Source organism: Primulina tabacum, chromosome 2 (genome assembly GCF_025594145.1).
Source record: "Primulina tabacum isolate GXHZ01 chromosome 2, ASM2559414v2, whole genome shotgun sequence".
Classification (NCBI taxonomy): Eukaryota; Viridiplantae; Streptophyta; class Magnoliopsida; order Lamiales; family Gesneriaceae; genus Primulina; species Primulina tabacum.
In genome coordinates this window covers 50,441,180-50,585,358 of record NC_134551.1, presented here as the reverse complement: position 1 = coordinate 50,585,358, position 144,179 = coordinate 50,441,180, and the positions used below count along the sequence as shown (strand labels likewise).

Below are 144,179 nucleotides of genomic sequence, written 5' to 3'. Positions count from 1 at the left end.
CGATTTTTTATAGAGCTTGCAAAGGTGCTCAGGGGCTCGACAAATACGAGACCAATGTCTTGGAGTGCCGCATCTGAAACAAGAACTTTCAAATCTTTTCGAGTGATTTTCATTAACACTCATATTCTCATGATGCATTTTCTGTGGATGGTTCGTGACGCCCTTTTGAGATGAGTTATAAAAATAACTATCTCTATTGTTTTCAAAATCCACAGCCTCGACCACGACCACGACCACGTCCACGACCACGACCTCGACCTCGACCTCGTCTCTGGATTTGATTTTGGTTTCCAGGTTTAAATTCATTTTTACTCACAGCATTTACTTCTGGAAATGCTGTTGATCCAGTGGGTCGGGACTGATGATTTCTCATTAATAGCTCATTGTTCTTTTCCGCCACAAGAAGACATGCGATGAGTTCAGAATATCTCGCAAATCCACGCACTCTATATTGTTGCTGTAAAGTTATATCTGATGCGTGAAACGTGGAAAATGTTTTTTCAAGCATTTCCGATTCTGTAACCTCATGTCCACAAAATTTTAGCTGCGAGATTATTCGATACATCGCTGAATTATAATCACTGACTTTCTTAAAATCTTGGAATCTTAACATATTCCATTCATCACGGGCGGTCGAAAGTATAACTTCCCTTATATGTTCAAATCTTTCTTTCGATCCTTTCCACAGAGCCATGAGATCTTTTTCGATGAGATATTCACATTTTAAACCTTCATCGAGATGTCGACGCAAAAATATTGTAGCTTTTGCTTTTTCTTGTGATGAAGATATACCATTTTCTTTAATGGTCTCGCTTAGACCCAATGACTCAAGATGCATTTCTACATCGAGAGTCCATGGCATATAATTTTTTCCCGTGATGTCGAGCGCAACAAATTCGAGCTTTGTCAAATTTGACATGGTGGTACTAAAAAATTACGATGCATTTTATTAGTTAATGAATATTGCAATACAAAGTAATGGATAAACAACAAGTACAAGCATTTGTAAAAATAAAGAAAACACACGAGGAGGATATTCTCCGATAAATAAAAGACTCGTGAGTATGATAACCAAAATAATTAAAAATAACTTTGAGAAAGCCATCTTCTTTTTTCTTCGAAAATTTGATGAAGAATAATATTTAGAGAATAGGAGAAAGTTGGAGTGATTGAAAGAGTTTGTGAGATCATATTTATAGGGCAAAAACTAGCCGTTTTGTTACCGTTTATGACCGTTGGTGTACAAAAAAATAAATGTATGTATTTGTATAATTTTATGGTAATAATATGGTGTATATAATATTAGTCATGTTTAAATAATTATGTATATCATATCACATTATTATAATGAAGTGTCATAGGTTATTTTGTTTAAAAACCTTATAGGCTTTTATACTTGTCGTATCCCTTACCGGGAGTGTGGGATGTCGTCTTAACATCCTCCCAGGATTTATAACAAGTTTTCGAAAAATTTATTTTTATTATTTCTAATAATAACATTATATTATATATTAAATATATACACAATAAATAAATAACAGTAAAATAAATATTATTACTTTTGTTACCTTTTTCTTCTGTTTGGAGCTTGGAAAAGTATGGAGGACTTTTAGAGCTTCGTGCTGATAACGTGTTGTGAAAAAGTAAAAATTTATGGTAAAAAGTAAAAATTTCAAACTCTCAAAATTTACCTAAACTACACACTTTATAATATTTTTCTCTCTACTCAATTGTATCATACCTTTACAAATGGAGACCTATTTATAGGATTTTTTTGGAAAACAATCCAAAAATAATTTCATCATTACATACATCATCACACACTAATTTTCAATATTCAACACCTAATTTTACCTAATTTTCAACAATTTTGATATTTGTCTACCAACAATATCTACAATTGAGTTGACATTTTTAATTTGGTGCTAAAATAATTAATAATCCTAAACTCCGGTTGTTCCCCCGGTTAACTTTAGCCAAGAAAAAGGTGAGTAAAGACACTTTGGTCACTGTTCGAAATAGTAATCGGGTTGAAGAGTGAGTCGAAATCAAAAGAGGTCTTAACACGAATCTTTGAGCCAAGTGCCCACAGGACAAAGTATCAAAAGAAGTTTTCGATCAAACATTTCAAAATTGTGCATCTACTAAGTGATTGTCATCTCAACGATAGACACGTAGCTGTCTACGAAATTATTTTTAAAATATGTTGTTGATTCTCACTATGTAAGCTAGTCAATTTTAGTTTTTATTTCTGTAAAATAATTTAATTGAAATTTACGTAACTATGATTGTAATTCAACTCTCATTATTATTAAACTCTGATTCATGTATTCTTCGGCATTTGGGTAAAATTAAAACCATCTCGAATAATATTTTCGAACTAGCTCAAATCCAATAGTACAAAAGTCGATCTTTAATGTCAATGCTTTAGTCCAACACTACTCTCGGTTAGATATGATAACCACGGTCCACCATTGTTTTAGAGAAAAAATTCATGTGTGATCTCACGTAAATTTGGAGGGGTTCAGATCCTCTATGGGGGTGTATAGAAAAACAGCACACGGTGCTGCGCTATTAAACGACGTCGTTTACTATCTTTTTTCCTCCTTTTGTATTCATTAAATCTGTACCGGATTTTGACCAGCAACTTGGGCTTCTTCGTGGAAAGTTTATTACTATAAAATTTTAAAAAAACACACAGAAATCAAATTAGACCAAAATCACTCGATAGAGTAATTAAATGATAAATTAATTACTAGCTTCACTTGGAAATTTAAATCTCAACAAAAAATTAATTAGAGTGTGATTTTTTAAAATAATTATATAAATTAAATTCTTGTTAAATTTATTTTATATGAATTGATATATACAGTTTAATTCTATTAAGTTAAATCGATGATTTTAAAATTATTGATGGTTAGAAGTCTTACTGATCACCAAATGTAAGTTTTTGAGGTACTAAGAGTTTCAGATAAAAATTGGTACGTCCTGCTGAAGTGGGTAATTGCAAGTCATTGTAATTGTCAAAGTTTTTTTGTATAATCTTTCTATAAGGAAGAATGAGTAACATATGAGTTATTCAAGTCTCCGAACATCCAAAAACAAACTCACGCAATTTAATTTTCAGTCACCTTACTTTTACAGTCAGTTTTGTAGCATTATTGTTTCATAACTAAGCCATTTTTGTGTTCAAACAAAATCAATGAGCCTATTTCCGCGTAATGTCCAACTTTTGGTTTATTGATATCCAAGTGACGAGAATTTTATTTCATTGTTGTTGAGCCCAACCAAATTATATTTAATAAATTGTTGAAATTGTTTATTCACCCCCTCAAAATCAATCTCCGATCCTAACAACTGAATTATTGATCATATGAACTTTAATGGTGTCTAGAAATTTTTTGGTGCATAAAAATCTTAAGCCATTAAAAAATCATTCCTATAAGGTGAAAAAAGTTTGTTTAATTTGTATTCTTATCGAATGTAGGCGGCGTTTGACCATTCCTAATATTCTCTTGAGGTAATAAATTTCAATTGATATATATCATTTACATATTCTTGAATCTCTTTCTTTTTGAAGGTATAATAGTGTTAATTGAAATGAGGGCTCAGAATGTATGAACTATTTATTTATTTTTTCAATATTGGAATATACTTCGAATTTCACGAGTTTGGCTGATATCATCTTTAGACTGTTTTTGAAAAACTGAAATGCATGGAAACTGACTGATGCATTGTTATTATTCTTCTTCTTGAATTATGTATCTACTTATTATTAAATTAAAAATATTAGATCACATCTATTTCAAAAATGAATACAAACTTTTTCCATATACATTTAGAATTTATTTTAGGTTATATTTTTAGGAAATGTGAAATTATTGTGCATTTTGATTAGAGGATGTACCTCACATTTTGGTGAAGAAGACAATGTAATCATATTTTTAATGTCAATAAACTATATTTTGGATATGCTGAATTTAAAATCTAAACATATTTTAGTATTTCGGACACAAATTAAATGTAGTGCTGACTTTTATTTTTATCTTTCATGATGTAAATGTTCTAAATTTTAATTTAATGTATTAGCATGCTAATATTCTTATATTGTTGAAAATTTTATTCATTGAAAAAATAAATATGGCAATACTCATTGAATTCAGAGAAATGATACGAAGAAATTGTTAACAACGGGTAAAAATATTATTATTAATATAATATTATTTAATTTTAAAATAATTAATTTAACTTAATATATATTATTTCATATAAAATAAATTTAACAAGAATTTAATTTATATAATTATTTTAAAAAATTACCCTCTAATTAAATTTTTGTTGAGATTTAATTTTTTAAGTCAAGCTAATAATTAATTTATCATTTAATTATTCTATCGGGTGATTTTGGTCTAATTTGATTTCTCAGTGAGTTTTTTGTAATTTTAATAGCAATAAACTTTGCATGAATTAATTGATTGTTTAAAAATTAATATTTAATTATTATTTATATTGGCCTTGTTGTTAGTAGTTAATTCAGCAAACCAAAATTTGAGGATGTGTTTTTGCAGAGGAAGCCCAAGTTGCTGGTCAAAATCCGACACAAAATTAATGAATACAGAAGGAGAAAAAAAGACAGGAAACGACGTCGTTGGATGGCACAGTAGCGTGTGCAGTTTTTCTCTGCACCGCAGGGGATCTGAACCCAATTTGGAGCGTAATAGCCCATCTATTTGATCTATGGAACAATGGGCTCATGTAGACAACATGGAACGAGCTGTTATATCTTATACTCTGGATTGAAACATGGCAGCTCTCGACTCTTCTAACGTCGGCAGGACTTGAGAATTGCATCGACATGGAGATTTGGATTAAGGTCGGAGGGACTTCTTGGGATATTTATGTTAGAATAGTGTTCAGAAAGTCAACTTGTGGTTTGAGTTTTATTGATTTTTATATTAAAAAAAATTATTTTAACAATATTTGATTTATTTATCCAATTATGATATTTATTTTATTTGTATACTCATGTGCATAGATAAAGTACTTGAATAGACAAAAGATACCACGAGCTCTGACTCTGAAAATAAGATTATGAAACTCATTAAGAAGTGTGCTGTATATTCTAAAGATGTTCTAATCGATTCAACCGTCTAAAATAAAGATAAAGATTGATCGAGTTTGAGACTAGTATATGTTATGTAAACGTCATGTTTCATTGGTAAGAGTATGAAGACGTTCATTCATACAGATGAATGATCATTTGATGATGCACAGAACAATCTTCAATCGGACTTTCCAAGTGGTTAACGCTTATCGAGTTGAATAGTCTGTATTTATGGTTGTACACTATTAGTCTTTTAACCCGGGATAACATGGAGGCTATGTGTACTAGCATTGCCCTTTGATCTGTTTATCGAGTCCATTGAGAGTCATCAGGTGGCGATGTTGGGTGTAGTTTTGGAGAGTCAATGCATTATAGTCGGGGTGTTGTTGCTCATCGATATCCTATATGCTATGATGAGTTGATAGTGTACTGGATATCTGGTCAAAGTAAAACATGTGTATTTTGAAAAGATGTTTCCTCAATTGCACATAATATGTCACTATTGTTATTAAAAGATATATCATATCGTTATCGAATTCATTTGCAACTCTCTATATACCAATGATTACATATTCGATCGGGATATATGAGTTAAGGGACCATACAATATACTAACCATAACTTAATGTTCTTGCAGACAGTATCAATGACACCTAAGAGATCATGAGATTATGCTAGTAGACGCTCTTACCATGATCCGATACGTGTAATCATACTTGAGTTCCGACGTTCTTGATCAAAGGGTTGATGAAAAGAATAAGACTAATTAGGGTAATCCCAAATAAGAATAAATGTTATTTTGAATCACATAAAGTTATGAACTCAAGACTAGCTGTATCACTGAACCATTGAGGATCACACAAGTATTGTATTATGTGTTCTCGTTGAGATAATCGAATTCAAGAATCTGAATTCGGAAAATGTAGTTTGACAGATATCAAGCAAATTGTTTATAAAAGAATTTATAAGTATATTTCATTATTGGAAGTTATGAAAGTTAGTTTAAATACAAATCAAGTGAGTAGAATGATGTATGTTTTATTGAAAGAGTTCACAAAACTGACATCTGTCAAAAATGGATCAGTGAAAAATTTTGATCTTTGAAATTTTTAATTTTCATTATACGAACAAGAGTTATATCATCGATACATTGACGTTGTTTGATCGTCGATCGGTGTTATAATAAGTTCACAAATATTTATTTGTAAATGTAGAATATACGAATTAAATAATAAATTAGTACAAGATTCTGATCGTGACATGGTTAGACAATTAAAAAAGAATGAAGATCCGTTTGTAGGGATTAACAACAAGGATTACCTCCGCTTAAAATCGAGAATAGTTTGAGCCGACGTTTTATATGTAAAGATAAACTACTTTAAAACACTATATGAATTGTTTAAATCTGAACGTCAAAACAAAAATTTATAAACTTCCACTATTTATGAGTGCGAGAAAACAATACTCTAACAATGTCGAAGCCCATAGAGCCTGGAGCTACCCAGCTAACGAACATGTGTTTGGATTGGGGTGACCGCTACTGTATAAGTCTGAACCCCCAACTGCACCTTCTGGGTGGACGGACTTCAGCCCTTGAGAGTGGTTTTATCTAATTGTATTAGTCATCAATGCCCTTGTTGGCTTCTGAAAGACCGGGGTTCGTTACTCTCGGCAGCAGGGTTGTTTTGGGCTCAGGAAACGCTTCATACACGGCCATTTTCACGGTGTTCCTGCGAAAGATTTGGAATCTAAGGGAAGTGACGAGCAGTTGAAAAAAGACTATATCCTGTATCGGAGAATGGTTTGAGCACCAAGCTTAAGAATAGCTGAATAGGTGCCGGATTCTTATGAATAGAAACTGACTTGAAATAGAACGAAATTTTTATAGTCTTTGCACCTGCATTATTTTGTTTTTCTTATACATGTAGAACAGCTCAAGTAAGAAATGTTGTATTACAATTTCAACAATTGTCACTGTTCAAACATTGGACGACACTTGACAAGTTGAAAACTTGATGATTTGATGGCACAAAAAAAAAAATAAAAAATTAGATGCTGAAATTGACACACGAGTTTACAAATGAGCCGGAATGATTAAAAAACCTCAACTCTTGTATTTTTATACAACAAACATGCTGCATTAGCAAAGTGCTAATTCGCAGTCTAGCAGACGGACAAGTATTTCCTCACAACTTGGTCGTAAATGCGGTTCTGCCCAACAATCTGAGAGATAGAAAGACGTTCGTTATCAGATATTATGTTCGAGTGTCCTGACCGAAAAGAGAACAAGTGAAGTTTTTGTAGGTCTTCAAGATAAATAGGTACCTGCAATTAGCCTGCCCAGGGGCCCTTCAGGTATCTCCAATCTTGATCCCTCATGTGCAACTGCATAAACAACCTGAAGAGGGAATGAGCTATGTTGAGATCCCAGGCAAACATCGACAAATAGATGAGACTGGTAAGGGCAAGAAAAAATGAAAGGAAATTCCAGCGTACCCGCTCGGGTGGAATTCGATCCCAAGGTCTATTAAGAGTGCATAGTTCCCACATTATCATTCCGAGGCTAAAAATGTCGCATTTCTCTGTGAAGGGTTCATTCCGAATAAGTTCAGGAGCCATCCACTCCGGTGTCCCAGACGATGAGGAGTCTTTCATGGGAGCATCAGTCATGACCTTTGAGAGCCCAAAGTCGCAGATCTTAACCGTCCAGTGCTTGTTCACTAGGCAGTTGGCACTTTTAAGATCACGGTGGATTATCTTCATGCGATGTATGCACATCATCCCTCTGAATGGCAACAGTAGGCAAGAAGAAAATGAGACTGCAGTCGAAATTTATTTAATACTTCAATAAGAAAAATGAAAAAGGGATAGGATTACTAGATGGGTCCTTGCTTCCCTCCCCCCAATTCAATTCCTCAGTTCATCCTTGACTACATCTTCCTCTTCCACTCCCCAAAATTCAGATTGTAGTAATAAAGAAATTCTGTACACCTTCACATCTACCTGACAATGCGATAACTCGATTGCCATGCCTGAGAACTTAATGTTTGTCTAATGAGCCAAATACCATCTAGAGAATATTTCCAAAACAAAAAAATAACACGTCAAAGAATCACCAGCTTTGGTAGCTTTACTAACCCATCATGTCAGTAAGACAGCCGAGTTAGCAGCAATCTGTCAGACTAATTTCACTGCAGTACTTAAAGTTCATGGAACGCTTTAATTCTAAAGGCTAATTCTGCATGGTAAGAAAGGCAGGACAAGAACTAAGCTAAAAGAAACAGTATTAGACCTCAGTCAGAGTAAGATCAAAGTAAAGCATTAGCCATAAAAGATGTTTGATACCCACACAGGTAAGAATCTATTAGACTAGTTAACTGTAATTGAGTTTGAACTTTAATTCTAACAATAGATAAGCTCCCAGATCCTTAGCACAGAGCATACAGCTTCAGTTAAACAACCATATGAATGACTTAATTAAGAACAACAATCTTTCAACCAATCAAATTAGGCATGCATCAAAGAGTTTAAGTAACCTGCATATGTCGCGCAGCATCTTGATTCTCCTCCGCCAGCTCAATTTCTTCTTCTGACCGCTTAGGTGAATCAAATAGTATAGTGATCCCATCTCCATGTATTCAGTGACCATAGACAACCGTGGAGGTTTTGTGCATGCACCAATAAATAATATGACTGCACCAAAAACATCCTGTTATACTATAAACCTAAATCTCAAGATATAGTAAACTCAACTTTTCATATATACGCCATATGTTTGAATAGACAACAACTATATGTTTTCATCAAGCTGTTGATTCCACATTCACCACACTGTGGTCACCAAAGCTGAACACTTTTTGGAGAGACTAATATGATTTGGGAGAACCTTATACTAGGGATCACTGTTGACAAAGATTCATTTTTTTCATATAAAGGCTTACAGTTCAATTTTTACGTTAATTTCAAAATACCTTGAGTAAGTCTTATATGCCTACTTGAACAGTCTACTCATGAGAAGTCCTAAATATTAGCATCATCACCTCTTTGACACAATATAACACATGCAACATGCTTTTCTTTCTTGATTTATAGCCATAATCACATTCTGTGCATCCTATTCGATGTATTTCCTCTAAAATCAAGTTGAGATTCAAGTAAAAGTGGCACAGAGAACTGCTAAAAAAAAGTGGGCGAAGAGAAGTACCATTTGGATGCCGAAGGCGACTGCAGCCAAAAAAACAGACAAAAATAGTTGAGTTGCAATGCTGTATCAGAAAAAGAGGGGGAAAAAACAATACCAGCGAAGGAACACATACCATACCTGAGGATGGATATTTCATTGCAAAAATCTTCCATGTTTTCTGCAGTGAGATCTTGCTCCAAAAACACTTTAATAGCAACTTCAGTTCCATTCCAAACGCCACGAAAAACTTCGCCAAAGAACCCTGGAATTGTATCCACATAAGGAAAAACAAGAGCATGCGTATATACTCAGACAAGTAGTATGTTCTTACTAAAGTCTAAATGGCAAAAATTGAAAACTTTTAGTAGGAAACAAAGCATGGCATATCAGGGAGATTTAACCTAGTCATGAATGAGCCAATTCTCACACTCATATCTTCTTTCTCCACGTTGAAAAGGAAACTTATAATTTTCAGGGAAAAACACAAAATTGCAGTGATCAATTAGATAATATTTGTGTTTCAGAAAAAAAATAACTCAACCATACTGTCTAGTTTCAGATTAGAAAATTAGAGGCCTGTCACATTGGGGGTCAAACTCTTTGTTCTGTTGCTAATTTTCAGCTTTATGAATGAATAGCAGTACTGTTATCCAGAATGACAGTGCTCACCGATTCCAACTCGAGTGCCTACAGTTAACTCTGAGAAATCAATATTCCACTCTTCAAATGGTAGCAGAGGCTTATTCTGGAAGACAGGTAAATCCAGAACTCTGTTCCAGGTTGAAACCATTTCTTCATTTACCCTATCAGTTGCACTCCTTTCTGAAGTATGACTAGTAAACTCATGCGGAGATGAAGGTAATGACATTGCCTTATGAGAACTGAGCTGTCTCAGAGGAGCATATAAGGAAGACCCTCTCTCAGACACTTTGCCACGATCATCAAGGCAGATGTCTGTAACCTGGAGATTGTATAAAACCATTGAAACACAAACCAAGGTTTCGAACATGAAACGTTGATTACAGATGCAATGAAAAATGAGAAAGATTAGCTTGCATTTAGATTGCCCAAAAATAGATTACCAGACCCTACCACAGGGACAAGAAACAAATATGTAAAACAAATAAGAGTATAATACTCAACAACTAAATGCAAGTTCCAATTTTTAATCTTGTCTGTTGAGTCGTACAATCAAAATGAATGCCTATACTTCACGGAATTATAAAACAAGCGGGTGATTGATATAGGAAAATATAAGTTCTTATTGGATAATCCCATTAAAAAAAGTAAAATCGGCCTTTCCGTTGCACTAGATCTTTTTCATCAGAAAAAGAAAACAGTGTAGGAGTTGATCTATATGTGAGGAATCCATCTCCAGCCAATCCCATGTATTTTTCAAAATAATAAATCTACATAAAAAAAAAGAAATGAAAATAAATTGAAAGGCTGCTGAAAAGAGAAAATCAGGTATGTTTGTTTATGTTTCTGGGAAATATTTTTAACTTCGTGGAAACAAGCAAATCCACCTAAATTGTTTTATTATTCTTTTTCCAAAATACATTTTCAACCAACTTTTATGTACTCCTAGATAATCATTGCTTTATATTCATCTTTTAATGACTCCCATAAACAATTCTATTATCATATCATATTCTAAGACACGATTAAGTTTTCTAAATTTTAAAATAATCACTTAATAATCATGAAACTATATAATCCAACACACTGACAAAAATGCCTCCTCCTGAAAGCATACCCAAACCATCGCATTTCCCAATTCATTTCCTAAAAATACATTTCAGAGAATGTTTTTCAAAAATATATTTTTCAGATCAGCAATAACATAATTAAGTGTACCATAGTGAGAGCTGAAAATCTCATCTTCAAAAACACGACAATGAAGAAAAATATGGAAGCAACGTATATGAATTAGTGATGAAAATTTATGACAATCACTTATTTATAGAGACATTAAGACCCTGGTTCATTTTGGGAAAAATAAAACTAACACCAAAAACGGACTATAACATGATCACAAACTTGGTCCCAAGTTTAGCAGAAAATTACTAATTTCAAAGAAGCCAAGTAATCCAAACTAGGATCTAGTACTATTTGTGTTCTAAAACTGAGTAGTCACGCAATCAGCTACAGAAGCTATGCATAAAGAAAAATGTCCTAAAGACATATTTACCCATAAACTTTATCACAAACCATGTAGCAAGATGCAGATAGAAACAACTATTCAGGTTGAGAGAGTATACATCTTTTGATTGACTTTCGTTATGTTGGTCATTGGAATCCAATGAACATGAGGTACTTTCACCTCCTTCCCTCAAAAGACGATTTTGCTTCAGTGATTCATTCATTGCTCGCACAGCCCTAAAGTCATTAGCAAGATAATTAGGTAACAAGAGAGAACGGAACAGAATAAGCTGATTGAATAGATTAAACAGGCTTTAACTATCTCTATACTTCTTTGCATCAATAAAGGGTGACTTGCAGGAGAACATAACAAAATTAAAACTAGCGCTCCTCTTTTTAAAAATTTGAACCATACTTCTAATAATGGCCAAATTGCTCAAGTAATTTATCAGACAAGCTTTTCACATAATAGAGACATTTAATATTAAAAAGGTAGCTTAAATTTATGAAAGAATATTAACCTTACGATGTCATCGCCAATTTCTGGGGTCATGCTTATGCTTCTTCTTCTTATCCTACGCGTCTCTAACATTGAAGCGCCTTCTGACCTACAGGAACATTACACATAAAGATCAAAAACTTCAAATGAAAAACAATTTCTGTGAGAACCCAAATTTTTGGACATGCAATTAATTAAATATAGACATGTATAAGACTTTATTTTCGATTTATAATAAATTCGAAAATATTAAATAATACATGATATTGAAAATTCTAAGCCAATAAATACATGAAATTCAAAATTCAGTACAAATCATGTATTAATTTCGAAATAAGGCTGGATATCAATCAAATTGGAAGGAAATATTACATACAAGGCAGCTTTTCTCAGCAAGGAAGCATATCAATATTTGTGGAAGGAGCATCTCCAAATTTTGGAAGGAAAATCAATCGGTTTATGGTAGGATTCTTACCCAGCACCTATAAATACCCCCTTAAGCCTTTGAAATTTTCACCCCTCATTCTAGCAAGCAATTTTCGAAATTGCTCTCACAAGTGCTCCCAAGAATTTTCGAAAGTCAACAAAATTCTTTCAAAGTTCAGAAATTCGTTTCTCTCGTTCGAGTGCTCGGAATCCGATCTCCACCGTTCAGAATATGCTTCCATATGTTTTGAATAACATATCCAAATTTCAACAAAATCCAACGGTTAGTTTTTCGTTTATAGCCTTTGAAAGAAAACTGCTCAGATCTACGGTTTTTCTGTATGAACAGGCCTAAACGATTTCCAAACCCGATCTTCACCGTTCATAATATATTTAACGTACTTGTGAACGTACTGTAAAATTTTGAGTCCGATCCAACGGTGAAATAAGGCGCAGTGAATTTTTCAAAGAAGGCTGATTTTCCCGTAGATGTGCTGCTGCGTCCTCGAGGGGTTGGTTGCATGATTCTTCTATAGTTTCAGAGTTCTTCACGTTTTCTTCCAGTCTAAGGTAAGTGGGCTTGTTTTAAAGATTAAACTTTCGTTTATGCATATTTATTTCGTTTTTTGAAAAATACGGTCGAGTACGTTCTTCTTCTACTCCGTTCTTGTGTTGGTTGTCATACGGTTTTGGGCACTGTGAGGATTCGACTGTATATGGGTGGGAATCCGAACCATGACGTACCCTTACGCGGTGGGGGACATAACCGCTATACGGCCTCGCCCCCTTAGAGGAGTAAAAATTAGGGACTGATATCAGTAAACCATAGAAAGTGGATGAATCTCAGTGCTGGTAAATGTTATGCATGTGATATGAATGATGTTATGTAAGTGCAAGTCATGTGATTTTCGAAATTATGCATGTTGTTATATTGTGCTCGAACGGCCCCCACTTGCTGAGTGACGACCATATCACTCACCCCTTACTTTACTCTCCCCAGATAAATCAGAAAAGAAAATCGAGGAGGATGAGCAAGACCAGTTTTGGGGCTGATAATAAGATGATTCAAGAAGTTTATTTTAGTTTTGGCTTAGTAAGTTGTAAAAGCTTCCGCATATTATTTTTATCATTTTAAGAATCTACGTTGTAAAGACAATCTTTTGATTGATTATGAGTAATAAACTGGTTTTTGGTTTATACTGTACTACGAGGCTTGTTGTTTTCAATTGTGTGGTTGTAAAACAACGCCGGTGTCAACTAACCCCGGTCTCGGGCCGTGACATTTAAGTGGTATCAGAGCCGCCAGGTTCATAATCCAGTTGGGAAGAAAAATTTGTCAGGTTATGGCAAAAGGCTGATGCAGTCCCTTTCGGAACTCCCAACAAGTATTATTCACAACTTTGATGTGAGGTGGTCCGAAAACAAGAAAATCTTTCGTTTAGACCTCCGAAATCGCTTTTTTTGCTATTTTAGGAAAGTTTCGTAGAATTCCTAACTTTTCATAGGAAACTCAGAATTTAATTCCGTCGGCTGTTCTAGAATCCTCTCGACGTATTCTTTCTATCCATGGGTCAATGTCCAAACTTTCTACTTTTGGAAACTTTCTCGAAAATCTCGTTCAACGTGTTTCTTGAACTACTTGTCGATTTTTTTTGAAATTTTATTATGAGGACAATTAATATTTGTATTTATTTTGGGAATATATCTATCAGAGATAAGTTGACTTAAGCTTCTGATTTAAGAAAAAAAATTGACTCGAGGATGATAAGTTATTTATGAAAACTAATATGAGAAAAGTTGATATAAGGATCATATCATAAGTTTTGGGTACTGTACTATAGAAGTTGATTTTGTGTCGATAGTTAATTGTGTGATCAATATGTTTGGGTTATTAAGAATATTAAGCGCTAACTTTAAATATGTAGAACATTGGAATATCTTGTGAAAAAATATCATCAGGTTAAGGAATTTATATTATTTTGGGATAACAAGTAGGCTACGACCTTACGTAAAAAAAAAAGTAAGTTATGAGATATTGATGGGTATCAAGGAAAGTATAGTACAATAAGTTTTGACTTTTATGGTACTAAGAATGATTCAAAGAGAAGGACATTCAATGAACTCCTTTGTTTTAGAGCGTGATAGGCTCGTGATCTTGATGAAAATAAGATTTAGTAAAAGAATAATTATTTGAGGTAACGACTAGGTTATAATTTTCGGGATTTAAGTCAATAAGCTATAGATCAATACTGAGTTAAGTTTCAATATTCTATATGAGTTTTAAGTTTTGAGATAATAATTGGGGTAATTTCAAATAAGATAAAATTAGTATCAATTCCCATATATTCAGTGCCGACTTAATTCAACTCACTTCGGTAGATTTCGACGCCATCCTAAGGATGAACTGATTAGCTAAGAGTCGTGCGATAGTAGATGGCCAGAGTAAAAATGTCAAACTCTGAACCCCAAACCAAGAAGAAATCAGATATCATGGCGATGCCAAGGTACAGAAATGCATTTTTCTGTTACCCAGAATTGGAAAGCCATAATATCGGGAGAAGAAGTTTACCTAGCAATGGTGAACAAAGTGCAAGAAGGAGATAAGCTGAAATTGGAAGATATTCAAGTAATACGAAAATTTTCAGACGTTTTTCCAGAAAGGCTTCTTGGAATGTTCTCGGACTAAGAAGTAGAGTTCGAGATAAATTTGGTACCAGTGATGCATTAATCTCCAATAAACTGTACCGAATGGCTCCAGATGAACTCAAGGAGCTAAAATAATAACTCCAATAGTTTTTAGACAAAAAAAAATGGATTAGGCCAAATGCATCTCTTTGGGGAGCCCCGGTCCTATTTGTAAAGAAGAATTATTAAAGTATGAGATTGTGTATAGATTATAAAGAACTCTATAAGATCACAATCAAGATAAATATATTCTTCCAATAATAGACGGTCTTTTCGATCAACTTAAATGAGCTACAGTCTTCTCCAAACTCGACCTGAGGTCAAGCTATAATCAGCTAAATGTCAGAGCAGAAGACACCCCAATGTCAGCATTCAAAATAAGGTCATCAGTGGAACTAAGAAAGTAGAGGCAATTCTAGATTATCCGAATCATAAGAATGCAACCAAAATTAGAAGCTTCTTTGGATTACTAGGCTATTAGCTGAAATTTGTCGAGGGCTTCTCTTCAGTAGTCGTATCACCAATGAGACTCGCACAAAAGAACTATGAATTCAACTGAAGATAAAGATGTGAAAGAGCTTTCAAACATTAAAGGAGAAGCTAGCATCTACACCAATGTTGGTATTATCTACTGAGGACAAGGATTTTACCATTTATAGCGAAGTATCAAAGGAAGATCTCAGAGGCGTACTCATGAAAGACAGGCTAGTCAACTAAAGCCGCATGAGCAAAACTACCCTACTCACGATCTCTAGTTGGCAGCAGTGATTTTGTTTTGAAAATTTGGAGACACTATCTCTACGGTGCCAAGTGTGAAATATTCACTCATTGGCCACAAAGTCTCGAATATTTGTTCATTCAAAAAGAATTAAAAATGGGACAAGGACGGTGGATAAAGTTACTCAAAGAATGTGACTTGACAATAAGCTACCACGCCAGCAAGGCAAATAAGGTAGCCAATACTTTGAGTCAAACATGGGTAAGATAACCCTAGCATCACTCTCTGTGCAATCATGTCTTCTAGAAGCAGTCAAGCTAAATCAGAGTCGAGACATGACACTAGAGAAGTTCAAAGAACAAGCCAAGGAAATAAAGTCGTCAGATTTTCAAGTGGGCCCAGACATAATCTTGGGGATGAGAGGACGATTGTGTGAGCCAGACATCGACAATCTTCGATAAGAAGTGATGTTAGAGGCGCATAAGTCAACATTCCAGATCTATACCATCAGTACAAAGATGTATAGAGATTTGAAAAAAAAAGTTTCTGGCAAAACAGAATAAAAATAGATGTCGCCGAGTTTATATTTAAGTGACAAGTATGCCAACAAGTGAAAGTCGATCATCAGCGACATGGAGAATTACTGCAACAGTTAGAATTCCAGAATGGAAATGAGAACATATTTCCATGGATTTCGTAGTAGAATTTCCAAAGTCAATACAGAGTCAAGACGTGATATGGATAATCGTAGATAGACTCACAAAATCTACGTACTTTCCACTTGTTCGAAGGAATTATAATATTGACAAGTTGACTACTCTATACTTGGATAACATTATGCGGCTACATGGAGTGCCAACAATCATAATGTCGGATAGATATCCAAGATTTGTGTCACGTTTGTGGTAGAGCTTTCAAGAAGCCATGAGAACAAAAGTCACTCTTAATACGGCTTATCGCCCTTTAAAATGATGGTCAAACAGAGAGAATGATTCAAATCCTAGAGGGTTTGATAAGGGCATGTGTCATAGACTTCAGTAGTAATTGAAGTGAACATATACCCCTGATAGAATTCGCCTACAATAACAATTATCACGTCAATATTGGGATGACTCCATTTGAAGCCTTTACGGACGGAAGTGTCGATCACCACTGTACTGGGACAAAATAAAGGAGACATCCATGACATGCCAGAACTATTCCAAGCGACAATGGAAAAATTGGCCATTATTCAAAGACATACTCAAGGCTGCATAGGACCAGCAAAAGAGTTAGTCTGATCTTAAAAGAAGACAAGTGGAATTCATAGTGAGTGAAAAGGCTTATATAAAGGTCTCATCAATGCAAGGAATCCTTAGATTTAGTAAAGCTGTAAAAGTGAATCCTCGATACGTAGGACCATTCAAAATTCTGGATAGATTGGCACGTTGGCTTACAGAATAGCATTGCCATCAGATATGTCTAGAATCCATAATGTATTTCAGAAGTCCAAACTAAGGAAAGACACCTCGAGCCCAGGCCATGTTATGGAAATTGAACCGCTCATGATCAAAGGTAACATGGGGAAAGAGCTGAAATATGAAGATGTCTCTATTTATATTGTGGATAAAAAGACCAAGTACCGAGATGATGTATCATTCCCTATGTCAAGGTGCAATGGTCAAACACACAGAATGAGAAAACTACTTCGGAGTTTGAAAAGAAAATGTGCAAGCAATATCCCTACCATTTAGAAAGTCAAGCCGACTCAAGTTTCGAGGACGAAACTTCTAATAAGGAGGGAGGGATGTGAGAACCCAAATTTTTGGACATGCAATTAATTAAATATAGACATGTATAAGACTTTATTTTCGATTTATAATAAATTCGAAAATATTAAATAATACATGATATTGAAAATTCCAAGCCAATAAATAAATGAAATTCAAAATTCAGTACAAATCATGTATTAATTTCGAAATAAGGCTGGATATCAATCAAATTGGAAGGAAATATTACATACAAGGCAGCTTTTCTCAGCAAGGAAGCATATCAATATTTGTGGAAGGAGCATCTCCAAATTTTGGAAGGAAAATCAATCGGTTTATGGTAGGATTCTTACCCAGCACCTATAAATACCCCCTTAAGCCTTTGAAATTTTCACCCCTCATTCTAGCAAGCAATTTTCGAAATTGCTCTCACAAGTGCTCCCAAGAATTTTCGAAATTTTCTCCCAAAAATTCTGCACGAGTCATCAAAATTCTTTCAAAGTTCAGAAATTCGTTTCTCTCGTTCGGGTGCTCGGAATCCGATCTCCACCGTTCAGAATATGCTTCCATATGTTTTGAATAACATATCCAAATTTCAACAAAATCCAACGGTTAGTTTTTCGTTTATAGCCTTTGAAAGAAAACTGCTCAGATTTTAGGCGGGAATTCAGCATACCTACGGTTTTTTTGTATGAACAGGCCTAAACAACTTCCAAACCCGATCTTCACCGTTCATAATATATTTAACGTACTGTAAAATTTTGAGTCCGATCCAACGGTGAAATAAGGTGCAATGAATTTTTCAAAGACGGCTGATTTTCCCGTAGATGTGCTGCTGCGTCCTCGAGGGGTTGGTTGCATGATTCTTCTATAGTTTCAGAGTTCTTCACGTTTTCTTCCAGTCTAAGGTAAGTGGGCTTGTTTTAAAGATTAAACTTTCGTTTATGCATATTTATTTCGTTTTTTGAAAATACGGTCGAGTACGTTCTTCTTCTACTCCGTTCTTGTGTTGGTTGTCATACGGTTTTGGGCACTGTGATGATTCGACTGTATATGGGTGGGAATCCCAACCATGACGTACCCTTACGCGGTGGGGGACATAACCGCTATACGGCCTCGCCCCCTTAGAGGAGTAAAAATTAGGGACTGATATCAGTAAACCATAGAAAGTGGATGAATCTCAGTGCTGGTAAATGTTATGCATGTGATATGATGATGTTATGTAAGTGCAAGTCATGTGATTTTCGAAATTATGCATGTTGTTATATTGTGCTCGAACGGCCCCCACTTGCTGAGTGACGATCATATCACTCACCCCTTACTTTACTCTCCCCAGATAAATCAGAAAAGAAAATCGAGTAGGATGAGCAAGACCAGTTTTGGGGCTGATAATAAGATGATTCAAGAAGTTTATTTTAGTTTTGGCTTAGTAAGTTGTAAAAGCTTCCGCATATTATTTTTATCATTTTAAGAATCTACGTTGTAAAGACAATCTGTTGATTGATTATGAGTAATAAACTGGTTTTTGGTTTATACTGTACTACGAGGCTTGTTGTTTTCAATTGTGTGGTTGTAAAACAACGCCGGTGTCAACTAACCCCGGTCTCGGGGCGTGACAATTTCTCCCTTCGACCCAATTATATAGGTTTCATTTCTATTTTCGGTTGTCCCAAATATATATTTCAGTTTCAATATCTAGTAACATTTTTTCTTATTTTTTACTAGTACACCCCTATCAATTAAGTATTGGAAACGTGCAATTATTTTTTGAATGAATTAAATAAAGATAAAATAGGAAGCTTGTTTGTAGCATTTGTTTTTCTAATTATTTTCTTAATCTGCGTAGAAAAGCAAACAAGCCTATATATTTGGGTTGAAGAGAGTGAAAGATAAACTCGTATTCGGGAATTCAAAAATTGAACAATCTTGGATTAAAAACTTAAGTAAAGTGTTGAATAAGGAATTCCGCACAGCGAATTTTCCTAAATTTGGTTTAGTCATTCAAAACAAGTCGAAAAGGTAGAACCAGTCAACCTAAAATAACATTCAATCAGAAATCTTCCGCGCATAACAACCTACTTAATGTAAAGATTCCGCGCCTTTCCAAAATGAAAATTTAGATGTTGCTACCAACAAATTTATATGAGTAGTATACAACAATCAACAAATAGTACAAGTTACCAAAAATTCTTTAAAACACTTTCATAATTTTTTTTATCCAAAGAATCCACTTAGATTCCATTTAACTTATAAACGCTTTATCAAATGTTACCACACTACATAAAACAAAGTTAAAATTATATAGTTCTTTCCTATATTGTCCTAACTTAATTGTTAAAAAAACTATGAAAATATTTTACTTTCTGACACATACATCTATTCCATAATTGTAATACATTAATTAATTAAATATGATTTTTTTTCTTTAACATGTTTTTTAGTGTACATATCTGCACAAGCGAAATTTTATTTTTCTTACACTTAAAAAATCAACTGATATAAATTCAAATTAACTAAAAAATATTTAGTTAAAAATTTTATACATGAAATTGATAAATTAAAGTTTACCACGAAAACAATAAAAATGATAATTCCTTTTTTGTCAAACATTTATACAAATATAGGAAACTGTTAAATTTTCAACATTTTCTTTTTGATATTCGGGGAGGGGATTTACAGCTTGAAGTCGAGATTGTCCAAAATTAAGACACTGTTAAGTGCCACCAGTCATCATTAATTATTTAAAAATATATTTGAATTAGTTAGCTTGTGCTAGAATTTAATTGTTTCAAATCACGTAATGAAGGACGTTTAGGACAAAATTCATTATTTTGATATTTGGGCTTTCAGTAAGAAAAATGGAAGAAATAGTTTTAAAATAGAATTCACGGGTGTTCTTTTGATATGAAAACTTTGTTGATGATTTTTTAAAAAAATTTATTCATTTAAATAGTTTAAACCACTGTTTGCTTAATACCGTTTCCATATTAATGGACATAAAATATGAAAATAAATGCATGTCAGCTAAAAATGAAAATAATAATAATAATAATAAGTACCTCGACGCAGTGATGTCATCTGAGTAGTCTCTAAACGATTTGTTATCTCCACCAAGCATCGATCGGCCCCGTGATGGAAGTGAAGGATGCTCTGGGCTGGAAACTTGAAACATTATAGAAGCGTACACCAATTGTGATATTCAACTTTAGTTCGTGGAGAATTGTTTGAAAAAAATTATAAGAATAGAAAAAATAAACTTTTACCATATTGATAGAGTATACAAAGGCATGCAAGCGCACTTTGTCAGGTAAATTCCGAACAATACGAATATCATATATTTGTAATTGTTTTGTAGCCAAAAATTTATGAAAAAATATTATTCTTAAATATAGTAAAACTGTGGACTTGTTGCACCAGGAATATAAGACAATGATACTACCCATTTTGGTCTACAATCACATTAACTCATGGTTGCCCATGGAACATTACTCACAAAACTCCTCACCTCTAACAGTGGAGTATATGGCTCCCCAAATCTTGAACCTAAGACCTCGGATAAGTAGTTGGATTAAAGAGATTTGGTATCAATTGAGTTCTACTACGAGGGATGTGATTGCAGGCCCAAAAGAGCTAGTGTCACGAGTTTTACAATAAAAGGCACTCAATTGATATTAAATCTCTTTACCCACAAAACTCCCCATTCATGACAATGGAGTACATGTCTTCCAAAGTCTCAAACTCAATACCTCATCCAGGCCATAAGTATTTGGATTAAATAGATTCAGTACCAATTGAGCTACTATCATGAGGGATGTGATTACAGCCCAAAAAAGATAGTGTCATGGGCCTTACAAGGAAACAAAAATATGATCAAATTTTATCATTAACAAAAAACATGTGTCAAGGGACACATGATCATTGACTCTTGCAAGCTGAAAATATTAATGGAAAAAAACAGACAAGAGTATCTAGGTAACATCTTTCAGAGCTATAAAAGTTTAGAAGAAGAAAGTTCAGAATTAGATTATGTAGTGGGCGATGTGACAAAATTCATGAGTTTCCAAAAACACAAACCTTGAACTAGCAGTCCTTTGTTCTGTAGCGACCTTTCTTCGGCTCCTTCGCCAGAATGTAGCAGCAATGTTTGGTTCACTGTGTGACACACTGAGACAATAACATTAATCCAATAAAAACAACTCTCCTGCATCTCAAGAGACAAGAGACATTTTGCATATGAGAAACAGGAACACTTCAAATGCAAAAACAGGAGGAGAAATTGAGCAAGTATAATACCTCAGCTTTCTATCAATTGAGTTTGACCGCAACATGATATTTCTTAATGAGGGTCCTGCTGCATTTGAAGACGACTCTAGTCTACGCTGATAGAGCAGACCGTCATCCTTCTCAGCACTGCATAGGCCAACAAAATTTCAGTATTATTCAAAGAAGATGCCAATCAAATATTGATATATTGTCTTCTCCAAAGATGACTAAAGAAGCCATAATAGATTTTGTAGTATGCAAGTTTAAAAATAAGATTTCCTCCTAACCTTTCAGTGTCAACTTTCTCTGGAACCCCATAGAGAGGGCTGTTTGGTTCCATAGGGGAATCACAAGAATCATTTTCTGCTGAATCACTCTCCCCGGCAGCAGATATATGAGTCATAAAGATAGCCTTGGTTGATCGTGGAATCAGTTGGCCAGGAAACCGCATTAGATCAACAAGCAATTCCACAGAATTCAACACAACTAAGACAGACATATGCCTGTATGAGTCCACACAATCAGAAACTCCTTCGGTGGGTAACCCCTAGCAAGACAAACCCAAGAAAAGTGTATGAGCTAGAGAGAGAAAATTAAAGCTTTCAAAGTTCTTCTTGATGATAAGAAAAACTGGAAAATTGAGAAAAAGAAGTAAAGCATTTCTGGTCAAAATCTAACCACCACAAGCCGGCTTTCAAGTCCTACAGCATCCGCGAGAAATTTAAATAATATTGCTCGAGGTCTGCATGAACCATGCTTTATGTGCCCAAGCATCTGCACCCCGCGATTCTCAGACAAATATGAAGTATCGTCAACAGCAGCTTTCTTGGGACTTAGTTCGGAATTTGGCCTTTTGTAAAAATCAGACACCTAGTAAGGAAATTATATGGGAGCACCACATCATCGTTTTCTATAGTTGTTGAACTCAACATCATTTTTGCTCATCAAAAAAAAATGAAGGACCAAATGTCAATAACATGGCGATGAAAACTGAAATCAACTGAACGTGGACTCGGTAACAATCCACTTTTATAGAGTCAACTGAACGTGGACTCGGTAACAATCCACTATGTACTCCAATCCACTCTTATAGTGTCTTCAATCCCTAAGCCCAATATGTATTGTGTGTGTGACAAGAGCAAGTTACATAACATCATATGATATACTTGAAAGGTAATTTATTCTACAAGCAAAAAAAGACATTGTTTTTTAGCAGCTAACGAAAGGACAAAGATGAATTTCTGGGAAGAGTTGGTCGAACAGATTCACTATATAAAAGGATAGGACAAATAGGGCAGAACCTCAGAGTGGTCATGGTAAACTAAAAAGCCATATCCAAGGACCAAGCATGAGCCTCAATGAAAGGGATATGACTTCAAAGAATTCAGTTTTCAAACAACACAATTTCTTCAACTTTGAAATATATTGTATCTTTACTCAGCACTTCAAACACAAGGGCAAGGACATATAAAAAAAATTCAACAAATTTCTGATGGAGGTGCATGAAATATTTTTAAAGAAGAAGACTATGTACTCACCAAGCCAGCAATCTTTTTTATCATAGCAGCAGGATTTCTGTTTAAACCCTTAACCAGAGACAGGATATACTGCTTTAGCATTGAAAGTTTCTTGTCTTTCTCAACATCCACAAGAATCACCTCAGCTCTCAGTCCCTCATGCTCCAACCCACGAAGCTCCTCCAAGGTAGGTATATCTTCATAAAGTTCCTTGAGCTTTTTCTCCTGTTGATGAAAACATTAATAAAAACAGCCACTGATGTTGGACAGGAAGATGCAAGCAATTCACCAGAAAACATAATGCAAAAGTTGCAGGTGGAAAGCATGTAGACCTCTTCATACTGGTCAAATTATTTCTGGTTATGATAACGAAAGGGAACTTTTCCCAGGTTAAGAGGCAACAAAATTGTGATACTTCAGCTAAACAACAGTAGAAGATATGTGCACACTAGTGCAAGATGTAAATGTCAACATACTTTAAAAAATCCCATCCCCAGCATTGCTCACCAAAAAATTTACTTCTAAACCTACAAGTTATTATGCATTTAAAATGTGTGCTTTTACATGAAAAAAGTGGAAATGGATACATAAACACTGGAAAAATCAAATAAGAAATAGAAAGAAAATGTATAACTATGACACACAATCCGTGCAAAAATCACCTTAAATAAAAAAGAGAACCATGATCACATATGTTATACAAGAATCACCAAATTATGGGGCTTCAACTAACTTTACTTAGTAATAATATATATAATGTTAAAACATAAAACTAATCCGCAAGCTTAAGCTTTTGAGGCAAGTTGTTTCAACATGGTATATGGTGCCAAAAACACCCACAATTTTCTTGAGTTAGTGTTGGATGCCTTTGTCGCCTAATGTCCAACCAACTTGCATGCATATAGCAATAGCATAGGCTTAGGATACTAATTCCAAGCGCATACACGTATGGAGCATATTAAAGAACAAAAATATTGACCATCCCGCCTCCCTCAAAGTCAAGCTTTTGGGACTAACATGTTTCTGCATATATACAGGGAAAAAGTTCAAGTCGAGAGTGCATTCCTGTCTCCTTGATCAGCGTGTTGGAGTCCCACTGATGGCTCATCCATGTGAGGAAAAATAAATTAAAAATCAAAACCCACCCCTACAAGAGATATTTTGTGAATTCATGCTTTTGTAAAATTTGTTTTATATTAAACCAAATTTATCTTGAACAAATTGACTCATTAACATATTCATACCTAGCATGCCTCACGGTACTTCGTACGAAAATATACCCACATGAGAAACTCTGTTTTCAAATCAAAAAAGGAAAACCCATCTAAATATCCAAAAAAATATGAAGTTTCAAAGTTCTTCCATCAAAATGTGATATAATTTGGATATCTCTAGTATATTCAAGGACTAATAAGACCTCTACCCCTTTACAACAGTGTAAGTAGCAACATTTAGCTCAAACAGGTGTTAACTAGCAAGTGAGGAGCATTTATTCATGAATGGAAACTCCTTAAACTAGAAAAAAATATGCATGGAAACCTATGCGATAAGTGTTGGTGCTCACAGGGACAACAGAGTAGAAACCATTTGGGAGGGGTACGGAAAGCATTCCTGTGCTCCACAGGATTTGTGATGCCGTTTTATATGACAATCTATCATAGTTTTCTTTTTCAACTAATTCTTTATCCCTCGTAGTTTCTTTAACGGAGTCCAAAGATACAGATCCAAAATTGTCAACAAAATCCGTAGGCCACCATTCAGTACTGAAAACCCTCTGCCCTGAAGATTCTGCGTCATCTCGTGAATCCTCCATGATAGTATATTCTCAAAGCACAAGACCATTTCAATCTCGCTTTCAACCCATCAAAGAACTAATAGGTGCACCATTGAATAAAGAAACAGTCATTGATGTACAAAATTTCTTCAAGCTACCCTCTGCTGCACTCATACGACCTGAAATTTGAAAGGAGATTTAAATTTGAATGAAAAAGTATGTCGACCACTAAGTCAGTATTAAATCATTTTAGGATCAAAGTCACCAATAAAATTATAGGGAGTAACTATTGCATGACAAGAGAAATACAAATTTCTGGCGTACCCCATGGCGAACCCAGTTACCTGATGCAAAAACGTGGAACTGAATGAAATCTTTAAAACCAAATTTGAAGATTATGGCGCCAAAAAACATCAGCCATCCCCACGCCAGACAAAAAATGTAAAGCCATTAATGAAAGCCTGATTTCATTGAAACCAAGTTTCAAATGAAAATTGAACATGACAAGTTTTGATGTATTTACATCTTGCCTTATGGCGAAAAGATATTAATTGCCACATCTTAGGAAATTGCTCTTTTGAAGAATGCAAGTATTGTGAAATCTTAAGGAAGCAATAGAAGCATTCGATAGTTGTGGTGTGAATGTGAATCTAAAAAAAGGACTCCAAAGTGTCTTCAAATTCAAGAAGCACATGAGGATCGTTATCGTCAGTGCTCTTCCAAAATAAGTATTGGTCTTTGTATTGTGAGTTGGGAATGAGCTTATAAATAATCGCTGGGTAAATTAATTCTTTTTCATTCGTCAACCTTAATTAGTAATCCACGAAGTACTCAACAACAAACATATATCTTGGTATTTACCCATGCCGACAATGTTATTCTTTGGTGCCACTCACAGTGCAAGAGAATGCAACTACTGATATAAGAAACACAATCATAGGCAAAACATATTCAATAGAAAGCATACAACGTAATTACACTAACAACACCACTCGAAATTGCTGTCAATATAGGACTTAAAATCTTTCAGCAAACTTTTTTAGTCAAGCATCACACATAAGCATATGTTTTCAGATGTGCCCTTCAGTTAAATAGGTGATCCATAGAGAAAAAGTAGATCCCAATTCCCAACGTACTAGTGCTGCCAGCTCAATAGTTCCAGCAAATCGCTGTTACAATTGACAAAAAAGGGTCAACGAATACCACCACATGCAACCAATTACAGTCAAACACATTCAGGACTAAATTTGTTTCCGTTCAACTGGAGAAAGTACACATTGAAGTACACAAGTCTACTCCAAGTCATACATCGACCCCCCGAAAAATCAAACTTATCGAGTGACCATAAAACTAAGTAAATGTAGCTGTCGAAGAAACACAAATGAATTCCAACCATGCATCATTTAAATAAATAAATAAAATCACTCGCCAAAATCTCACAAATCGCACATCAGATCTTCAATCACACCAACAACTAGTTCAATATCAACATTCAAATCACTCATCCGCTTTTTCCCCCTATCACGCAATGCTTCAATCACTGCACTTCAGCACAAATCCCGTAATAACAATTCTACAAACAAATCCGCAAAAAAATGGAAGGAAACAAAAAAAAAACAAATTCAAACTAAACACACAGAATTTAAAAACAAAATCTACCTCCTCACATAGCAAAAAGCAAACTGGTGAAGGAATCGTGATCGATAAGCTTACCAGAAGCAGATCTCAGCTCCAGCAGCTGAATCAACTCACATTTGAATCCACAAACAACAAACTCAATCCTCTGGATTAAAAATAAAACAGATTCAGAACTAATGCGAATTTGAAATGCAAATTTTGTAGATACAAACTTGGTATCATGTGATAGAGAATGTAGATGTAAACGAGGTGATTTATACAACGAGAGGAGGAGGCGGGGGATTTATTCTTGTTCGATTATATATATATATATATATGTATGTATGTATGTATGTATGTATGTATAATTAATATTAGTTAGTGGTATTAAAATCTTCTGGAATTAGATTTTCTCTTTTTTTTAAAAAAAATTACAGAAGAAGAAAAGGTGTTGGGTTGATACCTGATATTCTCTTTTTCGGAAAATATATAAGTAAAAGTGCAATATGCGATGCACAATGTACAAAGAAATTTCAACGTATATTCCCTTATATATCCTGTAGATTAAACTTTTTAATAGAGTACGTATTTTGCTTAACCACCCAAAATATTGACCTATCTAACTAAATCGGTGTAATAATCTTATAATTGGTAATTATTTATTTTATATATTACAGAGAGAAATTTATCATTCACTACTATTAGTTTTTATGTGTCCTGAGTAAACTCAAAAATTGGTATGATGACTAAGAAAAATTGAACATCTGACCTCTTAATTCGAGCTCCTTGTATCCTACCATCCAAGCAATCCTGGGACATGAGGGCATTTATTATTGGATTGAATTAGCTCCAAATTTAATATTTAGATTTTGTTTAATTTAATTTTTATTTTTGAAAAAAAGGTTGATCTACAATATACATGAAAGATGAATGCTTCCATTTTGTCTCCTTTTTTTTAAATCAAATTATAAAATAATACAAAAATTCAAAATCAAAATTTGTAAACAAGGCAAAATATAACTAATTTGTTTTGACCACATTAATTAATTATTGATTAGTATTAAAAACAAGGACAACAACTTGCGTGAGACGTTCTCACGGGTCGTGTTTTGTGAGACGGATCTCTTATTTGAGTCATCTATGAAAAATTATTACTTTTTATTGTGAATATCGGTAGGATTAATCTGTATCACAAACAAAAATTCGTGAGACCGATACCTACTCTAACGCAAGAATTTGATCAGTTGACTTATAAAAAAAAACCGGAAAAAAAGAAAATGAAACCACTGGATTTTCGTATGATACTGCATGTTTAAATAGTTTTAAAATGGAAACAGCACAACGTATTAGTCAAATCGCATACTGTAATAATTAATAAACGGGAATTGTTCATTTTTATTTATTTATTATTATTAGTGACTCACGTGGTTAGAGCGAAATACGGGTGAGATCTCCGACAGCCAGCTGGCGAAGTGGTGGCTTCCCAACATCCACAGCTTCATACGCGTGAAACCTTTTGAAAGCCCATCAATAATGCACGCTTTTAATTGGGCCCCCGTAACATACATATAATATAAATTATTTATCCCTAGTCATGATTATTATACTAGTAAAACATACGCACGTTGTATATTTTGTTATTATTATTTTTAATTTGATCAAATAATACTAAACAATTAACATGTAATTATTTTCGATTTAGAAGAATTGTTCAATTAAAAGGAAAGTTTTGTTTAGATTTTTTTCTATGTAAAATATGTAGTGATTTGATGAGTTTTTTTAGTAGAAGTAAGAAGAGTAATTATAAAATTAAATATTTTGATGTCCTCTAATGTAGTTACTCTAAGGATCTCATACTCGATAATATAGTATAGATATTTCGTTTCATTTTCCCATTTCACCTTCCATTTAGTTTGAAAAACAAGTCCCTCTCCTTTGTTCCATACATCGAAAAGTAATTGATATGATCCAGATAAATAAGACGAGTTGGGTCGGGCAATACATCGAATCTGATAAGAAGCTAATGAGAGAAACGTCAGCCTAAAGATATATCCCAAATTGATATTATCTATCTGGAGTAAGGTTCCAATGATGTCCTAAAAACATGAAGACAAACATGTAAATGGGCGTTGGAGAGTGTCCGACGTGACCACTCCGATGCTTAAGTCAGCAGGTGGAAAATGAAGAAAACCAATGTAGCTTTTCAGACAAATAATGTCACTGGTGTATATATATGTGTCAGTTTAATGCAAAGTAAATTTGTTATTTATAGGAAGAAAGATATAACGATGATCTTATATAATAATATATAATTTATTTCCTTTACCATCTCATTCAAAACCACCACAAGTCGAATAGGAAAAAGAAGCGCAACCGAGTTTTAAATCAATATTATAACATACTAATAAAATTTCTCCTTCACATGTACATTTTTTCCTCATTTATTGAATTTCACATCATCTCAAATTAGTTAACAAGTAATCACAAAACATCATGAAAAGCACTAAATCTTATCCACTACCCGATCTCCACAATTTTAATTCTCAATTGAAGTTCAATAATGCCACAATTATTAACTCCAACCAAAACAAATATCATGTTTAGGATCTGTTTGGACAAATACTTGTAATTTTTTTTATAAAAGTGTTTTTAAATTTTTTTTAAAATATTTTAAAAATTGTTTTAAGAATAAACATATGTTTGGAAAATTATTTTATAAAAATATTTTTAAATTAAAAAAATAATAATTTTGATTTTCATCATTACTTTCAATTCTGAATATATTAAAAAACAAATATCATTTATTTTTTAAAAACTATACTTGAAGAACGATTTTTTAAAAATAATTTCAAAAACATTGTCCAAACACATACTTTAAGTTTTTTTAGTTATAAAAAAAATACTAAAAACGTTTTTAAAGTAAATATCTAAATGAAATCTAGATATATATATAAGACATATTTTCCTCTAATTGGTTCAATCACTGCGCTTTTGTAGGGATCCTGGGTTTGGAGAACAAATCTATTTTTGGCCATCAAAGGCAAATAATGATCGAGCCCAGGTTTATCCAAATATATTTACATGTTTTCAATTTTCCATGGGAAAACTTTAGCTATCATTAACATGATAAAAACTTGTGTGAGATGATCTCACGAATCGTATTTTGTGAGACGAATCTCTTATTTGGGTCATCCACGAAAAAATATTATTTTTTATGCTAAAATTATTCCTTTTTATTGTGAATATCGTTAAGGTTGACGCGTCTCACAGATAAAGATTCGTGAGATCGTGTCACAAGAGACCTACTCCATTAACATTGTTTTTTAGTCTTTCTAGCTGAATAGTGAAAGTTGACGAAGCACTCTCTTTAAGAAAAATTTGTCTCGTTTTGATGTTTTGATTTGTTGCGATCTTATCCCAAAGATAAAACAACTCATATTGTAAATACATCACAGTAATTTGCAATAACAATAATCCAAAAATGTTGTATACTCTCTTTTGTTTATAAAAAATAAGAGGATAAGACAATATGTATGCAAGTGTATTCATAAAATATGATGCAAAATTTGATCAAAAAATTTATTCAAATGACCAAAGATGTATTTTAAAGAGTTCAATATGTAAGGACATGTTTTTACACCATTTGGTGTGTTTCTTGGACCAAAGGATATGAAAAACCATCATAAGACACCATTTGGATAAAAAAATGTTTGAAAACTCAAAAGTTGATCATGCTTATTCATGAAATAATGCTTTGGGTACTGGGACGGTCAAATATGGCCGCCCTAGCACGTTCTCCACTAATCGAAAAATCTAAGACAATGTCCAGGGTACTAGGACGGTCATAAAAGGCTGCCGAGCATGAGTCTTGTTGTTAGGATTTTTTTCCAGACGGCACTTTGGGCGCCTGACGTCTCCTATACGCATTCGAAGCTCGAATTATCTCCCGTTGCTATCATTTCGAGCTTTTCTTAACTTTCTCGCTTAATTTTCATTCATTAAACTTAAAAAATCCAACAAAATAGAGGTGAAATGAGTTAGGATGGACTTGGAGTCCAAGTTTAAGAACTTTGTTCCGGTCAGCAGTCTATCCAATTGGTCGGGTCACCGGTCACCATGCTGCCACTTCCTTGCCCTGTGGAACAGAAACCTCATAGTTGTAAGTTTGTAATGTAGAATTTATATTTCTTTAAATATATAAAATTAAAATAAAATGAGAAAGTGTGAAGAAAATTAATTTATTTTATATTTGTAATCCAATAAATATTTTTTTCAATAAAATTCACAAGTTTAAAAAGATAAAAGAAAATAATATTTCCAATTAACTGGGCCAATCGGGGGGTCGCTCAAAATCCGATTTAAATACTGAAATATAATCTATATTTTCCTTAAAAAAAAAAAAGAAACGAGAAAACATAATCCCTTGACTTGAATAGAAATGTAACTAACGACTTCAGTTGAAACCACAGGAACCGCAGGGAAAGTACAGAAGATAAGTGTTGGTCACAAAATCCATCATCTCTGAAATTTTTTCCACTTTTTTGTCTTCCGTCCCGATCTCTCTTTTTTATACATTTTACCATATTTTTCTACTGTACAAATCGTGCGGAGTGATCAAGAATTTCAGCTCGGAACTGCGATGGCTTCCTCCTCGGACCGTGAAACCGCAGTCTACACCGCTAAGCTCGCCGAGCAAGCCGAACGCTACGATGGTAAACCCTCGATTTTATTTATGGGTGTGTTGGTACAGATGCAACTGAGAGGTTATGGATCTAAGTTCCAGTTTCTCTTTCTTTTTTTTAAAAAATTTAAATTTCGGGTTTAGGTGGATTCTTAGAGCTTTAATTGCTTTCAGTTGTTGCTGATACATTTGTTAAGCTGCTTACTGGTTTGACTTTAGAAGCTATAGTGTCCGCTGCAATTTTGTGGGGCTATGATTGGAAAGCTACTTCTTCTTTAGATTTCAAAGTGTGGGTGTGGTTAATTTTGTTATGGTTTCTTTCATTCAGTATATTAGTCAATTCCTCGTGAGATGAAAGTAGCAGACTGAAAGAAATCGAAGTGATTTAGATTGGGTTTTATCAATCGTTGCAAGTTATGTCATGCTAATTATACAGAGTGAAACAATATAAATTTGACTTTTGGTTTGATATTGGCTGGATTTTGACAGAGATGGTGGAAGCAATGAAAAACGTGGCTAAAATGGATGTGGAATTGACAGTCGAGGAGAGGAACTTGTTATCAGTTGGCTACAAGAACGTGATTGGATCTCGTAGAGCTTCGTGGAGAATCTTGTCATCAATTGAGCAGAAAGAAGAGTCGAGAGGCAATGAACAGAATACTAAGCGGATCAAGGAGTACAGACAGAAGGTGGAAACAGAGCTCATTAACATTTGTAATGACATTTTGGCTGTCATCGATGAACATCTCATTCCCTCGTGCACTGCTGGCGAGTCCAGGGTGTTTTATTACAAGATGTGAGTTGCAGTGTATGATTTGGTTTGCAGTTGTGTCAATGTCATGTAGTTGAGAAGTTGGTTTTCTTTTTCTATGCAGGAAAGGTGATTATTATAGGTATCTTGCAGAGTTCAAGACTGGTAATGATAGAAAAGCGGTTGCAGATGAATCACTGAAAGCATATGAGGTATAATTTAGGTCTAATGTTGGGTTGCAATATTTTTTTGACTTTCCTAACTACCACTCATTCATAGATATTGATTAATTTCTCATCCCCGTCAAGCCTTCCTTGGGCACTGTTGTTGGTGTGTGCGTGCTCTATTCTTTTGTTCGAGAAATTTTTGGAGCTTGAATAGAAGAACGATGACCTAAATACCCAAAATTCAAACTATATTTGGAATAGTGTGGTGTCTGGCTTGTTATGTCCTTCCCAGAACCAGCTGCATTTTATACTCTGTTTCATTTTATGCTGTTAGATGACAATACATGCAGTTGTTGGGGTTACTGCCAGAGAGCTGTGGAAGCATAAATGTAGTCTTTTGCCCAGTTACTTTGGTTTTTCCCTGTGCTGCCAAACATGTTTGCTTCTCATTTTTGCAGTTAGATTAATTGATCATTCGAATTTGGAGGACCAAATTTTGGTAGGCAGATAAGGGAAGTGAAAAGAAAAAAAATCATCCTAAGCATTAAAAAAGGGGTAGATGATTAGGTGTGCATCATCGTGTTCCATTATTATTTCATGATGCAGCTAATAGGATATGTATATTTTCTTCTCCTGCATTGAAAAGTGTTCACTTTCAGTTTTTATTTCCTTGTTATTCTCCTATAAATTTGTCGCTGAAGCTTTTTTTGTTGCTCTGAATGGAGCTTCAAAATTGTTTGCAGTGAACTTAGAATGATTGTCCTCTTTTTGGCGATGTAATTTTAAGAATGAATAGTTTGACTTGAAGTATTTAGAGAGTATAATGGACTTTAGAAGCCATTTTTTAACTTTGAATATTGACATGACACCGTCTCTGTTAACCTAAATAACCATCACCAGTTTTATGCTTATTTTACATTTTGAGACTTGCCTGCAGACAGCTACCACCACTGCTGAGGCAGATTTACCACCTACTCATCCAATTCGCTTGGGTTTGGCATTGAATTTTTCAGTCTTCTACTATGAGATTATGAATTCACCTGAAAGGTGTGTCCTTTTAGTAATGTAGTTTTGTCTCATTAGTATTAGTAGGGCACGGTTTGTCACTCTATCAAATGATTCACTTGTTTCCCAGGGCATGCCATCTTGCAAAGCAAGCCTTTGATGAAGCAATCTCTGAGCTTGATACCTTGAATGAAGAGTCATACAAAGATAGCACCTTGATTATGCAGCTTCTTAGGGATAATCTCACCCTGTGGACCTCCGACATATCAGAGGAAGCAGGTGATGTAGTAATTATGACCAACTTACACAGCCTAGATTTTGCAATTCTTTGATTTTTTTAATGTTATTTTTTTAATGTTAGTTTTCCCCCTCCTTTTGTGTTTTAATGCCTTTCAATTTGTTATTCTTTTGTGTCTGTGTTTGTGCTTGTTTGGATTTTAGTAGGGTGAAAAGCCTTTAATCAGAACCGGGGTAAGATCTATGATGCGTTCGTGAGTTAATTTTGAGTCCATTACATGACTGAGATGCATGTAAAACGTAAACGTGTTGGCGATCATGCTGGCTGCTGGGATTTGGGAAATTTATATGTCAGTTTGGAGATATAAATGAAGCCATGGTTCTTTTCGAATAATTAATTAATGTTACGTGCAACTTTAGATTATAATTTCCATGTTCTTTGGTATTTCAACACCAGCAGTTGTTATGTTGGCATAATTTAGTGTAAAATGATTTAATTTATTATTTTGTGTGCATTGACAATATAAATAATGATCTAAATTGATTTGTTATCTCACGCGGCTTCAGCTAACTTTTTCTTCATTTTTAGTATTGGTTATGATACTCCATTCATATTTATCATCATGAACGAAAAAGTGAGATTATAAATGTATGCCTCTTCAACGAAGTGGTTGAATAAGAACTATACTTTGTGATATGGCGATATGATCCTGATTTGTAAAATCAGTTTGATGATCGCTTGCATTGATTAGATAATCTGTGACATTCATTCGTTTACTCTATATCAGTATCACAAACAATACTTGCCACTTTAAAGGAAGAAACTACTCCCAATTAAAGCTTCCTACGTCCTGAGGTTATTGTTATTGAGGACAGTTCTTCATTCAATTCAAACTGCTGGCTTCCTTCCCACCTTCAAGTGAGGATAAAATATCACATGTTTTTTTGGCTTACACCAAATTTTGATAGGAAGTACCGGGACTCTTATTACACCTCATCACTTGAAACAAGAGGGATCTTAGTGCCAATCGTTTTGTTAAAGATGTAGATAATTAGAAATTTAGAATTGCATTGCACCTTCTCACCCCTCCAGCTAGAAAAATAGATTAAAAAATCTTGGGGTCTGCCTCTGCTTTTGGGTTAGAAAAAACAAGTGCGAGAACTGAACTTTCTAATCCCTCTTGGGACCAATGATACGTTGTTTTGGTCAATCTTCAGAAGTCTCGACGAAAAGGAATCATCGCCTTTTAATGAAAGAACATTTGGATGCTGTGTATTTGTAATTCATTACAGCTTCCTAAAGTTGAACCTTTTCTTGTAGTCTCTAAAACCGCTTTCTTGTTTACAGAAGAAGCGCAAAAATATGATGCTTCCACCAAAGCCGGAGAGGTAGTTCCCATTTTCTATAGATTGTTCGTGGTTGTTTTTCAAGGTTTCACATATGCTTGAATACACAATATATTTCTTGTTTCATTTCAGTGAAACCAATGGATGACTATAGAGCCTTCGACGTCTCGGAAGAATAGATGATATGCTTTGGAATGTTCACTTTAAGTATTAATAGATACTTGTTTTTATGGGTGTGATCTTTGTATGGATGGGTCACTCTGAGATTGTTGTGTTGTCTGTCATATTGTTGTGAAGCTATGCTGCCGATTTGATTTGGCCTAATAGGTGGTTTATTTTTAGTGACTACCTTAGCCTAAATAAGAAATTTGTTTGTGTCTCTGTGTTCGGTAATCTTGTCTACTTTGTCCTCATTTGTTGAACTTGATTTTCATAAATCCATCATCATCCCCCAAAACAATAACGATTTTTGGGATTAAATGTTCGAATATAGATCAAAAGAGAAATTTCTTATTGGCCTTTCCAATTTGAATTCAGTCTTTTAGATTCTTCTTGGACATCACCCAGGCCCATAATATTCAAAACGCTTTAAGATAATAAACTAAACCAATGCCCAAAAATCTCTCGAGCTATTGATTCATTAAAGGGGTGAAAATAAAGTACTAATACAGCACTTGACGACAACCTTAAGACGCAAATCGCCATTCAACGTTGGATTCTTCCAACTGCATTTGGTTTCTAAGCAAGGAATACGTAATTTAAGCACTTAGAGGTGGAAAAAATGTTTTTCCAACCATTGTGCAAGAAAACATAATTCTGGACATGAAAACAAGAAGCGTGCAATGATATGTTACAAGTGGTACGTAAGATAATAAAGGAGAACTTCCTACTTAACACTATACCGAGTCCCAGAACATAACCACACCTAAAAATAAGCCACTACTCTAAATTCACCAGACCTGTATATGCAGAGCTAACTGGAATAAACAAATACTTTCGAGATTGATCGCTGGCAAAACCAATATTTTCTGAGATTGATCGCCAGCCAATTGTCTGCTATTGCATTTACAAGTAACTTTCTGTTGCATCAAAAAAGAAACATCAAGAATCAGTTGTTAAACCAATATAGATAATGTAGAGAATATTTCGGTTGTGTTGTATGCACAACGCAACTCTATCTAGTTCACCGTACAACGTCAACAAATATATGAGATGACAAAACATAGTCAAAAGAATCATGTTTGGATGAAATCCTAACTCAAATATGCTTATGTTTGATAAAAGAGAATTTGATTTATTACATCTAATGATCCAAAATATAAACAAGTAGTAGGGACCTTTTACTGCCACCACAACCTGATAAAAAACTTGCAACTTTCAAATGCAATAGAATTAACAGTGAGAGGAATCCCAAAGACACGATATCAATGGCAACAGCAGAGTTGGGCCAGAAGAACAGGGGCTGTTAATAGCAAATTTCATGTTTAAATTTCTTGATAGATTTGAGTTTGTACCACAAAAAAACATGAAGCTGTCCATCTCTTGTAAATCGTATGTGTCACCCCTAATTAGTAGTAACAGCACAAGCACCAATTCATATTCATCAATGGGCATGATATGCACCAAATATCCACAGTCTACACTTTTTACATTAGCAACGAACATTGTTTTTACCATGCCGCAAATTTTTTTTTGACAAGAAACAGAATTCATTGACAAATACAATGTACAACGGATTCATAAGATATTTTTCCCATCAATCATTCGAAACTACATGATTAACAGGTGAAAAAGCATTAGCAAAAGCCACTTCTCTTTCAAGAACCCGACATGATTCGAGACATTGTGTGATTGAATACTTGGAACATTAACTTGAGCTTCAGTAAATCGATAGGAGCTACAAAAAATAAAGGTTAAATGGAGGTTCTTTAAGACTTACTATGTGAATCGTTGCTCTTAACTCGCTTAAGCTTCTCGAGCTGGACCATGAAGACCTTCATTCTCTGGATCTCTAAATCCTTGGCAAATTGCATTCTTTGCTTCTCCAACTCCAAAATTTGCCTCTGCTTGGCCTCTTCCACTTTCTCATACATAGTTCCTAATCTCCCTATTGCCTCCGCTAACTTCCGGTACCCCTCCACCGCCGTTATCCCCTTCCTTTTGATCCCCACCACTGGCGGCTGACCACAACAATCATCAGAATCGTCATCATCCTCTTTAGCCTTCATTGCTGCCGCCGCTGCAGCCATTACTGAGAAATTCCTCTCAGTCAAGGTTGGAGGTCCGGAGCGCCTCGTCCTGGGACCTACCGGCACAGACCACGGGACCCTCAAAAGCTGACTCGGTTCCGGGTCTTTTATAACGTGTGGGATCATGTCCGGTGAACTTTTACGGTAATGGGTCAAGGTATCTGGTAGCCGCGGCGGAGATGGCGAGACATCCGGCGACGGGGAAACTCTTCGGCGAAGGTTCCTTCTATGACCATTAGAGTTTCTGTCATTAACCTTGACGAAGGTGTCGCCGATGAGCGAGTCAAGGCTGTAGAAGTGGGGCCACGTGGAGGAGTATCGCCCCTTGGATTGGACGACCTTGGACTTCTCGATCTTGTACTTCTTCTTGATGGTGTCTACACGGTTCTTACACTGAACGTCGGTGCGGCGGAGCTTGAAGGAGGCGCCGTGGACGCTGTTGACGGCGTCGGCGACTTCCTGCCAGTGCTTCTGGCGGAGGTTTCCTCGGTTGAGAACAAGATAGTGGGACCCCCAGGCTTCAATGAGCGTCCGGCTAGCATCCTCCGACCAACAGTCCTCTCGGGTGGGAAAAACCGAGGTTCGTGTTGCCGGCTGTGGAAGTTCCGGTTTTGCAGATGAGGGAGGGGAAGAATGGACGTTTTTGTCGTCGTCGGAGATTGGAGAGGTGGTGGCAGAGAGAGGAGGAGAAGGGGTACGTGAGGGCGACATGTCGGCGGCGATCGGCGGCTTTAGTCTCAGAGTTAAATTTTTGGCCTACGAGAATTGAGAAAATCAGCTCGCGGCGAGCACCGGTAACGAGTAGGCAGGTAGCCACTAGCCCAGGCCAAAAACCAAGGGCGTGGCCTTTCAATTTTTACTCTTCCCCCTAAAATTTTAATTTAATATGTATATAAATGCCTTCATTCATACACACATATATTACAATTTGAATATTATATTACATTTTTTTAAGGAAAAAACACAATTTTGGTGTATAACAAAAACTTCGATGAAATCGTTTCACAATTTAGTTTTATGAGACGAATTTTCGACCCAATCCGATTGATGAAAAATATATTAGTTTTTACTGTCAAAAATAAATATCATAATTTTTTAAGAAATATGAATCAGATCAACTCGTCTCATAAATATATATCCGTAAGACCGTCTCACAGAAAAATTGCTCTTGCTATATCAGTTTATTTAAAAAAGGTAATTAAATTGTTTATGTGACAATTCCATTTTATTTTAACTGAAATCCATCATAATCTTTATAGTGAGATACATAAATTTATTTATATGAATTGAAATAAGTAAACAATATATTAAGCCATTTGTGCTCACTTTGGTGTTTTTGATAGCATATCGATTGATTGTTCAACTCCCAAGTCAAATACCGTATAAATTACTTGGTCTAATTGCAATTGCAACATAAAACCACATCCTTCAGTTTTTAAAAATCAAATATATTTCACTTTATAAAAAACTCAAAACACATTTACCAACTCTGGTATAAGGTTTTATAGTTGATTTTAAATAACACAGAGTCTAAAATGCTATTAAGTTTATATATGGTGTATTTTGTTTTTTGAATTTTTACAGGATTGTTGATGTAACTGGTCCTAAATGATTTGTGTCTAATCAAATTGAACAATCCTGTAGGTGATGACCGAGGTATGCGAATAACAACTGAGCTCTAAGGGTCGAGCTCCGAAAGTTTGGACTCCTGCACACGCTCAAACAACAACTTCGTGAATGGTATGCCGGAATAGTTTTCCAACGTGATCATTTCGATGCTCGTCATAATGAGGCTCACGAAAAATAGATCACTCATAATATATAAATACACATAAAATGCGATATGAACTGGATGAATGGAGGAACGCCTAAGCATGTGTATTTACATGAGAAAACTAATTGATTGTAGAACTCAAAAGTCTGGTAGGACGAGTAATCCACTCATACTTTTATGAAATGCTTAATTAAATACCACATTAAAGATTTATCTGATTTTTTCCCTACTATTCGGATGAAGTTCTCATCTTCCAGACAGAAACCCCTACATGGGTCTAGTTCCCGCCTTTTGAGTCCAGTCTAGCAATTTCTGAACTCCGAGACTTCTCGACTTCTTGAACTCGGGCCCCGGGCCTAGAAGTCTATCCTCAACTACTTCAGACAATAACCACCTCGACCATCTCTTGCCTTGATTCGTTTATGGACTTCAGGGATATCACCAGACATTTTAATTATCATGGAGCATGATAACTCATGCTAGCTATGAGCCCAACTTCTTCTATCAGGCTGCCCAACCTTCTTCCCCTCGGACAACGATTACATCAGTCACTTTCTTAGTTGGTTCAAGGAAATCGATCTATGTCTATAATGGGGCCCAACAACTATCCGAGACATCGTATGTTACGCTTGGATCGATGAATATGAAAATTTTAGGTTGTGCTTAGATTGATGAATTTGAAAATATGGATTTGATTTCAAGTTCCTCGTCTTGCTTCGACTATCAAAATTTAAGTGAATTTCAAATCCACGATATATCAAAATTAAAACAATTTTAATGGTAATTATGATGTATTTCAAATAAACTCAATATGAGTTTCATTTAAAATTCATTCATCATACCTTTCTTCAAATCAAATGCATCAATTCCTATTTTCAGTTTATTTTCTTACTTCCTATCCCAACATGAAAAGTGAGATCTTTCCTTCCTCTCCACTCGAAGTAGATTGAATGACTCTTTCCCTCATTGGTAGTTCAGTCGTAAAAAATCTTTATTTGTCGAGTTCCCTCGAAAAGGGTATTAACCTGACCAAAGTAGAGATTAGAACCCAAAGTGCCACTTTTAAGTTTCATGCTACAAATACAGTGCCATGAAACAATATTACAACACACAACAACAAAAAAACAGCTAGGATGTGACTAAGAACTTTAGTCCAAGCAGGGTGAAATCAATGTGACGAATTTTTTGTGCTCAAATGAATCAAGACTTAATCTAGGATCAAACAAATCCAAACATCGGTCATACAATTAAATAATCTAGCTTAATACAAAATCTTAGACCTCCGTAAAAAAAATCAAAAAAGAAAAGAAATTTTTTTTTGCGGCTTTTACTGTAGGTGTGCATGTTTAAGCTGAGCAGCAGCCAACTTTCTTTAGTTCCGAAACATAATTCGGCAAAGCTGCCGGCCGGATCATCACCAGTATCAAGAGGTTTTCTGCTGACCACTCGATATATCTGTTCTGTAAAGGCATTTTCATTTTCAACATTGTTTGATTCGAGAGCAGAAGTTTCCATGACGAACGTGTTCTCTTTTTCATCGAAGACGTTGCATCTTCTGCAGAAACAGCTCGCGAATGACGCGAGTGAGCCTTATATATTTCCCACAAACATAATGACACTGCTTGAGTTCCTTCCGCCATCTCTCCACATTTTCAAATGTATCATAGCGTGTGACATAATTCATTGTTTGTCATAAGTCCTTAACCGACTCATGTGCGAAAGCCCCTCGTCCGATTCACTTGACATAATTCATCGTTTATGTTAATGAGGATAATGTATCATAGACAAACAATGCACCAACAGCTCCTCGGCAGTAAGCACTTGTTATTGCTGTAAGAAAATATGACACATATCAGAAGAAGAACAGACGTGTAGAAAATGGCGACGGCCATTGCATACAACTTTTGACAAACGTGCTCAACTTTAGAAACTGAGATGCGTACACATTTCTTCTTCTGAATCTTGGCTCCCGATACACTCATCGATGGTATGAGAAACGCCTATAAATAGAGCGATTGAGGTCCCTAAGCACACACATCATAAGAAAAATATACACCATCTACAGAGTGTGTTGAGTGCTTAGAAGACATCAACCGAAAGGAAATCAGAAAACTTACAAATATCTCGATGGCCGAAGGTAACGCTCGATCTGCTTCCGCATATTATATATCATGTTATATATACGTGAAAAACATGATTTTTTGAGAAAAATTCTGACATTTGGTATCAGAGCCGTGATACATCTGCCTTAAAAAATAAATGTTCTTCATTTTTCTGAAATTCATATATAATGAACTCTTCAGAAATTTGATTATCAAATTTTGATACGAGATGAGTAAAATTTTTTTTGAAAATGGATATGAGGCCATGAAGGTCGTGGATAGTTTTTTCAGAAAGAAGAGAGGTTGAAGAGGATGAAATATACTGATGAGCTGCTATCATATTTCTAACAATAAATGTGTATCCAACCATTCACGTGAATGTACTGATTGCATGCAAATTTTATATTATAATAATATATATGTCTGTCGGCAAGTACTTGATATATATATATATATATATATCAATTGTGTGGCAACTTGATATATTATAATTATATATATTATATTTTGAAAATTAAAATTGTGTTATTAATATGATTATGGGTACCAATTTGATTAGTAATTAAATTCAAATTTTGGAATTTTGGCTCTTCCCAAATCAAATTTTTTTTAATTTGGGAATAATTTTCAAATTAATAAATTTTGACTTGGAATTATATTTTAAATTTTTTTTTGTAATTTCTAGTACATGTTTAGAAATTATTTTTGCATGTTAGATACAATGTCAAATATTATGGATAAATATTTGATGTGTATATGAAAATTTAATATTATGTTTGCATTTCTTTTTGAAATTTAAAATGCAAATAATATTGAAAAAAAATTGGTACACCAATTTTCACATTATGTTCATATTAAATTATATTAATTTTTTTTAAATTTGAAATGAACATATCAAGTAAAATGTGAATATAATAAAATATTTCAAATATTCACAAATGAACAAATAATCTTCATTTTATCACTACTCTGATAAAAGAGAAAAACTGATGAGTAGCCCACATTTTTACGTAAATGTGATCCTCACTTTATCACTACTCTGATTGAAGAGAAAAACTGATGGGGAATGTATTTGTTCATATTAAGTAAAAATGTGAATATAAAGTTATTTAATGATAATTTTTTGGCTTATAAAGATTCACATAAATGTGGATAATTAAAGTGAATAATAATTATAAGGTGACATGAGAAAACATGATCTGGGGAGTTCTTCATAGATTGGTTTAAACTGCCTTGACTAGCCACTGGTCTCCATGAGGAACGTTGCTCTGACTAGGAGTTATGTATTTAAAGGGCCTTAGCACTACCTATCTTTCCTAGGAGCACTCTTGGAAAATGTTAATTATGTTACTAAATAATTATTATATAAAGTATTAAAGTAAAGCCAAAATTTTGTCCAGTGAACCGTATAATTTTAAATAATTGAGGAATAGCCACAACATCCTTAATTATGAAAAATTGTGCATTAAGTGGATTTGGATCAAATAATGGACATCAATTGTAATTAATTATATAAGCATAATAAATTTTACCCCACATAGATTTTTATTATATTTATATAACTAATTAGGTTAAAATATTAAATTATATTTTTCTTAATTTACCCACAGGAGTTAAGGAAAATATATTTTGATAGTTTTATCATAAAGTTACAGAAAAATCTTATTGAATTAAAATTTTAGCCCATAGGCAAATTTTATGTCACTAGATTTTTAAAACATGAATTACATTGGTAAAACATGATATTGTCTCAAAATTTTAAGCATATGATATTTTGTGCAGTTATGCAACCTGCGAGTTTTTCTGATATGAAATATGACATTCCCGAACTAAAGGGCGATAACTATAAAATATGGAAAGAACGAATTCTTCTTCAATTGGGGTGGATGTATATTGATTATGCTATACGGAAAGAAGAACCATTTGCTATTACTGAAAATAGCATTCCGGATGATGTTGATCTTTATGAAAAATGGGAGCGATCTAATCGACTCTGTTGTAATGTTCATAAAGACCAAAATCTCTGCTGGTATGCGTGGTTCTGTTGATCAGCATAATAATGTCAAAGGGTTACTTAAGGCTATTGATGAACAGTTTCAGTCTTCAGATAAGGCACTTCCCTAATTATGGAATTCTCTTCATTAAGGCTCATCAGTGTGAGAGGTGTGCGAGATCACATCATGAAAATGCGAGACATAGCGGCTCGGCTCAAGACACTTGAAGTGGAAATCTCTGAGACTTTTCTTGTACACTACATTTTATGCACTCTTCCACAACAATATGGACTCTTCAAAATTTCCTACAATACACATAAGGATAAATGATCGATTAATGAATTAATGACCATGTGTGTTCAAGAGGAAGGAAGGATTGTTGATGGAAACAAGTGATAATGTCTTTATGACCACACAAGAAAAGTATAAAAAGCAAGCCAAAGTCAAGAGAAAAGGGAAATGAATAATTCCACCCCAACCTGACATCAAGAAAGAATCCAAGTATTTCTTCTGTAAAAAAACGGGACACATTAAGAAGGATTGCAATAAATTTAATGACTGGCTTGAAAAGAAATGTATTCCTACTTCATTTGTCTGTTATGAATCTAATATGGTTGATATAATTTATAACACATGGTGGATTGATTCTGGTTCTATAATTCATGTTACAAATACCTTGCAGGGTATGCAAAACCTAAGGAAGCCAATAGAAAATGAGCGGAGCATCTATTCAGGAAACAAGATGTCTTCGTATGTGGAGGCTATTGGGACTTGCTGCCTAGTGTTGAATAGTGGTTATATTTTAAAATTGGAAAAGACTTTTTATGTTCCTAGTTTTTCTATGAATTTAATTTAAGTTTCAAAACTTGTACCCTTTGGTTATTCATTTCAGTTTTTGGATAAATCAATAAATTTGTTTTATAAATCAAATCTTATTGGAAATGGTACAATGGTTGATGGTCTTTTCTCTATTTCTTACAAAATAATAACACCACTATGCATGTTCAAGGAGGTATCAAAAGATGTGTTATAAATGAAGATTCCTCTATATTGTGGCACAGGAGATTGGGACACATCTCCATAGAGAGAATTAAAAGATTAGTAAATTATGGAGTACTCAGTACTTTAGATTTTACTGATTTTGAGACTTGTGTGGACTGCATAAAGGGAAAGCAGACCAATAAGTCTAAAAAAGGTGCCAAGAGGAGTACAGAAATATTAGAAATCATACATTCAGATATTTGTTGTTCAGATATGGACATGCAAAGTCCGAAATACTTCATCTCTTTCATTGATGATTACTCACGATACATGTATATCTACATGTCTTCATAACAAAAACGAAGCACAAGAAGCCTTTAAGGTTTTTAAGGCTGAAGTGGAGAAGCAATGTGGAAAACATATTAAGATTGTGAGAATAGATAGATTTGGAGAATATTACGATAGATACACTGAGAATGGACATGCACCTGGTCCGTTTGCGAAGTTTCTCCAGGAACATGGGATTGTTGCCCAATATACTATGCCTGGTTCTCCGGACCATAATGACGTAGCTGAGAGGAGAAACCGAACATTATTGGACATGGTGAGGAGCATGTTTAGTAGCTCTAAACTTCCTAAATCCTTGTGGACTGAAGCTCTTAAGACAGCTGTGTATATATTAAACCGAGTTCCAACTAAGGCTGTCCCAAAGACGCCATTTGATTTATTTAAAGGTTGGAAACCGAGTTTGCAACATATACGCGTTTGGGGATTGTCCTTCAGAAATAAGAGTTTACAACCCACATGAAAAGAAACTGGATCCAAGAACTATAAGTGAATATTTCATTGGGTATGCCAAAAAATCCAAAGGGTATAGATTCTATTGTCTATCTCACAACACTAGAATTGTGGAATCAAGAAATGCAAAATTTCTTGAAAATGACTTTATTAGTGGGAGTGATCATGAAATAATTTTTGAAAATGATCACATTAATACACAACCCTCTTATTCAAATGACAGATTGATTGTTATTCACAACCCTCAAGACTAAATGGGTGTTAGGCAACCGATTACTGAAGTTCCACAAATCGCTGATGAAAATCCAGTAGATCAAGTTGTTAATGAAGAACAACAAGAAAATGTTGATCAATCAAACAACCTTAGGAGATCTACTAGAATAAGAAGATCAGCAATATCTAGTGATTATGTTGTGTATTTACAAGAATCGGATTTTAACATCGGAGCCGAAAATGATCCTGAAACGTTTTCACAAGCCATGAGTTGTAATGAATCAAAACCATGATTTAATGCTATGAAAGAAGAGATGAATTCTATGAAAGTTAATGGAGTCTGGGATCTTGTTCAGTTGCCTGATGGTGTAAAAGCCATTGGATGTAAATGGGTATTCAAAACAAAGAAAAACTCATTAGGCAACATTGAAAGGTATAAAGCAAGACTCGTTGCTAAAGGATTCACTCAGCAGGAAGGAATTGATTATAAAGAGACTTTTTCTCCTGTATCTAAGAAAGATTCTCTCCGTATCATTCTAGCATTAGTTGCAGCATTTTGACTTAGATTTACAACAAATGGATGTGTAAATGGCTTTTCTCAATGAAGAACTAGAGGAAGAGGTTTATATGAAACAACCTGAAGGATTCTTCTCTAGTAATGGTGAGCAATTGGTTTGTAAGCTTAAGAAATCTATATATGGATTGAAACAAGCTTCCTGTCAATGGTATTTGAAATTTCATGATGTTATCTCTTCATTCGGATTCGTTGAGAACCCCATGGATCAATGTATATACCAGAAGGTCAGTGGGAGCAAGATTTGTTTCCTTATTCTATATGTAGATGATATATTACTTGCAACCAATGATAATGGTCTGTTATATGAGGTGAAAAAATTCCTCTCTAAAAACTTTGATATGAAGGATATGGGTGATGCATCTTATGTCATTGGCATTAAGATACATAGAGACAGAATTAGAGGTATTCTAGGTCTGTCTCAAGAAACTTATATCAACAAAGTTTTAGAGAGATATCGGATGAAAGAATGTTCACCAAGTATAGCTCCCGTTGTGAAAGGCGATAAATTCAATTTGAGCCAATGCCCAAAAAATGATCTAGAGCGGGAACAAATGAAAAACATTCCTTATACTCCTGCTGTCGGAATCTTGATGTATGCTCAGGTTTGCACTAGACCTGACATTGCATTTGTTGTTGGGATGTTGGGAAGATATCAGAGTAATCCAGGTTTAGACCATTGGAAAGCTGCAAAGAAAGTAATGAGGTACCTTCAAGGGACTAAAGATTATATGCTTATGTTCAGACGAACTGAGAATTTGGAAGTAATTGGCTACTCTGATTCAGACTACGCTGGCTGCATTGATTCAAGAAAATCCACTTCAAGATATATTTTTATGCTAGCTGGTCGAGCTGTATCTTGGAAAAGTGCAAAGCAGACATTGACTGCTACTTCCACTATGAAAGCGGAGTTTGTAGTTTGTTTTGAGGCAACCTCACATGGTGTATGGTTGAAGAGTTTCATTTCGAGGTTTAGAATTATGGATTCTATATCTAAACCATTAAGAATATATTGTGACAATTCAGCTGCTGTTTTTATGGCTAAAAATAACAAAAGTGGTAGTCGAAGCAAACACATCGACATTAAGTATTTAGCCATACAAGAACGTGTTAAAGATAAGAAGTTATTTATCGAGCACATTAGCACTGAATTGATGATTGCGGATCCTTTGACTAAGGGCATGCCACCATTGAAATTTAAGGATCATACAGAAAGAATGGGACTTGGTTCCTTTATGTAATTTTGTTGTAAGAACAAAGTTAATGAAACTATGATGTGATATTTTCTCATATTTGTTGTGTACACATTCATTGATTTGAGAAATATCAATAAAGTTGGACCTTCGAATAAACATTGGATTTATTTATTAAGTTATACAGATTTGAAAGACATAATGCATTGTAATACATGAAGATAATATTCATTTTAAGATGACCTATCGCCATGATTCATGTATTTTGTTTTCTCCTATGGTAAATGAGATATATGTGTCAAGTGGGAGAATGTAAGAAAATGTGACACATATCAGAAGAAGAACGGACGTGTAGGAAATGACGACAGCCATTGCCTACAACTTTTGACAAACGTGCTCAACTTTATAAATTGAGATGCGTACACGTTTCTTCTTCTGAATCTTGGCTTCCGATACACTCATCGATGGTATGAGAAACACCTATAAATAGAACGATTGAGGTCCCTAAGCACACACCTCATAAGAAAAATATACACCATCTACAGAGTGTGTTGAGTGCTTAGAAGACATCAACCGAAAGGAAATCAAAAAACTTATAAATTTCTCGATGGCCGGAGGTAACGCTCGATCTGCTTCCGCATATTATATATCATGTTATATATACGTGAAAAACATGATTTTCTGAGAAAAATTCTGACAATTGCATGATACCTTCAGCAAACAGCAAAAAAGAGAGAATTAATTCAAACAGAAAGATATTGAGCAAATAACACGGCTAATTAAAAGAATGTACATACTTCACCAATCAGACAAGATAAGATGATATAGTACTTCAGCCAAATTATTACAGATATTTAGAGTGCAAAGCGTTAATACTGTTCTTGACCAGCAGTAAAAATGAACACGTTGCGAGTGAATCTGGAAAGCAAGTTGGATTTCCCAACGCCCCGGAATCCCCGATCAGTACAACCTTGAACAAGTCTACAAATCTTTGCCCGATTTAGTAAGAGGGACCGACAACTTCCGAAATATCCATCCCGAGTGTTTCGTAGAATCACAGGTGTCTTGATTAACTCTTTTATTTTTTGTCAAATTTAAACGTACTTTTGTGCTACTTTTGAACTTTATTTTTTCTCCTTTTCTTCCCGACGAGAAGATTTGCCTTGAATTCAATATAAAATATTAATATATTGTACATATTTCTAAATGAGAGAATCAAATATTAAATTTAAAGCTAATTATATGACATTCCAAGTTGATAAATAAATTTCAATTGTAAATTTGTTTTTATATATATTGTCTACAGGCTACCGTTAACATCAAATTTTATCCTTAAATCGTGGAATTTGACATAATTAATAGAGATAATATGAACTTACCAAGAATATATAGATCAATAACCACATAATAATTATTAATCAACAATAATATGTTAATAATGATAATGATAATAATAATAATAACAACATCGACGAATAAATTTACTTTTGTTGAAAATAAGAGTTGTAAATATTGAAAATTAGTGTGTGATGATGTATGTAATGATGTATTTATTTTTGGATTATTTCCAAAAAAATTCTATAAATATATAGGTCTCTCAATGTGTGAAGAAAATCACAATTGAGTATAGAGAAAAATTTTATAAAATGTGTAGTTTAATATATTTTAAGAGTGAGATTTTTACTTTTAACCGTAAATTTTTACTTTTAACAATATATATATATTGTTAATAATGCAAGATGGTTAAATAGCAACCACGTTTGGTCAAACTCTTTTTTTTTTCAATTTCAAAACTGTCCTTTCGCATATTTAAGTGTAATATATACTACTTAATTTTGTAGAATATGATTAAATTTTAATATTTATAATTAAAAAGAGCATCTCGCTAAATCTAGTCATATTTAATTTTGTTGAATATCGTAACTAAATCGAAACTTTCAAAATAAAACATGTTTATGCCCGATCGCCAATATATATTTTATCAACCAACACACAATAATTGATTAGATCATTGCAATGTTTTTTTTTGAAAAAAAAACGAATAGACAATTAAGATAGTGTTTGTCATCCCTAAATGTTTAAGAAGCTTTGTACAGTTCTAATAGAGCTCGGATTCTTGACGTCTTATGCAACACGTTTCAATGTCAATATTCTTCCTTTTTCTTATGCTTATTGTGATGTAATTAACTAATTTGCCACTGTATTCGTCTGGACATGCTCAGAGCATTTGCTAAATGTTATTTATTTTTACCAATTAAATGAACATCTATGGCTCCTTAAAATAAAAAAACAGGTATGGCAAGCAACTCGAGGGGCGAGGTGTACCCACAGGATTTTCATGAGATGTTTAAAGCCCAAAAACTTCATGCACACATGGAGAGATGCAACAAAGACAGCTGCAAAATGATTGCAAAAAATATAAATAAATTGTTCATCATCCTTTATTTCTTTTGTATTAACATATAAATAGTAGTCAGCCACCCCCCACTACAGACATATATATGGTACAACACATTGTTATATGCTAACAATTAAGAGAAAATATGGTTTAGGCTTGCTAAGCTGCGGTGCATTCGAAGATCACTCTTTAGGTCTTTTACTCATCGTCTTGCGCTTGTTAACGTCCAGGTATTTCTTCCTTAACCGGATAGCATTAGGGGTAACCTGAATAGCAAAGACACGTGATTCTGATGGATTCATCTCAGTTTACCATTTTGCAAAGAGCTATAGCAAATAGCATGAATATGATATCGGTTTAGAATATAGACTGCAAGTGTTGGAAATCATCATGTGAGGGGCAAAGGTGAGGATCAAATTAAACTATCAGCAGTAAGCTCCAATTTCCAAATTGTTCAGCATTGGGAGGCTCAGAAAAACAAAAACAAAGACACCGAATAGTCGCATTAACAAAGACAATAGAATGAGAGATGTTAAATGTACTTACCTCAATGAGCTCATCGGAGGCAACATAGCCTATGGCTTCTTCCAGATTAATCTGCAACAAAAAATGCATAGGAATTAAACAAAATCAGTTGAACTGAATGTTTCTTGGTAAGGTGTCACGCCCCGGGGCCAAGTCCGCGCAGACGACTGCATAAACAACTACTTCGTATTTGTCTCCATTTTGCGAAAAATGTTAATCCAATTTGTTACAAGAGTACACTGTAAGCTATTAAAAATCCTTTTAAACCTCCAATTTTTATTCATGTGTAATATGGTATCACAATCATCCCTCTTTTAGGACGAGGTTGAATCTTAAGTTCATTTCTTACCTTGTTTCTCGGAGTCCCACGTAAAAAAAAGAGAAGACGTTAGCAAAGGAATTGGATCCTCTGTACTTACAAGGCGTGGAGGAGTTAGCTTAACATTCTCATCCTTGCTAGCAGCACGAATATTTGTTAGCTCCTTGGATCGAACTGGATTAACCTGTTGAGTAAAAAATTTAAGTTAACCACCTAGGTAAAGAAAATTTCATAGTAACAGCAAAATATGTTTTGCTTACATCAAGATCTGTATCTCGTGAATGTTCACCAATAATCATCCCATCATAAGTCTGCAACCATGAGAAATATAGGTCAAAATTTAACTGGATGTAGAGAATGATGAAAATGTTGAAATTTCATCTATAATTTGCTTTCCACATTTAAAACTAGAAATGTAATCATTACAACCTCCATCCCGGGCTTGACGAAAAGCATTCCACGAGCTTCCAAACCCATCAAAGCATGAGCAGTGATAGTTCCATATCCCATAGAGACCTGCCAAATAAGAAATGGATACGGATTCCATCATTTTTTGAAGCCTTCACCGGTCTGACTTTATGGAAATGAGTATGATCGTCTCAGATTTCAGAAATTACCACCATTGTGATTAGAAAAGAAGCACTTTTGCTGTGAAAATAAAATTAAGAAAGTGCTTGATAACGCGAAATAGACGGCCAGACTAAATGAGTTGCTTGGCTGACTATACTGTAGAGATGCCGCATTTAAGAACTTGATGGAAAATACACCATGACCTCTATAGATTAATAGGTTTAGGACAATCTAAATTTTATTAAATAAAACAGGCATGAATTAATTGGTAAATATCAATCAAGTATGTACACTAAGAACTCATGTGTATTCTACTATTAAATCAATTAAATATTACCTAATCCACCTAAAATGTCATAACATTATGGGTTAATTACATCCACCTCCCAAGAGATTTGTCAAAATAACAAAAAAAAAAAACCCAACTATATATAAATGTTACATGTACTTCCCTTTAGGTCTGCGAAAAATAACAAATAAATATGATAACTTCTAACAATACATACACCCCTCAAAGATTGGTATTTTTCTTACATTTAACACCCTTAAAATGTAAGATAAATGCAAACCTAAGGGTGTAAAATGTAAGATAATACAAAGTTGATGGAAATGTTTGCAATTTTAGAAATTATTGGATTTATTTGTTACTTTTCCCATACCTCAAGTGGATAAATATAAGATTTAAATATAGCTAGATTTTTTTTTATAACTATGACAAACCTCGAGAGATGAAGATGCAATTATCCCTAAATTTTTAAAAAAAGAACCGACCAAAACAATAAATAGATAAAAAAAATTATATTATTGGATATTTTTTCATAAATAAAAGAATAAATAAAGATCTAAATATACAGGACAATAAATCAATTTAAAGTTTTAATATAATTAAAAAGCATGTATTAAATCTAAAAATCAAGAAGTACATATTCCAAATTATTAAGATATATTTTCCAACTGATATTCAAAATATATCAATTACCTATTTATTTATGTATTTGATTGATTTAGTTCATAATAATTAAATAATATTAATTTAAAATAAACAATATTTATTGATTTAATTATATATATTCGACAAATTACACTGAAAATAATTCCTATAAAAACAAATTCAAATTTTATAATATTTTCTAAATAAAATGGCTTTCCATCTAAAAAGCATTCAGCCAGGACCGAAGACATGCGTTAAGTAAAATGTGAGATTAATAATGAGCAAATAACAATAAGTTAATACTTTAATAAAATATGACAGCAATAATTTTCATAACTTATTAAGTTATTACGTGAATGGTAGAGTTATATAGGTTCTTTTTAAAAAAATATCACCTCATCCGTTTATCGAAATTATTAATATTACCTTTTAGCCCTATGTTGGGACCGAAAAAAGTTAATATCTAATATAAGTAAGTAATTTATTGAGTATTAATTTATCAAGGGGATGTAGTATAGACAGAATTGCTTTTAAAAAAACATAAACAGCAATAAGGGCAGTATCTCGATACATCAATGAAAGGTGGTGTGTTAACAAACCAGTACTCCTTTTCTGACATTTCCAAGAGGACCCCGGTGTTTCTCATAAACTGCATTAATATAATATTGGTCAAAAAGGAAACTCGTAAAAAAATGTGATAATTCAAATATCTGGCACGGACAGTAATCAAACACGATCTACCAATAGATCGAGGCAAGTATTGTTAAAGAAGCTAAAAACTAAGCCTTAACAAGTTAAAATTTGCATCAACTGAAGATATTCCACATATCCATATGTAACCAGATCCTAGATACTAACAGATTCCAATCATGTAGCAATCTTACAACATTCAATCAACGCCACATCCAAAGTAAGAACAAGCACAAGAACAGATTTGGACATGTGAACTGGCTGAGGTTCTCTTTTCTGTTCTCCCAACATGATATAGGAAAGTCATCCTGTATAGGCTACATTACATCAATCTCCCTCATCAAAACTAGTAAACCCCATCGCTGACAATCATACTTACATGTACCTATTTTGTGATTTCAAAATGGCTGCACCAACGTCTAGAATAACTATTTTGCATATCATTACTACTCCCGTATAAAAAAAGTAAGTAGTGAATAAGAAAATTACATTTATACCCCTCAATTACTATTCCTTCTTTTTCTTTTTCCGTTCTTTATCTTCTGTCAAAATCTAACCCACCCCCTGCCCAAAACCCTAACCTGTCCTCTAATCCCAGTTTTATACAAACTTCAAGAAAAGTTAGAAGATGTGATTTATAAGCAAATCTTATTTCTACCCCAGTTCAAGACTCCTTTTCAAGAACAATTTTTCTTTCCACTTGAAGCTCTTTCTTTTTGTAGTGCAGGTCATCTAAGAACTTCATAGACACCCCCCAAAAAAAAACAACGTAAACTGATATAAGGAAAAAATAGAGTTGATATAACTGGAGCGTGAAATTTACAAAACATTAAATGGTGGCTCATTGGGCAGTCCAACACAAAATGATGGGCTAGGCTTTGATATCATGATAAGATTGAGATTTGAGTCTAACTCAATCACAAAACTTAGCTCAACGGGGGAGGATTGTTCAAGTCCATATATAAAACTTTCAAAGACTTAATCCAACTGACGTAGAACATTTTACACATGTCAAGTTTAAATATGCGAAACTTCCAGCCAAAAAGTCCTTTAATTCAAAGGAAAAGGGAAAATACCAAAATAGAGGAGTACACATAAGATAAACCATCATCACCCTGAAAGAAATCCAAATCACAGAATGAAAAGTCTTAAAGACAGGAAGGCATACTCAGAAATGCACGGTGCATGAATCCAGTGCCTCTTGTATCACTGTTGAAAACACTTCTATACCCAACCAACCCCCTGTAGTTAACCAGACAAGAAGAAAGCAAATATTCAAAAGAGCGAAAATTCTATCCAGTCTTTTAAAATCATGGACAGAAAAATGCAGGAATATAAAAGAAATCGCAGGCAGAAGAACATCTGAGAGATTGCAAACTTAAAAAAAAAACCTAGAACTCAAAAGATGAAAGAGGAAAGTAAAACAAAGAAAGAACGAAATGAATTTAAAAATAAAACCAACAAGTGTTTGAAAAACAAACAAATATCATAACAGAGTTATAAAGTAGTGCATGCCTTGAAGGACAAGTCAGACAAATTCTAGTCCTACCAACATGGCCACGGACTGGACCCATGTCAGTAATCTCTCCTCGCCGATGAGAAAGAGCTTCCATAACTAAACCTACATGCTCTTCGTTTACCTGGCAATAAAAAGTGGTTCACAAGTCGGTTATTAAGCGATGAAAGACAAGGAAGCCTATGAATCAAGAATCACATAGCTATAACCTCAATGGTCACTTCTTCAATCGGCTCCAGCTTTTGTCCTTTTTCCATCTTATACCTAATTAGAAATAGAAATTATCAAAAGATGAAAATATCACTTGAACAAGCTTTTTGTTTGAAAAAATATATGATTATTCATTTATACTTCAAAATCACACATTCAAGGCTAATTAGCCTTCAATGGCATTTTCTAATAGACACTGAACCATATAATATTTGGTTGATTTGATCGATGTTGGGAATATATTACATATAGCCACTTCATTAGAAAGGCACATCTGGTAGCTTGATATTTAGAAATTTTTTCATGGTTGGCCCTATATGCCGAGATAGGTGACATTTTAATCATTTACATGTGAAATTATCAATTTTAGTCCCATAAATATTTTGTATCAATCATAGTTATCAAAAGCGCAAGGCGCGTTAAAGTGCTCAGATGTCCTGGGTTTAAATCACAAAGCGAAGCACACACTTTATGGAAGTAAAGCCCTGTGAATAAAATATTCTAAGGAGATAAAAAAAATCAATTTATTTTAAAAACTATGAAACATGAGAAATCAAATATTAAATCATCTAGTCATTTTCATCTTCCAAGTATCAAATATTAAAATGTGGGGGCAAAAGACAGAGGAGACATGTGACATAGAAAACATTTTCCATGCACTATTTTTTAATAAATAGAGGAAAAATAATACTTTTAGTGTGCGATTTCTATTCTGTCAGAATTGTTTTAAAAAAAACATTTTTCCTAGGAAGCGCAAAAAAGCGCTCGCCTTATGGAAGCCGTGCATTTTGAGCGCACTGCTTTTGACAATTATGGATCAATCAGTTTTAATCTTTGTCAACAAAGTGTTGTAGTTTTCCAGCTAAATATTTTCAAGTTAAGATTCAACAAGAATAATTAATATTTGATCATTTGAATGGAAATGTTAAACTGCAATTGATAACAAATACACTCAAAATTTCTGATAAACGAAAATAATAAATTAAACAATGAATTATATAACCTTTAAATTTAGAAAAAAATAAGTTTAAGCCTATGATTATGACCTGATGATCAATTTCAGGCATAAATTAAAAGATATAAATCAATAAATTTTGGAGGGAACATTAAAAGATTTTGGCTAGAAGAATGAGAATCAATTATTGCGTTATAATACGTGGCTAATTTGATAAGCATAAGTAAAAGACTAAAACTGTCACACCCTTGAACCATAGAACATAAATGACAGTTCACCAATTTTTTGATAGAAGAGTTAGTGAGGATTTATTGAACTGAAAACCCGCATACCAACTTGCTTTACAATAAAAAAATTACAAAATAAAAACAGGTAAAATGATCAAGGTGTTCCTTAAAGAATTTACTTTACCAGAGCAAAAAGTGCACGGTTGAAACTCCACAAGAAAACATTTTAATTGAACAAATTGATAAGCATATTATTTAGCCAGATGACACACATATCAAACTCTGGCTATAAGCATCAATTATATCCATTTTAGTCGCACGTCGCAGCTATAGGAAAACACCCCCCCCCCCCCCCCCCCCCCACCCCTTAACACTTCATAAAAACATAACTAAACTTCTTAACGCATTGCTTTGCAAGAGAAAATCATTCCAATAGATTGAAGTGGAGAAATTTAGATGTTTCTTGAGAAGCATCATAAAGGGTTCCCAACCCCCAAGTACCTCCCTAAATTGGTTTTAATAAAAGTTTGCATATAAAGCAGCAGCTATATAATTATAAATATAAATCAATCAATGAGATAACTGTTAAATGACGAGAAGAAAAAGCATGAAATAAAAGTTGAAGACAAGAAACTCACATGACTTTCGGGGGTGAGACAGAGAGCTCAAATTTTTCACGTCTCATGTTCTCGATTAGAATACCTGTTTAAATAGTTAATAGAAATACAAACTTAGGGGACGAAATGATATGCAAAGAGAAATAATTGCAACTGGCAACATCCAGAGTCATGCGTTTGAAAATATTGTTGTATGCGATAAGAGCAAATAATTCATTTAGAAATATCTCAACAAAAGAACTCACCCAATTGCAGCTCTCCCCTGCCCTGAACTTCATGTGAATCCGACATACCAGGAAGAACATTTATTGCGAGATTTCTTTCAGCTTCAGCCTTTAGCCGATCACCAATTTGCCTTCCAGTCAGCTTTTTACAAGAGGATAATTGCATATTCAGCACATTTATTGCCAAATGAATCCCAGGATCGGGGTGAAAAGAAACCGTGTCAGCTTGTCAAACCCATTTGAATAATATTTGATTTGTGTACAAAATTATCAAACTCAAACCGAACTATAATATGTTAGGATCAATTTCAAGCCAGATTCGAGCCAATTTTTTTTTGTTCAATAGCTCGTGAGCTGGTCGCAAACTTTAATTAATCAATGTTTTTATAGTTTTATGGTAAAATACTTTATATCGCAAATGTAAACCAACTCTATGTATATCGCAAATGTAAACCAACTCTATGGGAACTAAGAAATTATCTAATCCTAAATTTCGTCTCTCCAATGCAGCCACCCTATCTGGATTCTTGCTGCTCAATCCCTAGAAAAGCTAGCTAATTTTTCTTTAACTCTGTATATCCATTTTTATCCCCTACATTCAATCGATACCAAAACTTAATGAAAATCTTATTTGCTTTAAAATATCATGACGAACAAGTTCCATGCTTTCAGAAACTAAATCCAATATTTCCAAAATCCACGGAGTGCAGTAAAGCCTTAAGCACTACCGGATCCCACAGATCTAAAAATCACCATATGGTAGCGGAACATGGAAATTTGCAGATCTTGGAAAAGAAATCTAAGTTTCTTTTTTGCAAATTTCACTATTTTGTCCTTTTCCTATCACTTACTTTGTTCCACCACAAATAGGAAATCTTCTAGGCGCACTATAGGAAGTTCAAACTCTAATTTAGCTTGAGTCTGCTAGAAAATGGTTCAAAACATGAAACTTAAGCTAATATTCTGCTAAATTTGTTCATTTGCATGCCTACAAAGGACTAAAAGCAGACAAGTAACATATTATACAGAAATAAAGACTTCGATATTCTTTTTATGTGGATAAACTCTCCAGTATAAAAAAGTCCATTAGGGCAGCATAAAAAGCGAGTTGAGAAGGAAGAAGTAGAAAAGAATGTTTTGTCCCAAATCACGTGTCTCACAATTGAACGAGTAGTAGAAAATAGTGTGAAATATTTTTTCCCACATCAGTATCTTGTAAAGCCAAATATCACATGAAACTGTCAAGTAAGACATGTAACAAAAGATACAAGACAACAAAAAATATGGCACTTACATAAGCACCCTCTCGACCAGCCAACGGTGAATCATTCACGCCAAAAGTCATGGAAATGGTTGGAGGATCAAGCTCAACATTAGGCAAAGCAGTCATGACCTACCAGAAACCTAAGAACGTCAATTTAAAATTTATGTAAAAATGTTGACAGTCTAGTATTCACTAGTTGCAGCACGACGACCTCTTATCCTCACAGGTACATTTTTATCACAATAAATGAATATATTTTCTTAAAAAGGGGTAAATAGGAAAGTGGCTAAGCCAAAAAAGAAATGTGAAAAATTAATGCTCAACAATTCAAAACAAACAATTGGGAAGGGTCTATGTACCTCAACATTTGCAATTGTATGCCCTATAGCCGGACTAGCTAACCCGGCCATAGACACTATATCACCAGCACCAGCTCTATCAATAGAAATAATGTTGGTGCCCTTCTTTTTCATCAGTTTCACAACCTGAAAAATATCAAACAAATCTTGACGCGCATAACCATTGACAATAATTAAGTTCGTCATTAATAAATTATTAGTTCTCAATTAATAACCATTTTTTTCCTCCAAAATAACATTTTTAATAATGGTAATTCCCAAATACCAAGCAACAATATCAATACTAACAAGAACTCATACATAAATCCATCAATCCTTCATTTTGATACCTTATATGCATATATTACATACAAATAGATCATTTAATATTAAGAACTGTGTGAAAGTTAGGAACTGGACATTCTTCCACTGTGCTACTATTTTCTCTTGTTCATATTGGCTTCCTTGTCCAAGGGTTACTTTTGTCAACTAAAAAAGTTATTTTGACTACTTGAAACGCTGATTGGCCATGTTTTAAGGTTCACTCAACTCCTAGCCTGATAAAATGTTTTTTAACTCAGAAGTAAGCATCATGACCATTGCTTGAGGTGAATCAAGCTAGAATATTTTTACAAGGCCCAATATAAATTTGTTTCAATGACAAGCAGCAGATTACAAACTGTGACTGTCAAAGTACTGGAAATTTTGATGTTTTCATTATGTCTAATTTTTTATAACTTAATTTGAATTTTTAGTCTTGAATTTTTATTGTGTTAAATTAAGATTATGTTTTAGAATCAATTTTTTATGGTATAGGTCAAATATAGTAAATATTGTTATTGCTATATTTTGTTAATACATATTAAACACTACTACATTTTCTTAATAATAAATTATTTCTAGAAAATTTATTTCCGCCCCCTTAATAAAAATGTCTAGCTCCTCCCTGGTGATTGTGTTGGTTATCTTTTTTTTTTATAAGAAACAATATTTTATTAATAATAACTTGAGACAAGGTACATCAGTGGACTAGTGATCCACTGTCATCAAGAAGTACATGATATGAAATTATCTCAATGATACACATATTCCCAATCTCTCATCAAATCCAAAATCGAAACATTCTTAAAATCTTGATGAGTTCCAATCCACATTGCAATGTTGATCTTTATTTTTTCCCAGGAATTTTTCCAAAGTTTCTTCTTTGTCTTCAAAAATTTTTCGATTTCTTTCCAACCACACCGCCCAGCATACGCAATGCACCACCGATTGCCAAAATATTCTTCCCCTGTTACCAGTAAGCTGCCCCAGATCCATATAGAATAAATCCCATGTTGACTTAGGAACGACCCAAACCAATCGAAGCTCTTGCAAAGCTCTAGCGCACAATTTGTTTATGAACGAACAATGGATGAACATATGATCTTGGGTCTCTGTTTCATTTCTGCACAGCACACACCAGTTTGGGCACAAGGCAATTGAAGGCCATCTTTTTTGAATCATCTCCGAGGTTGGTAGCTTACCCAGAGTTGCTGTCCAAGAAAATATCTGGATTTTTTTTGAGATGGGAACCTTCCAAATAACATCAAAAAGGGGATTTACTGGAAAGCGAGTATCTGGAAAAAAAGAATCATAGAAGGATCTGACAGAGAAACTACCCGAAGAATCCCCACGCCACTCTAGATAATCAACCACCCCTTCAACTAACCTAAAAGAATCTAAAACCCCTAATAACTCAGATAATTGAGAAATCTCCTCCTCTCTCGCAGCTCTTCTAAAATGGAAATCCCATGAATGGGTCGACGTAACATTATCAAACTGGACGAAATGAACTATTGGTAGATTGTGAAAAGTTGATAGCTGAAACAAGGCTGGAAAAATATCTTTAAAAGAAGAATTCCCCACCCAAATATCCTCCCAAAATCTGACCTTGTTACCACCTCTCACCCTAACTGACACTCTCAGCTTAAAAGTCGCGTATAATCGGGAAATAAACTTCCAAGGGCATCTGAACGCTTCGTTTCTTGCCAACCCCGCATCCCATCCATTTTCTTGCACCCCATACTTACTGACAATAATTCTTTTCCACAATGTTCCTCCTTCCTCAAAAAATCTCCACCACCACTTTCCCAGCAATGCCTTGTTTCGCAATATAATATTCCCAATACCCAGGCCCCCTTTTTCTTTCGGTTTACATACTTGGTTCCACGCGACCAAGTGGCTATGAACATCTCCGTCCGCTCCATCCCATAAAATATTTCTCGAAATCTTTTCCATTGAATCTGCTATCCCTTTAGGAACCCTGAATAAAGACATGTAATAGATCGGCATAGAATTCAACACCGACGAAATCAGTGTTAATCTTCGAGCTTTTGACAAGAAAGCTTTCTTCCAACTTGCCAATTTTTTCGACATCATAGCCGCAACGGGAGCCCAAAAAGATGCTTGTAACGGATTGCCACCCAAAGGCACGCCCAAGTACTTAATAGGCCACATCTCCTTACCACATCCCACTTGTTGTGCTAACATTTCAACTTCACCTTGATCACGGTGAATACCCAACAAATCACTTTTTTCCCAATTGATTTTTAATCCAGACATATCACAAAACGCTCTCACCACTTGCACCAGGAACCTAATGTGATCTTCATTCTGCACAAAGAATAGTGTGTCATCAGCAAATTGAATGTGAGAAATCTCTATCTTGTTTCTACCCACCTCGATCCCCCTAATGAGATTCCTTTCCTTAGCTTTATTAATCAATCTCCCCAACACATCTACTACCAAATTGAACGAGAAATGAGACAATGGGTCTCCTTGTCTAAGACCTTTAAACGCCTTGAATTTACCTCTCGGTCTCCCATTAATCATGACGGAGAAAGAAACATTCGATACACAACCTTTAATCCAAGATCTCCATCTTCTTCCAAACCCCTTATTCATCAGAACAAAATCCAGAAAATCCCAACTAACATTGTCATAAGCCTTTTCGAAATCCACCTTCAAAAGCCATCCCCTCTTTTTCTTTCTTCTCCCCTCTTCGATCAATTCATTCGCTATGAGGCCACAATTTAGGATTTGTCTTCCTTCAACGAAAGCATTCTGAGATTCAGTTATGGTATGTGCTATCACTGTCTTAATTCTCGCTGTTAGGACTTTCGCTATGATCTTATACCAACTTGTTGTCAGGCTTATCGGTCTAAAGTCCTTCACTTTATTCGAATCATCTTTCTTTCGTATCAAACAAATATATGTTTCATTAGTCGCACCATTTATTATCCCACTTTGAAAGAACTCATCAAAAACCTTCATTAGATCTCTTCTGACTATATCCCAACAATTTTGAAAAAAAGCCAAAGTAAATCCATCTGCCCCCGGACTCTTCCCTCCATCACATTGAAAGACAGCTTTCTTAACCTCCTCTTCCGTGAATTGCTTTTCTAACTCTCGTCTTAAATCATGTCAACAGCTCACAGATAAGTTCAATAGATCTATCTTTTCCAATACACTTTCCAACCACCTAACCAAGGGGAGAGGTTTTGACAGGCATTGTATTAATACTTGCCTCATATTAGATTGCAGGAAAAGTGTGAAGAAACTCGTTTAAAAATGCAATTGATTTCTAACAACTTAAGCTAATCACTTCTGCAGATTGAGCACAAATACAAAATGACTGCTAGAGAGTTAAAGTTGAACTTGCAATATATTTAAAGGTTCAGGGTGGTAGACAAAATAGTATAGGAGACTGCCACAAGCATGAAAACCAGAAGGTAGTTGCTTTGTGGGACAAGATATTTTTGTGCGGGAGCCATGATTCGAACTGGGGGAGAAAATACTGAGTGCACAGGGACCATTTCCCAAACCAATAGAAGCCACTTCTAAACATAGCCGATTTAGTCGGTTAAGCCATGATGAGGTTATTTCAATCTGAAGGATCCCACATTGAATTGTGGCCTAGATATGAATTACTTTTTAAGAATGCAATTGAATATCTAGCAAATCAAGTTAACTATGATTGCAAATTAAGGATGAATAAGCAAAAACTGCTAGTGGAGCTAATAATTTAAAGTCACATTTGTGAGAGCCGGTGAGCATGGAATGTGACAAAGACATTCCTAAAACTTCAAAACATAATTTTACAGAATCCGGGTGAATATTTATTATAAAGGGTAACCACATGGATGAAGTAGTTATACTACCTTCTCATCCTGGCAAGGCCTGATATTCACAAAGAAGTACATAGTTTAGCGCACATATCAGGAATCTCCCAACCTGGTGTAGCTATACAGCTTCGAAAATAAATAGAAAACAATTTGACTGGGCAGAGTAGGATTGCTATTCAGTAAGACAATTATTAATGGGTGGAGACACAATTAGACTCTAGCAGATTATGTCATTGTAGATCTCTGTAAGAGTGTTTTTCACCTTTCTTCATGCACATCACATTCTATGACAAACAAGGAGCGTGGTTCACTTTAACAACCTCAGAATAAGGAGCAGAGCCGATGAGCTTTTGATCCATGACCACCAGATTCAGAAGCGTTTACCCAGAGAACTTGTGTTTTCAATATAATTACAAACTTCTTGACAATTGTGATGTCTAAAAGAGATTGGTCCTAGTTTAGGGAATCCATGTATGAAAATCTCCCTTAGCTCATGACCGAGTTCCAAATAAAGTAGCACGAGGAACTTTCCAAAGAAAAGGTAACTCCAATAGCACTCTCTCTAATTTAAATTCCTTTTTTTTCCTTTTTCATCTCCAAATATGCGCATATGTGTAGCACAAAGCTAAGTAAAGTAAAATTAGGATTGCTCTTACAAGAAGTGAGTAGAATGACATGGACCACTGGCTTATAAATAACTTTGTATCCAGTCTCACATAAAACTTTAACAAGATTCTACAAGATCCATGAAATCAGGCATATCAACAAGATAGTACAATAGGTAGATAGGTAAAGTTAGGAGCAAAGTACAAGGCTACAAACCTTCCCTTCTTCAATTTTGGCAATTCCAGAATCTGTTTTATGAAGTCCGTGCACTTTATCACCAACATGGAGAATCCCGGAGGAGATACGACCCGTCAAAATTCGTCCAACATAATTATCTCTTTCCATCATTGACACCTGAAAGGAACTATTAACCATCTTCTTTAATGTTTCTCAGTAAAAGTGTAAATCCACCATAGAATCCAATTTGCATATTCTGAAACAATAAGTTAACTAAGGCAAAGGAAAGTTTTAAAATAAAGTAAGCAAACGCTAGGTAGATACCCAGAACAAAAGCGAAGTTGAGAGAATAATATTTCTAATATATATCTTTGAATGAGGCCAACACCTCTATTTATATAAGAGCGAACGATAATCTCTAGCCTTGACTACAGTAAAAAGAAAAAGGAAAAATAAATCTCCTACACAATCGAGAAGACTAATTACAACATAATTCTAGGAAGTCAATAATATACATTCCTAATTTATTACCTTTAAATATTTCCCTTATTTTCCAACACCCCCTTCACGCGGGAGAATATATATCTTTTAATCCCAGCTTGGAGACAAATCCTTGAAATGTTGTGCCATCAAGTCCCTTGGTAAGTATGTCGGCAAGTTGGTCCTTGGTCGAGATATAAAGGGTGCAAATCAATCTATTATCCGGCTTCTCCTTTATGAAGTGTTTGTCTACCTCAATATGTTTTGTTCTATCGTGTTGAACAGTTTGATCGCAGACTTGTCATATAATAATCTCACCGGCTCTTCCCACATGATCTTCAGGTCCTCTAAAATTATTTTAATCCATAGAAGCTTGCATATTCCCAAAGCCATTGCTCTAAATTCTAGCTCAACACTCGATCTAGCAACTACGTTATACTTCTTACTTCTCTATGTCACGAGATTTCCTCCAAGGAAAGTACAATAGCCAGAGGTTGATCTTCTATCAATAGGTAAGCCTACATAATCAGCATTGGTATAAACTTCGAGTGTCAGTCCCCCATTTTTCCTAAATTAGATACCCTTACCAGGATTCTCTTTTAGATATTGTAGTATCATCTTAACTACTTGCAGATGAACCTCTTTGGGATTTTGCATAAATTGGCTCACTACACTATGCATAAATTGGCTTGCTACACTAACAGCAAATGCAATATCTGGCGAGTATGAGCCACATATATGAGCTTCTCTTTGTCCACAACTAGATCTTCATTTCCCTCACCAAGTTTGTGATTTGGGTCAATCGACGTAGATGCTGGTTTACATGACTTTCTTGTTTCTCTCAAGAGATTGCTGACGTACTTTTGTTGTGAAATGAGAATTCCTTCACTGAAATGCACTACTTCGATTCCCAAGAAATATTTGAGCATACCAAGCTTTTTATCTCAAACTCCTTGGTTATACAAGGCTTCTTTTTTACTTCTCGTCATTACCTATGACAATTATATTATCAACATACACCAAGAGAACTATCACTCACCCTGAATCTGAATGTCTGATAAAGAGAGTGTGATCACCTTGACTCTATTTATATCCTAAGGCTATCATCACTTTGGAAAATCTTCCAAACCAAGCTCTAGGAAATTGTTTGAGACCATATATTGCCTTATTTAACCTGCAAACCTTGTTATTCTTTGAATTCCCTTTGAATCTCAGAGGAAGTTCCATATAAATCTCGTATTTCAAGTCTCCATGAAGAAACACATTTTTCACATCAAACTATTCTAAGTACCTATTGAAGTTGGCCGACAGTGATATCAAAATTCTAACCGTGTTCATTTTTGCCACGGGAGCAAATGTCTCCTAATAGTCAATTCCCATTTGCCACAACCCTAGCCTTATATTTTTCCAACGAGCCATCTGATTTGTAATTCACAACAAACACCCATTTGCATCCAACCACTTTCTTCCCTGATGGCAGTTCTATTATTTCCCATGTGTTGTTCTTCTCAAGAGCCTGCATTTCTTCTCTCATATCAGTTTTCCATTTCTCATCATATAATGCCTCAAAAATAGTATTAGGAATATGAATTGTATTTAGTTTTACTGGGAAGTTCTTGTGTGATGGTGAGAAATTTTTGAATGACGCAAAATTTGTCATAGAATATACTAGAGGCTTGGTACAATCCCTTGTGACTTTTCTAACAGCAACTGGCAAATGATCACCAGTTGCTAATTGATGAGAATCGGAATCAATATTTGAAACTGCACTCACCTCATTCCAGGAATAGGACGTGACTCTTGAGCTTGCACACGAGCTGGAAGTCGGTCTAAACGTCTGGCGTAAACTTGGTCAAACCTAAATGAGTCACTAAGGGCTTTATCCTCTGTAGTGGGTGAGATATTTGACACAGCGCTTGGCTGTGATGGACTCAATTGGAGAAGACAATACAGGTTCATGAGATTGGGATGGACATGATATTGCAGAGGGTATATATCTTCCATAGAGGACAGTGTCTCCCCTTGAAGATAAGAATTAGAGAAATAAGGTAGCTGCTCTTCAAACGTGACATCGGCGGAAATAAACATCTTTCTTGTCGGAGGATGGTAACATTTGTATCAACTGAGTCGAAGAATATCACATAAAGATGCACTTAATAGCTCTCGGATCTAATTTCCCCCCGTCATGACTGTGAATATGAACAAATGCAGTGCATCCAAAATTCTAGGAGTGAGATTATTTGTTGTCTAGATAGAAATATAGAATTTAGAAAGAGTCTATTGGTGTTTTAAACGCCAAAACCCTTGAAGGTAATCGGATTGATCGAACATGTGGCTGTAAGAACGGCTTCACCCCAATAGTTCTTTGGAACATTTTGATGGAAAAGAAAAGGTCAGGTGGTTGATTGAAATAATCTCTCGCATTATCAGACCTGAACCTTTTTATTTTCACTTCAAACTGATTTTGGATCATGTCATGAAATTTTGGGAGTACACTGCTAACATCAGATATAGATTTGAGAAGAAAGATCCAAGAGAATCTAGTGCAATCGTCGATAAATGAAACAAACCACCATGAGCCACACATTTGAGACCATGGAAGATCCCCAAATATCACTATGAATTAAGTAAAATGGAATAGAATATTTTTTATTTTGAATTGGGAATGGTACACGTTTATGTTTTGTTAGCTCACAAATCTCACAATGAAAATGCTCATTCCTCAATCCATTAAACAGAGCAGGAAACCTAATTTTTAGGATCCCAAATGATAGATGTCCTAGTCTAAAATGATAAAGCTTGTGGCAATAATATACATTCCTAATTTATTGGATATTATTGACTTCATAGAATTATGCATATTTGCAAAGCTTGTGGCAGGAACTAGACCACTACATGTGCATTGAAACCAAGACTAATTTTTATTGACTTCATAGAATTATGTATATTTGCAAAGCTTGTGGCAGGATCTAGACCACTACAGGTGCATTGAAACCAAGACTAATTGGATGTCCTAGACCTGCGCTGCACTGTATCAAACCTAATTTATTGGATGTCCTAGAATTATGTAAATCGATGGATGCCACAAGACTAATTACCACTAGTTACAACATAATTCTATGAAGTCAATAATATACATTCCTAATTCATTACATTTAAAATACTTCCATTATTTTCCAATAAGAAACACAAGAGTATCATAACTTGTTAGAAATCTTGAATCTGAAGCCAGCAAGCTTTTCTTTGTCAAGGATTTATCAACATCAAAAACAAATCAATAATGATGCAACAAATTAATTCCAGAGAGTGCATCTTTCAGAAGGAAAGATGCTAATAGAGACCCTAACTAACCAGCATCTGAAAGGGTGCATCAAGGCTAGCACTTGGAGGAGGAACGTGTCTTATGATTGCATCAAGCAAGTCAGACATATTCTTGGCATCATCAGTAGGACATTTTGTATAGGTGGATGAAGCCCATCCTTCTTTTGCAGATGCATACAGAACAGGAAACTCTAATTGCTCCTCTGAGGAAATCGTACCAAGCAAATGAAAAATACTGGTTGCACAATCATTGTTAAAAAATGGCAATCAAAATCAAGAAAATTACTAAAAATTTAACAATATGAGAATCACCTGTAGCACCAAGATTGGCAAAAAGGTCAAACACCAAACTTTCGACTTCATTGCACCTCTCTTCGGTCACTATAATGTGTGAAAGCAATTTTAAAAATTTTTCAAAATTTTAAAATATAAGAAATCATGTTTTATTCATGAAGAAGATGGATTCTCTAATTATTAACAATTTAGATATTCCTATATATTTTCAATACCCCAGTGAACATATGTATGTGTCTTAAATCTTGATCATCTCAACTAATTCCAAATATTTTTTTTAGCATTGACATGCTTGAAGAGAATGCAAACACCATGAGAGGTTTTATCAACCCACAAGACAGAATACATTGTACCTGAGGGCCGATCTACTTTATTTAGAAGAAGTAGAGGACGTAGACCATATTTTAAAGCCTTTGCAAGAACAAACTTAGTCTGTGCAAGGGGGCCTTCACCAGCATCAACAACTAAAACTGCTCCCTCAACCATGCCCACAACCCGCTCAACCTATGACATAATAGATAATGAATGATAAAAGGTTAACTTATAGCAAAGGGAAAGATGAGACAAGGCATCACTTCAAGCTCCAAGTATTATTTCTAAGGGATGACTGACAAGTCGATAAAACTGTTATTATTAATTCAGCAAGAGTAATAATGAGCCGATCAAGGTGAACTGATGTGTAACATGTAACTTTTAGAATAATGAAAATCGCACTGTTTAGTTCATTAAGGAACAGAAACAGAAACAGTTACCAGGCAAAAACTGGAAGAAAATTTAGATTTGGTGTTATATGGGTCAGAATTCCAGAAGGTTGCAATGGTGATATTAGTTCTGATAATGGCTGTGAATAACTGATTTACTGAATGAGGGAACATTGCAATACTGAAAGGATTAAAAATTATCAAAGGGAAGTAATTATTTTAATTAATCCTATCCAGCTTAAAATTTACACTCTATTTATGAAACTATTTTTTTCACGCCTTCACCAAGAGTTGTATCATGAAACATTTTTCCATGGTAGTTGGACTGCTTCTCATTTTTATATGAGGTTTAGGCCCATTTTATAAATATTTGATACAAATCACTCGGCAAAGACAAAGGGAAGCTGAATATGATACATATAGATAATTTATTTGCCAATATTTTGAAATTGAAAATTTAACCAGCTAATTATCAGCGCCAAACCCACATATGCTTGCTATATATCAAAGTGACTATTTGAATCACAACGTCGTGGGATTGTATATTGCCCATTACTGACAGCTGCAGCAAAATTGAAAAATAAATTTTAGTCAACATCTCTCATTTTCCTCATTCCTAAGCAAAAGGAAAAACCGAACAACAAATTTATAAGTAAAAATTCAGAGAAATGAAGCAGTAGCCAAGTAGCTGAAGCAGTGATACTTTGAACCAATTATCATCATTAAAACAAACACTATGTTACATAATTTCTAAGCTCTTCGAAGATGTCATTGTGTTTAAAGTGTGGTGTGAAGGAGTCTTAATAGCATACTTCACCACCAAAATCTGCATGTCCAGGTGTGTCAACCATATTCAGTTCATTCTCTTTCCACGAAATAGATGTAACCTGCATATGATTATGATGATAAACATAGTAAATGAAAAGCTATCAAGAATCCAACACTATAACAAGAATCCAACACTAAAAAATATAGAAGAATAAGGTTAAAGGAAGCCACATATTTCCCATATCATAAAGTGGAAATGTAATCTTCAACTGGTGAATGTCATGTTACTTAAAGGTATATTCCGCAAGAAATATTCATAATCTACAATTGGAAGTCCCGGTTAATTCGCACTTCAGAAAACCAATTTCTATTGCAATAAAAAACATATACAGGATGGTAGAAACAATAATTTGTACTTTTTCACCAAGTAATAGTAGACTATGCATGAATTTAGATCATTATGCAGATGGCTCAGAAAAAGATACCTTGCACAAGCTTTCATCAATCTACTACCAACCATATGGCAGCAGCCGTAAGCCCGGCCTTTTTTTCATCACAGCCCACAGCTGATGGAATCTCAACATATGGATTCAACAATGTAATTCAACAGTAAAAAATACCGCATATTAAAATGAAACTTCAGAAGATGATATGCACTAATGAACTTCAGTACCCTGCGGTGAAGGATAATAAGAAGTAATAATGGAAGAAAAACTAGGATAAGGATATTACACCTAACTCGTGCCAACAATACCACTTAAATAAAACACTTAAACCCTGAAAACTCCAAATCACTCCTCAATAACAAGAACATGCACAAAGTAAAACCTTAACAAGGTAAAAATTACATTCGAAATGAAATTCAAGTAATATTAAAAAAAACATCAAGTACAATAAAAACTAATTCCTTTACATAATCACAATCACAAAACATGAAATCAGGAAAGTACTAAAGCACCTTCGACGCAATGGTGATTCCACGCTCTCGTTCGAGGGTGATCGAATCCATGGCCCGTTCATGGGGGACATCGGCGCCACATTGACGTAGGAGCCGGTCCATGAGTGTGGTCTTCCCGTGGTCAACATGCGCTATAACGGCTACATTTCGCAGCCGAGAAGGGTCCAAATCACCGGTTCCAGCGGCCTCATGCGATGATGAGGCGACAGAGGCGGAGGTGGCGGCGGCGACCTGTGAGAAGGGCCGAGTGAAGCCCAAAGCCCGTGAAAACCCGTGGCGCTGGAAGTAATTGGAGCAGAATTTCCTGCTGGTAGATGAGAATAGAGAGCGGAACAATGGACCGACCATAACGGATTACGGAATGGCTCCCAGCTGAAGAGCTCGAGGTAGGAGGAGACCCGGTACTCTTGTGATATAGCAGTGGGGTTTAGGGTTCACGTGGATTTTGATTTTTATTTTTTTTGGAAAAAAAAAATTAAAAAAAAACGTGGATTTTGATTTTTATTTTTTTTGGAAAAAAAAATTAAAAAAAAAAACTGTTTTTTTTTTTTTACGTTTTAGGGCTTACGTGGATTTCCAGTTTTATTCACATTTCTTTTGGGTTGAAGAGTTCGAGGAACTCACTCTTGATCTTTCATTCGATTTTTATTTTTCATCATTAAAATAATATGTAGAGATTTTAATATTCGACCATATCATTGAAAATCAATTTTTTTTTAAGAATAATATAAGACGAAACCAAAAAAATCATATTCCTAAAAATTCAAAATTAGGTAAAAATAATAATTAATTCTCTACATCTTTTATCACGAGTTATATTTTTTTTATTAATTAGGTTTCTTGTAAGACTGTTTCATTTATCTATCTATACATGTGAAACGAGTCGACCCAACTCAAATAATAGTTTTGACATAAAAAATAATATATTTTCATTAATTGGTCCGTGAGACGGTCTTATAAGAGTTTTTGTAATATTTTTTAATTTTTTTCCTAAACCATTACAAACTATAAATAAAATATATTTGTATCTATTACTATTATTAAAAATCTGGATAACAAAGATAAATTTGGTGTTTGATCATTGTTTTTTTTTTTTTTTTTTATCGTTTCGAATTGAAGTGTGACTCCTCATTAGTGGCAGAGCCACGTGCATGTATATCCCGGGTGGACCAATTTTTTTTAAAAAAATTATATGTAAATTTTGTATAATTTTGGAATAATATGATATTAGCTCGGGTAGATCAATTTAAAATATTAAAATATTATAGAGTTTAAATTCTAACCCGAACATAACCATATTTCTGGTTCCGCCACTGCTCTTCATTAATTTTTACAATTAAGATATTACTCATATTTGAACATAAACCAAATTAATTACAAAAAAGAACATACAAGCGTGCGAGAGTAACTAGCATGAATAACAAGCGGATGACAATATATGCTAACATCTCTCAACATTGAACTAAGTGGACAACATTCCGGGGATATCGAATAATTAATTGTCAAAACTTATTAAAAAAATATTAAATCCTTAAGGGTGTGTTGGTTGATATGATTAAATAAGGATAGATGAATAATCACGTACTTATCTAATGTTTGGTTAAAATTTTAAGATATATTAATAATCATTTTGATCCGGTTTAAGACCTAATTTTATGATTAATTATTTGATTATTAATCTAACCAATTAAGTGAGATAATTTATCAACACATCACAAATTACATTTTTATCATCTTATCTCTTATAAAAATAAATATTTATTAAATTCTAATTTATTGTGTTTAATGATTACCGTAATATTTTCAAATATATTTCTAATAAATATATTTAAATTAATTTTAATAAACATAAATTATAATTATAAATATTTAATTATCTATTTAATTATTTTAAAAATATTTATAATTATTAAAAAAATAATAATATTATAATATCACTGAACTTTATTTAACATTAAAATTAATATTCAAAATATTACTACTATTTCAATTATTAATTATAAATATTTAATTATTTATCAAATTATTTTAAGAATATTTATAATTATTTTAAGAAAAAACAATAATATTGTAATTATTACTAAAACTTTATTTAACATTAACATTCAAAATATTATTGTTATTTTATTTATTAAAATAAATGCATATTTAAAATTTATTTCTAATAAATATATTTAAATTAATTTTAATAAATGTACATTATAATTATAAATATTTAATTATCTATTCAATTAGTTTTAAGAATATATATTTAATTAGTATTTGAGGCATTTTGGTCATTACAATAAAATTTACAAAATTAATCCATCATTTTTAAATCATACCAAACATCATGTTATTTATCACACCATACTATTAATCCATATATCTCATTTTTTAATTACTCTAATTATTAATCATTTACTTATCCTATCACACGTACCAAACGGAGCATAAGAGTATTAAATAATTAATGGTATATATCTAATTTATTGATTTTTTTCATCAACGTATCCTTTACAAAGTTGAAAGTACAACGTTGTATATAAACGAGAAGATAAAGGCATAAAGCTAAGCAAATTTAGAAGAACTAAGAGCTGCCTTCCCATAACGTGCTTTCCATGGATTTGGAATCCATTGGATTATATTTGCCTGTAATTAAATATATAAAAACAATATCATAATCATAAACTTTAATTTATTTACTATTAAAAAAAACATTGATTATTATAAATCGTATACCTGTAATGAAGTACTGCTGGTTGAAAGCATTCGGCAGATATTGCTGAGGAAGAATCAAAGAAGAGTCATTCTGTTTTTCGGGTCTTATAAATTTGTTCGAATCTTGAATATTATGTGCAGAATCATTATAGCTGAAGGTGTAAAAATCCATCACAGAATTCCCGTTTATGTGAATATTATTCATAGAACTATTATTATCGACGCCGTCGTCGTTGTCGCCGCTTGCAACCTTGTTATTAATATTCCATCCCGTTAGTCCTTGCGTTGGTTTATAAACTAAACTCCCTTGAGTGATGGGGAGTTGGCGAAATTGGTTTTTGTATAGCCTAAGCTCTTCACATACTCTTCGGTAGTCGGCGTAGGGGCCAAGCACAGGGTCTTTTTGCCGGCACAGGGCTTCCCATACGAGTGAATCCACAGCTATCTTCCGATCTTCCTCCTTGAGATTCGTCACGATTTTCGTCACATTACTCACGCCAAATACCTTGTGAACGGCCTGGAATTCAAGGGCTTTAGTCGCTGGGAAAAATGGTGCCAATATACACTTATCAGTGCATTTCTTCCTCTGATGCTTGCACGATGAGCATGCAGATGTTGTGTTTGTAGATCTTTGCATGATTATCACTATTCACTACATAAAATTGATCCCTAAAAAAATAAAATTTTAATAAGTATATGTGAGAAAGATTAATGATGTAATAAGGAATCTAATTAATAAAAAAAATGCAACACATTTAAATACTTGTTAATTTGGAAAGAATGAAAAGAGTGCCAATATAGATAAGACATAACAAGTAGAAGATTGGTAGTGGTCCAGAGATTGTTTAATAGAGAGCATGAAAAGATAGTCAATTCATTAAAGCTCAACTTCTTTTTCTTAGTTGTAGGTAACTCACATGAATAGCAACCAATTGAAGTTCAACAGGTCAATTGTGAGACGGTCTCACGAATCTTTATCTGTGAGACGGATCAAACCTATCGATATTCACAATAAAAAGTAATATTTTTTCATGGATGACCCACATAAGAGATCCGTCTCACAAAATACGACCCGTGAGAACGTTTCACACAAGTTTTTGCCCATGAAGTTTAAATTATGAGTTGTGGCCTGGATTTATTAAAATTTTGTTGAATCTATATGAATACCGATGTATTTGGATTTAAGAAAAAAGCATTTTAAACTTTTATATATATATACTGGATAATTACATTTTTCTTATGTAAATTACAGTTTTTTCACGTTGGTCATGTTAACAATGAATTTACATTTTTGGTCATGCAACTTATATGTTTTTTTTTTAATTTTTGGTTATGTTAAAGTGAAATTACATTTGTAGACTCTTGCATTTTTTTTTCATTTTTGGACATGCTAACAATGAATTTGCATTTTTATTCATGTAACTTACATTTCTTTCATTTTTTTTTTTGCAGACATGGGTGTTGATATTGATTTTTGGAAGAAAAGTTACATTGTGTCGTGATTTTTTATTATTTAGAATAAAATGCGACGGAATATTGTTAAAAAAATGACCAAAAATGAAAAAAAATGCATCAAAGTTACAAGTCTATAATTGCAAATGTACCGTTAACAAAACAAAAAAAAAACTGAAACAAATATACAAGTTACAGAACTAAAAATGAAATTCATCCTAATAGTGACAAAAATGAAAAAAAAAAAACATACAAAATTACAAGAAAAAAAATTTAAATCATTGTTAACAAAAACAAAAGTGGAAAAATCACAAGTTACAAGATAAAAAAATATAATTTTTCCACGTATATGAGATTCATTTATTTGGATTTGTTTTAGATATTGAAAATTTCTTACACGTTTTAAAATTTCTTTTAGAAAAATCAAAGCACGTGATTTAAATATAATTTTGAGCTTTGTATCTATTATTCCAATGTCTTTTCAATCCTCGTATAACCAACCATATATCAATTATTGATGAGCTACATTAGAAAATGAATCGTGACATTTGAATTGTTCTATAATTTAGAATATCATTAATTATAATTTTTGGTAAAATATACAATAATAATTTTTTCTTAACGAGAAACCAAACATCAACAACTGAAAAAAGGAAGTATAGACTATAAAGCAGCTTCTAAGGTAATGAAAAATAATTAATTTCAAGTTCTAATTAATACGTATTTTAATATAAAAAGACACTGATTTCACTTATATATAAAATTTAATATAGGACCAAATATATACCACGAAAAAAATATAAGACCTTATAGTCAATTATAATTTATTGAAAGCAGAAAGGACTGCATTTAAAAATTTATTAGTTATATAGGTCCCAAATTTGTTTATCGTAACATGCCTATCGAAAATTAATATTGTTAAACGTGATTAGATTAAACATTAATTAATTTGTTCGATAATATTGTCTATTATGAAACGTGTACATGCGATTCTTTTGATAGAATTATTTTTACAAAACGTACAATACAAATTTTTTGAATTTATAAATGCTATTAGGTTATATCTAAATTGATTTGTTTTCCACTAATACTTAGGAATAAGTGCTAAAAAAAGTTAAGTCACGACGTATTATGTTAATGAGTAGGTTTTTTGTGAGACGATATCACGAATCTTTATCTGTGAGACGCGTCAACTCTACCGATATTCACAATAAAAAGTAATACTTTAGCATAAAAAATAATATTTTTTATGGATGACCTAAATAAGATATATGTCTCGTAAAATACAACCTGTGAGAGTGTCTGACATACGTTTTTGCCTATGTTAAATATATAATATGATATTTAGGGATGACAATGGGTCGGGGCGGGGGCGGGTTTGCCTTTCCCATCCCCATCCCCGAATTCATCCCCACCCCCATATCCGCCCCAATCCCCGTTTTTTCGGGTTCGGGAATCCCCAAACCCGAAATTTCGGGATCAACTTCCCATCCCCGCCACCATCCTCGTTTCAAAAATATTAATATTGCTAAGACGATAACGAATTCGGAGATTTTCTCAAACCAAAACTTATTATTATCTATTATTATTAGAGATAATATTAATATTAATATCAATATCAATATTAATAATAATAAGATTATTAATATTTTAAAAAAATAATAATATTATTATATTATTAATATTAATAATACTATTATTTTATTATTGATATTATTTTCGGGGTGGGTTCGGCGATTTCGGGATGAGGATAGTAATCCTATACCCACCCTGAATTAAATCGGGGATTTTTTACCGAAACCAAACCCGAAAAAATCGGGGATCCCCATCCCCATTTCGGGTTTTCCCCGTGGGGCCCCAAACCCGCGGGAAAAGTTGTCATCCCTACATGCATTGATATTTGATGGGTAATGACTCTATTTATTTAGCCCAACAAGTAAGGTGTATTCAATTCAAATTTTTAATAACTTTTTCAAATGATATACTTTTACGTATATCGTTAAAAGTCAATAAATCTTCTGCATTGAATACACTCCCCTAAATTGAGTTCAAACTTTTTTATTTATTTATTATTATCAAGGTCATTTATTAAAACCAAAAAATTCTACCAAGCTCGTATTGGCAAAAAACCGCAAAACTCTCTTAAAATTTATAAATAGATAAGTCACCTCATTTTCAAGGTACAGTTATTTTATTATCAGTCAAATGTTTTAGTTTTTTGAAAATTTTATCGAGGAATACTTTCGACGACCACTCTCAACGTCAATCACTTTACTTAGTGATGTAGGTGACAATCCACATGTTATTTCTTTGGACTATCAAGTATTAGTCGATTACTCGGATATCTACGGACTATCTAGATGTTCTCTAATTGGATAATATCATTTTAAGTTACATAAATATTAAAATATTTTTGTAAATTATGAGAGTTTGGTTAAAAAAAATTGGATTCAACTGAAGGTGTGAAAATATGCAAACTATTTTTTAGAAAACAACTAAATAATAGTATTTATCTTATTTGTGAGGATGAGATTTTTTCGAAAGTCCAACATGTTAATAATACTTTGACAGAGAAAGCACGACATCTACTTTCGTTTAACAGACGTATTTTTTATATTTAGATTCAGATAGAAAATAAATTACACATGTTTAGAAGATGAGTTCATGAGATATAACTCGTCATCATACATTAAATTTGAGATAAAGTATGAGATTTAAGTCTCAAGTAGAACAAAATCGACTCGCCACTTAAAAAAAAAATTGAAGTAGGTATCTTGTGAGACGGAATCACAAATTTATTTTCGTAAGAAGGGTCAATCAATTCTATATTTAAAATGAACGTGATATTTTTAACGGTTTTTTATGAAATATGTTGGATTAGAGATATATTTTTATAAAATTAACATGTAATAGCGTTTCATAAGAATTCATGTGAACAAAATTATAAATGTGATTGGTGGCATTTTCACTTAATTTTAGAAAAATAAATAAATCTAAATTATTAATTTTAAAATTCTGATTTCAACTCGACTGGTGGTGCACTCACCTCCAAAGAGTCCACCCGCTGCTCATCTTCTCCGGCATACGATTAGCAGCTGGGGCTGCCTCTCGTGAAATTTTTCCACGTGTTTCTGCTGGTGCAGTCGTGTATTCAGTAAAATCAACGAAGCTAACCCACATGGCGGCTTTTGCTCTTTGTCTGTTCCTTTTTTCTCTCTGCATTCAAGTCCCTTGCTCCTCGTCTTCTTCGCACGGGATCCATCCCTTGGGTAAATTTTTCTCTCCTTTTGTTGTTTTCCTCTAAACGCACACTTACAAGACAGATATGCGGCTTTTGCTTAAATTGCAACATTGGTGTTTGCGATTGCAGATGAAAAGTACTACCATGGAGATTTCATCAGCTGTAAAGATGGGTCCAAATCCTTTTCCAGAGATCGTCTCAATGACAACTTCTGCGATTGCTTAGATGGAACTGATGAACCTGGTTACTCCTTTCCCCTGAAAAGTTTAATTCCTGTTTTTTTTTTCCAAATTTTGTTTGTTTGTTGGGATAGTGGGTTTCCATTTCTTACTAGCAGGTGACACAAGTGCCAAAATTTAGTGAGGTACGAACTAATTGGCGGAGGAATTCGTTGATAACATTAATTCACTTACGAAAAAGAAACAGAATTTGACGATCAAAGGGAAAAATTTAAGCGCATAGTCTACTAGCATCTCTTCTCTTAGAATATTAAATAGAATGAGGATTTAAAGGGAAAGAGGAGTTACTTAAGCAAAGGCAAAAACGTCCATAAACCCCCTCTTGCAATATACTATAGACCAATATATCAGTATAGATAGCGCAAATTATGGTGTATCAATTAGTTAGTCGAAACCATTACCTGTATGGAACTTGTATACAGTACATATCATATAAAACTAGCCACCAAGCAAATGGGTCCATTCATTTGTGGGCATATAGATTAAGTTCTTCATATTAAAAAAATTCACATGCTTTTCATAAACTAAAATTTTTTCTTAATATTTTTTAAGAATGGATCACGTGATAGTTTTATACAGCGAAGCATTTAAAATGTCCATGAGTATACCCTTTTAATTATATAACATTGAAATGGCCTTGTTACAATCATTATTGTCTCTTGGTTTTGGGATGATGACAAAAACATAGAAGTGAGTACGTTTCGTGTTTTAGTCTTTTTAGACAGGACTATGCTCTGGTATTGAAGGCATTGGCATCAAGGGTATCCGGTTGATTATGCCTACTGGAAATTTCCTTTTAAGGTAATAGAGATGATGTGACTTCGAGGTTATCTTTCGGACATGGCTGAGGACCAAATTGTTTATGCTGAATCAAAGTTGAAATTACAGGCTTTTAGAAGGATTGCAGGTGGAGGCTAGTGATCCTAGACTTAATTTCCGCAATAAGGATAAAACAAGGCAACTAACCCGTGATACCTTTTGGCTTTTTGAAATGCTAAGATTACATATTTATTAGTAGAGGTTTGGGGATTATCAGGACAGTCGCTGCCGTATTTTCAAGTTTTGAAATCTGACCATTGAAAAAATTGCTTATGAATACGCAAGTTTGTCAAATATTGAGACTCCTGAGAGTTTAATCAGTCAAGCTCGATGTGTAATTGCCTTCATCTCTTCATAAGCAAAAACAATGCGGACTCTTTGGACTTCAAAAAATCTGTTTTTTGAGGTTACTTTGGTTTTTCACTCACTTTGCATTTTGAGGTACTTAAATAAAAGTGAACAATCATCGAGTCATGCGTGAATCCAAAATTTTCTTACTGGTTGACTGGTCGTATAGGATAATCTTTGTTAACAACTTAAAAGATTAGAGTCCCAGTAGTGGTCTAAGTATCTTAGTTGTCCAGTAATATGGTTCCAAGTGGTTTTGACAATTGATAGCATATTCTTATATTGCTTCAGTGGTTTCGACTTGTATTGTTTACAGATTATTTAGTGGATTCTTAGTGGAAAAAAAGAAATGATTGTGTGTAAGCACTTTTGAGCCTTCCAAACCATATAAAGTTTTGTTGCATTGGGCTCGCTCTACTAATCTTAATATAGCAGCACTTCACTGATTATTCTTTTAGTCTAAAATAATTTTTGGTCATTGAGCATAAATTTTCACTTGATTAATACCAAGTATTTGTGCTCGGACATATTAACAAAAGAAGAAAAGGGTGCACGGAATATCTACGTGCATGACTTTTTCGAAGGTGGTAGGTGCTTTATGAACCTCAGTATCATACTCTTTATGTTTTTGCAAGCTGCGTGATTTTGATTTGAATGCCCTTGAGAAAGTCATCCACTGATTAGCTCTTTTGGCCTTTCATTTTGGATATGCAGGAACTTCTGCATGCCCAGCCGGTAAATTCTACTGCAGAAATGCAGGAAGTACTCCAAGATTCTTATTTTCCTCTCGTGTGAATGATGATATTTGTGGTGAGTGGTAGTTTGAATTAAAAGTTTTCTGAATATAACATCAGGTAAGCGACAATACAAGTCCTTGAAGTGAAAAAAACCAAAAACCAAGTGACAAGATAAGTTATTAGATGCATAATACTTGCAATTTAATGCAAATCATTCATGAATAACTTTGATAGATTTACAGTTTTGTCTTTGTATAGTCAAAGATTTGTCAGTCGATATTCTATATGCATTTGGATTACATTAGACTTGGGTGCGAGGTATCTTTGACATGAACTACCTAGTAGTGCTTTTTCTTGTATTGCATAATTCTCATCCCCAATTTCCATGCCCAAGCAATCCTCTTGGATTGAGAGTGTCACGTCAGTAAGTGACCATGCAAAGAAGTAAAATATTTGTCCTAGCCCTCATTTTTCCCTACAAGTCATAGAATTTTTTTATAGCAATCTGATGAGCGTTAATTAGTTTTGTTTGTCTTGTGAATAATCAATTTAAATTTATGTCTTTAAAGTATAAGGTTTACAATTTACTTTTTCCTGTTATTTTAGATTGTTGTGATGGGAGTGATGAATATGATGGAACTGTAATCTGTCCCAACACCTGCGTCATGGGTGGAAATATTGTTTACCAAACAAGAGATTACGACTCATTTGGTAATTCAAGAAAAAGTAAACCTGGGATTAATACGGAGGAATCGATACATAAACTTAGAGGTACTTGTTTGAGTGGTATCAAGTTGCATTTAAATAATTTTATGACGGTGATCAGTAAGATACAATTCCAGGTTTGAAGGCTTTGGTCTGGCTCCAGCTAGGGTTTGTTGTTTTTTTTGTGACCTTTCGACTGTTTTGCAAACGTAGAGCCAGAAGAAGAACTCGTTGAATGGGTTCACCGCTGGAATCTTTCTCTAAACTTGGTATACTATCCTTCATCTCTTTGTGTTTACTCGTTTTTTTTTTGTTAAAGTAAGTGTTATTTGACATAACCCTTAATTGATAGGGTATTCACTTGACTTTGGATTTTGAAAATCGGTTTTATGAGTGTAGGTTATGTAGAACCCAAGTAAATTGTGACTGAATACTGCAGATGAAAATTGTTCTCTTACAATCAGTCAAGAAGCCAGATAAAGATTTTTAGCTATGACTCCTGATGGATTAAATGCCCCTTGATATCTTGATTGTGACTGCAACATTGGTATTGTTTTAGATGATGTTTCATCATTTTTTTCAGTACTTTGATGCTATTGTCGCTTGTTTTCTTATGTAATAGAGAGGTAAATGACTCTTGTTTGTAATTCATAACATATATACTTTTCATTCATCCAAAAGCATTAGATAAATTATTATAACACAATTTGAAGCAGGTATGCGACATCAATTCCATTTCCTTTCGGGGAGTCTTAGGGAATGGACGTCTCACACGCCTTGACGACCATAGGAGATTTGGTTCAACTGAGGGGTATGATGTATAATTATGAATCGACCTAGGAAGAGCCGACCGAGGTTAGTCGCCACCTGAAATAACAACATATTACTTAGTAATTTATACTTCTATGAAATATAACTTGTTAAAATATTATAATAACTGGTGGCATGAGCTTCGTACCAGAATTGGTGTGAATATGTACATGAGCATAATGGTTGAAGCAACTGCTTTAAACTAGTGTTTACTGTGATTTTGGATTGAGAAATTTAATTGTTTGAATGAATTTATATAGGTGCATTAAAAATAACGAATAAATACAAGTAAGTTTGGTTTGATTTGACTTATTATTCCGTCAAAATGCAAAAGTTATGCGATTGTATGTTATACTTGATGTTTTTAATCTTACTCGTATCATATTTAAATTGTTAATCTTATATGTTTTAACTTAATAAAATATCTAGCTTAAAATAAAGAAAAATGCAAAAAAACAAATACCAAACATGGTTAAATCAACTCAAATCGCAATTCTAGTTGGGTTTATAAAAGATGATAAACCGAAGTAGATGGTTTTAGATTTTCTTTTTTTTTTTTTTTTACAATCCTAATGCAATCGAAAGAATTCCCATGATTTAGAATCAAATACTGCAAAGAGTTTGCAATGTTTGGTTCCCTCGGTTTGGTGGGCGTTGTTCTTCTATTTTCCTAAGCTTTGGCATCCCATTTGTATTTTTCTGTCGGGGTATCATGGATCCCCTCGACAAAACGTAACTTATGACTTATAAGACAGTGTTTTGCTCGTGGAAGCCGGGAGAGGATGATGAATGATGTATGATGTAAATATGATAAATCACTATATAAAGACAACATAATTATTTATAGGAAATAACTTGTGTGAGACGATCTCACGGTTCGTATTTTGTGAGACATATTTCTTATTTGGGTCATTCATGAAAAGTATTAATTTTTATGCTAAGAATATTACTTTTTATTGTGAATATCGATAGGGTTGACTCGTCTCACATATAAAGATTCGTGAGACCGTCTCACAAGATATCTATTCTTATTGATATATCTTACTCGTTGGAGAACGTGATCTTATCATTATATAAAATAAGGATATATGTTATTCCACAAGTGGCTTCAAATTATAAATCACGATTAGTGGCTTCAAAAAGATAAATAAATGATCAAAGTCCAATTTCAAGAAGTTACCCTGAAATAGGGGAATTGGGAAACGCATAGAATAAGAGATGCCCTACATGTGGATACCATTTGGGGGGCAATGGTCACATGAGGACGCATTATCACCTTTCATCCATCCTCATCTTCCCTGCTATAATCCTCCGTCTCTCTTTTTCTATTTCTTCCCCTCGTAATAGCCCAAGCCTTGGAACATGGCATGGACGCATCGACGGTCTATATACATGTTCATACCATAACTATTTGAATATTTTTTTTACTCCGATGCTACTACACATGATCTTGGTTGATATTTGATTACGCGTCGAATCATGTGCTTGAACAGAACTACACACTTTATGTTCATGAATTCCATTTGGACATTTTTTTTGGACATCATAAATCTTTTATGTGTACATCATGCTTTTAGTTGAAATGTTCATTGTTTAAATGTATCAAAATTTGATAGTTTCTGTTTTCCAGTGAGACAATCAATAAAAGTTCTTTTAAATATCATATAATATGCCCACTTTGATTACATATGTCTGGTATATTTGGAAAGGATTTTTTGTTTACTGTAACTATATCTCTCTGTAACACACTATATATATATATATATATATATATATATATATTGGAGTTGGCTGTGCAACACCTCAACCCACAATTATCAGGGGAAGGATTGTCATACACATGCACACTGCCAGTAACGTGATCATTGATATTATATTATATATATATATAGATTTAAAAATTAGTTGGTTGGGTTTGCTAGTTAGCTACAAATGGAAAAAGTGATTGAAATATTGGAAGATGGATCACATGGCATGCCCTCTTGTGGGAACAAACTTTAGTGCATTGCAAAGCATCACTTTGGTGGTCATGGAAAAAAAGATATCAATGATCACGTTACTTGCAGTGTGTGTATATATATATGTGTGTATTCACGGAAATTTACAATTTTTGTCATACATATATTTTTCTTTTTTGCGATTATTGTCTAATATCAATAATCTCGTCAAATTTTAGTCATAACATGCTATTTTTTTTCCTTTTTATATGTATATAGTTTCAATCATTTTCCACGTTGCACAACCTTATTGACGTGTGCAATGTCTCATCAGTCTTCATCTGAAAAAAAATTTAAAAATAAAAAAATACACGATTAAAACTCAATTTTGACCATACAGAGCTAATCAAACTTGTGAAAAGACTAACATTTATGATCAAAAATGGAATTTTTCGTATACGATACATATAAGTATCCGGGGATGAGATTATAATTTTTTTTTTTGAAAATATTTTGTGAATAGTATCTAATGATAAAAATATAAACTTCGTGTTCTTTTCTAAAGAGGTGTTTTTATTAGTTTAGGTATAAGTTCCTCCAGAAGAGAGCACATGGTGTTGGATTAAAGCATGGGAATGCTGAGTGCAAATAGACTAAAGAAGTGCATGTACCTTGTAGCAGTCTGTCTTCATAAAATTCGTATTTTCAAATTCCACTAAAATATTTAACCTTGAAATAATTAGAATCAGTAATAAAAAATCATTTTTAGGTAATAAAAATATAAAATATGTATTTTTTTAGAAAATAAAATAAAACATGCTATTTCTACTATATATAATTCATCCAATATAAAAAATAAATAAATATATAATGCATATAACAGAGGATATACTAAATTGTTTAAAATAAGGTTGGAATACACAGAGGCATGCACGTGGTTTCTGAATACTTTTCCAGTAAATATCGTTGGGTCTCAACTTCCGTATTATCTGTTCCTAGCTGTCCTAATCTTCCCATGTGACCCCACCTTCAAATAAATATTAATTCCATTTGCTTTATTATCAACTGAAATATGTTATATTTTATACATTCCATGTATCTATACATGAACTTGCAGCGGTAAACAAAAAATTGTGAATATTACAACTTCATAAATGTTGATAGAGATTATAATTAGACCAAAAGTGAAATTTTTAAGTTTTAATATTAGTGTAAAGTAGGTCTCTTGTGAGACGGTCTCACGAATTTTTATCTGTGAAACGAATCAACTCTATCGATATTCACAATAAAAAGTAATACTCTTAGCATAAAAAGTAATATTTTTTCATTGATACCCCAAATAAGAGATCTGTCTCACAAAATACGACCCGTGATACCGTTTCACACAAGTTTTTGTCGACGTCCGGTGGAGCATTAAGGCTGTGTGTATATTTGGTTTGGAAAGAAAATATTTGTTTTGGAAAGAAAATTAAAGCATAAATAAAGTAATTCTAGCATATATTTGGTCATTAGTTTTCGAGTGTGTGTGTGTTATAATATGTTATTTCCCTGCTGTGTGAACTTTCCAATGGTTTGGTTCATATTATGCTAGATTATATATACTTGATATCAATACCGTATGTCTTCACCTAGTTCTAGCTAACATGGCGCAGTTGCCTCCAAAAGTGCCGAGCATGACACAGAATTGGCCTCAATTTTCACCGCAAAGCATGTCAAATGATCACAACTTATCAATAAACAATCTCACCTCAAACCCTTCGTGGAATATCGATGAGTTTCTCAACTACTCATCGGTTCGTCGCGGATCACACCGGAGGTCTGCCAGCGACTCCGTCGCGTTTCTTGATCCGCCAATAGTCGAAGAATGCAGGAGGCAATCATCAATAGTACCAAATGGGAGCATTCTGATCAACACGAGTGATGATATTGGTTGTGACGAGTTCGAAAGATTCGACGATGAGCAGTTCATGTCAATGTTCACCGACGAGGCGGGGCCAACGATGTCGTGCTCGAACCCTTCGTCTCCATCGCCGTCTGACCATAACAGCATGGATGACGATGTGCAGAAACTAGGTTCGTCGTACTGTCATCTGAAGCCTAAGAGTGAACCCGAGGAAGTGCAAAGCTCATGCAAATCCGACGAGCTCAACGCCGAGCATACTCCAGATAATTCAAATGAGAAGATTTTTGATCCAAAAAGGATTAAGAGGTGCTCATCATGATCATGCTAGCTAGTTAACTCTTGCATAATCAATTAAATTTCACATACCAATTTGCATGAAAAATATAAAAGCAACTCGAAATCAAAATCATTGCTTAATTCTTTCATCATCAGAATTCTTGCCAATCGGCAATCTGCTCAAAGGTCAAGAGTCAGGAAACTACAGTACGTATCCGAGCTAGAACGCAGTGTTACTTCACTTCAAGTATGTTAACATATATTTTTACTTTAAGTTTCGTATAATAATGCATGATTTACATATATTATTTAAAATCAAGCATATAATGAATTTTATGAAACTCATGTGAAGGCTGAAGTTTCAGTGTTGTCCCCGAGGGTAGCTTTTCTGGACCACCAGCGCCTGCTACTCAATGTTGACAACAGTGTTCTCAAGCAAAGAATTGCAGCTTTAGTCCAAGATAAAGTTTTTAAAGAAGGTAAATATATGTCATTTTTTTTAAAAAAAAACTTATATATATACATACATATAAAATTGGTGAAATGGTGGAGCTTACTTCTGAAGTTTCGGATGTGCACGCGAAAGAAATGATTTCGCATCAATGGTTGGAATCTACTTGGCCGGGACAATTAAGAATTGCCGTCTCATTCATCAATTTATATATATATATATATATATATATATATATATATATATATATATAATATATATGCATACGTTGGCTTGCCATGTGATCAGGATGGATCAGCATTTGCTTGTGATTCGAATATCACTGCTTGCGCGAGATGTTTAATTGTTCAGTAAATTCTTCATCCGTGTAAAAAAAATTAGGCATGCGTGATTATATATATAGTCTTTCTAATACTTTTGTATTTGTTTTGAATATATAGCCCATCAAGAAGCGTTAAAAAGAGAAATTGAGAGGCTGAGGATAATATATTGTGAACAAAATATAAAGAACATGGAAAACTCAAACGTGCCACTGCCGAAATCACCGCTGAGGACCGCTGATACTAACCGTGCTTCTGAGAATATTGAGCAACTAGTTAACTGATCGAAGTTTTAAGGTATGTTTATGTTTCTTTTTGTTTTTATTTTTTAAATTTCACGTATTTAAAATAATTCGAATGAAAGACAAGTAAATTGGGGGAAAATGAAGGTAAATGTTTTAAACTTTTAGAAATTTCGTTCATTTATCCAACTATGGACAGTCCAACATATAACGATGAAACTTGAGCTCTGATACCGTGTTAAGATTAGAACTTGGACATAACTCAACCCCAAAAGCTAGCTCAAAGGGGATTGTTCCAGCCCATATATACAAGTCCCAAGAATTTTATCTAAGTGACCGACGTGGACAACTAATAATTGTGGATGTTGATACGAGATTACACGTGTCAACGCCACATACACAATTAAAAATGAAATAGTGTTTTTAATTTTGTACGTCTCTTTATATTCAAGATTTTCACTAATGACAATCATCGATCATGCAGGATCATATCATCATATGTAACTCAGCTTGCTTGCAAAATGTTAGTTGTGTTGGAAAAAAGGATATTCATGAGAGGTGAAATGACTCAATGAGAAGGCTTAATTTAATTTATTTTCGTTTTTTTTATCCTGGGTTCGGGGAAATTCCCCTTTTTTCCCTTTATCGTTATCGTTTTTTTTTTCTTTTTAAATTTAATTTGGATGAGTGTGGTTTATTTATTTATTAATCTTTGTTTGCCAGTCTTCATTTGCTATATTGATAGTGGGTTTTTCTTGCTGATCAGTGTCGGTCTATCGCACCTTTTTCAGTATTTTTTCGCCTGCACTGGTGCATGCATGTCTTTGTATTCTTTAAGAAATGAAATAAAGAATTCTTCGTGAATATTTATTCATCTTTACTATAAAAAAATAATACATTATTACAATGAGACATTTATATTCATACTTTGGGGGAAAACCAAAATGATCCCTAACTTTTAATCCAAACGAGCCTGTTAGAAGGGCTAATAAACAATGAATACCATCCATGATACAAGGTACTAAGGCAGTAAAATGAAAGGCGCAAATGGCCTACAAGTTGCACAACAATAAGATGAACAAAAAGGAGCAACATGAATCTAGATATTAACCATTCTACATCGGTCAGCTTATCTGACTGATATTACCGTTTGAGATACTAAGATAGGTAAGCTATCAACAAGGAGGAGCAGGCAAACAATAACAGCAGACCAAATTCCGGAGCATTTTCACACCAAAGCAAAAGTGCATCTTAGCAAATTGTACAGGACAAAAGGAAATGTTTCAGCTTAGAAATCATTCAATCGGATGAGGCGTTGAAACTTCATCTACTTTGTCTTCAGTTGGTTGAACATTTCGAGTTCCATAGGATTGAATGAGTTCTTTAGCAGCCGCCTCTACATCTGTCAACTTCTTATCAAGAATATTGATTTTATCCACGTATGCATTAAACTCATGCATACATTGCTCTTCTGTCTCCTTAAACTTTTGTTCCACAAGTAAACAGTTCATATTATACTCCTCCTGCTTCTGGCGTATCTTCTCTATTTCGGTTGTGCTCAACATAAGACCCCCAGGTCCAGCATCCTTGTATGTCGGCTCTTCAGTAAGTTGAACGCTCTGCCTGTACTCTGCAAATGTCTTACGGGTTTCTTTCAAAGCCTTGCGGTAACCGTCGATGACACTCTCCGCTAGATATAATTCACGCTCCAGGCGATAAATCAGCCCGTCTTTCTTTTGCATCTCTTCCATTCTACTCTTGTGCAAATGTTCCATCAGGGCATCCCGTTTCTGCAACTCATTGAGCAAGATCTGTTGATTCATATTTACCTGTTCCAGTGCTTGTTCCCTCTCTTCATACAACATCCTAGTTTTTCCCACCAGTTGCTGAATTTCTTCCATACAGGTATGAAAATCTATAGGTTTATGGTTCCAGGAATCATTGATCCTCAATCTCTTGTTGCTATCATCGAGTGAATCGTGGCCCATATCAGTGTCATGTTCAATAACCCTTTTACCCGAGGGGTTAAAGAAAGATGGGCTAGGATCCATGCACCGCATATCATCCCTAGTAGTATCCACCGAAGAAGGGCCATGAAGCCGCTCCTGTGAATTAAAGGCAACCTGGTTTGCTTCCATGGCTTGAAGAAAATTACCCGTGAGCCCTTCACCATCAAGATCATTAACAGCAGGAAAAACATCAAATCCATGATCACCGCCATCCCCTTCTGTCTCCTCTACGTCATCTTCTTTGCCATCCTCAAGGTTGTCAAAGCCTTGACCATCGCCATCCCCTTCTGTCTCCTCTGCGTCGTCTTCTTTGCCATCCTCAAGGTTGTCAAAGCCTTGACCATCTTCATCCTCAAGGTTTTCAAAGCCTTCACCTTCTTCCATGCTACAAGGTTGTAGGAAATGCTCCCCCAGATTGTTCTTCCCACGTAAAAGCCACTGTCCTTGCTCCTTGCCCACCTCCTCCCGATCTTCGTCATCAACATAATCTTCATCATTATCACCATCGCCATCGCCATCGCCATCACCATCGTCCTTGCATTTCTCAACATCTGTCATTTCAACATCAGTCATCTCAAGATCTTGCATGATTACTTCCTTCCCACCATCTTGTCCAAGGGTGAGTTCAATGCTCAGCGCCTCGACAACATAACTTTTCTCACCCTGATCTTCCAATATTGAACTACCGGCCATCACATTCTCCTCATTGATTTCTTTTTCTTCTCCCTTGGTTTCTGCTTCCACCTCCAACTTTTCAGCCACCAGATCCTCCTGCCTTGTGAACACCGTCTCACGTTGAAACTTCAACAAGTACTGCAAATGAGATGCATAGTAGCAATCCCCCAACTGATCCCCCTGCTTCAACTCATTCTCCACCATGAACCTAAACAATCCAGCCCAGTCCACCTTCTCAGGTTGTCCACCCTTTATCAAACTTAACCAATTCATAACCGGGTTCGGTGTTATCCACGTGTCTTCGTGCAAAAGAACCCAATCCGACACAAACTCCAGAATGAACCCTATTGAATCGTCCGACACATCCTCAGTATCCAACACCACAGCTTCCACCCCACCCACATTGGCCTTCTTTTTTGAAGGCAGCTTGAACGCACGAGCAAAGTCACCCCTGATGAAAGAAATGCGGTGACCATCCACGTAACCACACTGCAATTTGGGATCATAGCTAACAACCAACTGCCCAATCAAGTCCACCCTTATATTCCTATCGAAATCAATGTGAACGAAATCCCACAGGCCAAGCTTCTTCAAAAGCTTCTCATGCTTGGAAAAATCAAGAATCTTTATGGGTATGAAGGGAATGGGATTAAAGTTTACCTTCAAAGATTCTAACTTTCTCAGGATGGACCGCTGTTTTCTCAGGTTGGGCTTAGCCTTCTTTCGCTTGTTCGGTCCTCGCCGAGGGGTTGGGTTGTCGGAGGGTGACGCGAGAGTGACACCAGAAACCGATACGTGGGGGTCAACAATAGGCGGGACGACATCGATATTCATACCCATTTGAATTAATGGGTTTTGGGGGGTTTCTTGTTCTTCCCCCTCTTCTTCTTCTTCTTCTTCTTGTTCTTCCGGTTCTTGCTCTTGTTCTCGTTCTTCTCCTTCCCCCTCTTCACCGTCAGGATTTGATGGTGGGTCGGGTTGATTAGGGGTTTCTCGAGTTAGGTTTAGTGAGAGAGGATCCTCGCCGGATTCATTGATCTGTTGCTGCTTTACAGATCGTGGGCTGTGCGAGGGACGGGACATGTTTCGTTCTCTGTGCAGCCACAGACGATTACACTTTCAAGGAAAAAACAAGTGAAAAGACTACTCAAACTGCAGAATTAATTCCTTTTTTTTGGGGTAAGAAAATTTAATTTAATTTAATGCTCCTTTAGTTTGGGTTGGCCCATATCTAGGAGGGCTGGGCCAGCCCGTTCGTTTTTTAATCTTATTTATTTTTAAGTTTTTTGTTATTGGCGTATGTAAAAAGTTTACTTATATAGCTTAAATAAACCATTAAATTTGAAATTTTGTGTTTTTTTTTAAAATATAAACTTTATTTTATTTACATTTTATTATTTCTCTTTATTTTATTACTTCTAATATTATAATATTACAAGTTTTAAATTTAAAGTTATGATTTATTTTAATGAAATCATTACACAATAATAAATATTTAAATTCGAGAAACTGTTATAGATATTTATAAATAGACTTTCTATATTTTGAAAAACAAAAATTATATTGTTTGTTGATTTTAATTTGAGAATACATTAAAACTATATTCATTAAATGAGTAAAGTTATATCAAGAAAAACTAGGTTATTCGAGAGATGCAATATTATTTAATGAATTTTTTTTTTGAAAAATGAAATATTTAATTTGTGTTTTTTTTATTTAAATAATACAAAAAATTATAAAATTTACCACATTAACAAATTAAGAAAAATAAATTTTTTTTATACATTGAAGTTTGAAACCTCACTCATATCCTCGCGTGTTTATTTCAAGTTCTAAACTAGTATCAATCGAAGTTTGATGTAGTCACACAATGAGAGGCACCCGCCGAGTCGGGAAAGAGAAACCAGTTCCGTTACCAACAACCATGGTGTCAGACCCGACATATGGGGGTATGGAGTGAGAGATTTTCAAGGTCAGTTGTCACGTAATGAGAGGCACCCAAGTCGAGCAGCCAATTGGTAGGATAGGGATAGTCGAAGGATGAGAGACTTTTTTGAGCCTGTGGGTAAAGATGTAAATGAAACAAGTCGCTTGCAAACAACGTATACTAACTTTTTACCGAGCCGAGCTTGATTTAGAGCTCAACAATTTTATCGAGCTTAATGGTATTCAGCTCATAAGCTCGCGAGTTTGTTCGTGAGCTCGAGCTAAAGCTCGGGTAGTTTCTTGGGCTAATTTGTTGACTTTGAGAATCAGAGAAATTGAAAACTTTAATGTATAATCACTCCTCTTAAATAGATGTAAGAATGCTCGACCTTAAAAGTGAGCTCGAGTTTGACTCATTAAAAATGATAAATGGACTATTAATGAATCGAGCTCGAGCTATTCGCGAGCTTATTAATTTCAAAACGAGCGAAGCTAGAACCACGTGATAAAAGCTCGAATCGAGCTCGAGCCTATATTTTCCTTAAAAGAGTCGAGCTCAAGCTTGCTACTGTTCGGCTCAGCTCGGCTCTTTTATATCGATGTGTAGGCAGGTTGAGATTAAACCGTCGGTGGATGTGGAGTCTAGGTAGATACTGAAATTGTGACAGCGCTTCGTCGAGTGTCCTGTAGTGCCACAAAGTTGACAACACCCAATATAGGGTCAAGGAGAGGTGTTGGATCTCGGTTTTCTCGTACCCAAAACGCAGCAGAAGTTTTAAAATTTTTAGATATTGACATTCAAGATATTTTGAGCAATCGTATGGTTTTAATAAATAAACATACTGAAATTGGGACAACACTTCGTCGAGTGTCCCGTAGTGCCACAAAGTTGACAACACCCAATATAGGGTCGAGGAGAGGAGCTAGGGTTGATAGTGGATGGGCATGGAGTCCATGACCCAGAAGCACGCGGGTCCTTGGTGCATGGAGGCCAAGGAGGCCACGGCTTTAAGTGGGGTAAACCAGAATATGGTGGAATCCTTTATCGTGAGCTACTCGGAGGCCTTCTTGGATGGCAAGCAACTTCCCGAGGACTATGCAATCAAGCTTTGTAATTATTCGGCTGTAGGAAGCCATCACCGCCCTTCATTGTTACGGAACACACCGCATACATCACATTGATTAATTATTGCTTGAAAACTAGTATCTACATCAAGACAGAGATGACCTGCTAGGCGGAACATGCCAAGAGGACGGTGAAGAGTTCGGTACCAAGGATCGGCCAATGGAACAATCCTTCAAAGCCTAGCGGTAGTCCTTTAGATAGGATAAAGCACTAATAGATAAGGAGCTCCAATCTCATTGTCATGTACTGCCCGACATCTAGCCCCCATACCAGCCATGCTTGACAAATGAATTCCTCGAATTCTGCTCGATTTGTTCGAGTCATCACCCACATTCATACCTTTTTTCATTTCATGATTCCCGAGTGTTTTAGCCTCCACCATAAATCATTATTTTTCCAGAATTCTCGAACCGCTGAGCAATTGAATTGACGAAATCATGACATTGCGTTGGCAGGCATTAATTGTAGCACCGATTTAATTAGGGTTTCTTTGGCACCAACGGAAAAAAACTAGCTGCCCCAGCCCTTAATCCTGTGAGACACTCGTTCCACTAGGTACTCGAATTGGACTTTCTTGCCATGAAGAGAGAAAGTTGGCGATCCAAGATGTAGCTTGCAAACCGCGTTAGTAAGATAAATCAGATTGAACAAGCTCTATGTGATAAGCTCACCCGAAAATATGTTGGTAGAAAGAATCGAACTTCTGACCATTAATAAAGCACTCACTTATTCTACTAACTCGAACAGTCGCATTTAATTGGATTAATGTTGAGAGCAAGGGACTTAGCCGGGTGAATTTTCATATCACACGTTTCTGGTGCATCCATCAATAATCGTAGAAGTGATGAGCTAGCTAGCTAGGGCTGAGAAGGTCCACACGCATGGTGTCGGCGAAAAAATTAAATGATATGGGGCCAAACGTGGCATACTTTGAATGGGCTGAATGAAAAACGTGGGTTGGCCGAGGAAAATTTGAAGATGAATTTTAATACGCGTTTTTAACGCGTATTCACACGGACAAGGGGCTCTATAAATAGAGCTATCCTCCCTTCAATTCAAATCATCCCTTCTTCGAGTTTTCTCTCATCTTATAAGCATTTGAGTGCTTAGTTATATAATATTTGTGAGGTATTTTGTTCTCCTGTATTAAGAGAGTGTGTGTTCTCTTTGGAAACACGATGAGTGAGTTGTACACCACAAAATATTATAGTGGAATTCTTTTCATCTTGCCCGTGGTTTTTATCCTAATAATTTTTAGGGGTTTTCCACGTAAATCTCGCTGTCCAGTTTATTCTTTATTTTCGGATTTTATTATCTCAAATTTCGCACGTAAGACCAACACATGGATGATCCATTAAATTCATGGATGTTGGCCCGCTTGCGGTTTGGATCATTTTCACTAAATTTATTAATTTTTAAGCTCTGGCTTGAGTCATGGGCTGAATATAATTTATTATGGGGCAAGATTTCAACTTCCTATTAAATATCTCCGAGTCTATTTTATATTATCTATATTTTGTTTTTTGTAATATCAATATTTTACTTAATATGTAATCAAATTTATTTATGAAAATACTATAAATAACAAAAATATAAGTATAAATATCAATTCTATAATTAATTTGATGTATTAAAATATAATATATGTCTCCTTCATAATTCATTAAAGACTTGACGTCAACGATGTGACATATAACTTGTCGATTGGACAATTAATTTACTATAAAATCAACAAATACTGATTCTCTCACGTTACCTAATTTTTTTTCCTTTTAATAAACATGTATGACAATTTACATTATATCAATGTTAAAAATTTGGGTGAGACGGTTTTATGGGTCGTATTTTATGAGATAGATATTTTATTTGGATCATTTATAAAAAATATTACCTTTTATGCTACGAGTATTACTTTTTATTGTGAATATCGGTAGGGTTGACCCGTCTCACAGATAAAGATTCGTGAAATCGTCTCACAAAAGACCTAATCAATATCGAAAATTAATTATAAGACCTACTCACAAGAGCCATGTGGATAGAATTATCAGATACTTAAATGAAAGAAGTGAGAGCTCTCGCTAAAATTCTTTGATAAGCTTTTGATGTGGATGATTCTCCCGATATTTCATGTAAGGTGTGCGCCTCAATGCAATGAAGAGGAGTGACCCCGATTGGAGGATTGATAGACTTGAGGGGAGGCCCGAACCATGAAAATAATGGTGGAACTTTCGTTTGAAATGATGATGGTTAGAAATGCAACTAAAATAGATCGAATGATTATAGGATGAAAATGATCATTCTCATGTTCATGAAAAAGTTGTTGCATCTATTTTGGATGGAGAATGGTCATTCTCACTCCTCAATTAATCCTCATTTTTTATATTTATAATTTTTTTTTTGCTATTTTATTTAACTAGTATAAATCTATATCTTAATAATGATGATAATAGTAATAATAATATTTTATTATAATTATAAAAATTAAATACCACAATATTAATTATGAAATCACGTAAGAATAATATAAAATTATATAATAAAATAATTGTTAAATTGTAATTATTATAATAATAACTTATTGAAGGACAAACATTTAATCAATAAAATACTATTTATAAAAGTAAAATTAAAATCGATCACTAACGTTAGTTAGTTATCATTAATATTGTATCAATATTTTAAATTTTACTATTTTTTAGTAATAATAAAAAATATTTTTTGAGTATTTTGAAATTTAATTAAAAAATTATTCAATAATTAAAAATAATTTTATTTTATTCATATTTCATTTTGTTGGTATCAATCATCTTAATAGAATAAGCATATCATTCTATTCTTATTCTCATTCCATTCTAAAGTTGATTACATACCTATTTTATTCTTGACTAAGCTTTTTGTGAGACGGTCTCACTAATTTTTATTTGTGAGACGGGTCAACCCTACCGATATTCACAATAAAAAATAATACTCTTAACATAAAAATTAATATTTTTTCATGGATGACCCAAATAAGAGACATGTCTCACAAAATATGACCCGTGAGAACGTTTCACATAAGTTTTTACCTTTATTCTTTTAGGTCATTTTTGTTATGATTGAATGAAATAATGTAAGAATAAAATGAATTTCGGAATAGAATGCAAATAAGAATAATATATTTATTCAGTTCTTATGATTAACATAAAAAAATAAAATGAAATAGAATACAATTATTTTTAATAATTAAATCATGTTATATTTAAAATATTCAATAATAATTCAAAAAATAAAAATGATATATATATATAGTTGGAAAAATTGGAATGTGTTAACCTAACCAACATGGTAAGAATGTCTATTTCCTTGTTTATGGGAATAAGTATTCTCGTTGGAATAAATATTCTCGTTCCAAAAACTATACCAAATAAAATAATGAAATGAAATTGAAAATGTTCATTTAATTTTCACGTCGTACAAAACATGCCCTTGCAATATACCAAGGATGTCTGCCATTTTAAAAATATGAATAAACAAAATTAACGTATCTTAGTCTGCACTGAACATTTCTTAATTTATTCAAAACAACAGGGCTTGATTGCAATTAATTAATTTCAACCACTATCAGATATAAATCAATTAAATTAATTAATACATTAAGTTTGGCAGCCAAATATTGCAAATTGGAGAGATGATTATATAATAAAAATAAATAAGATCACTAAAAGTTAAATTAAACATCTTGTGATAAAATATACGTTCCGTTACGTTTTGTTTAACTCCATCGAGTTTGGTTTAACGGTTGTTACCAAAATAGAATTTGCCTTGACCATTTTTCCAGCTGATTTGGTTGCACTTGGATTTACCAATTTGATTTAAAGCGAGATGTTTGATTTAAAGAAGTATTTGAGAGACATATTTCAAATAATCTGTATTTTAGGTGTATTTGAATCCACCGCAATATGAAGTGAGTTTAAAATTTAATACAATTTTTTCATACAAACAAGTCGAAGAATTTGAAATCAATAGATTTAAAATCCTTAATCTCAAATACGTCAATCTAAACACAACTTTAAATATGCTCGCGAAGTTTTAGGCTTAACATACATGCAATTTTAATATTGTTTCGTTCGACAAAATTTATCAAGAAAAATCATGTTTTATTTGGCTCCAATAAAAGTGGCACATTTCATTCTTATTCGGCAAAGAGTAGGTCTATTGTAAGATGGTGTCATATATCTTTATTCGTGAGATGAATCAATACTATTCATATTTACAATAAAAAATAATATTTTTTTATGCTTACAAAATTGACTCACAAGACTTTCTTCCCTATCAATTTTTGTATTCAACAAACTGATATCTTCTCATGGATTTGGTTAATTTGAGGCTACATTGAGAATAATACATGGACCGGAGATCCAATGGCTTAAAGGGAGCCAAATCATTCCTAAATATGTTCCAACGGCTGCACGCAGTTATGACAAAAACTTGTGTGAGACGGTCTCAGGGGTCGTATTTTGTGAGACAGATCTCTTATTTGAGTCATCAATGAAAAAGAATTACTTTTTGTGCTAAGATTGTTACTTTTTATTGTGAATATCGATAGGGTTGACTCGTCTCACAGATAAAGATTCGTGAGACCGTCTCACAAGAGACCTACTCCGCAACTATATGTACAAATAAATTTGGTGAAATAGATAATTGGTTTACGAAATTGTTCAACTTTGAATTTTTATCTATTAAAATAAATTTGGTAAAATAGTTTTTTGGTTTGTTGACTTATTTAATTTGGATTTTGGTCTATTAAATTTCAAATTCTGATTTCGATATATTAACTTTAATTCTAAACTAATTTGGTCCAACTATAAAGTGACATTGGAAAAATATCGATGTAACGTCGTAAAATGTTAACATGAAATCAAAAAAATGTTGATATGATGTTGGGTGCAATAATTGTCCTTGTTTGGTAGAGCGATCGAACCGTGGTGCTTGAACTGCTATGCGGTTTAAAAGATTTGAGTTGCACCATTACCACTAGCTATAACTTTTGGTAAAACGCTCGGTCCTACAATTGGTATCAGAGCCAAAGTCACGAATTCGATTTCCATTGATTACAAGGACTATAATTATAGGGAGGGAGATTGTTGGGTGCAATAATTATCTTTGCTTGGTAGAACGATCGAATCGTGATGTTTGAGCTGTTGTGCGGTTTAAAAGATTTGAGTTGTACCATTACCACTACCTATATCTTTTGGTAAAGTAGCAAACGCTAGATCCTACACTATGACATCATAAATTGTTAATTTGTCAGATATCACGTCATCAATTAAATCAAAATAACGAAAAATTAAAATTTGTAGTACACTCAGAGCCAAACTTGAGAAACTTATTCAACCAAAACACAGCTGGACAAATAAATAGAATAAAAAAGTCATTTCCCCCAAGTATTTGGTTAACATCTATAACACATCCACCTTGACGAAATTCTCTTTCGAGTCAAATAATCCTCCAATAACTCTCATACACAGCAGCGACACTTCTGAATCACACATTTTATCACTCAGATCACATTTTTAGATAATTTTAAATTGACCAAAAATGGATTCATCGTCGTCTCTAGATCAAGGAGTGAATGAATCTTTGTTGAAATCCCAAATACAAGATGCGGAGGTTAGCTCGGAGCTTGAGGGCATCCTTTCGGACACATCCTTGTCACGGCGCCGCCGCCTCCAGAAAGCCACAACACTCGAGCTCCGCTATCTATTCAGGCTTGCAGGTCCTGCGGTCGTAGTTTATCTGCTGAATAATATTGTTTCCGTGTCTTCCCAAATATTTTGCGGGCATCTCGGTAATCTTGAACTCGCTGCTTCTACTTTGGGAAACAGTGGCATCCAGCTTTTGACGTATGGAGTCATGGTAAATACTTTGAACCAATAAATTAGACTCTTAGATACACAGGAAAAAAGATTACTCATCGTTAATATTTAAAACAGACGTATCGCTATTTAGTATTTTGGAAAACGAAATTATTCTTTCCCTGACAAAAAAAAAGATAGATCGAATATATCTTTGTTTTTTTATAATTTTGAAGTGGTAAATTTCAGTTTTAGTCCATTGTCTTTGTTTTTTTTATAATTTTAAAATTGTCGGATTTCAGTTTTAGTCCATTGTCTTTGTTTTTTTTTTTTTTAACAATTTTAATCTAAATTTCATGTTTATGTAAGAGAAAACGGTTTTTTGTTCCTACGAGAGTGAGGATAAAATTCGATAACGAGGATTGAGATGATAAACCCGTCGTATTGTTATCCCTGATTTTTTTACACTGTAGATCCATATGTTTGGGTAGCTACTGAAAATGATTTTGCACAAATATATACATGTATTATAGAGTAGGTCTATTCTGAAACGGTCTCACGAATCTTTATCTGTGAGACGGGTAAATCCTATCGATATTCACAATAAAAATTAACACTCTTAGCATAACAAGTAATATTTTCAATGGATGACCCAAATAAGAGATCTGTCTCACAAAATACGATCCGTGAGATCGTCTAACACAAGTTTTTACATATATTATAACTAATGATTAATCTCTGCAAAGCAAGCATGCTGAATTTGATGGAATCAGGTTTTTTTTTTTTTTTTTTTTGCTTTTTAAAAAGATGAAACCATCGGGAGAGCATGTGATACACCAGTAAAATTTCAAAAAGATTTGTTCTTTGTCGTCTCACCTTTTTCCTACCTAACTGTTGATTGTTGATTGTTGAGTTAACACTCGATATCTTTTGTAAAAATGCAATACATTTTTATTTGAAATTTTTATTAATTTATATTGAAATTTATTTTAATTTTTTTTACAATAATTTGTAATATTGTTACCTTAATAAGGGATTAAATTTTTTAAAATTAATATACTATATATTACTTTTAGATCAACTAACATGGCTGATCATATATCTGACAACGAAGTCTCAAATTTGAGACCTGAGTATAAGATTCGAGTTTTAATTATAACAAATCCTAAATCACCAAGTTTAAAAAAACCAATAAACTAACATGAACCTGGAAAGAAAGGTGTAGTAAGTATGTCTGAAAAAACATAAAAGCATACCCTGAATCTAGTTTCAAATTTTATAGTGTTTAAAAAAGATTTTGTCTCCATCTCTGACTAGTATTTTAAATTTAATTGACTATTGAATCATGAGCTGTGTTCTATATATTATTTTTTTAAGGAGTTGTTTATATATTATTATTGTGTGCGACTTTTTTGGAATAAAAATATAAATTTACATTCCGGCTCACTTGTTTGGCTAATAAAGTGTACCGACTTTAATAACCCTCATAAATACATATTGCACTCGTGTCATCATACATGGAACATGGTGAGGATATGTTTGTCATTCTCGTCTCCGTCCTTGAATTGTATTACCCACCTCGTATCCATCTTCATCTTTGTTTCTTTCGGGTTTGAGGAAATCCTCGAAGAATCTGAACTCGCGAGGATCAAATCCATATCTCAGATAGTGTGTAAACGCGCATCTTATTCTATTTTTCGATGTTTTCTTTTATATAAATTTTCAGATTTTAATTATGAGATTCTATTTTTGCAATTTAATATGTTTTTTTTTTGTGTTTTTGTAGAAAAGGTTTAAAAGAAGGCTAATATAAAAAATGTTTTAAAGGTCATTTTTGGAACTGAAGGCTATTTTTAAGAATTAACTTACCTGAAGATTGAAATTGATTATAGTAGTCTAAGGAAGGTCATTTTAGAAAATCCCTCATTTTGTATTTATTTCAAAGGAAAAACTTGTGTGAGACGGTCTCACGGCTCGTATTTTGTAAGACAGATATCTTATTTGGGTCATCCATGTAAAAACATTACTTTTTATATTAAGAGTATTACTTTTAATTGTGAATATCGGTAGGATTGACTTGTATCACATATAAAGATTCATGAGACCGTCTCACAAGAGACCTACTCTATTTCAAATGCATAACATGAATTATCATGAATGAATTTATTTTTTCCTCGATTGCTTATTTTTCATAAACAATATAGACAGTAGATCATAGAATTAGATTTGAGGAAGACCACTGGTGCGGAGAACCAATTTTTTAAGAAAAATTATAATTTTTGTCATATAATTTGCAGGATTTTTTTTCATTTTTTGAAATACTCTCAATTAATTTACGGTTTTACACCACTAGTTCGCGATTTTTTTTTTCAATTTTAGTTTCTTTCACTTGATCGACGACATTACACCAAAAATGACTATATACGTGATACCGAAAACTGATGATATTGTACTGAAAATCACATGTCAACACTCGTTTTTCCTTTGAATCCTCTCAATGGGTATGCATGTGTTGTGTACTTACTCAATTTTTCCTTTGAATCTCCTCTATATGAGTAGCTCGGAATGGGAAGTGCGGTAGAAACCTTGTGTGGGCAAGCATACGGAGCGAACAAACATGAAATGCTCGGAATATATATGCAAAGATCAACAATCCTCCTTACGCTCACAGGCATCCCCCTACTGACCATTTACATATTTTCCAAGCAAATCTTGATCTTCCTCGGGGAATCAAAGACAGTCGCATCAGCAGCCGCGTTATTTGTGTATGGCCTAATACCTCAAGTCTTTGCATACGCTGCAAATTTCCCCATCCAAAAATTCTTGCAAGCACAGAGCATAGTGAACCCGAGCGCTTATATCTCGGCAGGAGCATTGGTTGTGCACCTTTTCTTGACTTGGCTCGTGTTGTATGTGTTGAATTGGGGACTGTTGGGTGCTGGTTTTGTACTTAGTCTTTCATGGTGGATTATAGTTGTGGGGCAGTTTGTTTACATTTTGGTATCAGACCGGTGTAAGGAGACGTGGACCGGGTTCAGTATGATGGCGTTTTCCGGGCTGTGGGGGTTCTTTAAACTGTCTCTTGCATCTGCTGTTATGCTGTGCTTGGAGGCTTGGTATTATCAGATTATAATGTTGATTGCTGGTTTGCTGCCTAATCCCGAAGTGACACTCGACTCTTTGTCTGTCTGGTAACCAAACAACAAACCAACTCTTCATTTCTCGGTTTTCTTTTATCATAAAAGTTTTTATATCCGAAAAATCCATGAAGCGATTTTTTTTCCCATTTATGAAGTAAAAATATTAATGAGTCTATGAAGTTATAAAATCCAAGTATCAAATAAGGGATGGGGAAAAATTGGTGCAATTAGAGTTGTCTAGTCGGATACTTTGCTAGCAGGATTCTTTTATTTGCACAATATATAAGGTCAAAGCCTTTCTGTAATTAAATAACATTGATTCATTTTTTGATTGGTAATATGCAAAACATATTCTCTGTTCTTTCTCCTACGACGTCCAACGAAGAACATCTTCTGCGTCAATGGAGTTTTCTCCTTTTCCTAATATGGTATCTGACTCTGAGCGCTAGGTCTCGCAACTCTGAATTCTGTTTTTGTCCTTGGCATCCGATTTCTTCCAATGGTGAAGGGAGCTCAGGCTGCAAACAATAATGCCTTTCTATAATTAAATGACATTCATTCATTTTTCAGATTTGTGATTTACAGAAGATACAATCTGTTCTTTCTCCTACAACGAAGAACCTCTGTATCAATGGAGTTTTCTTTCTTCTTAGTAGCCCCTCATGCTTCGTAATAAAATAGAGATTATATCATAGAAACATCCCTCTTGCAAGCACAAAGCATAGTGAACCCAACAAGCACAAAGACCTCTATGACAACTCCAGAATTTCCTTAATCTGAGTTAAAAGATCGTAAATTTCAATTTTTTTCCCTAATTGTTTAAGGTTCGTTTCTCTGTCGAAACAAACTTTATATGCGATGAGAATCAATTTATATAATTGTAATATAATGCATTATTTATAATGACCATCTTATTATATTCTTTCACACATTTACATTAATTAAGATCCACTTTAACGTATGAGAACAGCTACAAGACAAGAAGTGCGTACAGTTTACATGATTTCAATTTACATGCATGCAGTGTGACTATCCTCGGATGGGTGTTTATGGTGTCTGTGGGGTTCAACGCTGCAGCGAGGTTAGTATAAGTTTTTGTTTCTTTCGGTGGCTATTTAATTATTCGAAATCTAATTGAAGTGCGTTATTGATAGGAGAAATTGAAATCGATGCATGCTGTGGCATATTAGGAATCACGAGCGGGGCGGAGCCAGGAATCTGACGTTACCTGTGCTAGAATTTTAAACTCTAACATTCTTTAATATTTTAAATTAATCTACCGGGCTAATACCAAATTTATTCAAAATTATACAAAAATTTAAATATAAATTTTTTAAAAAAATTTTGGACCACCCGGGACCTCCACCCCTGATCACGAGGAAAAAAATTAAAATTGTCAAAAATTGAAATAAACAAAACCCGGGACCTCCGCCCCTGATCACGAGGAAAAAAATTAAAATTGTCAAAAATTGAAATAAACAAAATAGAAATGCGTCAATTTAAAATATCAAAATCTTAAGTAAACAAACATATATGACCAGATATTTTTGCACCTTGAACGTTGAGTTAATTAAGCATGTACTTTGATTTCTACTATTGGCACGTCCAGAACATTAGTAAATTTTAAAAATATGTATATAACTTATATTCTGTTGTTGCTTTGATTTGAATAAATAGTGTTAGGGTTAGCAATGAGCTTGGAGCGGGGCACCCGAAATCGGCTGCATTTAGTGTGTTGGTGGTGACCTTAACCTCTTTAATTATTGCATTCATGTTCGGCATCGTCTCCCTCGTGTTCCGTCATCAGCTCAGTTACGCCTTCACCTCTGGCCAAGTTGTTTCTGATGCTGTCTCAGATCTTGCACCATTTTTAGCTGGAGCCATTCTGCTTAATGGGGTTCAACCCGTTTTATCTGGTATGATATAGGCCTGCAGACGCTGCGCGCGACACACGCACGACACACACATATATGTGTATTATTGTATGTATTTGCTGACAATAATACATGAGTTACTTATAAAGGTGTCGCTGTTGGATGTGGATGGCAAGCATTTGTTGCTTACGTGAACATTGGTTGTTACTACATAGTTGGTATTCCAGTGGGCGCTGTTCTTGGCTTCAAATTCAACCTCGGTGCCAAGGTACGTACGTACGTTGCTACAAAGGGCAAATTCTACACTTCAAAAATTCTCCCATTATTCATTGGATTGTGGTATGGTAGGTTCTTATTTAATTGGGTGATAGGAATTGTAAGGGATGATTTATGTGCAGGGAGTATGGTTGGGCATGATGGGAGGGACAGCCATGCAGACCATAATCTTAATATGGGTCACCATTCGCACCGACTGGAATAAAGAGGTACTCGTTCTTTATTTTGCTAATTTAGAAAAGTACGATAAATCTGCCGAGACATAAATAATTATTATAAGGTTTTTTACATATTTACTGAAAATGATCTCATAATTTCTATTAATATGAAATAATCTATTAGTAATTATATTTTTTTACCTTAAAATAAAAATATAATTAATTTTTTTTCCCCTTAGAGTAAATTAATTTACACGATTTTTTAATTTTCATAAGAAGTTTTTTTTTAGTGATTTCTTAGAACTAACTCTTAATTAATTTTGAAAAGTTATAATTGATTTCATGTTTATTTCACAGAAACAAATATTTTAAGTGGCGTTTCTGTCCAATGGCAGATAAAATTTAAGGATGATGAAGTCAAACAAATTTAAAAAACTAAGGGACCATTTGTGAATTATACATTAATATTTTTATATGACGTTATTTATTATTATTATTATTATTATTATAAAATACACCATTATAATATCATATTTTGGAATATTCAGGTGGATAAAGCAAGGAGTCGATTGGACAAATGGACTGGCGTAAAGGAAGAAAATTGCGACAAATGACAAAAAAAAAAAAAAAATGCACGATTATAATGATTGTGCCTCAACATTTGATTTCTTATTGTTTCCTCCATTCAATTTCTCAGTACGTACCGCGGCAAAAACCAATAGTTCGGTGTCCACAAAATCTATTATGAGGAAACAAAATCTCCAGCAACAATCGATGTATCATTTTCCATCGCATTCCTAATTAATGAGTCGAAACTTCTTTTAACTTTTTATCATTGAGGCAAAAACTTGTGTGAGACGATATCACATATCGTATTTTGTGAGATATGTCTCTTATTCGGTTCATCCATAAAAAAATATTACTTTTTATGCTAAGAGTATTAATTTTTATTGTGAATATCGGTGAGGTTGACCTGTATCACATATAAATATCCGTGAGACCGTTTCACAAGAAATCTACTCTATAATCAATACGGTTGGTAAGTTTCTATTGGTGGTACAATGATCGCTGAACAAAAACAAAAACTTATGTTATTGCGTCATAAAAGTTTTCGAAAACATTCTTAATTATTTTAAATAAATTGTATATTGACATTTATCTAACGACTCTATACATAAAATGATACGTTGACATCATCGTTATATATAATGGTATAGACTGTGATTTATGACAATAATCCCAAGTCATTTCAAACATTCTTCTTTGTCGATTTTCAGAAACGGACAAATTATATCGCAAGAAAAAAATACACTACGATGTGATGTCTTAAAATTGTACATGAATAACATACGTCAGGTTGATTCGTGGACTTATTTGAGGTCGTTATCGAACACACATGATTTATTAAAGATCTTTTAAAAATTGCGTGGACAAACGAAGTTCGAACTATTTGGTATTCATGACAATTTCTTGAATAGTTAGAAAGTCTAATGTCTCGATCGTCTGTTAAAACTTAAACGTTCTCTTTCGGCTAAAAACTTGAACCTGAATATTATCACTTAATGTTCTTGGCGTGCACATTAACTATCAATTGTAAGAAAATATATATTAACATTTCATAAAAATTTAAACTAGGAAAAATCACATTTTTTAATTTGTTATGTAACTTGCATGTTTTCTATTTTCAGTAACGCTATTATCGGTCATTTTACTGTATGTCAACAAATTTGCACATTTTTTTTTTTATTTTAGTCATTTTTTGTGGGAGTGCTGACGTGACAATGCTAAATGAAATGACGATGCGTCATCGAGAAATGGTGATGTGTCGTCACTGAAAATTGATGACATGACACCACAGACAGCACACATCTAAAAATGAATAAATTAGAAAAAATACTTGTTAGTGAACTAAGACCATAAATTGACTGATAACAAGATCGAAAGTAAAAAAAAAATCAAATTAAAAGACCAAATGTAAATTTATAAAAAAAAATATAAGGTTGTTTCGGTATAAAACGATATATAAAATTTTCTTATACTGTATTTTCCATATGAAATATGATTTATAATTTTTGATATAATAGGGTATATGGTACCGCCCCTGGTAACAAACATCCGGCCTAAAATGTGACTTTGTTCGGTTAATTTAATAATCAATCATTGAGATTCCACGTCAAAACGATCGTAATACATGCAATCATTTAATTATATTGCAATGGTTATAGTTTATTAAACACGACATTTTGGAGGGTATTTTCTTCAATATCTCTTGCTTCCGATTAGATTCTAAACTAATGGAAACCAAGACAATTAAATCGCAACTTGTAATAGTATTCTTGGTCAGCATTTGCTCGGCCGCAGCTATTCTCGACGACGAATCTTCCCTTCTAGCCGTCATGGCTCGCTTGACACCAAACTCCATATTGGCTAAAAATTGGTCACGAGGTACCGATTTTTGCCACTGGATTGGGATCACTTGCAGTCCAAGGCACCTTAGAGTCACGGGATTGGATCTTTTCGACATGGGTTTAGAAGGTACGATAGCACAAGAAATCGGGAACCTCTCCTTTCTGACGTACCTGGACGTCAGTAACAACAGCTTCTATGGCCAAATACCAGACGAGATGGGGGGTTTGAGACGCCTTCGTGTGTTGAGAATGGCCAACAATCAGCTTAATGGTCAGATTCCGCTTAGTTTCGGATCTCTAATCAATCTTGAAAGGCTTAATTTGTCAGTAAACCTTCTCAGTGGTGCAATACCGTCGAGTGTATTCAACCTTTCCGCGCTGAAAGAAATGGATCTTCTAACGAACCAGTTATCTGGGACACTGCCTTTGGATATTTGCGATAATCATTTACGAAACCTGCAAATTTTACGTCTTAGAGATAATCAAATTGGTGGGGAAATTCCAAATAGTCTATGCAACTGCGTACAACTCCAGAAACTAGATCTCTTTACCAACAAATTCACTGGAAGCATACCAATGGCAATAGGAAACTTGTCACAGCTCCAGTTCCTAGTTGTAGGACGAAGTGCGCTAACGGGTATGTCAAAAAATACAAGAAATTATTTCAGAAAGGTTTTCATATGTGAAAAAGGGATGATATATGTTTCTAAAGTTTTTTATATCTTAGAAACCACACAAAGTTAGAGGATTTTTTAAAGAGAAAATTATATTTTTTTGTCAAACTCTCGATAAATCTACAGCTTTAGTCTGCTATATGGTTGCAACGAAAAATGATGATGTACGTGCAGGGCGAAACCAGGATTCAAAAGTATATAGGCTGGTTCCGACCCGTGTTACACAATAATAGTAATATAGGTGAAGATTATGTTACTTTCTAAAATATAAAAAAAAAAAAAAACAAAGCTTTTTTAAGTCTAATTCTATTGTCCAATAAAATTTTATCAGAAATTAATAATATTTATATCTTTATAAACTTTATTAGAAAATTTAATAATATTAATTTTTTTTAATAAAAGTTAGGCTTGTTCGGTTAATCAAAATTTTATATTAAGAATTAAAACCAAACTGAACTAACCGATATTTTAAAAAATTAAAATCGAACTTTCGAATAAACCAAACCATTTTTCAAATTAATTCAGTTCGCTCAGTTGTTTTAGTTGAAACCAATATTTGGTCACCTATAAACTGTAATTGATGTATGGCCCTTACTTGTCGATGCCTGCTTTTTTTGTTTAAAAGTAATTTGATATTTTTTTATTCTCCGAGTTGTCTAACTAGAAAAAAATTTCAACAAATAATTATTTTTCAAATCTCATAATTATTAAATTTTCGGTTATTCTAATCAGAAAAATTGCAATACAAGCCAATAATAATTGCAACATCAATAATTCTCAAATATCTCAACAAATTGATTCTTTTTCCCAAAATTCGCACCAATAGATTTTCGGCTAAAAAATTAAACTATAAAATTCATATAGATCATAAGTCAATATTATAGCAACTCAAATAATCACACTTAATAATCAACGTAATTTTAGAGTTGCTGAATTTTACCTCAAATTCACATAATTTCAGAATACATGACAATAAATCAACCAATAAACGCGAATGAAATGTGATTTGTATTTATTGTTCTATTTTTAATTTTTTAACATGAGGCTGAAAAAATTAAAAATTTAAAACTAGTATATATATATATGAAATGACTAAAATTTAAAAAATAAAAATACAAATTAATGAAATAAGATTGTGAATCGATTGATAACATGATCAAAAAAGAATAATATACAAGTTTTATAACCAAGAATGTAATTTTTCTATTTATGAGGATAAGAACTAAATTTTAATAATTTCCCGATAATTTAGACATCTTACACCGAGAAATAACTATGTTAATCATTAAATTTGATTCACACAATGAGGCACCATTTGGCAAGCTCGTACGATGTTATGAAGAATGATGTCATGTACAATACCATATATATATATATATATATATATATATGCAGGCACTATTCCATCATCAATTGGCAATTTGTCAAATTTGGTGACACTGGTGATCAGGGATACCTCTATTCAAGGAGAAGTTCCTGTCGAAATTGGGCGCTTACGGAGTATAAAATGGTTGGATTTGGGAGAAAACATGCTGCACGGTGATATACCGCAATCCATCTTCAATCTCTCAACATTGCAAATACTTTCGCTTCTCAAGAATCAGTTATCCGGACACCTCCCTTCTTCCATAGATGAAGATCTTCCAAATCTTGGAGGTCTATATCTGGGCCGTAATCGAATCAATGGAACGATCCCAAATTCGATCTCGAATATCTCAGGATTAGTGGCTCTAAGTGTCTCTAACAATTCTTTCAGTGGACTCATTCCCGTTACTCTCGGGAATTTACGCCTGCTACAAGTGCTAGACTTGGCAGAGAATTATTTCACCTAATGATCTGTCCATACCCGAACAAGAATTTATTACTCCTCTGACAAAATGCGAGAATCTGGAGTTATTGCAGTTTCCCATTAATCCCATAACAGGAATGCTACCGAAATCCTTAGGCTCGAACAATCTATCTGCATCACTTGTGAAATTTTACGCGTTTTCTTGCAGAATAACCGGCACGATCCCGGATGAAATCGGTAATCTAAGCAGCTTGACTGTGATTAGCATTGGAGATAATTACTTCACGGGAGTTATTCCGGAGACTTTACAGCATTTAAGCAACTTGCAAGTGATTGATGTTTCCATCAATACGCTGGTGGGCCCCATTTCCCAGAGCTTTTGCAACCTGAGAAATATTTCTCGAGCATCTTTTTCGGCTAATAAGCTATCTGGACAGCTACCCAATTGTTTAGGAAGCCTTCCTTCCCTGCAAATGATCGATGCTGCGGACAATGCCTTCAATTCTAATATACCGTCCACTTTTTGGTTAAATAAGGCAATTCAGAGCCTGGATTTATCTAACAACTTCTTTGATGGTTTACTGACTGAAGAAATGGGAAAAATGGATAGCTTGGCAGATTTACGTTTGAATGGAAATAAACTCTCTGGGAAAATTCCAACAAATATTGGAAATCTTCAAAGCTTAAGCTATGTATCACTGTCGGATAACAAGTTCAATGCCTCCATACCCGATTCATTTGGCAAGTTAAAAGGCTTGCAATACTTGGACCTGTCCGTCAATAGTCTATCCGGTTCAATCCCAAAGTCATTGGAGACACTTGTATATCTTAGTTACTTCAATGTTTCTTTCAACGAACTCAGCGGTGAAATTCCAAATGGAGGGAATTTCGTGAACTTCACAGCCGATTCTTTCAGAGGTAATATAGAGTTGTGTGGAGCTTCCCGATTCAATGTCCCCCAGTGCAAATTGGATAGTATTCCTAAAGCTTCAAGAAACAATAGGCTTTTGAGATATATACTGCCACCGATAGCTTTACTTATAGTTGTTGCAGCCATGTTTTTTATAAGCTTGTTTCTAAAATATCGTGGTGAAAGATCATTGCTTTCAGCGCTGTCCAACTTGCCTCTAGGCCCTAAGCACGAAAGGATTTCGTATCGTGAAATTCTTCGAGCCACAAGAAACTTTGACCCGGAAAATTTGATAGGAAGTGGCGGCTACGGATCGGTGTACAAAGGATTCTTTCCTAATGAGAAAACGTATGCTATCAAGGTTTTCAATCAAGACATGCAGTGTGCACTTAAGAGCTTCGACACTGAGTGTCAAGTCATGCGTCGCATTCGGCACCGAAACATAGTCAAAATCGTTACAAGTTGCTCCAATATCGACTTTAATGGCGTTGGTGATGACATATATTTCTAACGGCAACCTTGACAGATGGCTTTATTCTCCTGAAAAGTCCTTGAGCATTGGTCAAAGATTGGAGATAATGATAGATGTGGCATGTGCGATAGAGTATCTACATATTGGTTATTCATCACCAATCGTTCATTGTGATTTGAAGCCTAAGTAATATCCTCCTGGATGAAGACATGGTTGCGTACATAGGCGATTTTGGCATCGCTAAACTCCTATCAGAAGATCATAGGATGGCACAAACCAAGACTTTGGGCTCCATTGGGTACATGGCACCAGGTAAGGCTTTTCTCATTGAATTTTTAGTTAGTTGTTTTCGATTCTCGAAGTGGGCCAAGTTCATTTCACTCGTTTTCTTTGGATGTTAGAGTACGGATCAACAGGCATAGTATCGACAATGGTGGATGTTTACAGCTACGGGATTTTGTTGATGGAAACATTTACAAGAAAGAAGCCAACAGATGAGATGTTTTTTGGAGAGTTAACCTTCAAGAAATGGGTTTCCGAGTCATTTCCCAATGCTGTAATACGGATTAGTGATGCTAATTTGCTGAATACAAGTGAAGAATCCGTGATAGTTAAATATGAAAATTGCTTGAGATCAATCATGGGGCTGGCTTTAGAATGCACAACGGATTTACCTGCAGGGAGACCCAATATGAAAGATATTGTAGCAAAGATGAACAAGATCAAGATTGAAGTTCTTTGCTAGTTAGATCATAACCGGAGGAAGAGTTAAATAATTATGTGTTCATGTTTTTTACGTTCTTAGTTGGATCCTTGTTGATACTCATGTTTTGCTTGTGAGGTTAAATAAGAACTAATGTTAATGTTGTTGGATGCAATAATTGTCTTTGTTTGAAGATCGATCGAGCCGTAATGTTTGAGTTGTTGTGCGATTTAACAGATTTGATCAAGTTTCGCCGTTACTCTTATCTATAGTTTTTAAGTATATTTAAACTTAACTAGATAAATGAACGTGCGTTGCACGTAGAGAAATATAGATAATTTGTATATAATAATCTTATTTAAATATGTTGGAATTATTTTTGCAATAAGAATAACTATTAATAGATTAATAAATAATTATTTGGTAACAAATAAAATCATGACATTTTCTTGTCTTTGATTTGAAGGCTCCCTGAAATCTTTTTTAGCCATCTATTTTTATCTTCTTAGCTCTTTTTTTGTAGGCGTCAATTGGTTCATCATCTCGAATCTCTATTTCATCTTCATCTTCATGGATCTTTATGTTTCTGTTGATGCTTAATTCATTTGACTTTTCTACCTTTGACGGTACATTGCTTTGTTTAGTTTGCTTGATAATCTTCCGAGATCTCCGTTTCCTGATATTGACATTTGTTGTTGGATAATTGTCATGTATCTCAATAACTTTTTGCCACAATCTTTAACACTCCATCACATATTTCTACTGAATTATCCAACTTGAACAAGAATGTGTGGAGCTTGGTTGACTTAATTAGCAGATCTTTATATGGGTTATTTGGTAAATTTTGCATTGCAAATTTTTATTGTTAGATTGAAAATCTAAATATTTTATTTATGTAGATATAAAATCATTTGTTTTTTTTTATACCTGGTCATGAATTTGAATGAAATCTTCAATAGAACATCCAACAAAAGATGGCGCAACTTTTCCAAATAATGTTATTCTTACCGTCTCATTCCCATCTTCAATTGTGATTGTTATTCTATACCTGCAACATAAAGAAGTAAAGTAGTGATCATCTCTTTTTTTTTTACTGTGATCTAAAACTTGGGTTGGGTATTGGTATTTTTTATTATCTTGGAATGATCTTAATTGGATAGTTGATGCAATTGGCACAACTTGCTTTGTTGTTTGTTTTTGTAGCAGCTTGGAAACAATGATCACATGTTTCATACCATGGAGTAGCTTTGTTTTCGATTTCCTTTATCTTGCTCCGTATCAAATGTAGTTGTTCTATGTAAAAATAAGAAGCATTTCGAATCTTGGTTTAGTTTGAATGTTAGTTGTTAAAACTTTTAATATTTAGCATGGGCAAATTATCTGGTTTTTGTTTTGTATCATTTTAGTAATTAAAACTATTAAGATTCATAAATAGTAAATGCAGTACATCCGTCAACATAGCTCGGTTTTTTGTTACATCATCTAATGTCACTTGTTTGGCGTTTATGAGTGTCTTCGTAACCCAAAGTTCTTTTAACTTGTCTTGTTTTTGGTCTGCATCCAACCTACAAATTTATTATAAATAATAGTCTTTAATCATTCATATATTATAATAAACAAAATTTCCAGTGTTTTTATCTAGTTTCTAACATCATTTTATATATTTAAAAAGAAAGCTGTCATGCTAGAATAATTTTTGTAAATAAATAAGTAAGTTCATACAATTTATACAATGAAATGTATAACTCAAAAATACGAAGAGTTAGAAATTCAGAAATATTATCATGTTTGTATTTTTTTGGTGATGTCACATAGTGGGTTAAGAATCATTGCAGTTGTAGGCGTAGTTTGTAAATGTTGTGCATCTGTTTCATTTTTTCGATTTACACCACACATTAGTCATTTTTGCTAAAAAAAAAACATTTAGTAAATGAAGAAAGAAAGTTTGTTTTACAACATACTGAGAAATATGACTTCTATTTTCAGTTGGAAAAATTATTTATTCAAGATAAGGGAACTTACGCAGAACTTCTTTTGCATTCATGATATTGGCGAGTTCGTCAAATCCCTTGAATTTAAATATTTTTTTTGTAAATTCAGCTCAAATTTGGGGTTGACATTTGAATATCTGGAGTCTATGCATTTGATAAGAGAGTTGTATATTGTATACAACTTATTGGTTTCCAATAACTTGCGAAAATATTAATTGACATTTGAGAAAATCAATCCATGAATCATTGTACCCTGTTTTTTGCAAAAAAAAAAAAAAAAGTAAGCAAGATTAATTTGATGGTAAAATACGTGAGTATGAATATTAAACTTGACGCAAAAGTAAACTTATATATGTCTGTTTTAATTTTTTTCAAAGTTAAAGAAATGAGCCTATGCTGAGAAATAATATTTTTTATTACTATGATGGTGAAATTATGTTTTTACATAGTTTTGAGGTATATATATATATATATATATATATATACATTTTAGTTATAGTAAAACTTAGAAATATAAAATATAATAATTATCAAAAACAAAAAAGAAATATAAAGGCTAATTATTTTCATATGAAATATATAATATTACAAAATAAAATGAAATTATTTATTATCTAATTAAGTTTTATTATTTTGTTGGTTTAGTTTTGACAAATATATCCTTACTTGAACAATATAAACTTTATTTTTAATATTTATATGCGAATAAAAAAATAATTTGCATCTCATTTTGATTCAATTTCTTTTCAAATTTTTCAGTTTGGATTTATGGTTTTTTCGAGTCACATTGAAAGTTAACATCCCTATATCAAAATCAGTTATTTGCTGATACATTTTGAACTATGTCGTATCTAATTTTTATGATGAAAACAAAAAATAAATATATTGCACTTAAAATATTTTTCACATAGAAATGTTTTTGCTAACTAAAAATTTAAATTTTTTTAATCACTTTTTGTGCTTCATATATAAATTAATTTATATGTAAAATAATTAAATGAAGAATCAATTATTAATTTTTTAACAGTGGTTCAACGTTTATGAGACAAAAAATGGTAATATAAGATAATTTTAAATGATCGTACTCTATGTTAAATAAAAATATTATAAATTAGTTTGAACATCAAATTTGTTGAGGGAAAAATAATTTGGTCGATCTGATTTAGTTGATATTTTCTTGTAGAAACGTTAATTATCAAATTATAATTGAATGTTTTTTATGAAAAACTGGTTGAAAGTAGTATTTTAATCAAATTGATTAAATAAACTAATTATTGTTTTTTTCCATTTTTTATGTAATTATTGTGGAGTGTATATATAATTCGCGAATTTTTAAAGAACTAAAAGAATAAAATAAAATTTGTGATAATTTGTGTTATGCAGTTTTACATAAAAAGATACAATAATAAATCATCGCTGTAAAATTTCAATAATGAAGATGACATCGTTTCTAGAGTAGATTGTTTGAATGATAAAAATCATATGAACAGAAGATATCTACTTTTAAAACACAACTTTAATATCATATGTGTATGTAAGTTTTCAACTTCAGAAATCAAACTACTATTCTAATTTTTAAATTGTCATTTTCATCAACTAACAAAAAGTTTTTTTAATAAATTGTCGCTGAAAAAAATCAACGAAATGTGGTATACAGAATCAAAATGCATACTGCTTCCAACTTCCAAGTGATCATAATCGATCAAACATGTAGAAAACATAATATAAGCATTGTGAAATGAAACATGAATCTATCATATCAATATTCCACCAAAGAATTGAACCAGAATATTAAATCTATCATATCAATATTCCACCAAAGAATTGAACCAGAATATTAAAACAAGCCCATCAAGCACTTCTCACAGAAGATTAATTTGATGGTAAAATACGTGAGTATGATTGTGTTTGTAAATTTCAGAATACAAATAACTATAGGTACTATAACATATGTCACTGGAAATGTTTTTTTTTTTTAGTGAAAAAGAAGTTGAGATGTTTAACAATTATTTACTGTTGTGCAACAATTTGATGATAAAAATGAGGTGATCAAATATGTATATATAAAAGTGAGTGAAAGAGAAAGTGTACATGCATGAAAATGAGTGAAAGAGTCAATTAAATAAATACAAGGATAACCAAAACAAGCCCATCAAGCACTTCTCAGAGAAAGATTAATTTGATGGTAAAATACATGAGTATGATTGTGTTTGTAAATTTCAGAATACAAATAACTATAGGTACTAACATAAGTCACTGGAAATGTTTTTTTTTAGTAAAAAGAAGTTGAGATGTTTAACAATTATTTACAGTTGTGCAACAATTTGATGATAAAAATGAGGTGGTCAAATATGTATATATAAAAATGAGTGAAAGAGAAAGTGTACATGCATGAAAATGAGTGAAAGAGTCAATTAAATAAATACAAGGATAACCAATTAAAGATGAGAAAAAAAATGATACAAATTTAATGATGACAACTAATTAATGAGGACAATAGAGTAAAATCACAATTCAATCCGTATATTTATATAAATATAGATTCACCTTCAGTAATTTAAGTAAAAAATAATATTTGAGTTGACTTGATTTGATTATGTCTTTATTGAATATATAAAGAATTATATAGAGCATCTTAATAATTATTCATTAATATTTACACACAAAAATCCAACAAGATATTTTTCCTCGATCTAAAAGATTTATCACACCCACTATTCATTCTAAAAATCCAATTTATAAAATTTTATATTAATTTTCCCAAATTGCATTTATTAACTTTATTTTAGAAACAACCATTAATGTTTGATGGTCAGTTTATCATGAATTAATTAATAAATAATAAATTTATAAAAGAATAAACCAAATTAGCATATAATCAGTTATGTTGTTCAATTATATTAATAAAGTGTATATGAAATACATTCAATCAATAATCATATATAATTCTCGTAGTCTACATTTGATATAAAACAAATTAATTTTCTTATAAAGGAATAAATCAAAATGAGTGGTAATTAAAAATGTTAAAAGTAAAGGTTTAAAATTTATGGCAACAAAGTTTTTGTATTGAAGTATTCTAACTATTTTGAATTTTATAGCGAATTATTTATTAATTTTTCATAGTATTTGGAACAAATCTTACAATGACATCAAACTCTTTCCACGTGTGACGCACGTGTATTTTACTACTGTTACAAAAATCACTACCAAGGGGAAAAAAATGAATGTAACATAGTTGTGAGAATCGACATTTTTAATGTGCTAACCACTGCCACCAGAACCATATTTCTTGCCAAAGGCAAGGAGCTGCAATCTGTCGTAACCAGATAGCACACCAGCACCAGCAATAGCTCGTAGGATGTTAGCTCCGGCCCCCTTAAATAGGGACTTAGGTCCTTCTTTCTTGATGATCTGGGAGAATGCATCAATGGAGCTCTTATATTTGACAGCCTCCCCGGAAGTCATCATCATCCTTCTACGCACCGTATCGATTGGGTAAGCAGCTAAACCAGCACCATTTGTCACAGCCCATCCCAGCAAGAAACTTGCCAAGAAACTATCCTGTAGATATTAGAATACAAAATCCAGTTTCAAGACATTTAACTCACAAAACAAAATGTGATGCGTGCTAAAAAATGTGAATAATTGAAGCCTACTAACCTGCAACGAGCCAACAAGAACAACAGGCTTTAAAGAGTCATAGAGGCCAAAGTAAAGACCACGATAAACTACAATTCCAACGCAAGAGATGTTAAATCCGCGATATAGTCCAACAATGCCATCCGATTGAAGCGTTTTCCTGTAAACATCAATCAAGCCATTGAACTGCCTTTCACCACCTGTTTTTACAGCCTTGGCATCGTTTGTCAACCTCGTTCGGGCATAATCAAGGGAGTACACAAACAGAAGGGACGTCGAACCAGCAGCACTACCCGATGCCACGTTCCCTGCAAACCACTTCCAATAACCATCCTTGTCTTTCTTGAAGTTAATCAGTCTCTTGAAGTGATCTTTGAAAGCGAAGTTAAGGGCCTGCAGATACACGCGAAACTAGAGATATAGTGCATGTTTTTCGGATCAATATTGAGAAAAGGTATATAAAATTATTACAAAAACTTCTCAAGAAACAAGGGGTACGGTACTCAGGCGCTCTCGGAATTGGGTCATCACTTGATCCTACAATTAATATTACGCACGTCCAGCCCCTGCTCCAACCCAGGAGCCAGGTGTTTTGGTTAATTAATGTAGTAAATTATTTACTTTTGGCATAACAATAAGTATTCGGTCATATTCTAATGCTCTAAGATTCCATGAAGATTGTAGCTATGAAGATAACATGAAGCAGCTAATTAAGAGAGCAAGAGGAAAGCCATGACTTTGTCAATATATTAACCTGTGTAGGAAAGTATCTGATCACATTAGTATTATTGCCTCTCCAAAGAGATAGGACACCTTCATTCCTGATATTTCTTGCGAAGCAGTCCGAAATTCCCTTGTATGGTTCAGACAGCCTCCCAGCTTTGATCATCTCATCCTGATTCTGAATTAGCAGTTTCACTCTCTCAATCGGAGCAGCCACGGTTTTTGATACAGCACCAGACACACCTCCCATTAAAAACTCCGTCATAAAAGTGGCTAACCCCTTATCTTTCTCCGCTGGAGCCCGTATAAGAAAAGATTGAGCATGTACCTTTTGAACTACAGATGGATATAGCGTACCATCCACCATGTTTTCTACTTAATATGCGAACCTGACAAGATCCTAGAAACAAAAACAATTAGAAAAGGTTAGAAAAAGCAAACAAACTATATTATCTACAAGCTAGTTTGAACTAATATCAAGATATAAACAGCATGACATAGGATCAAACTTGAAAATTAATTCAATGCATGTAAGAAGAACAAGAGAGGATATTCAGGTACCTGATTCGTTAATTGACGAATCCTTAAGCTGAATATTTATCAATATATATAATATAAACCAGTCAATTCGAACCGCAATACTTTTCTTAGCCGCCGATTTGAATTTTCTGTTGAATTTCTCGACCCACGATTCATATCTATCGATGAGTTAAGTTGAAAGTGTGAGAATGAAATCTTGCGTTATTTAATTACAAGGACAGCTATGCAATTAATTTATAATGATTAAATCATATTATAATGCAAATCATAACATTTAAATTTGAATAATGTTTTAATATGATGTAATATAATATTCTACCCCAACTAAACTGGAAAATACAAGTCAAATTTGATATCATGAGGATTCCTAATTGGACACGAACACTTCGCCTGCGTTGACTGTCATTTCCTATTTGGTTTCTTCATTTTTCTAGAATAAACCTGCTCACCTTCCTCATATTGTTAAAGGTTCGAGAAATAGTTAATACTAGCAATCGAGGCACAGACGATGTCTGTGCGGCGTTGTACATGAATATTAAGTATAACATGTCTAATAACAAGTATGCTAAGAGGTAACATTGTGCAAAAATTGAATAAAATTAAAAAATAGTAAGTGCATCTTGGTGCAGAATTGAAACGACATAACTATTGATAATATTAAATCGTACACAAAATTGAAATAATTTTCATGACATGTTACCTGTCCAAACACAAAAAGCCTTAAATAGAATGAGTGCAAGAGAAAGTTATTGGAGTTATTAGTTTTTGTGTTTTTCTTATAACTGACGATGCACACGCAATAATAGTTATACCTTGAAACATATTTTTCTTTTCATTTTAACGTACATTTGCACACATGTTTCATTCGTAATGTAACAAATAAATAATAAATACCTTCACACATACTTTTATTTCATTCTACCGCGCATTTATCTGAATTTCTTATAGTTTCCACAATACAATAAATCGAAGTAAGATAATAGCCATATTCGATGATGGCAAAGCGCTAACAGTATGAATCTGAATTGCATGTCGTCGGAGAAGCTGAAAATCTCATGACTCCATCTCTCCCCTGATTTCTAGTTGCTTGAATTAGACTAATAGTACAACCTCCTATTAAAACCGTGAAAAATGAAAAAGATTGTGAAAACTAACAAATAGAATAAAAAAAATAAGCAAACCAAAAATTGATACAGAATATTAAACAAAAAACATTTATAAAATTAAGTTTAACATACATACTTGAGCAAGCTCTTTAAGTAATAAAAAGACAATAGTTACATCTGTGGAGGCTTTGAATGGTGAAGACCGAAAAGTATGGAAAATTGGTTGAAGATCGTTAAATCTTCAGTGATCAATCTCTTCGCATTTGCAAAATCTTAAATTTGTTCCCAAAGTTGCATCTTAGATTATACAAAAAATATCTTGGATTTTTTTAAAGAGATGAAGACCGAGTGAGAACTTATTCAATTTATTAATCGAGTTACAACTCTATTAGTTGGAAGGAAACCCATTAATTTCATATGAGTCAATCACAATCTTAAACATTGGATTTAGTTTCATTTAACAGATTTTCTACGGAAAGAAACATGATATTGTAAAAAAAATTAAACAAATCAAAGGGATGAAAATAATCAATAAAATTATTGGAAAATAATATTTAAAATGTGTGTATTGAATATTTGAATGTTGAATATTTGAATGTTGAAAATAAGAGTTGTAAATATTGAAAATTAGTGTGTGATGATGTAGGTAATGATGTATTTTATTTTTGGATTATTTGTAAAGATTTCCTATAAATAGATCTCTCATTTGTGAAGAAAATCACAATTGAGTAGAGAGAAAAATATTATAAAGTGTGTAGTTTGGTAAATTTTGAGAGTTTGAGATTTTTACTTTTTACCATAAATTTTTACTTTTTCACAACACGTTATCAGCACGAAGCTCTAAAAGTCCTACATACTTTTCCAAGCTCCAAACAGAAGAAAAAGGTAACAAAAATAATTATATTTATTTTACTGTTATTTATTTATTGTGTATTTATTTAATATACAATATAATGTTATTATTAGAAATAATAAAAATAAATTTTTCATAAACTTGTTATAAATCCTGGGAGGATGTTAAGACGACATCCCACACTCCCTGTAAGAGATACGACAAGTATAAAAGCCTATAAGGTTTTTAAACAAAATAAATTATGACACTCATTATAATATTATGATATGATATACATAATTATTTAAACATGTCTAATATTATATTATCATATTATTACCATAAAATTATACAAATACATACCTTTATTTTTTTTGTACCCCAACGGTCATAAATGGTAAAAAACGGCTAGTTTTTGCCCTATAAATATGATCTCACAAACACATTCCATCACTCCAACTTTCTCTTCTTCTCTAAAAATTATTCATCATCAAATTTTTCGAAGAAAAAAGAAGATGGCTTTCTCAAGGATATTTTTAATTATTTTGGTTATCATACTCACGAGTCTTTTATTTATCGGAGAATATCCTCATCGTGCGTTTTCTTTATTTTTACAAATACTTGTACTTGTTGTTTATCCGTTACTTTGTATTGCAATAATTATTAACTAATAAAATGCATCGTAATTTTTTTTAGTACCACCATGTCAAATTTAACAAAGCTCGAATTTGTTGCGCTCGACATCACGGGAAAGAATTATATGCCATGGACTCTAGATGTAGAAATGCATCTTGAGTCATTGGGTCTAAGCGAGACCATTAAAGAAAATGGCATATGCACGTCACAAGAAAAGGCAAGAGCCATGATATTTTTGCGTCGACATCTCGACGATGGATTGAAATGTGAATATCTGACTGAAAAAAATCTCATGGCTTTGTGGAAGGGATTAAAAGAAAGATTCGAACATATAAGAGAAGTTATACTTCCGACCGCCCGGGATGAATGGAATACATTGAGATTCCAAGACTTTAAAAAAGTCAGTGATTACAATTCGGCGATGTATAGAATAATCTCGCAATTAAAATTTTGTGGACATGAGGTCACAGAATCTGAGATGCTTGAAAAAACATTTTCCACGTTTCATGCATCAAATATTACTCTACAGCAACAATATAGAGTACGTGGATTCGCGAGATATTCTGAACTCATCGCCTGTCTTCTTGTGGCGGAAAAAAACAACGAGCTATTAATGAGAAATCATCAGTCCCGACCCACTGGATCAACAGCATTTTCAGAAGTAAATGTTGTAAGTAAAAATGAATTTAAACCTGGAAACCAAAATCAAATTCAAAGACAAGGTTTTGGTCGAGGTCGAGGTCGTGGACGTGGACGTGGACGTGGAATTGGCCGTGGTCGTGGTCAAGGCCGTGGTTTTGAAAATAATCGAGATAGTTATTTTTATAACTCATCTCAAAAGAACGTCCAAACCATCCACAGAAAAGGCATCATGAGAATACAAGTGTTAATGAGAAGCATTCAAAAAGATATGAAAGTTCTTGTTACAGATGTGGTACTCCAGGACATTGGTCCAAAGTTTGTCGAGCCCCTGAGCACCTTTGTAAACTTTATAAAGAATCATTAAAGGGGAAAGAAAAGGAGACCAACTTCACTGAACGCAGTGACCGTTTGAGTGATTCAACTCATTTTGATGCTGGTGATTTTATGAATGATTTCTCTGGAAATGATCAATATGTTGGTGGGATAGAAATGAACAATATTGATGCTGCAGATTTTCTCAACGATTTCTCTGAAAATGAACAATATAATGGTAGAATATAAATGTACAATAATCTATTTTTCATAGAATAATGTTTTATTGTATAATTATGATTTGTGTTATATTTAAATATATATTGCAAGTAATTTATTTCATTGCATATTTTTTTGAAGTTCAAATATGGAAAATGCTATGAGCAAAGCTGAAGTTTGCATACCCGATAGTGGTACAACGCACACTATCCTCCGAGATAAAAGATATTTCTTGGAACTAAAACCAACAAAAACAACGGTGAATACAATATCAGGTCCTGTAGATTTGATTAAAGGATGTGGTAAAGCACAATTTTTGTTACCTAATGGTACAAAATTTTTGATCAATGATGCTTTATATTCACCACAATCGAAAAGAAATTTGTTGAGTTTTAATGATATATATTCCCATGGGTATGATACTCAAACAATGAATGAAGGGAATGAGAAATATATGTGTCTTATCACATATAAATCAGGAAAGAAATATGTGATTGAAAAACTACCAATGCTCCCTACTGGATTGCATTATACACATATAAGTCTCATTGAATCAAACATGGTAGTTGATAATTCTTCGATATTAACCAATTGGCATGATCGATTGGGACATCCTGGTTCAACAATGATGCGAAGAATTATAGAAAATACACATGGTCATCCACTGAAAGACCAGAAGATCTTTCAGAATAATAAGTTTCAATGTAAAGCATGTTCTCTTGGAAAACTTATTATAAGACCATCACCAGTCAAAATCCAAACTGAATCACCAATGTTTCTTGAACGTATTCAGGGTGATATTTGTGGACCAATCCATCCACCATGTGGACCATTCAGATACTTTATGGTATTGATTGATGCCTCCAGCAGATGGTCACATGTATGTTTATTATCAACTCGAAATGTTGCATTTGCAAGATTACTTGCTCAAATAATAAAATTGAGGAATCAATTTCCCGATTATACAATCAAGAAAATTAGACTTGATAATGCTGGTGAATTTACTTCCCAAACTTTCAATGATTATTGTATGTCTATGGGAATCATTGTTGAGCATCCTGTTGCTCATGTACATACACAGAATGGATTGACTGAATCTTTGATTAAACGTCTGCAAATGATTGCTAGACCAATGATTATGAAAACAAAGCTCCCTATTTCTATATGGGGACATGCAATTTTACACGCTGCTTCATTAATTCGCATCAGACCAAGTGCATATCATAAATACTCCCCATTGCAGCTTGCATTTGGTAAAGAACCAGACATTAATCATCTGAGAATTTTTGGATGTATGGTGTATGTGCCTATTGCACCACCGCAACGAAAGAAAATGGGACCTCAAAGAAAGGTTGGAATTTATATTGGTTATGATAGTCCATCAATCATTCGATATCTTGAACCTCAGACAGGCGACGTGTTCACAGCACGTTTTGCTGATTGTCATTTTAATGAGGAAATCTTCCCAATGTTAGGGGGAGAACAGAAACATACCGAAAAAGAAATTACATGGTATGTATCATCATTGTTACATCTGGATCCAAGAACAAAACAATGTGAAAAAGATGTACAACAAATTGTACACTTGCAAAGAATAGCAAATCAAATACCAGATGCATTTGCAGACACAAAAGGGGTAACTAAATCATATATACATGCTGCAAATGCCCCTGCTCGAATTGAAATTCCAAAGAAACAAATGGAAGATACTCATGATGTCATTAAACGCCTGAAGCGTGGAAGGCCAGTCGGTTCCAAGGATAAAAATCCTCGAAAAAGAAAATTCATAGAGAAACACGATGATCACAAAATAAAGAATGACGTTTCTGAAGAAACACATGATGATCACAAAATAGAGAATGGTGTTCCTGAAGAAACACATGATGATGAAAATGTTCTGTCAGAACCACAAACTGACGAGAATCATGAAATCTCTATCAATTATATTAATACTGGAAAAATATGGAACCGAAAAGATATAGATGAAATTGATGATATATTTTCTTATAATGTGGCAATCGACATCATAAATAATAACGAAGATCATGAACCAAAATCTTTTGGTGAATGTAAAAATCGGCAAGATTGGATAAAATGGAAAGATGCCATCCAGGTTGAATTAAATTCGCTAAATAAACGTAATGTTTTTGGACCTATAGTCCTTACACCTGAAGGTGTAAAACCTGTTGGATACAAATGGGTTTTTATTCGAAAGCGAAATGAGAAAAATGAAATAGTAAGATATAAAGCTCGACTTGTTGCACAAGGTTTTTCTCAAAGGCCTGGAATTGATTATGAAGAAACGTATTCTCCTGTGATGGATGCAATTACGTTTCGGTATTTGATTAGCTTGGCGGTATCTGAAAATTTAGAAATGCGTCTTATGGATGTTGTTACAGCTTACTTATATGGATCACTTGATAGTAATATATATATGAAAATCCCTGAAGGATTTAAGATGCCTGAAGCACAAAGTTCAAAACCCAGGGAATGTTATTCTGTGAAATTACAAAGATCATTATATGGGTTAAAGCAATCAGGTCGAATGTGGTATAATCGACTAAGTGATCACTTGATGAAAAAGGGATATGTAAATAATTCAATATGCCCTTGTGTTTTCATTAAGAAAACAACATCCGGATGCGTAATTACTGCTTAAACATCATTGGAACGAATAAAGAAATTCAAGAAGTTGTGTCATACTTGAAGGAAGAATTTGAAATGAAGGATCTTGGAAAAACCAAGTATTGTCTGGGTTTACAAATTGAACAAAAAGAATGTGGAATGTTTGTTCACCAGACAAATTATACAGAAAAGATCCTTAAACGTTTTAATATGGATAAAGCAAATCCTTTAAGTACTCCAATGGTTGTTAGATCATTAAACATAGAAAAAGATCCATTCCGTCCATGTGAAGATGATGAAGATATTCTTGGTCCAGAAGTACCATATCTAAGTGTCATCGGTGCCCTTATGTACCTTACAAATTGTACAAGGCCTGATATATCTTTTGCCGTGAATCTGTTGGCAAGATTTAGCACATATCCAACAAAGAGACACTGGAACGGAATTAAACATATATTCCGTTATCTACGAGGAACGACAGACTTGGGACTTTTGTATTCAAAAGATGCTAATCCAAGTATAATTGGTTATGCTGATGCCGGATACTTATCTGATCCACACAAGGCACGTTCCCAAACTGGATATGTATTTACTCGTGGAGGCACTGCAATATCTTGGCGTTCTCAGAAACAAACGCTCGTAACAACTTCATCAAATCATGCCGAGATTATTGCACTACATGAAGCAAGTCGTGAATGTGTGTGGTTAAAATCAATGACCCAACATATCCAAATTTCATGCGGATTATCATCTGATGAGAAGCCTGTGATACTATATGAAGATAATGCTGCATGTGTTGCTCAAATGAAAGAAGGATACATAAAAAGCGACAGAACTAAACATATTCCTCCTAAGTTCTTCGCATTCACCAAGGAGCTTGAGAAGAATAGATGTATTGATGTTCGTCACATTCAATCAAGTGAAAACTCATCAGATCTCTTCACAAAGACATTTCCTACGTCAATATTCAGAAAGCACATATATAATATTGGGATGCGCAATCTACGAAATTTGTGAAGAATTGTTCATGTCAACATCAGGGAGAGTTTACGTGACTGCACTCTTTTTCCCTTACTATGGTTTTTATCCCAATGGGTTTTTCCAAGTAAGGTTTTTAACGAGGCAGTACAAAAACACGTAATGAAGACATCATCGTATCATGATCATCATCACAAGGGGGAGTATTGGAAAATAATATTTAAAATGTGTGTATTGAATATTTGAATGTTGAAAATAAGAGTTGTAAATATTGAAAATTAGTGTGTGATGATGTAGGTAATGATGTATTTTATTTTTGGATTATTTGTAAAGATTTCCTATAAATAGATCTCTCATTTGTGAAGAAAATCACAATTGAGTAGAGAGAAAAATATTATAAAGTGTGTAGTTTGGTAAATTTTGAGAGTTTGAGATTTTTACTTTTTACCATAAATTTTTACTTTTTCACAACAAAAATAACTAATGATAGGAAACAAACAATAATTGACTAATTATGAAACAAATACAAATGCATTAATTAAATTAAATTTGTCATGACACATATTGCTTTCTCAAAAAAAAAAAAAAAACACACACACACATTTATGAGGATGCAATGACTTTGGTGGAAGTATTGATATTTTATATGATACAATATTTGATATATAATGTTCAACAACATATGAAAGATAAATTATAATTTTAGGATTTCAAAAAATAATATATTTCCAGCATATTTTGAATCTAGAGTAATGATGTCACCGTGAGGGCAAAGCCTCAAATCCAAACGACAATTTTACAATAAAAAAGTACTTTTCACATGTTATTCGGTTCTAATCTTAAGATAGTTTGCGTAACATTTAAGTTTTACATACATACATTCTTAACATTTATCCAACCAAGATTCGAACGGTTGAATAGACTCTTCAAGCTAAAACTTAATCCATTAATCCTAGCAAATACTTGAAGATAAGAGAAGAAAAAAAATAGTAAAAATTAGATATTTAACATCACATCTACGCATTTTAAATCTCGTTATATCTTAATTATTGAATTAGATTGTGAAATATCAACATTCCAAATATTCATACAATCATATTAAGATATGCATATAAACAACAAATAATGTAAAATTGAGAGCAACAAATGGAAACTGATTATAGCGCCTTAAAATTTTAAATGGTTATACTCACGTGGAAGAGAAGAACGTGGGCAGTCGGACTACCGAAGAGGAACATGGAGCCAATTTTGCCAACCCAAAGTTCGATAACTTTGCTTGAAATTCGTACACAAACATCAAAATCACGACTTATATCATCATAAATTAGATAGAAAAAGAAGTAAACAACACCAAATATAATATATATAATTTTAACTATATCATAAGTTTATTTAAACCCAACATACTGAATCTAACAAAATGTTTGATGTTTTGAAATCACAATAAATGATTGGCGAATGAGCTGTAGCTACTGCAACCTTAATCCTATATAAACAATAAAAATTCACGTATTTGTAGAAAGGCAAAACAGATCAATAATTTCATGCTGACTTAAAACTTGATACACAACATATCACCAGAAACACTCATACAGAAACAATTGATAACAAAAGTAAAGTTGACAGCATCGAGATAAGAAAAATGAATAACTTTGGATGATAAATCTCTAATTCCTCGATGAATCTTCACAAAATCTCTGAAAATGAGAACATAAAATGAGAAACAACGTCAAGATCGTAGGAACATAAAGAAACCAAATCATGAGAAATAAAAATAACATAACCCAAAATGATTGGATTTTCTTTGAATTTTTTAGAAAGGACCGTAAGTATAGATACCAACCAAATCAATGCAAATAAGAAATTTAACATAACCCGAAAATGATCGGATTTGTCCAAATTTTTCAGAAGGGATCGTAGGTATAGATAGAGGTATAGATAGAAACCAAAGCAAGGAAAATATAAAAATTAACATAACTCGAAATTGATAAGATTTTCTTTAAATTTTTCAAGAAGGATCATAGGAATAGATATCAATCAAATCAAGGCATATAAAAAGAAAAATGAAAAGATTTTTACTCTAAATCGCTAATTCATCAATTAACCTTGACGATGAAGGCGAAATAAAATAAAATTGAAAAGCTTATTACGTAAAATCGCTAATGCATTGATGAATCTTCACAAAATCTCTGCAAATGAGATAACATGATGAAAAATCGATGAGAAACAATGACATGAAGAAATTATTTTTAAAGGATTATAGTGATAGATAGGAACCAACCCGAATAGTTTGATAAAACTATGTCTGTAATGTCTGTTAACAAACTCAATAATGAACATAAAACTATTAGTTGTTGACGTGAGTTAAACAACAAAATAGAGCATTGTCAAATACGTGCGTACCTGCATAGGCGATTGAAATGGTTAATGCCTGACCAATAAGTATGTTCTTTCTTTGTTTTATCTTGTTAGAGCAAGCTTCCATGCGGTGATATCACTCATAAACTTAGTAAATCATGTGAAACCTTAACACTAAAAGCCCATTGTTACCGTTTATGGCCATTCTATGAAGTAACACGGGATCTGGCAGAATGATGGAAGGGAGAAAAAGGCAGAAATGAGATTCTGCAACTCGGTGGAAATATAATCGATTAACAATAGTAATCGTATATCGCTAGAATAAATTGTTGAATTAGGTAGAAAACACACAATTTAGATTTATGAGAAGCTCACATCATATATAAGCTAACACCTCAAATGGAATGATAAAATTTTGTATGCACTGTCTTTTAACAAATGCAACAATGAATATAAAATTAATAGAAGCCTACGTGAATTACATAACAAAGCATAGCGTTGTTAAATAGGTGCTTGTATATGCGATTATCCCATAAATAGCACGATCCAAAAGACAAAAGGTACAATAAGGTAATGGAAATAATCAACATAACTTAATTTATGAAACCGAACAGTGAAAAAATACTAAGCAAACATTGAAATGGTTGAATTGGAAACTGTAATTACAAATCACATTGACGATTATTTAAAATCCCAAATCAACAGAAACTAAATTTGAAAATAAAAATACATTTGAAACTAAAATTGACACTAAATATATTAAGTTTATTGGCAATGAAAGAAAAAGAATCTAATGTGGGGTTGATTCAAATTAAATGATGGAATAACGAATTGAAACATATCAACAACTGAAGCGAACCAAATAAGAAAATGTGGTAGGTGAGAGTTTCTCATACGACTATCAAGCGGAGTTGATTGTGACGCACTGCATGAATCGTGTTGTGACACCGAGAAAACTCCTTCAAAAATCTAACTGACAAATAATGCCAGAATTTTCTCAACTCGGATTCAATATCCCCGTTCAATGTCCCCACGATCACCACGTCTGTTTCCATGAGTATCGCCGTATGCAGAAATTGACTTCGTGCAGAAGCTACAACCGAAGATTTTGAAAATCAACAGTGTTGTGGGTTTTTTTATTTGTATCGGAAGAAAAAGAAACGGACGATGGGGTTGATAATTTTTGACAGTCGAAGAAGAAGCAACAACCATCTTGATTTGCAATTTTTCTGTTTGAGGGAAACTGCTGTTTCGATTGTTTTGTTTGAGACAAAAGGATGGGTTTGAGTTGAGAAGAGCGTGAATTGGTGAGAGGTAAAAAGAAAACGCAATCTGTGATTGAAAAGGGAAAAGTGATTTGAGAAGGAAAAATAAAAGAACGTGAGTGGGTTTAGGGGCAATTTTGGGAGAAGGAAAAATAAAAGAACGTGCGTGGGTTTATGCGCAATTTTGGGTACAAATTTTACACTAAAATAATGTGATTTCTGCACTAAATACAACATCCATCTCCAACCCATTATTTCAAATATTACACCAAAAAAAATATTCTCGAAATATTTTTTTTATTTTACATATATTAATTATTATATTTTATTTAATATATTTTTCTAATTATTAACATAATAAAATAAATATTAAGCTATTATTTAAATAATATTTATAATTTTTAATACAAATATTTATAATAAATACAAATAAAAAAATTTTAAAAAAATGAGATCTCTGAGCCAAATTTAACGCAGAGGTTTGCCAAAATAACGAAGCTCCTATTAGGTCGCTTTGGTACGTACAGCTTTAAAGATTGCTTAAGAAATAAGGATAGCTTTTTAGCGGAGTTGTCAAATCGGTGGGTTGGCTCCACCCCGTCCCACCAATTAGGATGGTTGGGAAAACCGCAATCCAATCCCTCCAAAAATTTAAAAACAAATGTCAAAATATTTTTTTTTTTAAAAATATTACATAAATTATTATGGATAATACAAGTCTTTCAAAATTTATCATCAGATATACATAAATCATTATAAATAATATAAATCTTTCAAATTTAATCTAGCATAGTAAACCTTTATAAATAACACAAATCATTCAAAGCTCATTAACTATACATAAATAATTGAAAGAATATAATAAAAAAAATTAAAAAAAATTGACCCACCCCAACAAGCTACCCAAACGAACTGACCTATTTAGACCCACCTTCAAACTTACACTGAAATAATGATCTAGCTTGCCTATTTTTTCATGGCAGAATAGATTAATCCGATGAACTTAACTTTTTTTTTACTCTAATCTAGGGTCGGTAAGATTTTTCATATATTCTCTAATTCCATCATATATTTTTTTAAGACTATTAAGCGAGTAGCAACTTATGGTATTGGCTTACATTTGAAGGAAAATGTGATGATGTAATGAAATTTTTATCTTTATCAACTTAAACTAATCATTAATATCGCTCACAAGCGCAATTCAAGAATCAAGAACTAAATGGTTGGATACAGATTTTGAACTCTATAAAAAATAAAACATAACTTCGGAAAACATGTACCTAATAATAACTGCTTAACACAACCATATTAGCTATACCAAAGACTCGACTAACTTCAACAAAGGTGTTGAGGATAGAAGTTTAATGCCTTAAGCAGAACATAAGGATGCTCTTTGCTTTACCAATAATTGCTTCAGCTTTTTAATTAGCTTTGGATCTGAGCACATGTAATCTTGGAATGACTCCCTCAAACATCGCAATAATATCTTGTGATCTTCATTTGGATCCATGTTGAGTAACTTCAAAAACAAATCTTTCCAGAGTTGGATGTTCCAATATCTGAAATACAAAAATTTGAAGACTATAAATTAGATGGATCGAAACTTGTTCAAACTTTGAACGCAAGGGAAACTTATTTTGTAAAATTCTATTTTAAAGCAAATAAATAATTTGAACTAGTTATGAGATCTGAGTTTTGACTAAAGAATCTATATACAAAATGAACCATATTTGGCAGGTTTTGGTGTGATATTTACGTATAACACGTTTGTGAACTCTGGCACATGATAAATGGTATGATAGCCAAAAGAGAATGTGATAGTCGTTGTGATAATCATGTCCCGCATCAGATTATAAATAAGAGTTTTAGTAAATTAAGTGACAATTCGCTAAGCGAAAATGGAAACGAATGGGATGTTTGCGAAGTTCAGTTAGTGGGAGGATCTCATTAATGGGTCCATACAGCTACAAATGGATAGTAGAACAGGTCATTGGAGGGAACAACAAGTTATTACCCAAGAAAAAGTGTTGTTTTCATGAGAACTGCAATTTGAACTTGAAAGATGTAGTGCTACATGTATATATTTATTGGATCCTAATATATTAGGTTGCAATGAATGCATCATGTTCTGAAGATTAGCGGATTCTGATAGCTATGTCTCACGTTGACTTGCGGAAAAGTTTGTATGGATTTATAGGACTACAAATTTGATGCCTTTAGCATCATCTATCCCATCTAGAATCCTGCCATTAGTGGATTGTTCATACTCCATGACAATAATATTTAAAGATTTTGAAAGATGGGACAAACCTTTTGTAGTGTGATTTAGGTTGGTAAAAGCAGTTTCCATCAGAGGAGTATCTTTTTTCAATCTCCATATATGTATTGTGAAGCATCAAGTGAACGACAACACACATTCCATACAAGTCCACCTGATCTCAAATGCCGAAAAAGGAACAGTCAAGTTATATAACAGTGTTGATAAGGACTATCCATAATGATTGATTACGTAAAATGTACCTGAAAATTCCAAGGCTTGTTTTCTTGCATCTCAAGGCAACGAAAGCCAGAAGTTCGACTATCTCCAATAAACTTGGTGCCTTGCGGAAAGAGATCTAAATCGATTCCTCTTCCCCAGTCGACAAGGCATAGACCCTGATGGATATAACCTGACTTGTAATGTAGCAATATCAACTGAATAACCATGCACATAAGGCATTTGGAAATTACCTGATCATGCCAAGATCCAGTACGTTTGCGGAAATCATTTTCATTTTCGGTTGGATCAACCCTAGCATTGAGTTATGCAAAGTTATGAATTTGACTAAACACTCAAGAAGGACCATGAAGTGTAACTGTGCAACTACTTAAGAATATAATATAACATAACACAAACAAAGCCTACAACGACCAGAAGAAGTTAAGGGAGGGTAACTCTCTTTCGCACTTCAGGAAAAGGTTTTACCAAACAGAGATCTGATCTATATTTTGGAGATTGGGAAAAAGGAAAAGAATTACATCATTCGGCAACTAGTTTCGAGATCGGAAATGTTTACTTCTATGTTTTACACAATTTCAACCTCTAGTACTAGGTTGGGAGTGTGGCCCTGGGCAATAGAGATTCAATTTGATTTATGGAATATAATTTAGCTGGAGATTCAGACCAAAAAAGGAGGTTTTTGGAGGAAAATTCAGGAATTACGCCACTATAATCTTCACACTACTTCACAATGGAGTCTTAACGGATGTGATATACATTGACAAGCTATGTTTTTAAAATGGAAAACAACATTGATAAGGTGCTATAATTAATTCCCAGTTTTGAAGATAGCATTTTTACAAATGTAAGATAGTTAAATGCTTCAATTTATTCCAAAAAAAAAAAGCTTCACTTCGTTGGTCTTCCATTATATCCACAAGTACTGTTGTATCTACAGTCTAACAAGCTTAACATAGAAAGGGGTAATAGAGGTTGAAGATGTCCAGAAGAACAGGAAGATATACTGCTTAGATACACTTGTTTCAGGTAAGTAGATTAGAAGTAATTACATATCTGTCTTGCGATGAAAATACTGACACGTGTGATAAATGGGTAAAATTGTGCCATGAAATCTAGCAAAAGGAAATAAGTAAATCAAGTCTTCGAAGCCCAGGGCTTCTAATCATAAAATGATAAAGTGCCTTCCTGTTGGTAATTCAACATGTTGAATTACCTGGAATACCGGATGAGCAGATTATCAGGTTTAAAGTCACCATGGATAATTTTAGCATCATGCAATGTTTCAAGAATTTGAAGCATTTCTATGGTATAATAAATGCACAACACTTCTTCCATAGACCCCCCTATGACGGCATTAGAATTTATGGCATCCTGCAGAATTTTAACATGAACCTTGTAAGGGGAAAAGCTTTACAACGTGAACCTGATGAATAAATGTATGTCAACCTGAAGCGTGCCATGAGACAAATAATCAGAGACCAGAACGCTGTAGTCAGAATAGAGGTGCAATCTATGAGCAAAGCCAAAACTGATCCTCTGAAAAAATGAGCTATAATGAGAAACGACTTTATGAAATAGATTACATGTAGATTTTTTGTCAAGACGTTCATTTACCTCTTTTTCTGAAATCCGCATATCAAGTTGCCGGTACATGTAAAATTCCCAAGGAAAGGGCGGTTTTTGTATCTGTCAGATTGGAAGGTCCGGAATCAATAATAACTTACAGTGAACTCTAATTTCGTAAAAGGTGAAAAAGATGTATAATTACTTTAAGGGCAACAACATCATCAGGATTGCTGTCGACATATGCTTTAAACACCTGAGCAAATCCACCCTGACCTGCACACCCTTTGATCTCGTACTTGTTTCCACCTTAAGCATTATAAATCCAAAATACTCAGAAGTCGAGCAGACAGCCTTCAAGCCTAGTATGATGGTAATAATAACAAAAGGAAATTTACTAGTACTTGACATTCACACCCGTTTGTCTTAAAATTAGAGTACTCATACTGATGATGTTCAGGAACACAAGCAAGCAAAGACTAAGAGATTGGCAGATAACAGGTTCTTAAGCCATCTTAAATTGGTTTTATAGAGGTCTTTTGGTAGATGCTTTCTAAGGAGACTGAAGTTTGTAAGTTGATGAGCGCTATATCTAAATTTTGGTTTATTAGATTTATTGAGAGCAAATTCAGTCCTGTTCGACTCCGGACTGCATTACCTTCAAACTTAAGTAACCTGAAAGAAATATTGCTTAAAGCGAAAAGGATGTATACAACACTGACATGGCTAGAGCCTAGGGCTCAGCTCCCACATGTAAAGGAGTAGAAACCTTCTATTTCCTACTTAAGATTATTAAACAGGAGAGCCCTACCATGGGAAATTATAAACTCCATCAAGTGTGCTTCACTCGGTGGGAAATAACCATTCATTTGACGTGGGGCCTCACACCAAATCAATGGTGGATGCTACACCGGGTAAAGCATAGTTGTCAATAATGAGCGTATTGCTCATAACGAAGCCCCGTGGCGGGGGCTACACGCACTGCACTTTGAAGTAAAAAACTTTAAATAATTTTCAGATTTTACAATAATTCTATTTTTCTGCATTTACAATAATTTTCAGATTTTAATTATTCTATTAAAGGTTTTTCAATAATTTTCAAATTTTACTTTTCTTAATTTTAGTTGTTAAAACTATTCTTAATTTTCAGATTTTACTTTTCTTAATTTTAAGATATTTCAATGCTAACAACGAAAAGTTTTTTTTCTTACTTTTCAGAGTTTAAAAGATGAAAAACTTATAAGAAGATATAAGGAAAAAATATATTGGATGGAACTATGGGAGGATGGTCAACCTAGACAAGATTATGCAACTTTTGCCAAAATGTTACAAAGAGTAGGATAACAAGGCTCAAACAACATCTTGTCGGATAATTTAAAAATAAAAAATCTTGACCAAAAGTCCCAACGTGTGTTAAGCAAGAAATGAAATATCACTTTGAAGAAAAGTTAGCCCAAAAAATTGTCATGGATTTTATACCTCACTTTGATGATGTTTTTGATATAGAAGAGCAAAGATCACTTTGAAGAAAAGTTAGTCCAAAAAACTGTCATGAATTCCATACCTCACTTTGATGATGTTTTTGACATAGAAGAGCAAGGAGATGATATCGATTCACACGGGGATCCCTCTCGTGGAAATCGGTCGACATCTATTTCTTCCTTGGTCAATTCCTCAATATTACAGCCCAAAAAACCACGGCAATTGGGTCTTATAAATGCTTTCTTTAAGCTAGATGCCAATAATCAAGGTGGTAAAGCACCCCAATTTAATAAAGTTCAAAAACCGAGGTCTGATGCAATTCAAAAATTTGCAAGGTAGATGTATGTTACAGGGATCTCATTCAATGCGGTCAAATATGACAACTTCAAGCCAATGATCAAAGCAATTGGACAATATGGTCCTGGGATGAAACCACTAGTTACCATGAGGTGAGATAACCACTTTTAAAGGAGAAGATCAACCACACAAAGCTGATTTTGAAACAAAATGAAGAGGAGATGGCGAAGAATGATTGTACTTCAATGGCTAATGGGTGGAGAGATAAAAAGCGGAGATCACTAATCAATTTCTTGGTGAATGCCCCAAAAGGCAGCATGTTTATTGAATCGGTTGATGAATCTAGCTATTCTCATACTCGTGAGAAGATGTTTGAGTGGCTTAACAAGTTCGTGCAAAAAGTTGGGGTGAATAATATCGTTCAAGGGGTCACCGACAATGTATCAAATAATGTTTATGCCGATGAGAAAATCTAACATAATAAGTTACATTTTTAACTTTCATTAATTAATTTGATTAACTAACCTATTATGTTCTTGTCCTTTACAAAAAAGAAGTTAATGGAGAAATATCCAAACTTGTATTGGGCCCCGTGTGCGGCACATTGTTTGGACTTGATGTTTGAGGACATATTCAAAATGCCGGATTCGAAGAGGGCACTTGAGCGGGCAGTCGGTGTTAACGGATATATTTACAACTAAACTATTTTGTTGAACATGATGAGAGAGTTCACTGACCAAAGAGACCTTATTAGGTCAGCTAAAACTCGTTTTGCCACTGCTTTCTTGACTATGAGAAGCTTTTAGCAGCATAAGCAAAATTTGAGAAAGATGTTTACTTCAGAAAATTGAAGTAAAAGAAAATTTGCGAAGGAATAGACTGGTAAACAAGCAGAGAAAATTATATCGATGCCTTCGTTTTGGTATTATATCATTTATGCTATGAAAGTTGGTGGCCCATTATTGGAGGTACTTCGGTTGGTGGATGGGGAGAAAAAGCCTATCATGGGTTATATGTACGAGGCAATTGATAGGGCTAAGGAGAAAATAGCAAGTCGTTGAAAATAAGGAAGATATGTACAAAGATGTTTTTGAGATAATTGACAATAGGTGGCAGTTGCAGCTCCATCAAGACTTGCATGCAACGAGTTATTTCTTGAACCCTGAGTTCTTTTACTCAAATTCTTAGATAGATGATGAAGTAGATACGAGGTTGTATAATGCAATCAATAGGTTGACTGATGATCCTGAGGCAGAATGAAAAATACATACATTGTTTTTAAAATACAAACAATCCGAAGGTCTTTTTGGGAAGGAAGTTCGAAATGAGAAAAGTGGAATCACCAGGTATGAAAATATATTTAAAGGACAAGTTTTTCCTTATTTTTTTGAAATAAATTCAATGCGAAATATTAATATAACTATTGTTATTAACTAGCTGCATGGTGGAACTCATATGGAGTTTCGACAACAAAGTTATAAAGACTCGCCCAGAAGATACTCAGTCTCACTTGTAGCTCTTATGGTTGTGAGCACAATTGGAGTGTGTTTGAACATGTAAGCCTTTATAATATTACATTTTTTATTTTCTATTACTTGTGAAGTTTTAAGGATTCATTCTCATGCCTCATGCCTTGATAAACTTATATAAATAAATGCAGCCTGAATGATTTGGTGTTCATTAGTTACATGCAAAGCTCTTAGACGTAAATACGATAGTCGTGATACCATCGTGTTAGAGTAGATGTCCCTGCAAGCCAACGGTTGGCTAGGGAATTTATTGACTCAAGTGAAATAAACAATCTTTATTTTAATATAATTTAACTTTTTATGGTCTTGTTATACTTTATCTGTATACCCATGCAAAGCAGCATAGATAAAGTCCTTGATTATGCTTTAATACAAATGAATCGTAATTCGATGTTGAAACTCATTTGTAAACACTGCATATTCTAAATTCGTTCCTAGTCGATTCAGCCGCCTAAAACAGGGATAAAGGCCGCTTGAGCTCGAGACTAGCATCTGTGATGTTGTGTACTGCGTTTATTGGTAAGGGCATAGAGATGTCCAAACATGCAGATGGGTAGTCATATGATGATTATATCGAACAACCCTCCCTCGGACTTTCAAGTGGTTATCATTCATCGAGAGGATAAGTCCGTGATTATGATTGTACACCATTAGTCCTTACGACCCGAGACAACACTGAGGCTCTATATGCTAGGGCTGTGCTTTGACTCGTTTACCGGCTCCAGGAGAGTCATCAGGTGGCGAGGTTGGGTATAGTTGCGACACATATAGGAGCCAGTGCATTGTAGTCGGGGATTCACCGCTCACCTACGGGTGTGGATATCCTATGTGATCTAATGAAATAATAGTGCATGGAATCTCTGGCCAGAGTACGAGATGTACGTTGGAGAAGGATCACATAGTTATCGAATTATTATGCAACCCTCGATGAACCAATGGTTGCAGATTCGATCGGGATATATGAGATGAAGGGACCGTACTGTACGTTAATCATAATCGACTGGTTCTTGCAGGCACTATCAGTGATACCTAGGGGATCATGGGGCGATGCTACTAGACGCTCTTACCATGATCCGATGGGTGCGATCAGAAATGAGTTCTGACATTCTTAATCAAGGTGTTGATGAAAAGAATGGGGCTAACTAGGGTAAGCCCGAATAAAGGAATTGTCCTGAATCACAAAGAGTTGTGAACCCACGGCTAGCTGTATCCCTGAACCATTGAGGGTCACACAAGCACTGGATTATTTTGTCCCCGTTGAGATAATAAATTCAAAGAGTTGGATTTATAGAAAACATTGAGAGAATAAATTCAAGGAGTTGAATTTATATTATGATATAGTAAATTCAAGGAGTTGAATTTATGATAATTAAATTTTGAGAAAATAATTCAAGGAGTTGAATTTATGATATAGTAAATTCAAAAGTTGAATTTATGAAATTTGGAGAGAATAAATTCAAAGAGTTGAATTTATAAAATTTGATAATTTAATTAATTAAACTCAAAAATTGGGTTTATTAAATATTAAATTTTGGAGGTGATAAAATTCAAGGAGTTGAATTTACAATTTAAATATTAAATTCAAATGTTGAATTTATAATGTATTTAATTTATTAAGCTCAAAGGTTGAGTTTATTAAATATTAAATTAAATATAGTGGGAAGTATGTTTAATGGGCTTGTAGGAATACAAGTCCAACATACTAAATAATTAAAGTTCTTAATGGACTTTGATTAATTAATTAAACTAGTTGGACTAGCCCAATTAATTAATCAAGCCTATTAATGTTAATTATGGTAATTAGGTCATGTAATTTTTATTTTAAAAATTTTTGACCTAAAATCATAGTCTCCACAAAAATTGGAATATGAGATTTTCGAGACTTATGGGATGCAAGTTTTTGGAATCTTTAATTAACTTAATTAAGTAAGTAATTAATTAAGTTAATAAAAGATTAGAAAATAAAATAAAGATTTGATTTCTTACTTGACTTGATAGCATCCGAAAGGTTTTTGAAATCTTTTATATAACTATCGGCTCTTCTCAAATCACAGGAATAGGGCTCTCGAAAATTCCTTCAAAAACAAGAAAAATTTGGCTTAAAATTTTTGAGTCGAATTTTTCGTATTATATTTCTACGCAAAAATTCTTCTAAATTACTAGTGCAATTTAGAAGAGGGACAAATCATCTAGTCGTGGATCTGATTAGAAGAAAGGAGTCATTGAAGGAATTTCGTAGGGATTCATCAAGAGCTATCTCCACTAAACCCGGAATAGTTGGAGCCGTGTGATTAATTCACCAAAGTATGAAATTATTAACGCCCTATGAATGTTTATGATAAAATCATACGAGCGCCCAAACATATTTTGATTGTCAAAATAAAATAAAAATTTTAAATCTTCCGCTGCGTTTGGGCGTGTAGAAAACCGAGATCCAACACATCGATCCTATCATATTGAGATAAATAGATGATGACAATGAATGGTTGGTAGAGAGACTGGAGGATGAAGAGGCTGACTTTGCTCGTGATGGTGATTATTTGACTTGGCAAGTTGTTGCAGATGTTGTTGGAGTAGATGAAACTCCTTATACATTGAGGAAATCCAAAAGGGCCCCGAAGGCAACCCTTACATCTACACGGGCCTCAATGGCGACCACATCTAGACCTACAGGAAGCTCGAAGGCAGCCACATCTAAGTCTAGACAGAAAAAGCCAATAAAAACATCTACTACACTTAATCTTGTAGATGAAGAGGATAAATTCGACTTTGATGAAGAAAATGAATCAAATGAAGAAGATAGTCTCGATCTTGATGAAGAAGATGAAGATGAAATTTATATTATGTTTTTCTAGTTTTAGAATTGAGGTATTATATGCTTTGAACTTATATATTTGTTATTTAAGCATGAACTATTGAATTGATGTTACTATATGCTATATATTATATATTTATATGCTTGTGATGTTTTATTTTCAAATAGCTATCGCTACACTATTCGCTATGCGCACATGCAACCTTTGCGTTACGAGGCGCTACGCACGATTGACAACTATGGGGTAAAGCATACCCGGTGCAGCTATTTTCCCCCTACCACCATCACAACAAAAAGTGTTTAAAAGTAACTTTTGTTAAAAAAAATATTTTTTTACGAGGAATCTGTCCTTTTTTCTGGATCTAAATTATCAAATTCTCCATCTTAAAAAATATAATTACATTGATAAACAGTATTTTAAAATAAGATCTGACATGGAATCGATTTCAATACAAATAACAACGATCTTCTTATGGATGTCAATATAAATTTAAGATAAGCATTTAGCTGTAGAAAAGAATGGAGTGCGATGCATTGAGATTATATAAGCCACCCCTCCTACTAGAATCAAATAGGCATGAATTATTTGTTTTAGAACTTATAGATTGAACAATATCATTGTTTAGAACTAACCAAAGATCAATTCTCGAACAATGAATGTCGAGAGTCCAATGGGAGCAAATCAGTCTCCACATGGTTAAGATAAACAAAAGATTTAATATGTGTGTGTGCATTTCACAGATACTAAGTTTCTTGCAGGCTAGTCTTTGATGTCCTCACATGATAGTAGAAGAATTATAAATTAATGTGTGCAAGTACCCAAGATGATTTGTTTACCTATATCAATGGATTTGTTCCTGCCTGATTTCAGAAGCGAGGATAATGCCACTTTTCCAGGATATGGTCTGTTACTTGGATGGTATCCCTGAAATAATGTCTGTTGCTTCCTTTTGTCTATAACAGAAAATGGCAAAACTCGAATAGAACTACTGACCTAAGTGTCTCACCTCATACTGTACGACTTGTGAATGCAGATCCTTCAATAGGTTCTTTATGGTTGCCACTGACCACGGATTAACAAAATTTTCTTCAACATCACGACTGTCCCCATTTTTAGCCTACAAACAAATTATAAAGTCGCCTGAATCGCATTTTGTTCATTCAGAAAACCAGATTCTTATGAATCATTAATCAAAAGAATCAATGTTGTGTGATTAATTGTGACTTCTCAATAATTACACACATATGCAGCAATGAAGGAGGCAATAGACGATAATTAGAATTAATCGCCAAGTTGTGTCCTATAACTCTTAAGTTTTCATGTTGGATTAAGAATTTATATGACTAGTCCCCATGTTTAATTAAGGAAGTGTAGCACACATTGTAAGTAGCATACTTATCCAATAGATGATAAAACAGTCACTGACTGTAACGCTAATTTATCTTAAAAAGGTCGGTGACTGTTATGCTAATTTAACTTTATTATTACTCCTTAGGACAAGTATAACAAAGATGATCAATCTTTAATCATATTCTAAAGAAACTACAACCACAAAACAACAGCACTATGTTAGTTGTTAGGAAACTTGTTTTCTGTCGCTACTTTTCTATACAATAGACACCATGAACTAACTTGAAGCATACCTTTTGAAATGAACCATTTGTTACTATTTCCGAAATTCTCTCGAGAAACAACACCTGTGCTTTCTTTAACCTCCTCAATGGCTCTGCCTTCCTGACACAAATACATCCCGATTCTCAGTGACAATAATTTTATTTAAAAAGTCTTTCACTCAAATTCACAAAATATATACATGTACATGTGACTGTAGAAAAGGGAGCTCGAAGAACCTTGAGATGCCAAGGTGATAAACCATAGAAGCATCAATAAACCTGCCTTTAAGTTCTAGAAACAATGCAAATGATTCATAAAGCATAGCTTTATGAATACAAATCTTGTTCTCCTCCATTTCACCATAAACTCGTTCATAGTCAGACCTACCATCCATCTAGCATTGATTCAAAAAAGCACAAAAACATAAAATTTAACCCACAAAGTAGGAATTACAAGACCGTATGCTCAAATTTAAAACATAATAACAAGATAACAAAAAACAATGTAAACCATAGAAACAAGAATTTGAAAGTATCATGGTTATCATAGAAGCATTTCAAAACTGATGTGCAAAATCATGAACGATATGGTAAAGTCAACAGCAAGGAAAAATGTTGATAAAAATAAAAACATAATCACAAAAATTTCGAACTTAAACCATGGGAAATTCCTGCATTTTCAAAAGAAATTAAAATTATATCAAGATCACGAAACAAAAAGCAAATCAAATTGAAACGCATAATATAGAAACCAAATCTTGAGAAATCTGAACCGGGCGGATTTTGAGAGCTCGTGAACATGACACTCAAACTCATGAATCGGATTGATTAAATATTACGTATAGAAACCAAATCTTGAGAAATCTGACGTCGTCCCGGTACCGCGGATCGGATTTGAAAGCACCTATACAGTTCAATAAAAGCTCATCAAAGCTCTTGGAATCGCCCTCATGAACTGAATCTACAGTTTGCGCTGCTTCATAGATGGAACTGAAGAATAAAAGGTAGTAATTGAGGAGAATGACTAAATGTTGTACGAGAATGTAAATTGTGTATGGAAGCAAAGGTTGGAGAGTCACCGGAGCCAAGGTAAGAGAGGATCCCCATCGTCAGTGGATGTGACCGTCGGATTCGGTGAAATGACAGCCATGTCCGATTGCTCAGTTTTCCTTCTGTAATTGGAAGGTGAGGAGAGGAAATGGCTGCTTTGCTTTTCGAAATCTGAACCGGGCGGGAAGTAAGGTTATCGATTTAATGTTTTTTTTTTGGGCTGTTAGTATAATATCTTATTTTATTTTATTATAGAAAAAGTTATTTAGTTTTACTAACTATCTAGGAATTTTATGAGATGGTTTCAGCGAATCTTTATATATGAGATGGATCAACCTTACCGATATTCACAATAAAAAATAATATTCTTAGCATAAAAAGTAATACTTTTTCATTAATGACATAAATAAGATATATGTATCGTATCACAAACTACGACCGACCGTCTCAGACAAGTTTTTGCCTTAATTATAAACTAATTATATTATATTGTTAAAATATTTAACTAAAGATGAAAAATTTTATTTTTTTTAATCAATAAATTTCTTTTTTAAAAAAATGACAAACTATCTAAAAATTAAAAAATATAATTAAAAATATGATTGAATTCAAAAATAAAGATAAATGAGCATATAATTATAGTTTTAAATAAAATTTTACCAAACCAATTAAAATTTAGTCAGTTCTAGGGTCTCAGGTTTTATTAAGTACTATGTTATCATTTTATTATATATTTATAAATATTTTTAAAATTTAATTATATTTGATATATAATTTCTTGATATATATATATATATATATATATATATGTGTGTGTGTGTGTGTGTATTAATAATTCTATCATTTTTATACAAAGGGTATGATTTTTATTTATCATGATATATTTTTTTAATAAAAAATTGTTTTTAGAATTTTAATCAATAAAATAACCTTGGAAAATAAATGTGTATTTAGTTGGATTAATACTAATAAGTGGACATAAAATCAATTTTACATAATATAAAATCGATTTTTGTTTTGATTATATACCAATTAAATTATTTACAATAGTATTATGACTTTTGGGTATAACTCACCATCAAAAAACTAGATATTGAGATGAGGGTGTCCAAGAAATTATAAACCCGTGAAGCAGGTCTTACATGAGCGATATGGGACAAACCGTGGCATGTTACGATGCATCCCCCTTTCAGAGCCGACGTCCACGGCAGTTGATGACTTCGCGATCCCCATGTACATGCAGGTAGCAGCCCTCTCGGGTGACTTTGCGGTCTCGCAAGTATGAAGATGGTAGAGTTTTAATGCAAGATAATGCTAAATACGTGAAGAGATTATTTTAAGAATTTACTCAATTCGACAAGTACGAAGGAGTTGAGCGTTGGTGGACATGGGATGCAAGAAGTAAGACATCGAGTGTTCAGTTGTAGAATCTATTTGGTTTTATGTCGGGTGGGTATACAATGGAAGTTATTTTCTAGATTAGACAAATGATAGATAAATATAGAGAACATAAGAGCCTGCATATAGTATTTTTCGACTTAAAGAAAGCTTAATATAGAGTGCACAGAGAATTAATTTGGTGGGTACTTAAAAAGAAGCATGTGCTTTAATGCTACATCGAGATCGTTAAAGATACATATGAAGATGTCATAACTAGTGTTAGATTTGTTGGAAGGATGTCATGTGAATTTTGTGGCAGTAGAACTTCATCAAGGATCGGCTTTAAGTCGTTACCTCTGTGTTTTGGATATGGATGAGTTGATGAGACATATTCAAGATGAGGTACCTTGGTGCCTGCAGTTTGCTGCAGATGATATTATCCTGATAGACGGAACTAAAAAAAGTGTAAATAAAAAATTAGATAGATGAGGTGAAGCTCTTGAGAGTAAATGTTTTAGAATTAGTCACACAAAAACAAAATGTTTATCTTATAACTTTGGTCCTGAATATAGACTAATGGGTATCCCAATTGAGATTGAAGGTCGAGAAGTCCCAAAGTGTGAAGGTTTTCGTTATTTATTATCTATTATCCAAAATACTGGTAACATTATAAATGATATAGACCATAAGATTAAAGATGGGTGGGTGAAATGGAGGATGACATCAGGAGTCTTATGCGATAGACGGATGCCTGCGAGATTAAAAAGAAAATGTTATAAGACTATTGTTCGACCAGCTATGCTATATGGCTCGGAGTGCTAGTCATAAGATGGCGGTACCAAAGATACATATGTTAATATAAATGTGTGACAAAACGCACAAAGTAGAATTAGGAATGAAATGATTATGAGTTCTTTAGGGGAAGCCTCATAGAGGATAAATTAGGGAGATACGTCTAACATGATTTGTTCACATGAAGAAGAGGCCAAATACGACTTCAATTCGATATATCTTAGATTAACAAATTAATAGAAGGAGTAAAAGCATGGATAAACCTTTGAAAACTTGAATAAATGTGGTTAACTAATATTCATCTAACCGATAACACAATTAGCAGAACGTATTATTAAATAGATATTATACAATTTGAGATCTCTATACTAATTACTAGTTTTTGAATTTAATATCCATGTAACTGTTAAAAAAACAAAAACATAATAAACACATTAACTTTGAATATTATTTTAATATTATTATATTTTACATGAAAATTTAATGCATATAAAATTATGTCTTGTTATTTTTTAGTAAAATCTTATATTAGAATTTTAGTAACATTATGTCTGCCCAAAATTATTAGTACTTGACACAATTATTAGATTATCTATTGCTATCTATATATTATTATATATTAAACTTGAAATTTTTATACTAATTGACTTGATCCGTCAATATAACACCAACATCCAATGAAATATCTATCTTAGAGAGGTACACATCTGTTTCCATTATTAAATGACAAAAGAAATCAATATCAAAATCATACTACATTCTCTGTCTGATTAATACATTATCACATGTCTCACGAATCTTTATCTGTTAGACGGATTAACTCTACCGATATTCACAATAAAAAGTAATATTCTTAGCATAAAAAATAATATTTTTTAATGGATGACTCAAATAAGATATATGTCTCACAAAATACGACATGTAAGACCGTCTGACACAAGTTTTTGTCCTAATTTAAATATGAAAAAGACCGCTTATCAACTTTTTCCACTCCATATTATTCATGTTTCTCTATTCAATATCTTCCTCAATTTTTTATTTTGATATAATCCTCAATTTTTGTTAAAAAATTTCTTTTCTTACTCAATTTCGCAACCACCAAATCTATAATTCTTATTTTTATCAAAAGATTATTTTACAAATTCCACAAAATTTCTTCCTTTGCACCTATATGTAGACCCGCTTCATTGTGCATAGTGAAATAATTTATTTCCCGGCATGCATCATGTGTGCTTCATCGCTAGTAATAAGAATGTAGAGTAACCAAACTTAGTATATAGGTGTGGTTACAACTTATGACTGACCGTATTACTTCAAATTCATTTTACTATTTCAAATAAATTTATTTTAGGTGGGCTAAATCCGTCCTTTATTAATTTATGTAGATATATTTATTAAAGAAAAATGTCAATTTTAAATCATGTATGTAAGTATTTTTAGTCTTATATCCTTTTTAAATCAATTGTGGTCACGTAACTTAACATATGTGTTAAAGGAATTAATATTACCTAAAATTTTTGGTGATCAACAAAATCAAAACAACACTTAACTGTTACCTAAAATTTTTGGTGATCAACAAAATCAAAACAACACTTAACTGTTTCAGGAAACAGTTGTAATCTTCTATGTATAACAGGAACCAGTTCAACCGTCTAACTTACAACTGCCTAGTCTTCAACTGCTTGAATTTCATACCGCCTATCATTCAACCGTTTGAAGCCGAAGAAGTTCAAACTTTTAAAGAACTTCTCAACCGGCAATTCGAAAACTCTAAATCGACTCATTAAAGATCTATTTATTGCTCAGTTAATGAAAGATATTCTCTGAACGGTTCAGGACATTCAATTGTTTTGCATCTCTACAAGTCAACCATGTCCTGCACCAGTCCCGATATTGATTTACTTTTATATCACTATACCAGAAAAGAAAGACTACTTATATCCTACAAGTTCTGATGGTAAAAACAGTTGCCATAAAAGAATACTCAGCAGTAACTTTTCAAGAAACATGATTCAAAGCTACGCTAGCAAAGAAAACATTAAATGATTTGCTGAAGAACATTTAATATATTTGCAGCTGATAGTGACACATCATAAAAGGGTTATAGGTTAACGTTACTCATCTCTTTCCTACCGTTGGA

The 144,179-nt window shown here is 33.6% G+C and overlaps 11 protein-coding genes, 1 non-coding gene and 1 pseudogene across 32 annotated transcripts; 5 read left to right on the top strand and 8 right to left on the bottom strand.

Annotated features, from left to right (window-relative positions):
* Positions 1-7,043: 7,043 nt before the first annotated feature.
* LOC142535955 (putative serine/threonine-protein kinase SIS8) lies at positions 7,044-26,990 on the bottom strand. Of its 7 annotated transcripts, none has more exons than XM_075641871.1 (17): positions 26,719-26,990; positions 24,850-25,238; positions 23,307-23,510; positions 22,447-22,638; positions 22,056-22,315; positions 21,799-21,915; positions 21,580-21,669; positions 20,565-20,660; positions 11,951-12,037; positions 11,549-11,666; positions 9,957-10,248; positions 9,426-9,549; positions 9,309-9,328; positions 8,641-8,797; positions 7,601-7,889; positions 7,430-7,502; positions 7,044-7,327 (listed from the first exon to the last, which is right to left on the bottom strand). In XM_075641871.1, exons 2-17 carry the CDS (start codon positions 25,096-25,098, stop codon positions 7,245-7,247), a joined length of 2,451 nt encoding a protein of 816 aa, XP_075497986.1. In that variant the 5' UTR covers positions 25,099-25,238; positions 26,719-26,990; the 3' UTR covers positions 7,044-7,244. The 7 variants fall into 7 exon arrangements, with proteins under 7 accessions (XP_075497986.1, XP_075497982.1, XP_075497987.1 ...); XM_075641867.1 differs by having other exon boundaries at positions 26,773-26,990; XM_075641872.1 differs by having other exon boundaries at positions 21,580-21,657; positions 26,773-26,990.
* Positions 26,991-31,134: 4,144 nt separating this feature from the next.
* LOC142535939 (14-3-3 protein 9) lies at positions 31,135-35,243 on the top strand. Its single transcript, XM_075641866.1, has 7 exons — positions 31,135-31,388; positions 31,847-32,153; positions 32,233-32,320; positions 33,213-33,322; positions 33,411-33,559; positions 34,866-34,906; positions 34,997-35,243. Exons 1-7 carry the CDS (start codon positions 31,316-31,318, stop codon positions 34,997-34,999), a joined length of 771 nt encoding a protein of 256 aa, XP_075497981.1. The 5' UTR covers positions 31,135-31,315; the 3' UTR covers positions 35,000-35,243.
* Positions 35,244-35,618: 375 nt separating this feature from the next.
* On the bottom strand, positions 35,619-37,993 carry LOC142535924 (uncharacterized). Its single transcript, XM_075641865.1, has 2 exons — positions 36,804-37,993; positions 35,619-35,943 (listed from the first exon to the last, which is right to left on the bottom strand). Exons 1-2 carry the CDS (start codon positions 37,822-37,824, stop codon positions 35,930-35,932), a joined length of 1,035 nt encoding a protein of 344 aa, XP_075497980.1. The 5' UTR covers positions 37,825-37,993; the 3' UTR covers positions 35,619-35,929.
* An 11,168-nt stretch (positions 37,994-49,161) lies between these two features.
* On the bottom strand, positions 49,162-69,425 carry LOC142535898 (uncharacterized). 2 transcript variants are annotated; one of them, XM_075641862.1, is made up of 19 exons: positions 68,995-69,425; positions 68,081-68,155; positions 66,921-67,071; positions 66,586-66,654; positions 66,304-66,476; positions 62,512-62,649; positions 57,548-57,673; positions 57,219-57,317; positions 55,946-56,066; positions 55,722-55,785; positions 53,901-53,955; positions 53,691-53,815; positions 53,344-53,417; positions 52,085-52,134; positions 50,414-50,500; positions 50,245-50,295; positions 50,085-50,168; positions 49,687-49,737; positions 49,162-49,406 (listed from the first exon to the last, which is right to left on the bottom strand). In XM_075641862.1, exons 1-19 carry the CDS (start codon positions 69,340-69,342, stop codon positions 49,323-49,325), a joined length of 2,025 nt encoding a protein of 674 aa, XP_075497977.1. In that variant the 5' UTR covers positions 69,343-69,425; the 3' UTR covers positions 49,162-49,322. The 2 variants fall into 2 exon arrangements, with proteins under 2 accessions (XP_075497977.1, XP_075497978.1); XM_075641863.1 differs by lacking the exon at positions 68,995-69,425 and adding an exon at positions 68,522-68,932.
* On the bottom strand, positions 68,503-68,598 carry LOC142538182 (small nucleolar RNA snoR113). Its single transcript, XR_012818719.1, has one exon. It is a non-coding gene; the product is annotated as a small nucleolar RNA snoR113 (small nucleolar RNA).
* A 2,138-nt stretch (positions 69,426-71,563) lies between the features above and the next one.
* LOC142538024 (LOB domain-containing protein 2) lies at positions 71,564-72,331 on the bottom strand. Its single transcript, XM_075643468.1, has 2 exons — positions 71,716-72,331; positions 71,564-71,625 (listed from the first exon to the last, which is right to left on the bottom strand). The coding sequence occupies exons 1-2, from the start codon at positions 72,329-72,331 to the stop codon at positions 71,564-71,566; spliced, it is 678 nt and encodes a 225-aa protein (XP_075499583.1).
* A 3,821-nt stretch (positions 72,332-76,152) lies between these two features.
* Positions 76,153-80,278, top strand: LOC142535827 (glucosidase 2 subunit beta). Of its 11 annotated transcripts, none has more exons than XR_012817813.1 (7): positions 76,153-76,415; positions 76,517-76,630; positions 78,508-78,603; positions 79,137-79,301; positions 79,449-79,504; positions 79,675-79,782; positions 79,952-80,278. XR_012817813.1 is itself a non-coding variant. In XM_075641852.1 (6 exons), the coding sequence occupies exons 1-6, from the start codon at positions 76,325-76,327 to the stop codon at positions 80,057-80,059; spliced, it is 630 nt and encodes a 209-aa protein (XP_075497967.1). In that variant the 5' UTR covers positions 76,153-76,324; the 3' UTR covers positions 80,060-80,278. The 11 variants fall into 11 exon arrangements, 8 of the variants coding, with proteins under 8 accessions (XP_075497967.1, XP_075497966.1, XP_075497972.1 ...); XR_012817815.1 differs by having other exon boundaries at positions 79,949-80,278; XR_012817812.1 differs by having other exon boundaries at positions 79,675-79,861.
* Positions 80,279-83,520: 3,242 nt separating this feature from the next.
* LOC142535812 (basic leucine zipper 34-like) lies at positions 83,521-86,040 on the top strand. The gene is made up of 5 exons (XM_075641850.1): positions 83,521-84,191; positions 84,318-84,408; positions 84,514-84,640; positions 85,053-85,229; positions 85,659-86,040. Exons 1-4 carry the CDS (start codon positions 83,626-83,628, stop codon positions 85,214-85,216), a joined length of 948 nt encoding a protein of 315 aa, XP_075497965.1. The 5' UTR covers positions 83,521-83,625; the 3' UTR covers positions 85,217-85,229; positions 85,659-86,040.
* A 164-nt stretch (positions 86,041-86,204) lies between these two features.
* Positions 86,205-89,006, bottom strand: LOC142535781 (uncharacterized). The gene has a single exon (XM_075641848.1). It carries the CDS (start codon positions 88,939-88,941, stop codon positions 86,470-86,472), a length of 2,472 nt encoding a protein of 823 aa, XP_075497963.1. The 5' UTR covers positions 88,942-89,006; the 3' UTR covers positions 86,205-86,469.
* A 7,317-nt stretch (positions 89,007-96,323) lies between these two features.
* Positions 96,324-103,019, top strand: LOC142535796 (protein DETOXIFICATION 40-like). Its single transcript, XM_075641849.1, has 7 exons — positions 96,324-96,805; positions 99,304-99,935; positions 100,909-100,965; positions 101,562-101,800; positions 101,908-102,026; positions 102,157-102,243; positions 102,741-103,019. Exons 1-7 carry the CDS (start codon positions 96,488-96,490, stop codon positions 102,804-102,806), a joined length of 1,518 nt encoding a protein of 505 aa, XP_075497964.1. The 5' UTR covers positions 96,324-96,487; the 3' UTR covers positions 102,807-103,019.
* Positions 103,020-104,453: 1,434 nt separating this feature from the next.
* LOC142535776 (uncharacterized) lies at positions 104,454-109,385 on the top strand (annotated as a pseudogene).
* Positions 109,386-114,222: 4,837 nt separating this feature from the next.
* Positions 114,223-116,381, bottom strand: LOC142535766 (ADP,ATP carrier protein, mitochondrial-like). The gene is made up of 4 exons (XM_075641844.1): positions 116,066-116,381; positions 115,536-115,904; positions 114,803-115,174; positions 114,223-114,703 (listed from the first exon to the last, which is right to left on the bottom strand). The coding sequence occupies exons 2-4, from the start codon at positions 115,869-115,871 to the stop codon at positions 114,404-114,406; spliced, it is 1,008 nt and encodes a 335-aa protein (XP_075497959.1). The 5' UTR covers positions 115,872-115,904; positions 116,066-116,381; the 3' UTR covers positions 114,223-114,403.
* Positions 116,382-128,166: 11,785 nt separating this feature from the next.
* Positions 128,167-140,066, bottom strand: LOC142535731 (mitotic checkpoint serine/threonine-protein kinase BUB1). Of its 4 annotated transcripts, none has more exons than XM_075641838.1 (14): positions 139,897-140,066; positions 139,657-139,807; positions 139,018-139,212; positions 138,848-138,934; positions 138,211-138,321; positions 138,041-138,128; positions 131,286-131,389; positions 131,132-131,203; positions 130,964-131,053; positions 130,731-130,888; positions 129,748-129,808; positions 129,538-129,672; positions 129,328-129,449; positions 128,167-128,576 (listed from the first exon to the last, which is right to left on the bottom strand). In XM_075641838.1, exons 1-14 carry the CDS (start codon positions 139,965-139,967, stop codon positions 128,387-128,389), a joined length of 1,635 nt encoding a protein of 544 aa, XP_075497953.1. In that variant the 5' UTR covers positions 139,968-140,066; the 3' UTR covers positions 128,167-128,386. The 4 variants fall into 4 exon arrangements, with proteins under 4 accessions (XP_075497953.1, XP_075497955.1, XP_075497956.1 ...); XM_075641840.1 differs by having other exon boundaries at positions 139,024-139,212; XM_075641841.1 differs by having other exon boundaries at positions 128,168-128,576; positions 138,848-138,938; positions 139,055-139,212.
* Between the last annotated feature and the right edge of the window lie 4,113 nt (positions 140,067-144,179).

Coding starts and splice junctions, on each gene's coding strand:
- LOC142535955 (XM_075641871.1), bottom strand. CDS start 25,098: ATGGAGGATTCACGAGATGACGCAGAATCTTCAGGGCAGAGGGTTTTC. Junction 22,639..23,306: donor TAAAAAAGATTGCTGGCTTG/GTGAGTACATAG, acceptor TTTCCTTACTAG/GTGTCTGATTTTTACAAAAG. Junction 8,798..9,308: donor TCGCCTTCGGCATCCAAATG/GTACTTCTCTTC, acceptor TTTTTGGTGCAG/TCATATTATTTATTGGTGCA.
- LOC142535939 (XM_075641866.1), top strand. CDS start 31,316: ATGGCTTCCTCCTCGGACCGTGAAACCGCAGTCTACACCGCTAAGCTC. Junction 32,154..32,232: donor AGGGTGTTTTATTACAAGAT/GTGAGTTGCAGT, acceptor TTTTCTATGCAG/GAAAGGTGATTATTATAGGT. Junction 33,323..33,410: donor ATTATGAATTCACCTGAAAG/GTGTGTCCTTTT, acceptor CTTGTTTCCCAG/GGCATGCCATCTTGCAAAGC.
- LOC142535924 (XM_075641865.1), bottom strand. CDS start 37,824: ATGTCGCCCTCACGTACCCCTTCTCCTCCTCTCTCTGCCACCACCTCT.
- LOC142535898 (XM_075641862.1), bottom strand. CDS start 69,342: ATGGTCGGTCCATTGTTCCGCTCTCTATTCTCATCTACCAGCAGGAAA. Junction 67,072..68,080: donor ATGCAGATTTTGGTGGTGAA/GTATGCTATTAA, acceptor ATTATGTCATAG/GTTGAGCGGGTTGTGGGCAT. Junction 62,650..66,303: donor ATGCACCCTTTCAGATGCTG/GTTAGTTAGGGT, acceptor AGTTCCTTTCAG/GTGTCAATGATGGAAAGAGA.
- LOC142538024 (XM_075643468.1), bottom strand. CDS start 72,331: ATGCAAAGATCTACAAACACAACATCTGCATGCTCATCGTGCAAGCAT. Junction 71,626..71,715: donor CCAGCAGTACTTCATTACAG/GTATACGATTTA, acceptor ATTTAATTACAG/GCAAATATAATCCAATGGAT.
- LOC142535827 (XM_075641851.1), top strand. CDS start 76,325: ATGGCGGCTTTTGCTCTTTGTCTGTTCCTTTTTTCTCTCTGCATTCAA. Junction 76,631..78,507: donor AGATGGAACTGATGAACCTG/GTTACTCCTTTC, acceptor TTGGATATGCAG/GAACTTCTGCATGCCCAGCC. Junction 79,302..79,448: donor ATCGATACATAAACTTAGAG/GTACTTGTTTGA, acceptor TTGCAAACGTAG/AGCCAGAAGAAGAACTCGTT.
- LOC142535812 (XM_075641850.1), top strand. CDS start 83,626: ATGGCGCAGTTGCCTCCAAAAGTGCCGAGCATGACACAGAATTGGCCT. Junction 84,192..84,317: donor GATCCAAAAAGGATTAAGAG/GTGCTCATCATG, acceptor TTTCATCATCAG/AATTCTTGCCAATCGGCAAT. Junction 84,641..85,052: donor AGATAAAGTTTTTAAAGAAG/GTAAATATATGT, acceptor TTGAATATATAG/CCCATCAAGAAGCGTTAAAA.
- LOC142535781 (XM_075641848.1), bottom strand. CDS start 88,941: ATGTCCCGTCCCTCGCACAGCCCACGATCTGTAAAGCAGCAACAGATC.
- LOC142535796 (XM_075641849.1), top strand. CDS start 96,488: ATGGATTCATCGTCGTCTCTAGATCAAGGAGTGAATGAATCTTTGTTG. Junction 96,806..99,303: donor TTTTGACGTATGGAGTCATG/GTAAATACTTTG, acceptor CTATATGAGTAG/CTCGGAATGGGAAGTGCGGT. Junction 102,027..102,156: donor AATTCAACCTCGGTGCCAAG/GTACGTACGTAC, acceptor ATTTATGTGCAG/GGAGTATGGTTGGGCATGAT.
- LOC142535766 (XM_075641844.1), bottom strand. CDS start 115,871: ATGGTGGATGGTACGCTATATCCATCTGTAGTTCAAAAGGTACATGCT. Junction 115,175..115,535: donor TCAGATACTTTCCTACACAG/GTTAATATATTG, acceptor GTGTATCTGCAG/GCCCTTAACTTCGCTTTCAA. Junction 114,704..114,802: donor TTCTTGTTGGCTCGTTGCAG/GTTAGTAGGCTT, acceptor TAATATCTACAG/GATAGTTTCTTGGCAAGTTT.
- LOC142535731 (XM_075641838.1), bottom strand. CDS start 139,967: ATGGCTGTCATTTCACCGAATCCGACGGTCACATCCACTGACGATGGG. Junction 139,808..139,896: donor CCTCTCTTACCTTGGCTCCG/GTGACTCTCCAA, acceptor TTTATTCTTCAG/TTCCATCTATGAAGCAGCGC. Junction 138,129..138,210: donor CACAAGTCGTACAGTATGAG/GTGAGACACTTA, acceptor ACATTATTTCAG/GGATACCATCCAAGTAACAG.